Source organism: Pholis gunnellus (genome assembly GCF_910591455.1).
Source record: "Pholis gunnellus genome assembly, chromosome: 4".
NCBI lineage: Eukaryota > Metazoa > Chordata > Actinopteri > Perciformes > Pholidae > Pholis > Pholis gunnellus.
This window is the reverse complement of record NC_136530.1, coordinates 7,418,765-7,562,943: the sequence shown is the minus strand read 5'-3', so window position 1 is coordinate 7,562,943 and position 144,179 is coordinate 7,418,765. Positions and strand designations below refer to the sequence as shown.

General features: G+C 43.2%; 6 protein-coding genes across 8 annotated transcripts in view; 2 read left to right on the top strand and 4 right to left on the bottom strand.

Annotated features, from left to right (window-relative positions):
• tle2b (TLE family member 2, transcriptional corepressor b) overlaps nt 1–21,434 on the top strand; it is a 69,752-nt gene extending 48,318 nt beyond the window's left edge. For 2 of the 3 annotated variants that reach the window (XM_079158003.1, XM_079158002.1), the window contains exons 8-20: nt 1,518–1,534; nt 4,514–4,654; nt 6,252–6,305; nt 9,571–9,738; nt 10,260–10,410; nt 11,124–11,293; nt 11,777–11,853; nt 12,716–12,965; nt 13,927–14,174; nt 14,738–14,885; nt 15,831–15,981; nt 16,117–16,193; nt 18,209–21,434. In XM_079158003.1, the coding sequence (XP_079014129.1) occupies nt 1,518–1,534; nt 4,514–4,654; nt 6,252–6,305; nt 9,571–9,738; nt 10,260–10,410; nt 11,124–11,293; nt 11,777–11,853; nt 12,716–12,965; nt 13,927–14,174; nt 14,738–14,885; nt 15,831–15,981; nt 16,117–16,193; nt 18,209–18,316 (1,760 nt within the window). In that variant the 3' untranslated portion in view covers nt 18,317–21,434. The remainder of the gene's footprint in view (nt 1–1,517; nt 1,535–4,513; nt 4,655–6,251; nt 6,306–9,570; nt 9,739–10,259; nt 10,411–11,123; nt 11,294–11,776; nt 11,854–12,715; nt 12,966–13,926; nt 14,175–14,737; nt 14,886–15,830; nt 15,982–16,116; nt 16,194–18,208) is intronic. The other variant, XM_079158004.1, reaches the window with a different exon arrangement.
• Nucleotides 21,435–24,389: 2,955 nt separating this feature from the next.
• tle2a (TLE family member 2, transcriptional corepressor a) lies at nt 24,390–62,585 on the bottom strand. The gene is made up of 20 exons (XM_079157292.1): nt 62,473–62,585; nt 51,726–51,889; nt 40,826–40,889; nt 38,311–38,355; nt 35,634–35,696; nt 35,166–35,270; nt 34,433–34,637; nt 34,027–34,043; nt 32,841–32,936; nt 32,157–32,201; nt 30,922–31,083; nt 30,597–30,723; nt 29,484–29,680; nt 29,045–29,124; nt 28,262–28,511; nt 27,698–27,945; nt 26,309–26,456; nt 26,014–26,164; nt 25,733–25,809; nt 24,390–25,550 (listed from the first exon to the last, which is right to left on the bottom strand). Exons 1-20 carry the CDS (start codon nt 62,494–62,496, stop codon nt 25,443–25,445), a joined length of 2,376 nt encoding a protein of 791 aa, XP_079013418.1. The 5' UTR covers nt 62,497–62,585; the 3' UTR covers nt 24,390–25,442.
• A 15,029-nt stretch (nt 62,586–77,614) lies between these two features.
• On the bottom strand, nt 77,615–95,673 carry plpp2b (phospholipid phosphatase 2b). The gene is made up of 6 exons (XM_079158058.1): nt 95,205–95,673; nt 84,037–84,188; nt 83,677–83,939; nt 83,064–83,121; nt 81,137–81,313; nt 77,615–80,129 (listed from the first exon to the last, which is right to left on the bottom strand). Exons 1-6 carry the CDS (start codon nt 95,278–95,280, stop codon nt 79,971–79,973), a joined length of 885 nt encoding a protein of 294 aa, XP_079014184.1. The 5' UTR covers nt 95,281–95,673; the 3' UTR covers nt 77,615–79,970.
• Nucleotides 95,674–103,708: 8,035 nt separating this feature from the next.
• On the bottom strand, nt 103,709–114,777 carry mier2 (mesoderm induction early response 1, family member 2). The gene is made up of 12 exons (XM_079158656.1): nt 114,759–114,777; nt 113,401–113,566; nt 112,324–112,437; nt 112,097–112,208; nt 111,326–111,405; nt 111,068–111,137; nt 110,706–110,857; nt 110,242–110,323; nt 108,680–108,774; nt 108,405–108,535; nt 107,386–107,528; nt 103,709–106,064 (listed from the first exon to the last, which is right to left on the bottom strand). Exons 2-12 carry the CDS (start codon nt 113,509–113,511, stop codon nt 105,613–105,615), a joined length of 1,542 nt encoding a protein of 513 aa, XP_079014782.1. The 5' UTR covers nt 113,512–113,566; nt 114,759–114,777; the 3' UTR covers nt 103,709–105,612.
• A 17,252-nt stretch (nt 114,778–132,029) lies between these two features.
• s1pr3a (sphingosine-1-phosphate receptor 3a) lies at nt 132,030–135,493 on the top strand. Its single transcript, XM_079158325.1, has 2 exons — nt 132,030–132,236; nt 133,042–135,493. The coding sequence occupies exon 2, from the start codon at nt 133,172–133,174 to the stop codon at nt 134,363–134,365; it is 1,194 nt and encodes a 397-aa protein (XP_079014451.1). The 5' UTR covers nt 132,030–132,236; nt 133,042–133,171; the 3' UTR covers nt 134,366–135,493.
• A 6,896-nt stretch (nt 135,494–142,389) lies between these two features.
• The window catches only part of shdb (Src homology 2 domain containing transforming protein D, b), a 21,277-nt gene continuing 19,487 nt past the window's right edge, over nt 142,390–144,179 (bottom strand). The window contains exon 7 of the mRNA XM_079158586.1: nt 142,390–144,071. Within this exon, the coding sequence (XP_079014712.1) occupies nt 143,885–144,071 (187 nt within the window). The 3' untranslated portion in view covers nt 142,390–143,884. The remainder of the gene's footprint in view (nt 144,072–144,179) is intronic.

The following is a 144,179-nucleotide window of genomic DNA, read 5'->3' as shown; positions in this document are numbered from 1 at the left end:
TAAAGAACAGTCGACTTTTAGTCCTTCATTTTGTCTCCAAAATGAGACTTAAATGTTCTGGCACATCTACACACATAAAATCATAATAATAATACAAATATTGCAAACAAGATTCGGCGTCCGAAGTACGCCAAAACCTCTTTCCTCTCAAGAAAATCTTCAAGTGCTGTTGATTGTTCTCCTTTTAGGATTGTGCTTAGTACTGTGTACTTTGGTCAATATTGATGTGCGATTGTGGCTCCAACATAAAGTACCACATCAGCTGCAGCCATCGTGGGTGTTTTTCAAAAATGCCTCAACCTCTTTATAGTTATTGTCACAAACACGCCCCAAAGGGTTGTGATTGGCCCATCAGATCTCATGTTGCTGGAAATCTGTCCAAAGGGGAGGGGGACCAGATGCATCTGCCAGAGCAAATAAAACACGACCTTGCAGATTTGTCTGGTTCCCTGGTAAGATGTTTTCACCCTTTTAGCCCTAAAGTACATTACAGTTGCAGTGCAGCAAACCCGTGTACTTGCTGTTGTTACGGGTCAGTGTGCACAAAAGGCTTCATCATTGAAAATCAATTACACTGTTGAACATGTTGAGAAGATGTTTAGCGGGTTCAATACAAGAGAGGTAGAGGAACAGACTCTGGGAAATCATCCAGAGTAAAAACATCAAATATCAAACATCAAAGAATAATCTTATGTTTGTATTTCTGCATGTACATGTGAGAATTGTGTGTGTCTCAGTGTAATTCATTACATACTGGATTTGGCACAAAGCAGCAGTGAGAGAAAACAGCTACAGAATAAAAAACCATCATTTTGTATCAGTCCTATACATTGTTTGTGACTGGCAGCTGTTGTCTAATTTTTTACAGCAAGTCGCCTTTTGGACTGAATTTGAACTTCTTTAGTTAGATTGCTGTCATAATATGGACAAACATATTCCCGGCACTTGTGTGTGAATGCAAGAAAAAACGCTTTCTCCCTCTGAACTTTCATTCACCCCCATAGAATATCTTATCTTCGCGCTCTGTTTCAGGCGCCAAGCCATGAGAGACTTTCTCATGAATAAACTGAGGTAGAAAAAAAAAAGAAAAAGGAGGAAAGACTAAGAGCAGAAAGGGAGAGAGATAGAGAGATCAATGTGTTCATGTTGGCGTGCTAAGCATCTGTGCGAGAGCTTATGCATGTCTGCAGCTGTGTGTGTGTTTCTGTTCTTGCATATGAGAGGAAGAATGAGTGAAAAGATAGTGAGCGTTGAAAGAGGCAGCATGGGAAAACGGCGAGCTTTGTCTGGTTTGGAGAACGGAGAGAGGGAACGATAGAGAGGAGACAGGAATCACATTTGTATCTTTATTAGAGGAGCCGTCGTAGTTCAGCCTAACCTTGGCTGACTGGGGGGGACTGTTGTTGTTATTATCATCAGGACTGACGTCAAACTTTCCCTCCTGTCCTCTTTACTCCTCTCTCCCACTTTTTTCTCTACTCTGTTCTCTTTTCTTACCTTTCTCCGTCCCATCCCAGAAGGAGCACCCAGCAGGGTGAGTAGTTGTGTTTGTGTGTACAGTAAGTGTCGTCTACACCCACATTTGTGTGTGTGTGTGTGTTTGCGCATGTGACAGTGATAAACTGAGGAAAATGGAGACGGACTGTAAAGTGGCCTCTAAAAAAAGGCTGTGTACTGCTGGTGCTCAGCCAGGAGTAGCCCAGCTCAGCACCAGCACAATAGCTGCTCAGCGCTATCAACCTTGAGCTCCTCAAGGTTCTCTGCATCACACTAACGTCTGAGCTCACAGCATTTTTGCTGTTCTCTGGAAGGGAGTACAAATTGAGTGTATGGATGAACAAGCAACTGTTTATTTTTTCAGCACCGCACATGTTCTGGTAATCTACAGGATTTACAGAACAAGTGAAAGGATTAACACTAAGTTAATGGCAAATGCTGCCCAAAACACAGCAGTTGGTGTCTGTACAAATGAGCAACTCTTACTTGACAATGTTTACTTGAGTGTGCTATGCATCCAGTATATAAAAGGCCAATGACTAGAGGCCCCTTAATGTCTGATCTAAGAAAAACACACACCAAAATATCACACCACTGAGATCCATTTGAAAATATGTTTCCCAACAGAACTTGCTCTGTTGTACTGTTAGTTAATATTTGGTGTGGAATTGCACAACTGCCAGTTCTTCAGGAGAGATGGGGACCACAGTAGATGTTTTCATGAGTCCATTTATCTACACTATCTTTCCACAAACGTTTCCTATCGAAACCTGACTCTGTGCATGGGTAGGAACAGTAAACGGAGAATCCGATGGTATTACAGTCGTTTCTCTAACATGATTGCATGTTGCTATCGTACAGATTTTTACATTAATGTGACTTTTTAGAGGCAAGACCCCACGCAAGTTTGTTTGGCTGGACAGATTGACTTAGTCAGTGTTCGATTATACAGACGAGTCTGTTAGAAGTTCACATTCAACAGTTCGCAAGTTTAGTGTGGAGGTGAGATGTGACTTGGGGTGCATGTGACTTGGGATGCACCGATACCGATATCGGGCCGATACTGACTCAAATAGCTTAATCAGATATCGGTGACAATGGGTCTAATCTATTCAGATCTATATACTGTATACATTATGTACTGACATTTTAATTCCATTTAAAGTTTGGACTAGTATAAATAGCAGTTGAATTCATTGATATCTAAGTATTTATCTGTTAAATTTTGTTTCCCAAAGTTAAGAAAGCAGTGTCAAAGTCAAGCCTGATCTTTAATTACACATAAAAACTGATACCAGCCACTTACACACAGTGAGGGTTACAGATTAATTTAACATTGGTTTTAGACCAATACCCGGTATCAGTCAATACCCAAATTCCAGGTATCGTATTGGGATTGGGCTTGAAAAAGTCTGAATGCTGCATCCCTAGATGTGACCGTATGGTGACTCGGGTCACCCTAATTGATGGGGTTAAAGAAAAAAAAGAAATTTGAGTAAATGCAACATACATGAAATGTATACAAGTCCATCTTGCCTCACAGGTTTTGCTCATATTTATGTCACTGTAGCTCAAAGTCCTCGTTAATCGCCTGAAGAATTAATGCAGTGTAAATGGGCTGATTGAAATTCAGTGGACGTCTATGGCTGGTCCTATTCTCTCTGGCTGCAGATTGCTCCGCTTTATGGAAACCGTGTGAACACTCACTTACTGTACTGGCTGCAATGGACAGCTGGCCTTCATCAGTGTAAATGTTGATAACACCGAGAGAGAGGGGGAGAGTGTTCGAGGGAGATGGAGAGTGAAATTGGAAAAGGAAAAAGAGAGAGAGAGACTAAAGAGGAAGAAAATAGACCGGGGAAAATAGGTAGGGAAAGGTTGTAAAAAAAATAAAATAAAATACCAGCTAGTCTTTGTTCTGGCTTTTATTACGAAATGAAAATGATTTAAGAGCGCTACTGACTTAACTTTCCCTCCCTCACTCGCTATCCGCAATGAATGCTTAGCATAATTGAATTGCTAAACACAATACTGATTGTTAAGCACCAGGAAAATATTCTCATGACTTGAGGTTTGTGCTGAACTTAGCCAAGCATTACGGCGTTTGGAAAGGAAGGGGTTGGGAGGGAGAGAAGTCATGGGAGAGATGCATATCAATTGGCATTTGTCAGAGAGCCCTGCACCAGTAAAACATGTTGGAATTTTAAATGGAGGGGGGAAAAAAAGGACAGCGAGAGGAAGTCAGGGGAGGAGGAGAAAAGAAAAAAGAAGAGAGGGAAGTTTGTTGAGCCGCACTGAGGTTCATTGTGTGTGTGGTTTCTCCTCTCCTCTTGTCCGGCGCTCCTTCCTGTCGGCCCCCGTGGGCTCCTTCCTGTGTGACTCATTGGTGTGTTAAACCCTCACTGTTCTTGTCCCCCCCACAGGGGGACAGAGAATGACAAGTGGCCCTCACTGAACCTCTGGCCCCTGCCCCAACGCAAAGACAACACAATGCTTTCATCGACTTTTCTCAGAACCGAGCACCGGGCCAGGCTGTATTGTAAATATGCCTTCACAGCTTTATTGCCCAATAATGAGAGTCATATTTTACATGAGGACGGGTGTGTCGAGGGGGGAGAGCACTAATTAGCTTTATACGCTGTCTCGTGTGCTTCTATGGCTACGTCTTAACCTGTGCTTACGTCTGCTGTTCTTGCTGTGTGTGTGTGTGTGTGTGTGGGTGTGTGTGTGTGTGTGATGTTATGTCTGCTTTTATGGGGCTTTCTTGTGTTATTGCTCAGTGTGCTTTTCCTTCTCTACTTATGTCCACAGAGTGATTGTGTGTGCATCTTTCTTCACATCATGGCCTGTACGTTGGTGTGTTTTATGTGTTTGTAAGACGCTGCCTTTTTAACAATCTGCTTTTACTTTCCTGTGTCGGGTGTGAATCTGGATTTTTGTGTCTGTGGTAGTATCAGTGAGCATTTGTGTGTGTGTGTGTGTTCATTCTCATGTTTTTGTCCTTGTCTTTCTTCAGAGTAAGTCAGTGTCATCAACAGACAGTCAGCCCACCGAGGAGCGCCAGGGCCCGTCAGGAGGGTACTCCTCCTCGCAGGGAGGAGCGGAGGCAAAGAGGAGGCGCTGTGATGACAAAGAGCCTCTTCCGCCACACTCCTATGTATGTGTTGGTTTGTGTCCTTGTCCTTGAGATAAATTGAGCTTTCGATGATGAACAAGGGGACACTGAGCTGTTACAACAGCTCACGAAGAATAAAAAATAAAAATGACATGTTAATAAACACATAAACACATAAACATGCTACAGATAAATCTTATTAAATTATATAAGTGTGCTATGATGTGATGTCATGTATGCATGTATAATTATTACAAAATAGTTTTTAAAAAAGCCACATATTCAGACCAAAGACGACACAAAGTACATGTACGTGTGTGTGTGTGTGTGTGTGTGTGTGTGTGTGTGTGTGTGTGTGTGTGTGTGTGTGTGTGTGTGTGTGTGTGTGTGTGTGTGTGTGTGTGTGTGTGTGTGTGTGTGTAAGACGTCGCCATTGGCTTCTGATAGGCCATACAGGGGTCTGGGGGCCCCACGGCCAATTAGAGTGGTGTTTGGTTTGGATGGGCCCTGTGGGGAGGAGAAGGGAGCCACAGGCGATGTAATGGCAGAAGAGAGACGGCCAAGGCAGATAGCTGTAATGAATTAGACGGATGCGTTTGCAGTCTGGAGGATTGATTGACACTGAGAGTCTGTCTGTGCAAAATGGCCTACAGCTAAGTCAGTTTGGTATCAACAACAACAGTCCAAATATTCCCATTAGTTCAGTGCGAGAACAAGGACAGATAGTTTCCACTTTCTAAATGTTTTTCCTCTCTTTCTGTCTGTCGAGCCACATTACAGTTCCCATTTCTCTCTGTTTACCTCTTTTGCTCTTCTATATCTCTGTCTGTTTATCAGCGTCTCTCAATTTCTCTACTTGTCCTTCTCACTCTGTCTTCGTCCTGTTTTCTTTTCAATTATATTCCATCTCATTTTGAATTTCCTGCTCCTTTCTCCTTTTTACCTCTTTCTCCTCCTCTTTATCCCTCTCTCACCCTCTGTTTCTGTATTTTAGTTCTAGGAACAGACTGCAGACACAGACCTGTTTTGGCTCTGTATAATTTGGTACTGATGTCACTCCACGCTGATGTCAATAGGAATATCAGGCCATGATCACATCAAAGTGCTGTCACCATGGTGACTAAGTGCCATCGTTCTCACCCCAAAAAAGAGGGAGAGCTATAGGAGAGCGAGATGGTTAGACGAAAAGCGCAAAATGTACCATCGATGGGGAAAGAGCAACTGTGTGTGTGTGTGTGTGTGTGTGTGTGTGTGTGTGTGTGTGTGTGTGTGTGTGTGTGTGTGTGTGTGTGTGTGTGTGTGTGTGTGTGTGTGTGTGTGTGTGTGTGTGTGTGTGTGTGTGTGTGTGGGGTGGGGATGGGGATGTTTGGTGAGAATATACTGTCTATGTGGTTTTCTAGTATCTCTGTGTTAAATGTTGCATGGAGGACAGAAAATAGAAGGAAACAAAGAGCAGCCAGTGATATTGATATATTGATCTCTGTGTGTAGTTGTGTGGGGTTTTTTTGTTCGTTGCCATCTTTATTTTTAAAGTTCTCAATGTACACTTACAGTTGACTCTATGTCTGTGTAACACACTGTGCAGCAAAAAAGATATGGAAAAATATTTCACCTTTCTTATGTCTTCCTTGCTCCTCAGGACAGTGATGGAGACAAGAGTGAAGACAATCTTGTAGTTGACGTCTCCAATGAAGTAAGTGGCCCATCTGTATTTAAAGTATTTTTGAAATCCTCATACAAAAATACAGGTGATAGACTCGACCATCAACAATGGACTTCTTGCATGCTCTTCCCTTGAGATCTACAGAGCATTTTAGCAACTTTCAGCTCAATGTTTTCTGTTTTTACAGCTCACAACTTGGTTCTTTCTCACTGCTCTCATCAACCCCCAGTTTTCAGCTGCAGCACGCAGATGTATTTAGTGCAAAAAATTCTGATACTTTTGCTGACAACTTTGCCTTATCGACTTAAAAAGGGAGCCTTTGTCCTACAAGGGGCTCTTTGACACTGTGTTGCAGCCCACACGTGCTAACACATGAATCCAGCGTTGGGAGGACCGGTGTTGCTCGTGGGAACTATAGATCTACTTGGCACTGCTTTGAACCAACCTCCGACCTCTGCGTAACCCTGTCTGACTAGCTGTCGATAGTTTAATTTAACACACACAGAAGTCCTGCGTCTCACAGAAAGACATTTCCCCATTACAAATTAGTTAACAGTTTCCTCTGACCTCTTTGGAAATGTTCCACCTTCACTACCAATGGTTTTTTCACAACATTCCATCTTCACTGTGGAACATTTTTACCTCACCCACGGAAGTCAAACTTCACTCTCTCTCCCACACACTTACTTACAGCTATATCCTTGTGCAAAAGTTGTACATCCCCTTTGCAGAAAAGGAAATATCTTTGATTTTCCTCCAAAGCCACAAGTTACAAGCAGCCTTTATCCTGCGGAAGCCTTCTGACACTGTGTTGCAGTCCGTACATGAATAACACATGAATCCAATGCTGGGAGGACCAGTGTTGCTCGCAGGAATAACTATAGATGTACTTGGCTCGCCCACATAACCCTGTCTGTCTGGCTGTCGGTAGCTCAATTTAAAACACAGATCTGGATGTGTGCATGCAAGTGAGGTCAGTGTTGAATGCATTTTATTTAGATTTTACGCAACATTGTTCAATTTTAGAGTCCTTGGTGTCTTTTCGACGAGATTTGCCCCTTTTTTTTTGTCCCGAGTCCCTTTTCACATGGCTGTGTTTTAGAGGAAGCCATGAGAACACATAATTGGGTAATTGCCTGAAGAATAAGCAAAGTCACACTCTACTAAATGACTTAAAGGAATACTTTACATACATAATGACCATTTGTATATCTACTTGAATTCCTTGCATGCCTCCCCGGTGAAAGGAAAATTAAAACCCCCAAAAAGACTATTTCAAGAAGTAATGATTTAGCTTAATGTTATACTTGGTTATTTACTTTCTAGTTTCGTTTAGTTTGCAGGCAATGATTACTATTTTAGTCCATACACTCCGACATTGTTTCCCCATTGTTGATTAATCTTCCAATAATTCAAAAGATAAATCCAAAGATATTGATTTTCACGTGATCAAAGACAAAGAAAAGCGTTATTCACACACACACACACACACATTGTATTTTGTGCTTGTTTTTTGCTTGCTAGATTGCTTGTTTTTAATTCCAATCATCTATAGTAACCTATAGGTTTGTGAGTGCCTGCGTGCGTGCGTGCGTGCGTGTGAAATGTGAAACGAGTCAGCAGGTATGTAGCTAGTTCAGCTTTCCGCTGCAGTTGCCTTGTAAATAAGAAGAGCTCCTATGTAAGCTCATTATCAGCCACCGCTGTTTGTGTTCCCCTGTGAACTGTGTCTGTACTCAGTCTGTGTCCACACACACACACATTTACAAATACTTGGTATAGCTATCTCTTCTCATCTAGTTCTTCTGTTTATTTCTGTTCTCTATCCAACCTCTTGAAGCCTCTGTTCTTCCGTCTCTTCACTGTCTCTTTTCTTTTCACCCCTTCTTTCCCACCCCCCTCTTTTTCTCCTCCCTTCTCTCATTAGATAACTGCAGTCTTGTTCTTTTAATATATGCAAAGCCGTTTATGCCCCTAGAATGTTTTAGTTCTTTAAATACTTCACGCAGTGTACCAAAAATATGTTTTATCTAAGCCCTCTGTATTTTGATATTGCACACAAAAGCAGAATCGGTCTCTTGTGTGGTTTGGAAACTGTTACAAAAGCAGAAAGAAAAAAAATGTGACAAATGTATGTAATGGCAGAAAAAGGGAGACAAATTATCTCGTGTGTGTGAGTGTATGTATGTATGTGTGTGTGTGTGTGTGTGCGTCTTTTAGAGAGAATGTCCATTCATGTATTTGAACATACGTCCAAGCCTGTGCATATGTGTGTGCATATCTGTTTGCAAACAGATATGCCATGTACATGCCATGTAAACGTCTCTGTGTGGTTGTGTGAGTAGATGATCTGGTGTGTGTGTGTGTGTGTGTGTGTGTGTGTGTGTGTGTGTGTGTTTGTATAAGCACTAAAATGTATTGTGCTGATCACTGTGACCCAGTGAGAAGTGATTACTCCAGCACTCTGTTCTGAGGGAGGCAGCGCTGGCTCAACGGCGGCTACACTGATGAAAGCAGCTGTAACAGCAACATTATCTCCAGGTCCATACACTACCGTACCAGTAATGTTCCCTGAGCTCTGAGTCCATTTACAAATCACAATACAGACTGTGACACCATACGTTGTGTTGTAACCATGAAAGAAGCATCTGCAGCATTTTACTTTAAGTAAGCGTATTTTTTAACTATTTAACCAACTGCTGTGACATAACAAACCTTAGTTCTGCTTTTACACAGACAACATTTTATTGAAAAAAAGATAATAAGTGGGTGTTCAGACTGAAACAGTTCTGCATTATAACATGCAAGCGCCTGCTGTGTATTGGGATGTTGCTTCAGGTGAGACAATGAAATACAATCCAGGAATTCCAGTTGTGGTAATGGAGCTGTAACCTTGAAGGTTTATTAGTCCCCAAAAACACTGCACAGTGGTTTATGACATTACCAGGAGGGATTTTACAGCGAAAAGTTATCATGGGGACAATAATTGAATTTTGCATCGATTGAGAGGTGGCAGCATTCGCGTAAAAGATATACACTATAAAAAATTGGCGGTTGCACGCATTCCATTGGCCAGCACTGCCGTTGGCGTTGATGTCAAATGGCGTTGTGGCAACTTTCAAGCTGGGCAAGCGTCTTACTGAACGGCATTAGATACGTGTGCAGAAAAGTGATGGAATGCTGTTAGATGGACTTGAGGTCGAGACTGAAATGGAACAATGAAATAGTTGAAGCGCTGTGTGCATCAGCTTTCACAAAAGTTAAGATCATTTTTCAATCTCTGTTTGTCACTCAGGAGCCTAACTCTCCTGCGGGCAGCCCTCCTCACTCCCCCCACGGGAACGGGTTGGACCGGGCTCCTACCCTAAGAAAAGAGCTCCCGGGCTCCTCGAGCACAGGAGAGGCCCCCTCCACCCCAAACCCTCGCAGCCCCACCCCAGGGAAGGGGAAGGACCCTGCACAGGTGAGATAGTCTCTTAGGGAGTTGCTGCACTCTGCTTACTGGGAGGTGTCTGCCTGCTTTTGCTTCATGCAAACATGTTACTGTCATTTTCAACATGTTTAATTAGATTGAAGAGTTTCAGCATCTTTTCACTTGTAATAAGATAGTCTTCTTTTTCACGCTGTACCCTAAGTTTGTCCATTCCTGATACATGTTTTGCTTTAATTTGTGGTGTTTTTTTAAAGAATAAAAACACTTAAAAGCTGTCCATAACTACTGAACAATAACTAATCCTTTTCCTATAAACTATGTTGAGAAGCTACATGGATGTCCAGTACAGATAGCTGTAGCTGTCACAGTAGCTGTGCCAGTACTATAAAGATCAATTCTTCTCTTTTCATTGAGATCATTCGAAAAGTGACATTTTGATGGTTGGTGTAATAAATGAGGGGATTATGTGTGAAAGCACTACACTGTAGCTCCCATGACAGATCAGCCGTGTGTTATATCGTTGTTATATTTCTGGTTTGACTTCTCTACAGATGGATAAGTCCCAGTCTCCGTTGTCCAAGTCTGGGACCCCATCCCCGTCCCACCGTGAGGCCCTTACTCCGGGAGCCCCAGGAGCCCCTGGTCCCAGCACCTCCTGCCTTCGTCTGGTCAGCAAAGCAGCATCCAGTGCAGACCCCCTTGGTGAGACTCTTTTGACTGTTTAGCTTAGTTTGTACTTGCCGTGAAGTAGTGAAGCCGGCGCGTATGGTCGCGGCGCTTGGACGTGCACCTCTGCATTTTTGTAAACTTGGCGCGGCCGATCAAATAGTTCAGCTTAATCTAGTACATACATATATATATATATATATATATATATACGTAAATATATGTTTTTATTTTTTTATTTTCTTTAATAAAGTAAACCAAATAGCTGACCTGAATGAGTTTTCCACCCAGCATTCCTCTGCCCTTCATACCATTAATCCTTTTGTTCCTCAGTTTTTCATTTCCCATTTGTTTGTTTATGCTGTGAAATAACTTTTTATAATAAACGTTGTCATGCAATGATAGTTTAATGTTTTTAAGCCAAACTCTTCTTTTCATCACAGCAAAGTTAATTGAAAAATATGCCTATATGGCTGATGTTTTGAATATTCAAAACCGTAAGAATCAAATGAGAGCCCTCCGACCCTACTCTACTGTAACTATTGTGCTCTTGAGCAAGGCTCTTAACTGCTTCTCTGCGACCAGCAGCCATTGTAGTATTTCACATCTCCTCAAATATAGTTGAATGAAAGAAAAAGATTTCCATTCTTCTCAGCCCCTCTGTGACTGTGTGTGTGCTTGTGTGCCATGTATCGTTTCCCCGCTTTATTTCCCTTCAATCCCTCCTTCCTCTTTCCCTCCCTCCCCAGCTCTCCGCAGTCCCATGTCTGTGCCCCCCGGTTCATACCCGGCTCATTTTGGCGTGGTGTCCCACGCAGGACTGAATGGGGAGCTGGCCAGCCCAGGAGGATTCGGTGGGGCTCTAACTCTCTCTCCACAAATCAGCGCAGCAGCCAATGCCTACTCCCGAAGCCCCATGGTGAGTAAAGGCCAAATTGTTCTTCTCTGTCAAGGTTTGATTTATAGTTCAGCCTCAACTCTAACCCTCTGACTGTTTTAAAACTAGATGAATGTGCTCTGTGGCGTTAAAGTTATCGCGTTTACGCTCTCTAATTCACAAATCATGGAGAGAAGTTTTGCAATTGAAATGGTTTATCTGATCACAAAATGCTAACCTGTGTCGCACTACTGAGAAAAAAGGTTTGGTCTTTCTTTAACATGCTCCATGAAGTCTTTATTATGAGTAAACACGTCCAGCCTCAGAAACATGAACACAAACACAAAGTAGCTCAAGCGCTCTGTAGGAGCCATGAATGAATTCAGAAAATAAATCAATGATGAGGTAATGTTAAGAACGTGTGTGATGGTTTATATGTTGGCGTTAATGTAGCTACAGTATGTAGCCTTCGCCTTAAGGCAGTCAAGGCTGTTAATTGTTTGTCCGCTCTTTTGTCTCCTCCAGGTGGCATATGAGTCTCGGTCTCACCTGAGAGCGCCAGGGCTGTCCTCTTCTCTGTCTGGTTCCTCTGGCGGCAAGCCGTGAGTATTCACAGTGTAGATATTCAATTAATGGCTTGAAAATTGGGTGCTATCTACATTTGGTAGATACATATTGAATGCCTTTTAATACCTGTGTGTGCATGTCTAGCGTGGGTACTTCACATAGTATATATATACCCAGTTACACAGGGCAGTTAAACAGTTAATCTTCTTTCCTGTTATGTGAAAGCTGGGCAGGATAATCATGTCAGGCTAAATAAATAGTATGTATCAAAACTTCTTCAGTGATAATCCAAGAATATTTGGATTGGATAAGAATCCAGATCAGTAGAAGTTCCCCCGAGCTAGTCATTGTGTGCTGTTTTAGTGATGCACATTGACTCTGTCTAACAAAGATAGATGCTGTGGAGTCTCCAGATCACTTTCTCCAACACACTTGCATACAGGTCGAAGGGGCTGTGCTGACCGACAAATTATGTTGTCTTTGTCATTTGTTGCAGAGTAGCAATTTATTCTTGCGGTGCTAATTTCAAGTCATAAAACAGCCGTGGCTTCCAACCGGTACAGTATTGATCAGCCATTAGCAATGCCACTCTGACTGCCCTGTAATACAATCGATCATTATGAGAATTTGGACGCATATTATTAAAGTTCCAAATTCATTGTGGTGTTGTCAAGACCTCACAACTTGCACACGGACTTGTGTGTGGTCGTTTGTGCATTGTGTTTATCTGCCTGTCGCTCCTCTGCTTTGACTTGCTCATTGATTGAATGATTGTTTCCATCTAGTCTGTCCTGGTTTTGGCCCATTTCTCCAGTCCCCTCACTATCCTTTGCAGAACCCTATTGTCCAAACTGTGTTTATTTAAGTATTGATTCATTTCTGTTCCCTTCTCTGCAGCGCCTACTCGTTCCATGTGAGCGCAGACGGCCAGATGCAGCCGGTGCCCTTTCCCCCTGACGCCCTGCTGGGCCCGGGGATCCCTCGCCACGCCCGTCAGATTCACACCCTGAACCACGGAGAGGTGGTGTGTGCCGTCACCATCAGCACCTCGACACGCCATGTCTACACCGGAGGCAAGGGCTGCGTCAAGGTGTGGGACATCAGCCAGCCTGGAAGCAAGAGCCCCATGGCCCAGCTGGACTGTCTGGTGAGTCATGTCGGAGGAAGTCATACAAACACACACACACACACACACCAGTGATAAAAATAGAAACGGGTGCACCAACAAACATTCACATAACAGGCGATGCCACCAAATGTTTGTATGTACTGCCCTGATTTGTTTTTGTTGGCTATGTCATCTTTCCTCCTAGATTTTGTTAATATCATCAAAATGAATGTCCACATACATTTTTGGAATGTCCTTAATCATGTGAGAAGACATTTGCTGCAGAGCTCCAGGCTTTAGTCCTTCTCCTCTGCCAGATCCTGGAGAACAAAGTGATTTCTTGAATTGTATACGCCACAGCTGATCATCACGATATGATAGCATGCAAGCCACACAACCTCCACAAATAAAACAGAGGTAAACAATATGACCTCAATATTTCGATACAATTGTAATTTCTAAGGTGAGATAACATAATGTAAAGCGTCAAACTTTGTGATTTTTTTTTTTTTTTTCCCCGTTGACGTTAGTTTGCTAAAGACTTTAACATAGCTAGCTAACGTAGACTCGTAAAGTAAGATAGATTATTTGCTGCTTAGCGTTATGTTACCTAACTTTAGAAGTTTCAACTACATCGAAATATTAAGGTTGTATTGTTTGCATTGGTGTTATTGGTGGAGGTCGTGTGGCATGGATGTGATGCAATAGACATGATACAATGCTCCTTCATTTAACGTTAAATAAGATCAAATAATACACTGCACAATGGCATGTGAATGTTATTTATTGATGGAAGAAAGCGTGTTAAACAGACATGATTTCCACCTTAACACACGTGATCACACACACGATTTTCCACCATGGGTCCCAGCGCCGGAGCTCTGCAGCAGGACGCTCTTAAATCATCTTACCATCCGTCCCATAAAGCCTCATACACTGTTTTTTTTTTACCCTTGATCAAAATCAGGTATAACTGTTTTTTTTTATCGTATCCAATCAGAACAGGGACAACTACATCCGATCCTGTAAAATCCTCCCAGACGGACGGACCTTGATCGTCGGCGGGGAGGCCAGCACGCTGTCAATCTGGGATCTGGCCACGCCCACTCCTCGCATCAAGGCAGAGCTGACGTCTTCTGCTCCCGCCTGCTACGCTCTGGCCATCTCCCCTGACAACAAGGTCTGCTTCTCTTGCTGCAGCGATGGCAACATTGTCGTCTGGGACCTTCACAACCAGACGCTGGTCAGGTAAGAGGAGAGAGGGAGGAGAGGACAGCGGAAGGAGAAAGAGAACATAAAAATGTGGTGCTTTACCTCCACAAATAGATTGCTGTCAGGAGAGAGCACAGAGGGGAGAGGGAGGAAGGGGAGGGAGAGAGAGAGGCTGGAGGATGTGGAAACATTTCAGGAACTTCTTAAGGACAGCAGAGAAAAGGAGATCAAATATGGAAGAAGAAAGGGGAGGGAGGAAAAATCGTTACCGTCTGGGGCTTCCTCAACTAACCCAGGTAAGGAGAAGGGGGAGGAACTAGCCATAGGGGATATGGGTGGGATGAAACAGCCAAATTCTGGCAAGGTAAGAGAAGGAAGAATTGAGGGAGATGGACTGTTGAGGAGAAAGGGAGACAGGAGGGAAAGGAGAATCAGGTGAGGGCAGTAGAAGCTACGGGGAGGAAAGATTTAAAATATATTTGATCTGACACCTCAAGGGGAAAAGAAGCAAAGACACACACAGTGTGTCTTTAGAGTGTGTGTAAATGCATGTCTTTGTGTGTTCATCTGTGAAGCTCTCGTGCGTCTCCTCCCTGCAGGCAGTTCCAGGGCCACACAGACGGAGCGAGCTGCATCGACATCTCCAACGACGGCACCAAACTGTGGACGGGAGGGCTGGACAACACCGTCCGCTGCTGGGACCTCCGAGAGGGACGGCAGCTCCAGCAACATGACTTCACCTCGCAGGTACACACACACACACACACACACACACACACACACACACACACACACAGCAACGAGACTAACAGGTGTAACAGTTAGGTACACACTTGTACGGTCATATACACATAAACACACAACGACAAAATTAGCTTGCAGGGACACACACAGAGTAAACGTACACACAACAGCACACTAAAAGTAACACACACATTTAAAAAAAACACAGGTACATGCAGGTACAGTACATTACAGGGTCATCACAACACATCACCTCACATTTACACCTCACAAGTTAACTTGCACACATTAATCTAAACACAAACACTCACTGTGACCTCACCTTGCAGGTATTTACACCAATACACACCTGCATAATCAACAGACACCTCACAGGCGCCCTCACACACACACACACACACACACACACACACACACACACACACACACACACACACGTCTCTCTCATTCACTCCTCACTGCCACAACAGAGCTATACAGCGGTTGACCACCGCTGTCAGATGAGTTTCGATCCACCGTGTAATGACTTTCTCTCGCTTGCCGTCTCTCTTCATCTGAGACTTTCCCTCTCTCTCTTGCTATTCTCTCTCTTTCTTTTTCCAATGTATTAATTCAATCAATTATTACTTATATCTCTGTCGTTCTACTCTTTCCTTTTTCTATTCTCACTCATCTCTCTCTTTTCCTTGATATCCCCCATTCCTACTTAATTCCTTCATCTGTCGTCCCAACTTCCCTCCATTGTTCACATTCTCTCATCAACCTTATCTTCTTCCGTCCCTCATCCCCCATTTCCTCACATCTTCTCCCCATTCCCCATTTTTGTTTTCCTTTTCTGCACCCGTGCCTCCTTTCTCCTGTCCTCCCCCCCCCCCCCCCCCCCCCCCCTCCTATCTCCATTTCATTTTCTACCTTCCTTTGACTCCTTTCTTCCCTCTCCGTCTCCAGATCTTCTCTCTGGGCTACTGTCCGACAGGCGAGTGGCTGGCTGTGGGAATGGAGAGCAGTAACGTAGAAGTCCTGCATGTCTCCAAACCTGACAAGTACCAGCTGCACCTCCATGAGAGCTGCGTTCTCTCCCTTAAGTTCGCCTACTGCGGTATGCACACACACACAAACACACACAATAACTACTCTCCACATTGTTGGTATGCAGTTTATGCACAGTATATTGTTTATATATATTATCACCCCATTTTATTTGTTTAACCTGTAGTTCTCTGTGTTATTTCAGGCAAGTGGTTTGTGAGCACAGGAAAAGACAATCTGTTGAATGCATGGAGGACACCATATGGAGCTAGTATTTTCCAGGTGAGAAACGAGCGTAATGCTCTGTGTGTGTACAAGTGTATTTGAGGCCGCAGAGTCATCTGTTAGTCAATGTGGATAGTGTCGGGCGGCTTTGGCTCAGTGGCAGAGCAGGGTCCTCCTCCAATCAGAGGATTGGCGGTTTGAGTCCATGTCGAGGTGTCCTTGGGCAAGGCACTTAACCCCAAACTGCTAACTGGTGTATGAGTGGGTGTGAATGATGACGTGCAGTGTTAAAGCGCTTTTAATGGTTGGAAGACTAGAAAATTGCTATATAAGTCCATTTACCATTTAAGCTATCTCTGCTTCCTTTCCCTCACACGAACACATGCACACACACTGAGCCCGAGAGGCAAAAGAGAGAGAGCGATGAGGGAGTACAGACTTTCACTTGCGAAGGTTTATCAGAGAGTGCAGGCTGCCAAACGCACACACAAAACAGAACAAATGTAATAACTCCATCGTGTTCCAACGCTCCGTTTGAGAAAATTTGGGAACATGAATATGCAGGGGTGCAATATTTTTAGCTGAGCAAGTTCATCTGGGTGTGAATGAAAGTAGCATTTGGAGATGAAGCTACATTTAAGATGAGAATTCTGTGTGTGTGTGTGTGTGTGTGTGTGTGTGTGTGTGTGTGTGTGTGTGTGTGTATGTGTGTGGCTGTCATATTTCTGTAAGCTACAGTGGGCAGCAGGGTTGGCGGCTCCTGTCTCTCCCTGTGGACTGAAGGAGAATGCTGGCTATCTGCTTTGTTATCCAAATGCCAAACGTTTCTCCTGCCAAACAGCTCCCTCCTGTCACTGTGTTATACAGCGCTGCTCTCTCTCTCTCTGTCCTCTTCCTCCTTTCTAGTTTATCAATGTCCCTTCCAGTTTCTGTCTCCTTGCTTCTCTTTAACCCCCGAGCCCCTCTCATTTTTCCTCTCTCGTCTCTCTGTTTATTGTTGTCCTTTATCTTTCCTTGTCCTTTGGTTTATCTCTGTCTTCTCTTCAATATTTCTAATCCTTTTTTCCAACACTGCCTTTCACTTTTTTTACCCTCTCTCTCTCCTACCGTCCGTCGCATTTGTTGTAAATCTTTTTCAATTTGATCAAATAAGCTTTATTGGCATAGATATTAATGCCACATTGTCGGTAATGCCTTATCATATTGTGGTCCCTGGTGTTTATACAATTCACTACACTTAATCAAGACAGGAATTCAGTGTCTAACATGAACTACTAAATAGTGTCAGGACAAAGTTTTCCTCTTTGTTTGTTTCGATTTATTTTTCATTCCCACTCCATCTCTGACTCACACCGCTTCCAAACTCATCTTTTGGCTTGTCATTGCATCCCTCCCTCCTGAGCGCTCCCCATCTCCCCCCACCTGCTATCTTGGTACGGTATGAGGGATCCTGTGTGCAATGGCCTCTCACCGGTGGCTTGATGATTGACAGCTCTGCTGTGCCTGTAGCGGGGAGGGGAGAAGAGGGGAGCAGAGTTAGAGACGAGGAGGAGTCGACATGAGAGAGGGGGACAGCAAAAGGGGAGCCAAAGAGGGAGGAGGAGGAGAGTCTGGGGAGAAAGAAAGGAAGGAAGATAAATGATGATGTAGCAGGGGGAGGAGGAGGGGGTCTAGAGGGAGCTTTAGATCATCTAAAGCCAGGTGCCCAGGTCTGGCTTTCAAACACGGGAGAAAAAGGGGTAAAAAAAAAAAAAAAAGAGGATTGTGCATTTTGCCAGTTCATACAGACCGTCAGACTTGTGCTGCTAGTGATGCTTAAACATGCAGTTAATGAGGCTGCATCTCTCCAGAGAAAGAGAGCACTGTGTCTCACATTGAAGCAGACAAATGAGTCAGCATCCTGGAGCTGTGGAGTTGTCTGTTTGGAAATAATTGCCAACTGTTTTGAAATGCAAATATGTCTTATATGATTGAGTATCAGCTGATGAGTCATATCTTTTCTAACGTCTTTCTCTTTGTTTCTCTCCATCTGTCTCTCTCTCTCTCTCTCTCTCTCTCTCCTCCCCCCCCAGTCCAAGGAGTCCTCCTCTGTGCTGAGCTGTGACGTCTCCCCGGACGACAAGTACATAGTGACGGGCTCCGGGGACAAGAAGGCCACGGTGTACGAGGTGGTGTACTGAGGGCCGGGACAAGATGGGAAGAGACAGGACGGAGATTTTGGGGGTGGGGTGGGGGGGCAACCAGTTGCCACGCCAACCGCTTCTGATCTTCATAACATCCGCAACAGCAGCACCTCCGTCTCAGTCCTCTGAGTCCTCCTGACCCTCACCCCTAATACATCACCCCCTCTCTCCCTTTTTCTTGTGCTATAAGCTATTGTGGGAGCTCCCAAATGCCTCCTCCTTCCTCCTCCCTTCCACTTTTAGCCCAAGGATGAGGCATGATAGCAGAGAGAGAGAGAGAGAGAGGCAGAAAGGGAAGCAGCAAGATAAGAAGGACAAAGGAAAAGGGCGGTGGAGCATAAAGATAAAGTCGGGAGGGAAAGACGAGAAGGAGGAGAGAAAGCGAGAGCGCGGAAGGAAGAGAAATGAAAGGGAGGAAGAGGAGGAGGAGGAAGAGGGAGGGAGGGAGGGTAATTAGGGCTGTTTCCTGATTAAGAGCTCAGTGGAAGGGAGGCCCCCAGAGGAGGTGCAGAGCAGCACTGTGGGAGCGCCAGCCAGGAGCACTGATACCACACAATCGATTCATTAGCCAGACAGTGGAAGCCTTAATGAGGCTGACGCTGCAGCTCGCTCTCCCCAGCGAGAGGTGTCAGGAGCTGGGGAACGATGACGCTTCGAGATGGAGGGGGTCGCTTCAGATATCCACACACTCTGACATGTAACATACCCTGTTCACACACGCACACACACACACACGTCATCGAGCAAGAATACACACACTGAGATACACCCCCTTGATGTAATCGTAGGAAGAGAGAAACACACACAACATACAGAGCACCCAATTAAACATTCATCGCAGCGCTCCCCGTCTCACTGCTTAATATCTATTTTATTTTGGTCTGACAAAGGCAGCGTCTAATGAGCAGCGGAGTCAATGGGATCCTCCCAGGGCCCAGAGACACGAACGGAGAACATCAGCCGAGCTGTTCCCTCTAATTCCTCTGGATTGTTCTCCTGACACCGGGCGCTGCACTCACTCTCATTAAAGGCACTGTCAGCTAGATGAAGTAGCAGCACGCCAACTTCACTGTAAGGCAGACAAGAGGGCAAATTAACACCACCGATTACGCTATCATCAGCAGCCAACTAAGCAGCGACTAATCCAAATCCTTACCAATTTTATGCAACTAGTTGCTGTTTTCATTTACAAACCAGATGAGAATTACGTCTTTATCAACGTCATTGTCTCCATCTCCGCCTGCCTGCTGATGTGCTCAAAGTGCTCTGGCTAAATCTTGTTCGGTAAGCTATTGATTGCTTTTAATTGAGAAGCTAAACACCTTAAAGGAAAAGTTCGACATTTTGGAAATCACGCTTATAGATTTAAATGAGAAGATTGATACCACTCTGTCTGTAGGCTAAGTAACAAGTGGCCTGCTAACCTAGCTTAGCATAACGACTGAAAACAGGGGGAAACAGCTAGCCAGAGGTACCAGAGGAAACAAAATATACTTATCAGCACCTCTAAAGCTCACTAATTAACATGTTATAGCTGATGTTAAAACGACAATTTGCTGTTTTATGTGGGGACTGTTTGTTGGTGTGGAGCAGTAGCTTCCTTAAGTACTTGTTTCCTGGTATCTCCAAGAAATAGTCACGCCTGTAAAACGTCAAAATTAATCCTACACTTCAGTTATGGAATGTATACAAGAAACATGATATAACGTGTTAATTATTTGTCTTATGGTTCTGGTTGGTGGATTTAGCTTTTTCCTGTCTTTTTGCTAAGCTAAGCTAACAGGCTGCTAGCTGTAGCCTTATATTTCCTGTACAGACATGAGAGCGGTATCAATCTTCTTATTGTAGCCTCAGCAAGAAAGGGAATACACATATTTCCCAAAATGACAAAAGTATACCTTTTTAAACTTGATTCTTGCCCTTTGGTCCTTCTTATATCATATTCCAAATTGGCAGGCCAACTGTATATCAGAGCTCTCTGCTTCTGCGTCACCAATGTGTAGACTAAACAGGCACATTTCAAGCTTTTCTTTTAGTACTCATTTATTTCAGTATTTTATATGAATAGTGATTGCTCGTCTTATGTAATGATATGTTTATGTATTGGGGTTGCATATGACTGCGTTTCGGGGCTCAGGGGAGCAAACGGAGAGGGACGCACTCACACATGGTGACCTATAAAATCAAATGAAACACAGGTGGGAAAATTGTTTTTTGTTCTTTTAACTGTTTTTTTTTTTAAATTGTATTTTTATCCTTGGTGGTGGTGACAGGCAAAGGTAACATCAGCAGTCCCATGTAAAGAAAAAAATAAGACTGTTCTGTCTTCTGTTTTTGTTTTATTCCCTTTTTTTAACAAAAGTGGTAGTAAATGTAGTGTAGTCTGTTTTCAGTCATTGTGCAACTAAACTATGTTTCTGCTGAGTCTGTGGTCAGTGTACAGCAGGACAATACAGATTTAGCCATCGGAGAGGTCCCACTTTTTTACTGCATGCTTGTTGCACTAAAGCTCCACTCTTCTGCTGAAAGGACGAGACAAATCAGAGTTTACTCAGTAGGTACACTGAATGGTCTCACAGCCGCAGTTTAACAGAGGGATACATTACAGTATGCAATTTAATTCAATTGTTTTAACTTTTAGCAAGATTTGTCAATGTTTCTCACTGCAGCACTAATGCAGGATAGAAGAATTATGAGGGACTTCTACAATGGCTACTGTACCAGCGAGATCGTTTGTACAGTTTAATGCCTTTGCCTGCCTCTTTACCTTCCTGCCCGTCAGCGGCAGGCAGGCAGACCTAAACGATATTCTCAAACACAAGCTTGTATACTACTCCGAACGATGCTGTATAACGGCAATGCAGTTGGTGGTATAGCGTGAATATTTGGGACATTGTATTTGATACTCTTCTTTAACTGTAATGTCTCTTCCCCCTGCCTGTGCTTTCTCTGTTCCAACAGTGTAAAAACTTTTATTTTCCGTTTAGTTTCTATTTTTAAAAGCCAAGGAACTTTTTTTTTTAACTGCACTGTAATTTTCCCTCCTGATGCGTTTCCCATGTGCTGTACAAGAAATACTATGTGTGAAAAATAAACCAAACTTGTGTTCATCCTTTCAGGTGTCTGCTGTGACGATCTTTCCCTGAGATTTAAATGCAGAGGGGGAAAAAAGCCAAATAACCGAAACTAGAGAACCACATTTTCATTGACAATTATTTCATTCACAATGTGGAAACAAACTTTCTCCGCAATCTGAAAAGCGTAAAACTTTTTAGTAATCTACAAAAACTGAATTCACAAGGGCGCTCTGCTGTCTGTGTGTCGGAATTATTGGGTAATACTGGTGAAAGTCAGAGGACGTTGTCTCAGCACAGCAACAAAAAGGCAAATTGGTGATTGGTTTTGTAACACTGACAAAACATAGACAAATATAATTCAACACATAGAGCAACGTGATTTTGATTCCTAGAGCATGACCGGAGACAAAGTTCTTGTCTCTTTAGATACTGGAGCTCATTTACATACATTTCCATATGTGTAGAATTTTAAGAAGATGCTGGGCTTCAATCTAAAATACATAAACCAGGCATACCAAATATCTTCGAAGGCTGTGTTGTTTAATTGGCAACGGGGATTCTCAGTTATTGCATATTTTGAAAAATGTTCCGTTGCAATTAAGTCCCAATGAGACGGTCTTGCCGATGTTATAGTATATGTATAGCATACTTTGATCTAATTGGAGACTAAAATTACTTCATCTGGCGGGTAGTGTCACAAATATATTTTGTGATTTATACATAAATAATTATTAATCAAACTCTTGCCGAAGCCAGTTGGGAGAAAAGCGAAAGTACTTTCCATTGTGGTGTCATTCTTTGCTCTTCTTTCAATGAAAAAAAACTCAAGTTCCGACATAACTGATGCTATAACAGCATCTACGCTAACCTCTTATGAAACCGCCATTGTTGTTTTGAACGAACAACGCCTATAGCTGCAGTATCTCCTCACAGGACAGTTTTTTTATTTTGGAATTATATATTGTAACATTTCTTATGGCATACTATACCGAGACATTGTTTTTATAAAATAATTAATGGCATACTTAACTACAACATTTTTTCAGCATACTATACTATGACATTGTTTTTTTGGGGCATTTTATGATCTAAGGTGACATTTTTATGGCACATACTATTAGTTTTTTATGATATTTTTGTGGCATTCTATGACTTTTAAAATTAAAAGTTATAGCATACAATACTATGACATTTTTTCCACATACTATGATTTTTTTATGACTGGTTTCAACACATACTATGACTTTCTTTGTATGGCATACTATACAATAAAATGTCTGTGACATACTATAGTATAATTATTAGACATACAATTTTTTATGGCATACTGGTATTTTTAACTTTACACGTTTTTATGTCATTTTTTTCATGGTATACTATACTATGACATGTCTGGCACAAATAATAAATGAAAAGTAAAGAATAGAAGACTTCTGAAAAAATAATTGAAATTGGCAAACAACTTAAATAAACAAGGTTTTTCTACAAGGTTAGAAATACCAGTTTACTTACGAGACATTTTATGCGTTTTTGTGAGTAGGCATAATTTATATGTCCCTGGTCTCTATCTATTAATATATGCACATGCCATGATGGGTATTTGTTAAGAGGGAGCTCCTACATTACATCACCTGTCTAAAGCTCACCAAAGTTGAATATATTACCTTTTAGTTTAAAGTTCACGGTCAAATACTGGTTGAACAATTACATATAGTGAAATTGTTTTACTTCCAATTCCTTTAATTGTGCCTTAACATTGTGCATTAAAAAATATTTTTGTGGAGTGTCATTTATATGAAGATTACAAAACCCATTTGTGAATCCTTCTGTATACATTCATTAATATCGATACTGATGTTACTTCAACCCAGCGATATAACCAAAGCACTGAGCAGGCTAGCGATGCGGTTTCCGTTTCTTTATTCAGTCTCATTCATTAGTAATTCATTGTGCACACGCCCTCTTTATGGCTATTAACAGCAGCATTAAAAAAAAAAGGCCAAAACCGCAGTTTCGATTTTACATCAAAAGAAATTAAATTAATCCAAATGATTATTATCCACCTGTGTGCCAGTAATCCTTTACTTTAGGAAGGAGAAAAAGCTTTACTTTAATTTCTCCCAGGTTTACTTCTCTCAGTTAAAGCTTTTTGTCTTGGCAGGACAGTCACCACTACACACATAATCACTTTTGAACTCCCTCTTGGGTATTATTGCTAGAATAATCCATTCCTCAGCCTATTGTACTGCAGATCACCGTTGTCTCGGGCACACTGCGAGCTAGCTCAGCATAAAAACACAACTGTACGGCTGCATTATTTACTGAGAGCTCCAGTCACAGAGGAGCTCGCTCATGCGGTGGGTTTGAATCCCAGGATGCTTTCTCATACGCCTGTGGATTCAGACACTAACTAGAGGAGACGCTTTGTGCTGTAATGTTTCCTCAGCGAGGGAGAAACGCTTCCATCACAGGAGTGCGGAGGCAGTGTGTGTACTCACCATTCACACATTTCACTTTCTATCCAAATATTTCGAAGCTACTTTCTGGCACCTCACTGCGAGCAGACGTATTTCTGACTGTTAGGGTTTAAACAAAGATTCAACAAATGCTTCTTTTGACTTTTGTTTGTTTTAAATATCCAAGTTTAACCCTGCAAGAATCCGAGTTGGTTCTGCAGCTGAAAGACACATTTTGATAGCCAGCAGTCCAGTCCACCCCCCCCCCCCCCCCCCCCCCCCCCCCCCCCCCACACACACACACACACACACACACACACACGATCTACCTCATTGCTGCCTTTCACACCTGCACTGATCCTTAAGGAGCCGTTTCAATCTGTTTTTCTCTGTGAGAAGATGCTCATGAAAGACAAAAAACACAAATGATCCAATTCCGATCTCAGACAAAAACTGCATGCGTGTTTGAGAGATGCCCCACACTCCCATCAGTCCTCTTGAAGCAGATCCAAATCACAGATAACATGTTTGCCTTTAGAGAACTTTATTTACATGTCCATATATAGCAAGGTTCAAGGTTCATGATGCAGTTGTGAAAATACCTGTCTGCCTATATGTGCCCTAATGAATATAATAAAAAAAACAAAAAAAAAACATTTAATGTTGAGTGTCAAGGATGACGTTGACGTAGCGGAGGCAACATCGCCAAAGCTTGGAGAGTGCCTGTTGTGAGCGGTTTGAGCTGACTGTAGTTTTCTGTCCTTGGGGGGGTCATGGTTTTCTGTTCCAGGGTGGTTTCCCCCAAAAACATCTCCACAATAAGTCTGGATTTGTTCTTTTATAAAGAAAAAAGAAGGAACAAAGACAAACTCTTAGGACACTTTGGAGAAAACCAAGCCCTGTTCTGTCATGTATATTCTGGAGATGATACAATCATGTTGCTGCTGAAACTTAGCCAGGAGGAAAAAAAAAAAATAGCTGGAACCTCACAGCACACCATCCTGCCATGCATCTGCTGCCCCGAGGAGCAGCCACGGAGCTGGACCAGACAAGGCCAAACTGGACCAGCTGACTTTTTTTACACAGCACAGAATATGGAGCATATTTTTCCATTAAGATTTCCCAGCACCCCCTAAACCCTTCTCTCACTTCCTCAGTCCCATGTCTTTTTCCACTCGATGCTGTCCAACTGTTCGCGAAAAATTCAAAAGGCTAAAAAAATAAGTTGGTTTTTTTTTTTTGCTAATTTCTTGTTCACTACAGAGGTTTTATTTTGTTAAAAAAAAAAAAAAAAAGGAACAAAAGCAAAAGTTCTTTGGAGGAATCCGACAATTGCGCAGCTATAGACTAACCAGCGTTCTCAGAGCATTAAAAACAAAGTTCAAAGTTTGTTTGTTTTCCAGAGATGTGACTTTGTGCCCCCTTGCTTCTCTTTCTCATTTCTTTCACAAACGTAAACAAAACAACAAAGTACAAGTTGAGTGTCTCTTGTTTCCCATGCCACCGACGCTCTGTACAGTCATTGGTGCAGGAGGGAGCCTTGGCCCCGCCCCCTGATTATTAGTTGTTGTTTTTTCAGCCAATCGGTGTTCAGTAGATTACTTCGTAGACTGTGGCCTTCTTGTCCCCGGAGCCAGTGACGATGAACTGGTCGTCAGGGGAGATATCACAGCTGAGAACCGACGAAGACTCCTTAGACTGAAGAGACACAGAGAGGAAGCCATGTTAGCTACCGTCAATCAATCAAGAGGATGAAGAAGCAGGAAAATGAAAAAAAGCTTGAAAATCTTTTACATTTTACAAGTGAATTCCACTATCTTAGTTATTTTCTTGTCCATTTGCAGACAGTTGTACACAAAACTCGGTGTTTTATGGCCTACCTGGAATATGCTGGATCCATATGGTGTCCGCCATGCATTCAGGAGGTTATCTTTGCCTGTGCTCACAAACCATTTACCTACAGGACGAAACACACACAACCATCAACAGATTAAGTCTCAGGGGAGCTGAGATATGGAGAAGCCTGAGAGGAAGCGCTGCTTTTGTAAAGAAGAACGGGAGCGGTGAAAAGAAAGAAACCGTTTCTGAATAATGAGAGAAGCAGAACATTTGTTCTGCCTCCCTAGTGTGTGTGTGTGTGTGTGTGTGTGTGTGTACGTACCACAGTAGGCAAACTTGAGAGAAAGAACGCAGCTCTCATGGAGGTGCAGCTGGTACTTGTCAGGTTTGGAGACATGCAGGACTTCCACGTTACTGCTCTCCATTCCCACAGCCAGCCACTCGCCTGTCGGACAGTAGCCCAGAGAGAAGATCTGGAGACGGGAGAGGGAGGAAAGGAGTCAAAGGAAGGTAGAAAATGAAATATAGAGTTGTGAGCGGGGAAAGTGTTATCGATCATGAGCAGCCTGTGAGCAGCGTGAACGCCCATTAGTCTGGACTGCAGCGAGTGTGTGTACCTGCGAGGTGAAGTCGTGTTGCTGGAGCTGCCGTCCCTCTCGGAGGTCCCAGCAGCGGACGGTGTTGTCCAGCCCTCCCGTCCACAGTTTGGTGCCGTCGTTGGAGATGTCGATGCAGCTCGCTCCGTCTGTGTGGCCCTGGAACTGCCTGCAGGGAGGAGACAGACGAGAGCTTTACAAATAGATATACACACACACTAACATACACAACTCTGGACCTCTCTGGCTTCTCAGCCTCCTTTCTGATCGCTGCTCATTCCTAAATGCTACAATCTGTTATTTACTGAAGCTTGGTTCTGTCTTTCCCTGCCCTTCATATACTCTGTATTCTATAAAAAGGACTATACTGCTCTACATAACACTAGCTATAACTTGCCAGGAACCCGCTGGATTGTATTTAAGTAAGACTGTTTTATGAAATAATAAAACAGAATAGTAGAAGTTGTAAAAATATATTTTTGTAAGAAGATGTATACATTTATTTCTGTTTCACGCCAAACATTTGGGGCAGCCCAAGTGGGATTACAAGACACTCCTATTTTAAATACATCTTCTGATCTTGCCTGTAACAAAGCATGTGGAAAAGCAAAAACTGATCAGCATCCCACAAGAACTATTAAATATCTTCAGATTATCTCTGTAAAGAGCTGTTTCTCCTCTTCTCCCAGGCTTTCTCAAGATAACTGGCTAATGTATAGGTTTCACATGTAGAAAGCCATAAAAAACGTTAATAAGTTATAATAGTAGACAATTGTGTAAATGAATAAACAATTAAAATGTCCTTCTAGCTGCGTACAACTACATTGTGTTAACATATAAATTATTTGCTAAAGGGACACGTATATAGCATGAACCAGTGCCACACACCGAAGCTAGGTCTGCCTATACACCTAGATGTGTGCATTAGCTGGTGAAGCAATGAATTTGAAGGTGGTACATCATCTGAATATTTGTAATACTACAAATTAAAAAAACCCTTGCATACTGTGGTGCTTTAAAGAAAGACTCACAAAAATGACTTAGAAAATACAAGCTGCATCCCCCCCGTTTACACACACACGTTGTGTTCACCGTCTGTGCTGTATTCATCCTCCGTGCGGTTTCCCATCTACAATGTTTGCTTTCCCTCTCTCTCCACTTTATGATTGACAGCGTAGATTGCAAAATTTCAGAAATTACACAATGTCTTCTGCCTCTCTGCGCAGTCGTCTCTGTCCTCTTATTTCCCACTCCATTGCTTCCCTTCCTTTTCCATCACTCTCCTCTCTTTACGCCTCTCCTCCTTTCTTGTATCTTGAACAAAGTTTGTCTATTTTCCGTTTCCATGGCATTTACTAAAACTAGCTAAAGCAATGCAGTCTCCCCCCCCCCCCCCCTCCCCCCTCTTACCTGACCAGCGTCTGGTTGTGAAGGTCCCAGACGACAATGTTGCCGTCGCTGCAGCAAGAGAAGCAGACCTTGTTGTCAGGGGAGATGGCCAGAGCGTAGCAGGCGGGAGCAGAAGACGTCAGCTCTGCCTTGATGCGAGGAGTGGGCGTGGCCAGATCCCAGATTGACAGCGTGCTGGCCTCCCCGCCGACGATCAAGGTCCGTCCGTCCGAGAGCAGCTTGCAGGAGCGGATGTAGTTATCCCTGTTCTGAGTGGACAGAATAAAATGACAAATACAAATTTATATACAATAATATACTGCGTGTTGTAGTACGCTGTAATTGATGACAAGGGGCTACGAAAGATAAAAGTGAAGCGCGCTGCTACAGCGGTGTCGCAGCAATAAATAACCATGCTGGAGGATTTGGCTTTAGAAAAACGACACAAAAGGTGATTCATCATCTAAAGTGTGTTTCAATGTGTGAGAATCACTTTTGGTAGTAAAGTAACATTACAAGACACAAGATGGACAACAAGATTTAAAACGGAGTCTACAAACATCCGTCTCTTCTCTCATGACTCACCAGACAGTCCAGCTGGGCCATGGGGCTCTTGCTTCCAGGCTGGCTGATGTCCCACACCTTGACGCAGCCCTTGCCTCCGGTGTAGACATGGCGTGTCGAGGTGCTGATGGTGACGGCACACACCACCTCTCCGTGGTTCAGGGTGTGAATCTGACGGGCGTGGCGAGGGATCCCCGGGCCCAGCAGGGCGTCAGGGGGAAAGGGCACCGGCTGCATCTGGCCGTCTGCGCTCACATGGAACGAGTAGGCGCTGCAGAGGAGAGAGAGGGAGAGAGAGAGGAACGGAAATGGATGAATAACAAAGATCAGTCAGAAATACTTCATCAGGTGGAACAAGTAGCAGGAAAAAAAACTATTCAACCAAAAAGTGCGCAACTTTGATGACAATCATTTAAGATTGCTAAAAAGTTACAAAACGTTTTTTGTGTAGATTAAGTGACTAAAACCAGACATTTACTAATGATGTCTGGATGACTGCTGTAAAAATGTTGTATTTAACTATTTGAGTCTTTTGAAGCTGCTCTGGAAATACCACTGATGTCACTTATCGTCCATCCTCGTGAAGTGGAGCCAGTCGGTAAGGTGAAGTGTTTTAGGGGTAAATACGATTTGACTTATTGTATAAACACAGACTTACAAGCCAAACAGTTTTTTCATCAAAAGTATTTTCTTCCTGACTTTTCCCTTTTCTTTATTCATCTTTTCCTCTGGTGTTTGAGCAGAACCTGAGTGCACTTAATAGTTAACAGGTGAAGATTTGCAGGCAAGAAGGAGGAAACTCACGGTTTTCCGGAGGTGGCTGACTGCAGGCTGGCAGGCAGCCCGGGGACCCTCATATGTGGGTGTGGAGACTCATAGCCCACCTGGAAGAGTAAGAGATAATGTGAGGAAAAAAACCCACCTAAAATGATACCCATGTTCATGGAGAGGAGGGGAGAAATGAAGATAGTTCCCTCATAAAAATAGGTAGCACAGAGAAGGTATCAGATGAGGGATCAGAATAAAATGAGATCATATAAAAGCAAAGAGACTTTTCAAGAGCCAAGGTCGTAGATTCTTAACGATAAATGACAATGCAGTTGCTCTCCCTCTAAAACATTCTGTTAATTTCCATATATATATATATATCCCTCTTTTTGCCCTCTGAAGGGTTTATATGCTGAGGTATTAGATATGACAGTGACACTGGAAAGACAAATTATCTGCAGAGCGCCTAGCTCACCACAGGAGAGCGTCCATAGCCTGCGGCAGCTGCTGCCGCCGCTGCTGCCGCAGCTCCGTTCATCTGGGGGGAGACTAAGTGGAGTCCGGCGCCATAAGCCGCCGCCCCGGCCAGGTCCCCGTTCACCCCTGGAGGCAGGCCGAAAGCGCCCGGAGGATACGCTCCCTGCACCGCCAGGGGGTTTCTCAGACCCAGTGCTGGAGGAAAAGACAAGAGAGTATTTTATTGTGATTTAGCTAAGTGAACACTTTATTGATTGAGGGAACGAAATATCAGTCGTTCAGGGGCGATTCAGCTCCACTTCTTATTAAGGTGACTCCCTCTGCAGGGCCTGTCACCGTTTGAGACAGCTGTGACTGACAGGCTGTGAACAAGCTGCCGCCTGCCATACAAAACGCAGGAAAACATTCCTAAAAACAGCACTAGATCACTACTGCCCCCTGCTGGACGTCGTGCTTTCTTGCAGCGAGACTTTATGTGCAAGTGTGTGTGTGCTCACATAAACGTCCTCTACATCCTCGATCTGTGCATGTAACTGCATCTACGAGCCTGTACATATGCATGCATAATGGTGTGTGTGTGTGTGTGTGTGTGTGTGTGGGCTAACAGGTGATGTGAGGGGAAAAAAAGAGAAAGAGAAACCGTGGAATAGATGGAGGCTCATTACGAAGCAGCTCACAGTCACAGTCCATCACCTCTCCTAATCTTTCCATATAAAAAGTGAGGGGCGCTGAATATTTTTGCCCACAGCTGCTTATTAAGTCCAGATGGTGGTGGGTGGTGGGGAGCAGGCTGACACCCATACCAACTAGTGCTGCCCAATGCTGATAGAATCACTACATGTAACAAAGCAAGTACAGGTTGAAAAAAATCCTCTCTGCAGAGGCGGATTCATATTTTTAATTGATGCTGTGTGCAGTGAAAGTGTCCCTGAGGGGAGGGAGGGAGACATTTGTGTTTTGGTCTCTGGAGTCTTTTCAACGATTTAGACAAGCTTTACACTTTCACTTCACATTAACTTCGGTCTTTTCTGACGTCTGCTCCCCTTTAACGATGAAGTACAGAAGACGTGTTCTTCAGGGGAACAAAAGCAAGCTCGTGGGATGTTCTTACCGAGGGGATCGACACCAGGCTTGCCAGGGACAGGTCTGAACTGTGGAGGTCCGCTGGGTCCCGGGGTGTTGGACTCTTGAGACATGGGGGTCCCTGGCTTCATACCTGGAGTACTGGACTTCTCCCTCTGGGAGAGCAGAGAATAAAAAGAAAAGTGTTAGTAGATAAAGACGACGGAAAATAAAAATCGCTTTAAAATGACACATGGGCAGAATAGAGTGAGAGTTCAAAACATGTGTTCATGTGACAGTAATACAATAGAAATCATTCAAAAACCCTTTTTAAGTCTTTGTGTGGACAAATAAACAGAGATGTGTAGGTCTACCTGTGGAGGCTCTTTGCCACGAGATGGGGAGGCTGCGCTGCTTGAGGAGGCGAGGGAGGCGGGGCTGGCCTGCGGGGGGCCCTCCTTACGGGAGGGCGGCATCTTGTCCAGGCCGTTCTCCCTGGACGAGTAAGACTGCACACTGCGGGGGGACGACGGGTCCTGAATTTAAAAACAAGACATATGAAACTTCATTCCACAAGACAAAAATAATAAGTAAAGGTGAGTTATTCATTCATTGATGTAGTCAACCTGCTGGTTTTGTAGGATAGGTTCACAGGGGCCCATATGAATATTGAAATTGTTTTTACTTGCTCTTATCATTCCTCTTCAATACAAAAACACTTCCCAATGTGCTTCAAAAATAAATCGATACAAATATATTCCAAAATGTATCTGAAGTTAATATGGGGCTTCAGAAGTCTGACTAAAATCAAATCAAGTGATTTGGAAAAACAAAGAAATGATTTCATACTAAAAACACTAACTTAGGAAGATATCCACTTGATTTGTCTAACTCGGTCTGCCTCATAAAAGCTTTATTGTACACTTTTGCCCAGACTCAAAGACTGTGTATTTTGTCCACCATCACTTCCATTGGAAGCACATTAATGGTCCGTATGCACAGCAGGAGGAACGCCAACAGCGAGAAAAATCTGTTTCCGTGTTCATATGGGCAACGAACGGTTGTTTTAAAACAGACCTGAAAAACTGTGAACCTATCCATTAGCTGCTTGTGCCAACGATTGTTCTTCAACGAACATAAAAAGGAAATCACTTCCTGGCACCAGATGAGTTTCCGAACGAGACCCACCCAACAATGTAAAAGCTTTCGGGAAGTGGGTATAGTCTCAGTTACTGTCATCTCATGAACAATGGACACTTCATTTGGAAGTCAAAGATAACAGTTTAAAGAAAAACGGTCTTTTGGTTATTCTATACAAAGAAACAAACTTTACTTTCCATCATCTTACAACCTTCACTTAGTGTCACTCATTCATAAAACCATAACTACAGAATTGTACATAAAAGTAGAAGAGAGCACGAATTGCATATGCGTTTGTACTTCATGGTTGTATGTTGTAAAACAAGGGCAGGCAGAGGTGGAGGAGGACGAGGGGGGGTTATTGTCGTCATTATCATTATTCAGATGGTCCTGCTGGGTGTGTTTACATGATGTATGCAGATGAAAGCGGTGAAGTGAGGCCAATAGAGGCCGCCGGCCGCCTACTAACCTCATCCACCACCAAATTATCATCACTCTTATCCGCATCGCTGCCCTGTGAGAGAAGAGAGAGGAAGTGAGATTAGATATTCCTGCTCCGCTGTCTGATGTATGTAGATCACATGCAGAAAAATACAGCAAACAAAGTCATATGCAAACAGAGGTGCGTGTGTGTGTGTGTGTGTGTGTGTGTGTGTGTGTGTGTGTGTGTGTGTGTGTAATGCATTTGAAAATGTTTTATGAAATATTTTGTCTCAAGAGTTTTGATATGTTAAACTTTGTTAAAAATCTCATCTGAACACTTTATTGCCTTAGACGGTTGGAAGATAATGCAATGGACAGTGAAAAACGTAATTAATTAATTCTAGATGTGTAACTTTAAAAGGTGAAATCCACTGAGGCACTTCTGTTTTTTTAATACTTCATACTGATAATAGAATAACTACTGGAGATTCATTTATCGCACAATAAAATAATCCCACACAGACCTTAATGTTTCTGCTTTCCCACAAAAAACACTAATAGACACACACAGTGATGGCATATTTCAATTACTGTCTAAAAAAAAAAGAGAGCAGGCCTCCAAAGTCCACAGTACAGACACCACTGGTGTTATCTGGCGAGGACTGGCAAAGTTGGGTGAAACTTTCCTCCAGTTATTTAAACATTTAACAGTTTTATGAAAGTGCCTCACATAGTCGGTCATGAACTCCTTCTCATCAGCTTTCCTCTTCTTGCCATTACTGAGGTAGTCTGCTGGGCGACCCTTATCCCCATTGGACAGAGAGCTCTGCAGAGGTAGAGAGGGGGGGGAGGAAAAAAAAGAGAGCAAGACAGTGAGGCAAAGAGAAAGGGGGGTAAGAGGGCAAAAAGAGGAGAAGGAAGGACGAAAGGAAGGAGTGGGGGAAAAAAGGAGTGAGGGCAGGGAGGGAGGAAGAGGGTGATAATGAGGTGAGAGGGACTGCATAAATCATGTCAGGCTCATAGGCTGCGGAGATGAATGTGAAGGCATATCAGCCCACATCGATCGGCCGGCTCACTGTAGGAGTGAGAGGAAGAAAGGGAATGCTTAAATTCTTTCTTTAAGGCAGTAGAAAAGGCTGTGGAGACGTCTGAGTGCATTTTGGCACTCATGCACAGTTTCCTAAACTAGTTTTGTCACAACTTTATAGTGGTATTGATACAATGTTGAGATCTAAATTGTTGCAAGGGTTGAGCATCAGTGCACGGAAGCTAAAGAAAGCTAAATGTATTGTGTATGTATTCATGTTTACGTATTACTCGTTAAAAGCTTTTTTTGTAAAATCAATGAACTGCAAAATAAACCCAAAATATCCCAAAAGGGAAGGTTTGATTTCTGTAATGTTTCCAAGAAGTTTCCTGGAAAGAACCATCTAAGATGATTAAGTGATAACTATAGTGACAATACAGCACGCTAAATAATTAAAATGTGTCAACAGACAAGAGTACCATAACATTTATGGAATAAATACATGCATGATGAAAAAAATATCTACTTGGGTTAAATGGAGTTCTTCTTATGGATGATTCCTGTTTTATATATAATAACTTTAGATAGTTCCTTCCGTAAAAAATTATTACTATTATTTTGACACATTAAACTTTTCTTGATGGAATGTTAAATACAATATCAAGGTCTTATACTTATTTTTGTGTTAAGCCTAATATTATAATATCCATATTTCAACTTCTTATTTGGACTTTTCTATAGTTTTTATAGCCTTTGAATGCAAACTTTTAGTGATGAGGATAACCATGTAAACACTGAATTTGCCTACAATATCAGAGATTGCTTAACAAACGGGTGGACGAGTGTGAGTGTATTTGATGCAAGTGATTGTGTAGTCATTTGTACTCACTGGTCCCGCTTCACGGTCTGTTCATTCCAAGCAAAAGCGCCAAACACATCCAGGTACCAGGCCAGTGGACAGCAAATGCAGACAGGGAGACAAACACACAATTGCAACATTATCACTTTCCACTTTACGTCACTGATGACTCAGTGGGAAAAAATCCTAGAGGAGTGTTATTATCAGCAACACTCTTGTGCCCTGCCAAAAGTCCAAAGCAAAGCCAATCATCAAGATCCATCAAGCCAAGCTTCAGTGTTTACTCTACCCCCACATATGAGACGCTTTCATTCCTAAGAATGCAATCCAACTCCAGTCCCAGCCCTAAACTCATCTAGAGTTTTACACTATGTGCTTTGAGGAACACAAACAAAGAAGAAGAAAAAAAGTGAGCATGCATCAATTTAAAGTGTACCTCTGTGGTGCTCTGCAGCTGCAGCGGCTGCGGCTGCTGCCTCGAGGTGAGCTCTCTCATCCTTAGCGGCCAACTGGGCCCCCAGAGCCCCGGTCAAGGCCAGCAGGCCGGACCCTCCGCCGAGCGCCAGGCCGGGGTGGGACAGTCCCGATGGGTGTGGGAAACCCTGGGCATGCTGGGAGAGGTGCTGGGCCTGAAGCTGCTGCTGCAGAGAGGAAGAATAGAAGAAGAAAGGCGAAGAGAGAGGAGACAGAAGAAAGAGAGATTTGTGTAACTTACAGGCAATGGAAGAAGTGGTTCAACGGGAAGTGATCAAGAGTGGAAGAAGAAAAGAGAGGGAACTAAGTGCTGCGATGTGTACAGGGGGACAAATGCTGAGGTCGAGGTAGTGGCTCTTTATCAGGGCAAGCCTTGTAGCCTGATCAGCGTGATGGGAAATAAGATGAAAAAAATAACTAAAACTGAAATATTATTTAATGGCAGTTTTAATTCTTTATCAATCATATTTGCATACGATTATCATGAACATCATTTGGGACATTGGATAGGACCCGTCATTGATGTTCAGGTAGCTGCTAAGGCCACCTGAGTAAAATAAAATAAAAAAATATATATTTAATAGTCATCCATCTTTATGAATTTAATCTGTATGATTTAGAGTGGGCAAATGGATGTTTGCCTCAATAAAAGTAAAAGAAGGAAAAATAAATAAATGGGAGGATATGGTACACACGCTATGAGGCAGAGGGGGGAGCCCACGTACCCCTATCGAAGCATTTAGCTCCCCCATGGTCACCTGTTTGGCGCGCTCCATGGCCTGGACCACCTGTTGTTGGTGCTGTGGAACAAACCAAGAGGTAATTTAGAACAGGTGGATTCAGAATGAAATACTCCTACTCAAAATTCAGATGTCTTTTTTTCTCAGTAAACTGAATCAATATTAATGAGTTGAGTGTGAAAAAACAGCATTTTTGAAATACAGATTTTTTTCTCTCTCTGTGTGAATCATGTGAGCGCATGCAACCATTTGGCGATCGAGGAATGTGCTTTGAAGTTTTGTCCTTCTGCAGCTCTGTATGTGTGAGTTATTAGTTATTGTGTGTCCGCATGTGCACGCCGTGTGCGTGGGCTGCTGACAGACAGGAGAGAGACACAGGGCTGAATGCAGTACAGTGTGTGTGTGTGTGTGTGTGTGTCCCACCTCCTGTGACAGGAATGGAATGAGCTGAGCACAGATCACGTTCAACCGCTTGGCAATCTCCGTCTGAAAAGGGGAAAAAAATAGATACTGTTGCTTTGATGAATAAACACACACATACACACAAACATTCGCAAAGCCAAGACGGAGCTTGAACAAAAAGAAAACACACGCTCTAAAGGTTACACACACACACACACACACACACACACACACACACACACACACACACACACACACACACACACACACACACACACACACACACACACACACACACACACACACACACACACACACACACACACACACACACACACACACACACACACACACACACACACACAGTGGCTGTGGCCTGCTTCTCCCAGGGCCAGTGTGGTAAATATTTCAGCTGCTTACATTTGGTCCATGCAAATGGAAACTCTGCCAGGGAGATTGGCTAAAATATTCATGGACAGCATCTGCTGCGGCCTCAGCCAGCCCACACAGTGTGTGTGTGTGTGTGTGTGTGTGTGTGTGTGTGTGTGTGTGTGTGTGTGTGTGTGTGTGTGTGTGTGTGTGTGTGTATGTGTGAGAAGGAGAAAAGATGCAAGATTCACCATCTTTCCTCATTGTGTGAGTGTGTTTCTTGTGTGTGTGCACGTGTTTCTCATGTGCCCTTGCATGTCTGTTTGTCTGTGTGTATGTGCGTCTGCATTTTGCATGCTTGAGTGTGTGTGTTTCCTGCTGGGGGTCAGTGATTCTTGCTGTGGGTGTGTGTCTGTCTCGATCTGCTCTACCACACAGCCCACAGCAAACTCTTCCTCCCTCCCTCCCCTTCCTCATCTCTCTTTCCATCACTCTCTACTCCTTTCCATCTTTCTTTCCATCACACTCCATTTGTTGCCGTTTCCATCCATCCCTTGTTACATTTCTACCCTTCCCAGTATTAGTGCAGTAATCAGAGTTACAAACGCTGCGATGTCCAACACGCACACACGTTTAGCGGCAGGCCGTTAGGGCTAGTAATGATATGCATGCAGAGATCATGACAACATCATTATGGCCGCAGGCTGTTTTTCTTGTTGACAGCTAGACTCGGCATGACTGTGTGTGTGTGTGTGTGTACTAGCACATGTGAGAATTTGAGTGTACACACATTCTCTCTTTCTCCCCCCCCCCCCCCCACACACACACACACACACACACACACACACTCCCCATCTCATTCTCTCTCTTAAGTGATTTATTGATGCCGGACTGAACTTCCACCCCCTCCTTTTTCTCGCTCTCTCATGCTCTCTTATTCCTCTTGCTTGCACACATCTCTCCCTCCCTCCACTCTCCATTTTTCAGCCAAGCAGCGTGCCCCCCCCCCCCCCCACCCCCACCCCCACCCCCACCCTTCTCCCCTCCCCCATTCCCTCCATCCTCTGAATCCATCACCCCCCACCCCAAGGGAGACACAATGATTTCTTGTTAGAGAACTCCAACTACTAAATGACATCTTCAGGAGAGAGAGGGAGGGAGAGAGATAGGGGGGGAGGGAGAGAGGAAGGGGGGGGGGGGGGGGTCGAGAGAGAGAACATGAGCAATCGAGAGAGAGGATAAAGAGGGGAGGACAAAAAAAAGGGATAGGGGAAATGAAAAGAGGAGGCGGAGGAAGAAGAGGAGGAGGAGGAAAAGGGCAGATTGGTTTGAGGAAATGACAGCCAAGGAACGAAGGATGTGGGAGGGAGAGGAGAAATAGATAGAGAAAGAAGAAACAGAAGGAAGGCAGGGGAGGAAAATCGAGATTGGGGGGTGGGGTGAGGGGATGGAGTGGCGCTTTTGACAAAAGCGAAGCGATTGAGATGGTGAAATGAACGGAGTGAGAGAGAGAGAGAGAGAGAGAGAGAGAGAGAGAGAGAGAGAGAGAGAGAGAGAGAGAGAGAGAGAGAGAGAGAGAGAAAAAAAAAAGAAAGTAGACGGCAGGAAGGCAGTGACCTGATTTAAAGTGAAATTCAGCATGGACTGTATGTCTGTGATGAGACAGAGGTGGAGGGAGGGTGTGTGCAAAGAAAAAAAGAAAAAAGAGAGCGATAAAGAGAGAAAGAGAAATCAATGGGAAGGAAGGGGGACAGAGACAGGGATGGTGAAGAAATGGAGATTAAGAGAGAGGAGCATTAAAAAAGACAAAGTGACACAGCGATTGAAGGAAAAGGAGAAAAGAGGGATAGAGGATGAAGTAGCAGGGCAGGAGTGGTGAGGGATGGATGGATGGATGAGGCAGTAACAGACAGGGATTTATGACGGGTGAGAGGGGAGGCTGTTTTTGAGGCTCGGGGAAGGGCAGAGTATTCTCGTCTGTCTGTCTGAGGTGGAGAAATGAATTCTGTTTGTGGATCCTATTAACGCCGCCACAGCATAACGGCGCTATATAGGTCCATCAGTGAGAGGATTGACATTACAGTGGTAGAGAGACAGAGAGAGACAGAGACAGAGAGAGAGAGAGAGAGAGAGAGACAGAGAGAGACAGAGACAGAGACAGACTATGAAAAATATTAATTACTTAGAGTAGAGTTGATTGGGGGCAAAAGAATGGAGGCAGTGATACAAATCCTAGAGAATAATGCAAAGCGTTCGGAGAATGAGGGCAGGAGGGAGAACAGAAATGCGGTCAGAGACGTACAGAGAGAGAAACCCGGAGCTCACTCACCTGTTTGTGCATTTCAATGTTAAGGCCGTAGGACATCTCATAATACTGAAACAAAGGAGAACATCAGTTAACATTCCTGATCATAAAGAATACGAGTTGACTGATCCGCACTAACTTTTATGTGTGGAGTACATAGAAAGAGTTTTCTTTTTTATTTTACAATGAATATCTCCCACGTGGATATAGGAATGAGGATCATCATTTTGAACGACTGAATGAGGAATGCAGACTTTATGGGAATAAAAACAAAGCAAGGCAATGCATTATTAAACCCAAACTCGATACATACTGTACATTAAACATAAGTTACGACAGCGTCTGGAAAAGCTGTCTTCTAAATAAAATGGAAATCTTAAAAGTCAAAATCACTGCACCACCCGACGACTCCCAAAAATGACAGGTTTACGGCACATTATTTTTCAACTGGATGCATATTTGTATGTCAGCAGCTAAAGCAGATCCAGTGATACAAATAATAAGAACAGAAGAGAACACAGAAAAGATCTGGGGATATTTTATATTTTTCTTATCGGAAACAAATCCCACGAAAAGCCTCAAAACAACAATGAATTAATCCTGCAGTCAATCCCACAATCAGACATGTTGGCGTAAACACTCACTGGCACACAAAATGTGTGTTAATCCATGGTTGAAAGTAGTCCCCAACAAATACATAATTTACTCCTATTTGATTAAAGTTTTCCAAAAAAACTGCAGTAACCAGCTGTTTTCAGACATTATTTTGTCTTTCTTTAGAAACGGAACTACGTTTGTGAACTGCTTTTAAAAACGTAGACGTCTTCAGAGTACCGAAATAACAAAAATGACAATGACGATCGCAAATGAGCAGCTGTCAGCCGTGCTATAAACGAGTACGGGACCATGACGAGCTCAAAACATCTCATTTCCACCTTATCTTATGTGTGATGTTATACTTAGACAAATTGGCAATTCAGTCGGTGTTGTTATACAGATAAAATTCAACAGTACGAGCCCAGAACCCCCACAAAATCTTTTCTCGGCTCCTAGCTTCAGACGATGCCAGCCGTCGCACGTGCACTCTGAAGTGCACATATGTCCCTAACAGCACAATGCCACTAATTTCACCTCGACTCTGCTGAAAGTCAATGGCACTTAAATGACCCTGAGGCACGTTACGGAAGCCAGAAATCTGAAGCGAGGCAGGGAAATTGTCGGCGGGCAGAGGAAGGTGACAGAATATTGCAATAATCACGTCTAATGTGAGCTATTTGACCCTGGCTTTCACCCAAAAGTACAAGTGCAGGAGGAGATGAATGCCACAGAGAGAGAGAGAGAGAGAGAGAGAGAGAGCGGGTCTCTCGCTCTCTCTCTCTCTCTCTACCTTCAGAGATGGACAAAAAAGGAGAGCATTTTAAAGTCAGATGCCTCCAAAGTGACAGGCTGACATTTGCTTTTCAGCGTGGCTGGTTGTGGAGAGAGGAGATTGGCAGCCAGGCAGCCAAAACAGGCTGGCAGGATGGGAGAGGAGATGGCAGGGGTCCTCTCTCTCCAGACATCTTTTCTGGCAGTTAGCACGCGCATGTGTTTGTGTGTTTGTGTGTGTGTGTGTGTGTGCGCAGGTGTGCATGTTTGTAGCACAAGCATGCAACTGTGTAGACGTGTGTATCTATGTGCTTTGTGCGCCGATTTCCCCAGCGTGTGCGTGCGAGCATTCCTCTTTCTGTGTGTGCCACCATAAAAGACGCCTTTCCTGGCAGCTGCTTGGGAGTTGGTGTGCCAAGTTTCGCCTGTTGCTTAGCAACATCCAAACCCAAATCATCAGCCAGGAAAAGGAGACCTGGTCTTTGCTCGGTGCCAGCTACCCCCCTCCCCCCCCCCCCCCCCTCCATGATGAGATGCAAGAGCTTCAAACTTTAAAGGAATATCTCAAATGAGTGGGCAAATTAAGCAGCAGTGTCAGAGAGCAAACCATGTGATCACACTTACCTCTAACAGAGGTGTGTGTGTGTGTGGTGGTGGGGGGGGGGATGACTGTGACAGCCAATGCCACAGCAGTGAGACAACTACATGCCTGCATAGCTCAGTGGGAAGAGTAAAGGGCTGCAACATCAATTCACACTATCAATTACTCAATTATTGTCTTCATGAACCAATAAATCCTCAAAGAACAGATCAGACCAGGCATTGGACACCACCTTTCAGAGCTAAGGAGTTAGATACTCTATGATGCGCTACAAACTCAATACCTTTCTCCGTAGATGTGGACACACATCAGCAGTGTAGCACAAGAGTACATATCTCAGACTGAAAAAGAAACACTTGCAAAAACAAGCACAAGATTTCCTGCCCATGCAAGTGCCGTTTATTCTGAAGTCCTATAGAGTGTGTGTGTGTGTGTGTGTGTGTGTGTGTGTGTGTGTGTTTTGGTGGGTGTTGTTTGGCAGCTGTTGGCAGATGAAAGGGATTCAGCGGACTTGGCACAACACGTGTTGTGGAGACACATAGCCTCAGTGTGTGTGTGTGTGTGTCTCACCATAACGTAGTGCCTCTGGATCTCCGTCTTCTCTGTGGCCAGTTTCTCACATTCCAGTTTCAAACTGCAACAGAGAGAAGAGGGGGGGGGGGGGGGGGGGGGGGGTGAGTTTTCATTTGTATCATATCCAAAGTAAAAGTACACAATGCAATTAGCAACATGACAACAAATTACTCCCTACTCGTTCACTCTCTCCATCACCTCTCTTCTCCTTCTCTCTTGCACTCAGTGGGGGGGGGGGGGGGGGGGGGGGGGGGGGGGGGGGGGCTGGAGTGCTAGAGTGCTGACAGCCCATTATCACCTCAGTGCAGAGCAGAAATAGACGAAGTCACGCTTGGAGCCTGAAACTCAGCCAAGACTGCAGGCAGGCACATCCAAGGTGTCTCGCTCTCTCTCTCTCTCTCTCTCTCTCTCTCTCTCTGGACAATCCTCAATCTATCCCCGTGCCCTCCACTCATCCTCATTTTGTTCCCTCCCCAATTATCAGCCAGTCCTTCTGTCTCTCTGTCTGTCCGACTGTGCCCCCTTCTTTCACCTTCGACTGCACCGTCTGCCAAGTTTCACCGAAGTCAAAGCTTCAGCTTTAAGTGGGTCAAAAGTGCCAGGTCTGTCTGGATGTGTAATAAATCTGCCTTTTCTTCTGTATTAACAATCACTTCTCTCTTCTTCTGTTCAGGACATGACTCGTGTCTGCTGCTCAGTCTGTGAGGATGTCAGGCTACCACAGCGAGGCCTGTTGTGGAAGCCACAAACACAAACACGTCTCTGAAGCGATAGCAGCAAAACACCTCTCCCATGTGTCCCATATTTCCCTCTATCCTCTGTGTTTGCCAGTCTCTCCCCCGCACCCAAACTAGTCTCTGGTGTCCTCTAAAACTGGATAACACCAATGACTGGATTTGCAATCACACACACACACACACACTTCCATTTCTAAATGTGTTTGTATATCAGGTCCAAGCACACAAACACCTCCCTTGTTACTCTGCAACTCTCTCACCCCATCTCCTCCGACTCCCCCTCCCCACAGAGGTGGTATATTTTGGGCCCCCGGCAGTTTACGCCAACTTGTTTGCAAGCAGCAGATAGATGGATAAGGGGGGGGGGGGGGGGGTTGTGGTGAGGTGGGACGTTGGAGGTGGGTCGGGGGAGGTGGAGAGAGTCGTTTGGCGGTGGAAGAAAATTAGAATATGATTAATACCGCAACATTACCCCCAGCCGCAACAGGTAATAACGGCCCCATCCGCTCCCCTTCTCCAGCGCTGCGTGCACACACACACATAATTGACTCATTTATCATTGCCAGTCAGTTGAGGGGAAGAGGGACGAGGGAGGTGAGAGAGAAGTACGGCGAGGAGTGGGAGAGGGAGGTGGAGGTGGTGGGCGAGTGGGGTAGTGAGGATTAACCCCCCCCCCCCCCCACCCTATAGATTTTATTACAGTGGAATTGCCTCTCGGCAGAAGCCACTCACAGCTGGGCTGAAGACTAATGCGACTGTGTGTGTGTGTGTGTGTGTGTGTGTGTGTGTGTGTGTGTGTGTGTGTGTGTGTGTGTGTGTGTGTGTGTGTGTGTGTGTGTGTTCATTACGACAAACTTGGGATGAGCTTGGAGAAGCAGAGCTAGAGACGCACACAAATAACATATGAACAGTTATTGATCGGCACAGAGAGGAGTGTGATTGTTGTGGAATTCCTGCTGTGGTCAGGCCTGGACTTTTATTAATTCATATTAAATCAGTTTATTGTAGAGTTATCACTTAGAAAATGTAAAAAAAAAAGAAAAGTCAACATTTTCCAGAGCCCATGATGATGTAGGTCTTCAAATTTAGTTATAAGTCTATAAAATCTTCACATTTGAGCAGGCGGCAACCTCCGGTTCTGCCGAGTGACGCCAATGCGAAAGTGACTTAAAACCGGCAGTGTCTCTACGGACCAGCAGGGGGCGACTCCTCCAGTTGCAAAAAGAAGTCAGATTGTATGGACATCTGTGAGAAAATGACAATTCTTCTTACTTGATTTATTACCTCAGTACACATTGTGAACATGAGTTTATGGTCTCAATGGCTAGTTTCAAGTCTTCTTCTATACATTATGACGTTCATTACGTAAATTATTGTCCAGTTTAGAGTAAAATAGACCATAAAGTAGAGTATACTTTTGACAGGTCGCTGATACTACCAGAGACGTATACGGCGTCACTACCTCACTCCTCCGCATTTCAAATATGGCAACTTCAATTCATTGGTTGCCAAAAAAAAACGAAGAAAAAAAAACATGTCGACGGCTGTATTCCAAGATGGTGACGGCGAACTCGAGGCTTCAAAACGGCAGTCCACAAACCAATGGAGGACGTCACGATGACTACGTCAGCCTCTTATATACAGTCTACGCATTTGAGAAGCTGAAACCAGAAAAGGTTGTTTGATGAACAACTTCAACAATTAATTGAGTATCAAAATTGTCCCGGCAGTTCAATTCCCTCATTTCTCTTTACTCTTCCAGATCTAACAAAGCCATACAATGGCAAAAAAATACATGAAACAATATATTGTTGATAATTTTCTGTAGATCCACCAATCAACTCATTTTAGCTCCATGCAATATGTTTAATGATAACTTACGGTTTATGGGTGCATGTTCTCTTACAGAATAGAATTTGTTCTCGCTTTAAGGTGCTTGAAAATGACCGTTTGTGGTCCGAGTGCCCCATTCACAAAAACACCACGGCTCATCACAGTTTGTTTAGCAAATGAGCAACAGACAGCCATGCCATCAAATACTACTAGAGCGAGTCCGGGAAAAAAGAAAACGTAAAATCTGTCCTCTGTTTTTTTTGGCAAGGCGCTCTAGACTACAAGGTTGCATAGCACACACACACTCTAGACTACAAGGTTGCATAGCACACACACACACACACACACACACACACACACACACACACACACACACACACACACACACACACACACACACACACACACACACACACACACACACACACACACACACACACACACACACCTTGTGCTTACAGGAAAGACCCCAAGGTCGCACTCAGAAAGAAATAACCATTCCCCACAAAATGGACTTCAAGGAATGAAATTACTGTGCGTGTGTGTGCGTGTCATTATGTGACTCTGTAGGAGCATAAAAGAAGGGGAAGAAAATGAGAGAGAGAGAAAGTAGGAGAGCGGTGAGCAGGAAGTGGGTATTTCATGTCGAAATGATTGTCTTTAATAATTAGTCTTTGGCTCAGCCCCATTTACTAAGAGAGAGGGTTTGGAGGATGGAGAGAAAGACACAGCAACACAGAGAAAAAGGCAGAGTGAGTGAGTAAGAGAGAGAGGGAGAGAGAGAGAAAAAAGGAGATATTACTTTGCATGCGTGTGTGTGTGTGTGTGTGTGTGTATGTGTCGCGGTGCGCTCGCTTCCTCCAATCTTTCACTGGCGGTGACAGGAGATAAGATGATCAGCCGAATGCGCTACAAATCTGCAGCCTGCCAGCCTTCAGACAGCTCTGTCAGTGCAGCACTGCTACTGAACACACACACACACACACACACACGCATGCACACACACCACTCTAAGCGCGCGCGCGCGCGCGCGCGGGTACACACTAAACCAACATACTTACAGCATATATTGAAGGCATGTAGGCACACAGAACCAAAACGCACGTGTGCGCACACATACAGTTTGCACACCCACACAAACCTGCTAAATAAACACACACACTCTCTACAGACAGTGAAGCATCTAATTAAGACCCTGTATTTTGTAGAAATGTGCAGACTGCATTTTTTGGTCTCCATGTTTGAAACAGGCTACTGGGTATTGTAAAAATGTCAACTCCTTCCTTTCCAGTGTTTGTTTTCCTTAACAATACTTTTAATTTCACTATTCCCTCATTGATTATTTGAAGGAATTTCTGTGTTCACATAACTATAATTCAAGAAGAGAACATTGATCAGTGTGAGCAGGGCTGCAGAAACTGAATCATTAAATGAGTCGGTGCCAGTGGATACAAAAAAATGATGCTTTTCTTTTGAGGAAAAATGATCAGCTCTACAATTTAAAAAGATTGTCTGTGGAGGACCGACTGGCTTCACCACATGAAGGTTTAATGACCGTCCTCTTTACACAGATATCCAACGATATCAACATTTTATAATGACAGTCATGGGCTAGGCACAGAGTGTGATGGACATATCATATTTGATAATCTGCGACAATTTTGAAAATCAATTAATTATTTATATGATTTTTTGCCCATAATGCCAGAGTTATAGCTTTATAAATGTGAATATTTGCTTGTGTGTTACACAAGTCTTATAAACTGAGGCACTTCACATTGCTGGTTTTTTACTAACCAGTTGTCCAAAGTGCAAATATGTCAGCTTGGGCTAAATAAAATTGTAATGTTCAGCTCTGAAAGTCAACGCCTTTTGACTGCATCTAGTATCCATTTCATTTAGCGTATATATTTCCTCAAATAAAAATCATAAATTTTGTCCATCTCAGAACCCAACGGCTATCGGTCTGACGATGGATACGCTTTTGGGGGCGAGGGGCTATATTTCTGGGGATCTGGTGCGGATATCCGGACCAAGACTTATTTTTCCGTGCATTGCTCGTTGTTTACAGTCCGGTTAGGAACTTGAGATGCGAGATAGCAGCTGGAGTTGAGAGACCTGCATGACCGGATTATTTCACAAGCAGCCAGTTTACAAGCCAATCTTAAACCAATAAAAAGTTAGATCATCTTCAGACGTTAGCCGGTGGGTTCCGAGATTGCATTTCGGCGAATATGTATCGCTCTCTTGCTCTCCACACAGTCTGCTTACCAACGCCTGCTCGAACGCGATTGGTCAATACTACTCGGACTACATTATCTATTTACCTGCTAATCTATTTTATTAGATTACATTTTCATTGTCTATAAAATGTCAGAAAATAGTGAAAGATATCCATCAAAAGTTCACAGAGCCCAAAGAGACATGCTTTTGTCTTATAGTCAACAAACCCAAAAGATATTCAACTAGAAAAAACAAAACAGCAAATCGTCATATTGTAGATGCTGAAATCAGTACCAAAATTGTTATCAATTAATTTACAAATCTATTAATGTGGACCAATGTTTCAATGCTACATTTCACAAAAGCAAAATAAACATTATCTTTTTCAAAATAGAAACATTTCCAGGCAAAAATCACTCAGCACTAAACCTTCTGATCCTCGTTAATCCTGAAATGCTGCTACCGAGTCTGGTGCCTCCATTAATTCAGAACTTTAACTTGTTCTGCAGTCTGGGGCCCGCTGCTCGTCCTGGCAAACAAGCACCGTCGCTGACACAAGTGCTATACAAATACAGAGCTACCAGCCAGTAAAGAACACACACGAACACACACACACTGGTGGGAGCCATGTAGCGACTGCACCAGTGCCGTGCCTTTACAGTGTCGGGACCATTTAGCCCGCCAGCCTGCAGGTATGCGACTGTTCACTTTACATCACATTAACTATTAATGAACCAAACCTCTCTGCTCCACTGGAAAAATCTCCAGCTTCTCTCCCAGTCTCTACTCTCTCTACACACACACACACACACACACACACACACACACACACACACACACACACACACACACACACACACACACACACACACACACACACACACACACACACACACACACACACACACACACACAAGCAGGCCAACCTCTGTTGCAAGTAAGCAACACACACACATTTAAAAAAGGGAGAGGTTGTAGCACAAACCAACCCACAAATAAAATTTGCACACAACTATAAACAAATAACAACCCCTCAGCCCTCCCTAACGCAAATATAACTTCATAATGTGGTGAGTGACAGACAGGCAGTTAAACATAGAGGTTTCCTGAATATTTGATGTAATTACACACACACGATGTATCTTAATTCGGACGGACTCGGCTCTCCCAGGCTTCATAGCCTCCTCAAGAACTTTAATCAATGCAGATCTGACACTACTAAGCTCTGGTGAACAGGCAATTTCTATTAGGAGTATACATTTCATTTCATGTTGTCAATTTTAAACGAGACAATTAATTGGTCGTTTGTCCCAAAAAAACATCTGAATAGTCAGAAATAGTGCTCACAGATTCCTTAAGTCTACAGTGAGTGTGTTGTTTTGTCCAAAACACAAAGAATCCTCATGATTGAAGTGATAGCTGCATTCAGTCATTCATTCATTTCATTTCATATGAGAAAGTGGAAACAAATATGAAATTTTTACTTAAAAAAACGAAAAATAATTCAAGCTCATCACTAGCTGGAAGCAGCCAACGTTTGACTGATAAATGACAAACTATCAACCATATTTTTGGCCAATGCCACCAATCTATCTAAGCTTATTATTTTAGCAAAATGTAGCATTTGATGGGGTGACAGACAAATATTTTAAAGATGACAAACACACTCAGAGTGTGTGGCACTTACTACAGCTGGGTAGTATTTGGGCAGAGATGAGTAGAGGGGCTCGTAAGTGATGAGTGGCAGCATGTTAGCGGCAAGTGGAGAGCCTATCTACTTCTACAGACCACACACACACACAGCAACCTGTGTGTATGTGTGTGTTTATAGAAAGAGAATTACAGTAATGAGAGCTGTGTCAGCAGCTCCTCCCATCTCCCCTCAGTCTGCTGATTACAGCCTGTTTAGAGGTCACACACACACACACACACACACACACACACACACACACACACACACACACACACACACACACACACACACACACACACACACACACACACCAGAAATCAGAGTAGCTGACCCCCCAATGACCCTATAATTAATGAACCCTTCTCTTTATTTAGCGTCCTTAGAAATCTCTCATCCCTTCATACCAACCACACACAGATGGCACCAAAACCAACAAGCGACACACAAATTTAGAAACGTACCCTGCCACCCACCCATCCTCCCACAAACACACACACACACACACGCACACACAGTTGCAGCTCATCAGCGCTAATCCCTTCCCTCCGTCTTTTTCCTGCCGTCTAATCCAACATCTATCAGAATCCAGCCACCTTCGCTGCAGACAAAATACACAACAAAGCCCTGCTATTTCTAGACAACTTCTATTTGTGTGTGTGGAGATAATTGGGGAGGCCCGTACATGTGGAAGTGTGTTAAGCACATGCATCAGAGTTGGGAGTCTGCCTGAATGAGTCGGTATGTCAGTGTCTTGGCTCTGTGGGCGGGTTCAGGTCATGTTTCCCATGCAGTGTGTGAATAGTGTACAAGCGGGTCTGATTCCATGAAGGTGGAGCATGCAATCAGATCGAGAATCATTGGATCTGTGCTTCCAAACACGGAAAGCGCACGGCTTCTTAAACCGAGGTAATACTTTCCGCTAGGGTTTGCGTCAGGCGGGACGTAAATTTCATCACCAGAGGCTATAACATGTAGTCTCTGTGTGGACATGCGCATAACGGCAATTACTACGCAACAAGTGGTAGTTCAGCAATATGGTGCGCATGTGTGGAACACGTCCTCCAAGCGGACAGTGCAAACAGAATTACTGCACATCAGTGGTTTCCACAGCTGCCTGTGTACGCGTCCCGGGAGTACAACGGACGCTTAAGAGTTACACCTTATCGAAAAGGGTCAAGTGGGTTTACGGTGCTGCTTGTGATGTTAAAGGGTCACTCCTTCTTTTACAACATAATGGTGGTTTTATGACCTGAAAGCAGCATCTGGCTCAAGAGACGTCGACGTGCATGACTGGGCTCCTGTAGGATTTTATTCACACACACACACACACACACACACACACACACACCAACACAAAAAGCTTAAGTAAAAGCTGTGTAAAGTAATATATTCATTTGCATCCATATCTCAGCTCCAAGCACCGAAATGCATTTAAAGCTACATCAGCACAGGACTGGGCAATAGACGGCTGCAGTGATGACGGATTTTTGTATGTCAACCCCCCGAAGTTAGTGTCGCACTGATTCCCTCAACAAAAAAACAATGGCATTTTAGATTATTGCAGAAAACACGCTCTGTGGCAAACAGCTTTATGATACAACATAACTTGTGATAAAAAAATTCCCATCAACAGCGTCATTCACAATCGGTTCCAATAACAGTACTATTGGTTACAATGTATTAACCTGCTGTGATTTGTGTCAGAACAGCCTGCAGGCCTTGGAGGAAACCTGAGCCCGGCCTGCTAAAACAGCACGCCGCGCTATCGGATCTGGAAGACACCGATGGAATCGCAAGACAGCTCTTGCTCCCAATCGTGTTCTTAATCTCATCACTCATTTATTGTTTATCCTGCTTCTCAGTACCGGGGCTTGGCAAGAGGGCGACGCTCCAGGTGTTTTGTAACACGGAGGTGTAACGTTGAACGGCTGCCAGTAGAGCCGATCACACCCAGGCGCACCTTAATATTACTGTAGGCCCTGGGGCTATGGAGGTTTTGGTCACCAGTACGTCAACAATACGTCAACAATAAGTCAGGACAAAGCTAGGTTTATCAGCCAAGTAGACCTGTGTGAACGGCTGATTAGTATTTTTAATTAAAAACCTGCAAACATCACAAGCAAAGAATCAGTATAAAATTGCCTTTTGTCTTACCTTCAGAAGTGCTTTCTCCTGGTAAGCGTAAGTAACAATTGTATGTTTTTTCCAAATTTTCAGTGTATGTTTGTCATTATGGACTAATAGATATGTGAGGGAGTAGAATAAAATGTCGTTGTCGTAGTCTTGCTTGTTTGCATGACCATTTAGGGGACTGAAACCTCTGTGACTTCCCCGATCCAATGTTGTTCATATGTGTAAATATATAATATTACAAAATAAAAAATGTATATTCTTAATTAATAAACTCCTGTGTTGTGAGGCCCCTGGTACTCAGGCCGTGTTATGTCTATGCATTAAGACGCTATGATCACACCGTCTCAACCAACACATTCAGGAGTGACTCATGTTCACTGCAAGGCTCGATTTGTCTCGGTCACTGCTGCTCAAAAGGTGGTTCACGGGCGCTCTGAAAATACTTTTTTCCCCCGTTTCTTTTCAAAAAATGGTCGCAGAGTGATAACCTTGGATCGTCCTCTGATTCGCTGAGTACACAAGACTTTCTCCCACACAGACAAAATTCAATGTACATCAAGATGACCAAACAGATATCCAAAAGGATCCCAAGATAAAGATGTGGTCAGCATCACACCTCTAGTGTTGTGCTGCTAAAGTGCAGGTATGTGGGAGCTAATCTGACAGCTGTTCGTGTTATGGAGAAAACTTTTTAAACACCCACACACTGTTATCTCCTTCACAATTCTATTATCATAAATGGACATGACAACGACGGTCTTCAAGCTCAACTAACAGGACAAACATATTAGAAGTGAGCCAACAAGATAAAGGAAATACTAATGTATTGCAAAATACTTTTCAGTACATTTATCATCATTCAAGTAAGGCTTATAATATACCCTTCAGATTTTAGGTCCCAACTTTCAGTCCTATTCGGGGGTCGAGTCTTACATACCTTCAGGCATTCTAGGCTCAGCGTTGGTCTGACTGAGTTTTGAGCTTGTGACGAGCAGAACGGACGGACACACACACACACGGACACACACGGACACACACACGCACCCCCGGGGGTTAGAGGGGCTCTGGCCGGGGGCACCGTACAAAAGAAGTTTGAAGTGGAACAGAAAGGGAGGGAGGGTATATTCTGGCTGGCTAAATCAAAGCAGGATGAGAGGAGAAGAGTGGGGTGTGGGGGGTGAGAGGGTGGGAGGGTGGGGGGTGAGAGGGTGGGAGGGTGGGGGCCCTGTGAAGGTGTGCCACGAGAACAGAGAGGGGAGAGAAAAGGCTTGGCCTCTACAGTCAGCCCCAAATCCCACATTCAAAGGCATTCTGGGCACATTCAACACATCATACAGTAATGCAAAAAGAGCAGCCTGCATACTTAAAGCTAGGGTTGGTAATGTTGAGAAACCGAAAATCCCAGCAGTGTTGCATACTATTTTCCAATAAAAGTAGCTAGCAGCACTAGCTTCTAAAAGTCCCAAATCTACAGAGAAGTCTGCAAAACCCTTCAGGCCTCCCTTTCAAAGCCACCCAAACATATCATTATCAACGTAAACAGCAAACATGGCTTGTTAGTGCTCAGGCACGTAGGCTGCTCAAACATTATATTTGGGCCAAATTCAATTATTGGACCGGCTTTCTACCGTCCTGCGACAGCCACAGATACTGGATTTGTTTGTCGGAACATTTGATTAATTCATTGCTGTATGGATATAATGACTTTTTTTTTGAAGAAGAAGAAGACTACCAACCCTAGCTGTATGTATGCATACGTCTTTCTTGAAGGGAAAAACAAAAACAGCACACTGAGCCAGGAAACTGTGCCAAGAAAGTTAAGTCAAAACTTCCCATAGCTTTGCATCATCTCAGAGTGTGGGTTTGTGCATGTACACATGTACGAGAGCAGAGCCAGAGAGGGCAAAGGAAACGTTTCGTCTGTCAAACAAAGTTGAACGTGGCCCAACTTTTGCCACATCTCAATGCAAGGTCATCTGGCAAAACACTGCATTCGTACATGCAAGTGTACATTGCTGGTAGATTACTTTGTGATGTGTACAGGGTACTTCTATACCTCTCAGTTGTAGCATAAAGCGATTGTCATAAGTATTATAAACTGTTATGGTGTCTGATAAGCCTTTAAACCCATGGATCTTTTACCCAAACTTGCCTTCCTGGGTCATATTTAATCATCTTATCTGTACCCGCTGCCCCTTGCATTTTCTTAAACACTGACGGTTTTGTGTAAATGCCCGGTAGCACAGAGAGAAACATCACTGGACTCCCAAACACTCACCTGTGGTACTGGGTCTGGAGGAACTGAAACTCCTCCTTGATGCGGTCCAAAGTCTCTGGGTAGGTTAGCTTCAGCGACTGGGGCGCCCCCGATGCCGCCGCGGCTGCTGCTGCTGCCGCTGCCACCACTGAGGCCGAAGACCCCGGGGGTGGCTGCAGAGGTGCCTGAGAAGAGAAGAATGCCATCTTAAGGATTTTAATAACAGATGTAATAGTACAGAATAGTTTCAATATTTTTTGACATTTGACTTTTTAAGGTGACAACATCCCGATGCTTCGGTAGTTTATGTGTAATACGACTCATTTCATATGGTTAAAGAAACGCTTCACTCAAACACTTTCCTCAAAGTGGAGCTGCCTTTACAAAGAACATTAGAAAACAACTAGAGGAAGCATGCATCCACATGAGCACCCTATCTGTGCATGCACACCAGTATGTCTGCGTCTGACTACTGTGAGCGGCTTCCTATTACAGAGACGCCATCATCGCCAGCAGAGCCAGATGTGAATGGGTTACTGAGACTTGGATGGGAGGGTGGAGAGGTACAACAGCTTCTTAGCCAAATGAGCACACTTTGTTTAATTGCAAGTCTGAGTAGAAGAAAGAAAGAAATAGAGCAGTGGGCGGGGGAGAAATGTGTAGGGGGGGAAAAGGACCCCATCATAACTGAAGACCCCTCCCAACCTGGTACTTAGTCTCCCATCTCCGCAGGGTTCAGAGCAATTAGGAGACTACAACCATAGGGGTAATGCTGCGGGACAGGCAGACAAAAGGGGCAGAGAGCTGGACTGGCAGGGTGGAGGGGGGGTGGGGGTGGGGGTGGGGGGGGGGGGGGGGGGGGCTGTACGTCTGTCAGTCCATTTGGCTCTCTGTCAAAATAACTGAGTGCAGAGGCCAACGGGGCCCGAGACAGCCGGTTCACAAGCTTCACATTGGTCAAGTACGACCAACGTGAGGTTAAGTGATAGTCATTTTCAGTAAAGTCGTTTATTTGAGGGCCAGAGTTTTGTCATTGTGTCAAACACATTGTGCTATTTGTTCCAGCTTTATTGAGAGGTGTAAAGAAAGAATTGTGGGAGGACATGGTTATATTCTTTGCCAAATAGGTTTGCTGGATCTGATATAAAAAAAAAAAAAAAATTTAAAAAAATAGCAGAGCAGATTTTATATCAAACGTTCTAAGAATAACCTCGTAAGTTTTTTTTTAATTTCTGGAGGCTTTTTAAAATATAGATCAAGTTGAATTTTTGACGATTTTGTAATATTTGCAGATAAAATAAATTTAAAAAAAAATTGTGTAAGAGCTTTTTGTGGAGTGAACACTGTTACAATCCAGCTGCACCAGCAGTAACATACGTCCCTAGGAGGGTAGTGGTTTCTCTAATGTGCAGCTAAACTGGTTGTGTAGCTTCGTTTGACTTTGTCTGACTCACTGGGGAATTATTATAATGTGCTCAACTTCCACGTGCAACTGGGAATAAATAAGTAAATACTTGTTTCTCCTGGCATGGTATGTTTATTACAACGTCTGCCAAACAGAACCTGTTCGTAAATTATGAAAAACAAAGGATAACCAGACTAGACATTGAAATATGTGCGAGTTATCTCCCCATCTTTGGTTCCTATTTAGTATTTTCTTCATTTTCCCACCAACAGTGTTGTGTCCCTTTCCTTTAATGCATCCCAAGGGAACACTAAAAACAATCGGCCCACTTTTCCAGCTCAACAAAATATCCCACAAGCTGAGTTCAATCACAGTAGGCAAACATGTGGGCACTGGGCAGCTCGCAATTACAGCACTGATGAGTCATTTGTATTTTTTTTTAAAACACACAGATCTCACACCTTGATGTCCTACACACCTGCAATGTCTGTCACACATTAATGAGGTTTAATTAACCACTTAATCACAGCATCAGTCAACTCCACGGCGAAAACAATGCCAGGGATGAGTATACATGAAAGCTGTTAAGATCTTTAAGGCGTCGGCATGTTGACGAGAACAGAGTGTGCCTACGCACCACCTACAGTACAAACATGCATGTGTGTGCACGCATGTGCGTCGATAAGTGACAGTGCGAGATGTACCGAGGGGAAGAGAAGGACAAAAAAAATGGGAGGTGTTTCAGCAGGTGAAACGCAAATACTGAGGAAAGAGGGGGAGAGTGTGAAGAGAGAGAGAGATCCGAGTTAAATAGACTGAAGAGGTTGAAGGGAAAAAAGACAAGATGGATGGAGAGATAATATGGGTTAGACTAGCAAGTGAGAAAGTCGGAAATATACCGAAAAGAGCAGGAGAGGACAGAATGTGTTTTGAAGGGAGATGGAAATAAGAGGGAGGAGAAAAGGGAAAAGGAGAAAGGGAACAAGCGAAAGGAACAAAAAAAAAGGAGATAGTAGAGGGGCTGTGGCCTCATTGTTCCTCTTTCTAACAAGCTGCTCTCAATCTGTCGGCCAGATCCCCCTCGTAGAGCACAGACAGCCACACACACACACTCAGCCCTTTTCCTTTACACACACACACACTCATCCTAACAAAGATGCACACACACATTCCGTCTTGCCCGCACATACACACTTTCTCACACAAAAAAACATGATTAAACACACACACACCCCTCCTCTTTCACAACTCACACACATACCAATTACTCTTCACAGGGGGGGAAAAAAAGAGCACCATGGCCATTTTATAAAGGAGGAAGAAAGTCCTCCTCCTCCTCCTCCTCCTCCTCCTCCTCCTCCTCCTCCTCCTCCTCCTCCTCCTCCTCCTCCTCCTCCTCCTCCTCCTCCTCCTCCTCCTCCTCCTCCTCCTCCTCCTCCTCCTCCTCCTCAGGAGATAGGGCATCTTCCTCTCAAATAGAGGCATGGATGAGGCAAGGGGGAAACTTGGTTTTATTTAGTGATGTTCAAAGAGAAGAAGAGAATTTTTGTTTTAGGGAGAGGAAACCACCGTCTCTGCTGGCTGAGCCACTAATGGCCAGAACAACTCCAGACTTCTGGTTAGGTTTGTTGTTATGATGATTCACACCAGACTAGACTGGACGCACTATGGCAGATGTCTCAAAAACAATGGCAAAGCATCGATTCCATCCCAGCATACATAACCTCTGTCCTACTCCTTACTCGCGATGGGACGATATAAGATTTTAGTAAGACTCTAAATAAATGAATCGTGATGAATATTATCATTATGATATTAAGATGCAGTGATTATCATGTAAGGGAGCAGAATCAAACAATGTTGCTTTATTATTTAATGTGTTTATCTTGTATTTACACAGGGGCACCATATGATTTATGGTTACCTTATAGAAAGTTGTTTGTTTATTTGCACTAATAAAAGGATGTGTCCCATCTGTGATGCAGTAAAATGATTTGTTTCTTAACTAGTTACGGTTTAAGAGTTTTAAGCATATTTTGATAATTATTGGGATAATATTGTGAATCGCAATTATTTTGGCAAGGATTATCAACATGAAATGTATGCGTGTCGTCCCATGTCTACTCTCTATATTTCCTATCAACCATTGCTATTAGTCTGTCTTAACTCCTGATCGAGCAAACAGCTGAGCCGGCTTTAAAGCGAGAGGTCAGGTCGTCGAGCTGACCTGCTGACCTCTGGGAATGGATCTAGGCTGGGAGCCTCACCTGATAATCGTACACTCAGTTATTCCCTCCCTCTCGGCCGTGTCCTGGCTTGAAAGCAAACAAGAGACATGCCGTCTGCCCTTGAACAAAGCTTACATGGACTAAAAATTGCTGTTACGCAATTACAGACTGAATCTATGTGGCTCATACAAAGTCAGGTGCTGTAAAAATGGGGAAGGATTGCATGAGGTCGGGAAGCATGAGGAAGGGAAGATTTTCTCTGATCTGATTAGAGATCATCAGATGATTACTCCTCTGTTTGGATAAATCAGTGGGGAAGTGTTTAATGGCCCCCGAACAGCCCGGCGTTGTTTGTAACTGAACAGATCACAACCTGAGAGCCAGTTAAGAAAGCTAAAGGCTAAAGTTAGAGGGGGTTTAAGGCCACTTATTGCAGAAGCTGAATGAGGAAAAACCCAGATAGGACCCTGTCACCTCAGATGTATGTGCACGCACACGCACACGTTCAGATCACACTAATCTCTCTCTTAGCCCTGGAAGGCCTAAGTCGATTGCAATGATTAAATGAGGACCTGATGATGAGGGAACGAGAGCGAGAGAGAGAGAGAGAGACAGAGTGTGAGTGAACGAGTCATTTATGGGAATACAAATTATTTAAAAATCTAACCTCACATCCCTTCAATGGGATAGGATAGGAAACAATCCAATAAGGATGTTTAAAATGCTAACTGGATGACAGCTCAACACCAAGCACAGCACTGTGCTGGCAGCAGAGCAGATCAGGTTATAGACTCCGCCAACATATCATATCCAAGGTGACATGCAACTAAACCCACGAACGCAAAGACACGTACACGAATGTGAAAACGAACGTACACTCGTGGAAAAACTGCATCTGTGCACACATTAAATTCTGATGTGAAGGGACCATTAACAGTGTGGCATTCCCTGAATGAAATCATTCCTGTTTTCATTTGCGTAACCACTAATTACACCGCAAGCAACAAACCACTATGACCTCACATCCTTGCTCTAACCCCCCCCACCCTAAAACACACATGCATACACAAACACACACACACACACACACACACACAGACGAGACTACACGCCCACACATGCCCACTACAAACACTAAGTGGATGTGTGCACGACGCAGTTTCCGCAAGAATTTACAAGCACACATGCACTTTATTGTGTCACACATGGCTGTAGCTCCTACGTCAAATATCGATGGGAATCCGCAAGATTTGTCTCGATCCTCACTGGCCACACTGACCCACAGAGTGATACATGATTTGCTAATGGAGCTGAAATGGGGCCATCAGCGTTATTATGTGGTCGTGTGACCATAAGAATATTCGGTTCACTTAAAAAGAACACTCCTCTGTCTTCTTCGTACGTCTGCATGGGACGGGAAGAGAAACGGATTCCTCTTGGATGACCGCTTATATTCTCTTCTTCTTCTAAAATGTTCACAACTCTTATACACAAAGCTCCCACTACTTAATGGTTGCCACGTTCTTGTTTCTTATCTGCCATATTGCGTTCACTACAAATCATGAACACCGATTGTGCCGAATGTTTGGCCAGAGAATCTGACATAATGACGATGCTAACCATCCGTAATGTTTATCATCAGCAGCATTAAACGCAAGGTAAAGCTGGGGCTGATGGGAAACTATGGCCTGTGGGCCACATGTGGCCGCGTCCCTTTTTTTTTTTTTTTAAATGGCCTGCATTCTTTTTTTTCTAAAGAAGCTAGAATATTGCCTGAGCATATTTATTATAAATAAACTAAACTGCATGTACATTACACATCCTAGTTTAAACACTAGATGTCGACTATAATTTGTGAAATTTACCTCATTTGTTGTTACTATTAGACTTTACTATTAGCTTTACATTTTATGTTTACATCGCAAGATTTTAAGTGGGTGCTTAAAGGCCATGAACACAACTCCAATATTTGGAGTTTAAAAGTGTTTCATTCATATAAATTAAAAAGCAGCAGATATGGAAAATACTTTTTGCACTTCGGGCACACCAATAAACTACCGTACCGCAAACGTTAAACTGTTAAATAGTGTTGCGTAGTTATTTTGATAGAAAATTAATTTTCTACGACACATGTGGTTTCATACGTACTCTATAAACACAGATTTTCTTGCAGTGTAATTGGTTGAAAGCTACACTTTTACTATCGTTTGGCCCATAATTCCTTATGCAGTCTGTATATGGCCAATGATCAAAGAAGTATGGCCACCACTGTATTAAGACAGATTAAGATTTCTACCCAATGATGAATGAACATGAATCTTTGTACCAAATTTAAGGCAATCCAGCCAATAGGTGTCAAGACAAGATCCTTGTGATGGCACTAGAGGAAGTCAGGGGGATCACCAATATCATAGGGAATCATCTTTGGTAGACCTTGATTATCTTTCAATGTATTTAATCTTAATCCAGCTACAGTATATACAGATACAGATATTTCAGTCTGGAGCTGAACCGACAGATTGCCGTTCCTAGACGCCGCTAGCATGGCTAACAAAGGAACACCATGCCAAATGTTTAGATTACAGTTTCATATTTGGGTTTTTTTCCGGGGCTCTGTCTCTCTGCGTCGGTCTCCTTAAGCGAGGAAGGTGGTGTGCTGCTGCCTCCCGTCATATAGCTCGGCCCATTAGGCGGGCCACTAATTACACTGCTTAGCCACAGAGCCGATCATCAGAGTAAACACCCACCAAGCTCTCTCGCTCTCTCCCTCTCTCATTTGGCTACCACCAAGAACGCACTGACAGTAGGTCTAACTAACCCAGAACAGTATTTCTGAATGTGTATCGCTGTGTATCCACCCACACACGCGGAAAAAAAAAAAAAAAAACACACACCTCCCCATCTCTGAAGGCCATGAAACATGTCAATACACTGTCCTTTCTCAAACACGTTTGATGTGAAAGCTTCTTATATCGAATTATTCAAACATAGCTGTCAACATTCAGCGGGGATTCGCATTGTTAAACTGGCTTGCGGCGGGGAAGAAAAAGACACAGGTTGCCCCCGCCTCCTATCAAGTGGCTATCTGCTTGGCTCTGCGCTGGGGAAAAGAAAAAAAAAACACACTGGTAGTCTCTCAATGATTCCTGCACTTAAAGGGGCTGCCAGGCACCTGTTTCATTAGCACCACACATCTTTCTTTCTCAGCTTCTCAGCTCGCCCCCCCCCCCCCCCCCCCCCCCGTCCTCTCTCCTTCCTCCCGCAAGCCTCGTTATTCAAATTTCCCTGCTGTCAGCCCACATTAGCGGAGCGCCACAGTTTGCCTGTCAGCTGGCTTAATTGCTGGAGGTGCCTTCTTTTATTAGGTAACCCCCCTCAGCTCGTTTGTTCCTTCCACCGAGACACACCTCCACAACAGCTTGTGTAAACCTGAGATCCCTTCAGCCTCTTTTCCTTTGTTTTCTTCCACCTTCTCTTTCTCCTCTCTGCCTCCCTCCCTCCATCTAATCGGTGGCGGAGCAAAGCAGGCGAGCTCCTGATCGATAGCCACACTCTCACCGCTGGACAACAGTGGTGATAAAGAGCTAAAAGCATGCTGGGACTGGGTGAGTGGCGGCTGACTTCATGCTAGCTCCGAGGACAAGGAGAAGGCCTCAACTCACTCATTCATTCAAAGCACTCTCCCCACAACAGTCCGAGTCTCCTACGTAACCTTAGATTCACTGACTAGTTATGAATTTTAACAAGACCACCTCCTTGAAAGGGTTGGGCTGGTTAAAGGAGAAAGAAGGTATACGGATGAAGATTTAGGGTTAGGTGACGCTAACCCATTATACAACTAAGAAAAGGTCTTAAGTGCTTTCTTAATCGTCCGTGTAGTGTGCCAACAAATTCATTTGATACAAACAATAAACATCTCTGACTTTGCATCCGCAAACAATTAGCCTTTTGAGAGAGTCCACTGGGACAAGCAAGAGCAACAGTCCGACAGTCATAAACAAATCCAGTTCAACTATTATCCAATCCAACTTATTTGGAAGAAACCTGTCCTTTGTCCCTATAGGATTATGAAATGCAATAAAATATGTATGACCGACTGGCTAAACTACAAAAATTGAACCACCGTCCCCCCACAATGGTAGCCTTTTAACAAACCCCTCCCCCAGCCCCGGGCATTGTTCAGGATAAAATGGTTGTTAGTGGGCTCTTGGTAATATTAGGACCAATCTAACTGTGTTACAGCAAACAGGCTAATGCCACCACAATGTGTTTCTATATGCATTCAGTTTGAGTCTGAAGGACCTTTCACACAGGAAGCGGTTTGCGCTGCGCTCGCCACTGGGTTCAGTGCTCATTGAGGTGAAACCAGGCTGAACTTTGGGCACAGCGCTGGACTGTGTTGCGCTCATGCTTTGACGCAGTGAAAAGCAGTCGCAGCACCGTAGCCACGTTCCGTGTGAAAGGCCCATTAGTTTTGTGAAAATTTAAGCAGGTTAAATGTTATTTTTGACAACTTCGTTAGTATCATGACAGGCCAACAACATTAAGTGTTTCTGATTTGCATACATTTCTGTACTCGGCTCTGGTGTTTTGATTTCTTCTTCTTATCCATTCGTGTCTACAGCATAGAGTGCTGAAGGGATGATGTATTTGAACAGGCCCACATTAAAGTTAGCATCTCACTGGCTCCCTTGTCAAAAACCCAATGGGATTTTTCCATTCGGATCTGGATTATTACAGAAAATAGGCTCTGTGGCAAACACATGTTTGTGATAGCTAACGTTAAACGACGCCATTTGTGCACGAGTATAAAGAAAAAGGCTGTAAAGGTGAACAAGCCAGCGGGATGACGTTTTGTAGTCCCAATTAGCCACTTGTTAGCAAACGCCTTATTTAAAACATAATACAGACGGGGATTTTTCAAGGATCTAACCAAAAACCCATTAGAAAACGACTTTGAGACGGGAACCAAAAGTGCAAAAATGCTAACTCACTTCCTTGTTTTATGGCTCATTCCTGCAGCACACCATAGCCTGGTGTGTTTCTATCCCTGTTCCATAGCTGAAAGAACATTTAGGATTTAAGACAGACAGCCATGCCTGACCTGTCCTATACACATCTCAGATGGTATACTGTATTTGGCAAAATCCCCAAATCATCTGGGCACATAGAAGTGCCTGAAGCATTTTTTAAGATTGTTTCTATGTCCTGTATTGACACCACAGCATCATTACATCTTTGAACATAATTTGAATCTCTGGTGAGGAGTGCAGTTGATGTACTGCATTTGGTCAATACACTAGCAAGCTATAAACATGTATGTTAACCAGCTACAAAGTCTCCTGTTCACTATCCTCATTGTGAAATGTATTTAGCATAATTCTTAATAGTCTTAAATAACTATACATTTGTTATTACGAGTCCCATGTTTATATAATATATGGGTCACATCCTTCACAGCCGGCGAGTATGCAGTGATGACAGGTTACTGCCTGCCTTGCATTTCAGAGATTAAACAGTTTGCCGGGTTGAGTGGCCCTTCGCTCCGAGGTGCAAACAAGCGCCGCCGACGGCCGGAGACTTTCTGAGGACGGGCGTCACACGTGGTACCGTTAAGTTCTGCGGAGGGTGGAAATGAAGCAGGGCCGCTGGTCTTAACATTCCACCCAGACCTGCCGCAGTCTGCTCCTCTCACCCTGGGACGCCTGCCCATACATTAAGATGTGGTTTGGAGCTCTCACAGGAACACAGCGAGGAGAGGCTGGATGAGAGGGATTGGGTTTACAGTGCAAACCACAGGCCCACAGTCTACCTCCTGCCCTGCCTTCCTGCAGTCTGCTATACTACATACACAGCTGCCGGTGTGTGTGTAATGTTTGTGTATGTGCTGTGTGTGTTTGGATAGCGGAGACTCACAAGTTCCCTTTATCACTCAAAAGGAAGTACTGAAATAATAAAAGTTACAATGCTGGATGCAATCTCATGCAAACACATAAAGACAGCAAAGTTTAAAAACGGTGGGTTTTTGGGGTCTTTACCTGCACAAATGAATGTGTGAGAATAATTAATTAAAGTGGCATACGCACATGGAGATATACTTCACATTGTGCTTAATCTGGTTTCAATGCCTGGGACGTGAATGTCAAAACACTGTCGGGGTGGGGTGCAGGGTGGCATGGCTGAGGAATGTAGATGAGGGTTAGGCAAATGAGCAGGTCTTAATTGATACTTCACACTGCTCGAGGACCAGTGTTTATGTATTTCAGTCTGCTCAAAAGCTCTCCACCTAACTCGACTAAAACAAATTAAAGCCATGCAGCATGAATTTTCAGCTCCTAACCTCACGGAGATCCATCTCAAAACACAGACAGCAAGCCAATTTCTTTGTCATTAACCATATTACCAGCCAGTACAGAGGACTTTCGGCAAAAGTGATTATCTTCTTCAATAAAAAAAAAAAAGGATGAGCTTCTAGTTTTCGGTCCATCAAATCAATAAATCAGGGGGCACGGATCACCCTCGGTATGATTGAAAATATATTTCAGAAAGCAGATTTTTTTTTTAAAACAACTAGTGGCACTTGAGAAGGGCAGACCGTTGAGTGAAGGTGTCAACAAGCCAAGCTGACTCACTCTCCCCCCTCACAGCCTGCGAGGAAGGGGACAAACAAACACACACTTGATCATCTGGGTCAACTCCACAATAGTATGGGAATTAGAAGGAGGCTCCATGTTCCTAAACTGGTGGTGGCCACCAAGGACATGAGATCCACACACAAAGACACTGAGCAAAGTTGGACTAAACCCCTACTGACAGCAATCTGCCTGACCTTCATAGATTACACACGGCGCTAATATAAAAAGGCAAAGAAGCACATGTGTTGTATACATCAGCCTATATTCTATTATACGCTATGTTATAATTCCCCTCACAAAAGGAGTCCCCGGAAATGCACAGAGAGGGTGACAAAAGACAGAACAATTTCGGCATGCACTTTCTCATTGAGGCTCAATACGGTTTTAAAAACAACCTCGTTTATCACAAACACACGTTGTATTTAATGGAGGTTCCGGATATACGACAATAGCCTCGTTCAACGCATGTAGACGGTTACATAGTAGCGTAGCGTACTTACCGGTGGTCGGTTTTGAGGAAACATTGTAGCCGCCGACTTGTGCGTCTCCGTGTGCGGTGTTTTTTTTTTTGTCCTTCTTCTTTCTCCCTTGTTGGGGCGGAAAGCTTCGTCGAGAAATACGTGCAGCCGATGTACTATTGTTGGTCTCAGAGAGGCATTTGGCCCGGTTTCAAAGGTAACGGCAAAGCTAGTCTCGGCTCGCTCATTCCTCGCCTCAAGACTCCTTTGTTCTGGGGTTATATCTCCAACCGCACACCGCACCGCACTCGACGCGTAGTGAGGACGGGGAGAGGAGAGGAGAGACACCCGGGGTCCAAGGGAGCGTTCTTCCAAGTCCTCAACTTCGCGCTTCCAGCAATTATAATATCGGAATTGGTTTCCCTCTCCGATATATCTTCGCCGTCCGTAGCATAAAGGCCAGATGGGGAGGGGAGGGGGGGGGGGGGGATGTGGTTTGCCTGTGGTTTCGGAGACGGACACACCACCGGCACATTCAATGTAGCCGCAGCCTCTTTTGTCTCGCTCGCTGGCCTGCACTCTTTTCACACAACACTCCCAGTCCCTCACTCCCCCCTTCTCTGATCCTCAATGGGACATAACATATGAGTAGCTTTCTTTAAGGAGGGGGGAGGAGACCTAAAGACACTGCTTTCCCCCCCACCGTTTGTTTTATCAAAATTAATAAACCGTGTGATGGTTTGGTGATGTTCTTTTTTTTCAAGAAAAAAATAATTGAATCCAAATCTACCATTTAAAATCCTAAATATTGGGGAGTCCAGAACACCGAGCACTCCCACAATGCTGTTCTTCAAATAGCCTGCTGATATTTGACAAGAAAACCATGGAAGTTGTTTTTCTTAGTGTTGCATGCTGATTAGAAAATCTATCCAACGAATTATCAAATGTGTATTTTATATTTTACATTGTAATCTTTTCTTTAGAAAGACGGGGTTCAGATAAATTGTTCAGTGATTGAATGAAATCTCCACGTGGGGCTCGGCCTCGGCACGGTAAACACTGGTAAAATGAGCCAATGGGTACTGAGAACACCCACGTGGGGCGTGCTGACCGTTTGCTGATTGGAAGGTATGGGCAGCACAATGCTCCGCACGTCAATCAAGCAGGCTACAACTGCTCTGTGAGGTTAACCCTTTCCTGGGTACAGGGAGTGATTGAGAGCGCGAGGAGTTGTGTGGTGGCTGTATCAAGATTCAGTGGTTTTCTTTTTTTTCCTCTCCACAAACCATCAATGCGTAGAAAAAAATCTTACATTTCCCCCAATTCGTCCTCGTTGGTGTGGGAATAAATAGACTCTGCTCTAACTTCTGCATCATCCTGCTCATTTCTAGATGTCAAAAATTAATCATGTACACAGGGAGCTGACCAAACATGGAAAGACCAAATACATCTAAATCAGAGCCGGCAGAACCCACAGAAATACAACAGGGATGATGCTGCAACGCTTGCATGGGCATATTTTGAATATGCGCATTGTTGTTACCTGGAAAAGGAGAATTATTCTGGAGAAGAAGGGAGAAATGGTGGGAAAAATTGGTATTCTGGTGGCACGACCCCTTTGGCGGGGCTCATAATTAGAGAGAGAGATATTGAAAAAGCAATTTCTGACAGTGGAAATCACAACCTGCCAGAGGTGGAGTTGGAAAATATAGATGGTGTGTGTGTGTTTGTGTGATACATGTGTGTGTGTGTGTGTGTGTGTGTGTGTGTGTGTGTGTGTGTGTGTGTGTGTGTGTGTGTGTGTGTGTGAGAAAGAGACAGAGGAAACGCAGAGGGGGAGGGAGAGAGGGAGGGAAGAAGGGAGGGAGGGAGGAGGAAGAGAATAAAGGATGAAGGACAGCAGGGGGGGTGCTGAGAAAGACGAGCCAGTAGGAGGTTTAGAGATTGAACGAGAAGGAGAGTGCACACACGGGTGATGAAAAAAATGTGTGTGTGTTTGTGCGTGTGTGTGTGTGTGTGTGTGTGCGCCTTGTGCGAGTAGGCCTATGTGTTGAGCAGACAAGTGAGGGAATGAAAAAGAGAGAGGGGTGAGGGGAGCAAGTGGGGAGGGGAGGAGAGAAAGAGGGGAAGAGAGAGAGAGAGAGAGAGAGAGAGAGAGAGAGAGAGAGAGAGAGAGAGAGAGAGAGAAAGAAAGATTTTATTGCCATTTTTTTCCCATGAATTTTAATGCACAGCGCTGGTCTCCCTCCCGGATTCTGGGATCACATTTATTAGAAGAAAAAAGGAAAAAGAAGTCATGAGGAATGCAGCGCTTTGCAGTCTGCTGCAGCACGAGGAGATGTTTCATGTTGGTGTGTGTGTGTGTGTGTGTGTGTGTGTTATGGCGGGAGTGCTTGCTGGGCTGGGCGGCGGGGTTGAGGGTGAGGGTGAGGGTGAGGAAGGGGGTGCACAGGATGTATGAGGCTGAGTTACGCTGTGCTGGGGGAGGCATAATAATGCAGATAATAGAAAATGATAAGTGAAGGACACATATTATTGCTATTGGCAGGTCAGAGGAAGGAGTGTGCTAGGGGTGTGTGTGTGTGTGTGTGTGTGTGTGTGTGTGTGTGTGTGTGTGTTGGCTGAGCTCCACTGATTAAATAAACCACAGTGTACCCGTCTCTCCTCCAGAGGCTCAGAGCCACGGGACATCAAAGTGGCCCCACAATGGGCCAGAACACAATGGTCGTAATGCTGCAGGAGCATTTTTGGTTTTAGCTCAGTGGTGTGAGGTCGTAAAGAGACAATCCCGCCAAACACATGTATGCCGAGTGCAACCAGACACATGCTCACCTACACACACCTGTCTCGAAAGAGCAAAACAGTGGAACAGTGGAACACGGGGCCCGAGGGAGCAGCAGCATCCTTTTATCGTCTCAACTTAAGGGGAACAACAGAAGCCAAACCACCGGGTATTCAAAGTACAGCGGGGAAATTATTACCAAGCAGCACAAACATCAGGTGGGAGTGGTTTTTTGAATGGAGGTGATGAAAACAAGTTCACTTCCCATGAAAACATACAAAGACGACATCATTCCGCTGTGGTTGCCCACAGCGATATCAGTGTCAAACAGTGGGCGAAGATATTAGCTGTTAATGACGCCGGACAAGGTCTGCTGGACAGATATCCGGTCAAGAAGATGAACTATCATGTCTTTTCTTTTGTTCGTTTGGAAGGCAGCGCGATGAGAGCGGTTATTACAATGTTTCGCTGGGATCAATAAGCTTCACTTGTCTGGTGCTCTCTCCGTAAACACTGGCAGTTGCAGGATTGTATGCTAAAAATCCCCTCTGTAAACGTTGAGGCGCAGAAACTCTCTCTGAAAATCAACAGAAAAATCCACAGCGGAATGCGTCAGTATTGCATTTCTTTGTACCTTGTTGTTGTTTGGCCGAGTGTTTTTGTGATGAATAAATCTAGATGAACACTTCAGTGTGTTTCCATATAGCTACTAGTAGTGACTTGATTTTGATGCATAAAATATTCCTAATCACATTGATGGTAAACATCATGTTCACAGAGTAAAGGCCTTCTCTCCAGACCTGCAATTTTTGCCACAATCACACCGGAGACCCATCGCAGTCACAGCAGGGACACCATTTTTCTCCAATAGCAGTTCAGCCTCTACAGACACGCTGCCTTTTGACGGCTGCCACTACATTTCTTTTTCTCAGCATTTTGAAAAACACCCACCTTCCAATGTTTTTATTCCATTCTCCATCGTTCAGCACCAGGCACAGTGTATCAGGTCGTACATGTATCCAGAATGTTTACCTTTTTCTCGAAAAGTTTTGGAAGAATTAAGAAAATCACTTTAAGCAGTCAAGAATAGATTTCCAAAAATAGTCCTGGAATGTAAATGAATGATCTCACAGCATGGAAGCCAAGTCAGAGAGTGGATTTCTTTCCTCTCGTTCACCTTTGTTCCACTCGACAGCAGACAGAGCTTCGGCATCCCACGGGGAGGGGAAAAGAATGATATTGGAGGAAGGTGCTTTGGTTGGGGTCATAAACTTTTGGTTTTGTGGTATCCCCATTTTCTCACCGCCACCTCTCTTCAATCTCTCCAGTGCCTCTGGGATGGGGTCGAGAGCGGCTCCTGCGTGGGCTTGAGTGACAGGAAGACAAGGCCACAATGTTGTCATGGTGGTGCCCCCCCCCCCCCCCCCCCCCCCCCCCCCCCCCCCACACACACACACACACTCGTATTCACCCCTCACTTTGCCCCCACCCCTTCCCTGTGCCTCATCAGACAAGCTGGGTGTCAGCGCAGCGACGGCACTGTGATTTATTGGTCTCTAGTCCTCTGGGACCCCCCCCCCCCCCTAACACACACACACACACACACACACACACACACACACACACACACATACATCCACACACACAATCTCAACCCCTACCTCCTCCTCCCACTCCCTCCACCACCCTCCATTTCTCCCATCCCCCCCACCCCTCCATCCATCCCCTCCCCTTCTGTCCCCTCCTGCTGTACGGCCCCTGGGGGGAAAAAAGGGTAATGACCCACATCAGCAGCAGCAATGCTCACATGCCCACACGCACGCACACACACACACACACACACACACACACACACACACACACACACACACACACACACACACACACACACACACACACACACACACACACACACACACCTCCTCATAATAAATAAATACCCTCTGTGGCACACACACGTACATGTGTGCACACATAAAACAGACGCGGACACATTTACGCCCACAGGCATGTGTATAGGAATCCAAGAGCTGTGCTGTAATGTTGTTACTCAAAAGTCTCCTCAACTGAAGGGATCAATACTGAGCCATCTACTTCTATGATTTTTGCATAATAATTCTTTTCTTTTTTGTAAACAGGGTGCTGTTTTCATCACGTCTTAACCTCGGGAAGACGTAATGTACACCTCTCCTTTTCCCCGGCATTGTTTTCTTTATGAAATGGAACAATGGGGTGATTTGTGCGTTTTGTTTCTACAGTGAAATGGAACAAGATTTCCTTTTGACTTTCCGAATACCTGTGAACGTATGAGCTTGCACAATTTGGCCATGAGATACAAAATTGCACTGCGTGGTCACAGATGGAATGATAAAGCAAGAGGACTTTCAGAAAATAGTTTCCTCATGGTGTCATATTGCAAAAAGATAACTCCACGTGTGTCGGTGGATATCCTGGACAAGGTCAATGCGACATACTGACGGTTCAGACTCTCACTTTCTGCAAGTGAGTAAAGAGCATCTTCTCAGAGGTTGATTTTGAATTCAGCCAGTCGATCCGCACTGAGGGGAGAGGGAAGAGGTTAAATCTGAGCATTGAATTGCAAATGCTACTCACAGCATTCTGCGTGTGCTGTCACTCATCTCACACAGGCGGCTGACACTCTCCTGCTAAAAAATATGCAGTCGCCGCCACAGATTTCCACTTTACATGAGTGCTGGCAAGCTGGAGAGAGCAGGTCAGGTGTTAATTTGTGTGTTAAAATAGGAAGGAGAGTACATAAATTAACTGTGCACGCAAAGGAGGACAAGATAGGAGTGGAGAGTGAATTGATCTGTTGGAATTGCTCCAAAATGAGATATGATATAAGATGAGATCCACAATTCACCGAATAAAAAATGCCTAAAACAACAACAAAAAAAGAACGTGGCTTTTCTTAATTAATATCAGGCTAACAGCGATTGACAAAAGACAGTAGAAATCAGATTTATGGTGGAGAAAATGACACTAGAAATACTGCACTTGCACCAAAATGAATATGTGGCGCTAATTAGCGACATTTGTGAGGAGTGAGATGTTAATTAATCAGACTAATTATTGCCAAGTAGGTTTAAACACACAATGAATTTATCTTGGTGTTTGGTGTATACGATACACACATTTAAGAAGTCATGAAAGTAAGAGCCAAGTACTACAAATGTCAAAAAGAATAGATATACACATAAGGAAAAATACTTGTACAATACAACTGTTTTAACAAACGAGAGTTGTAGAGTTTTTTTGCAGGATACAACTAAATAAATGAATGCATTGTTGTTGGATAGAGGCAGTAACCAGATTACATAAAGTGGGTCAGTATAATTATATCTACCTCCTAGACAAACTCCCATTATCAAAACTCAAATACTATGTTGTATCAGAGCCCCTTGTGAGGTTTCAGCTGTACACACACAGGCAACAAAGCTGGAACACTGCACTCTACTGCCACCTGCTGTTCACCGGAACTATTGCAGCCAGATCTAACTGAATAAGGCTGTCAGGGTGTGTTGGCCTCCACAGTAAACCTTTTGTCACTCCAGGGCGTAGTGCTGTACTTTAATGAAGTTATTGTCAACACGCTATGCTAATACACGTGTTTCAGTTATATACGTTTACTGGGGGAGAATAACTGGTTCTGTCAAGTGATGATCTGACTTCCAATGTCGGCTCAACCTGCTTTTCAGGAGGACATAACAACAACTTACCTGCTTACTGGCAAAAAATGGCAAAATGTTCCAATCAAACTAGTCCAGTTGGTCGAATTACAAACATCAAACTCTGACAAACAGATCTTAATTGTGCTTGCAGGTTATTGAAAAATAAATACGACTACTTTACAAGATGGTGAAAACTTTCTACAGGCTGAATGAGAGGGGCTAAATGCTGTACGGCGCCATTTTCCGGCAGCAGGCTGCAATTATACCGCTGTACCACACGGGGGCGCCAGTACACTGAAAATGCTGAGCTGTCACGAAGTCAATACATTTTCAAGCGTCAGGAAATCTTTAAGTGTGTGAAGGTTAAGTATATACATGTAGGCTGTGCTTAGTCAGCACACAGGTGCATTACATCATTTCCAACAGAGACTTATTCTCACACACAAGCGGTTAAATCAGCTACTTCCACAAATAAGAAGCCCACTGAGGGCCATGGGGGGGATATTCTAAAATAATCATAATTCAGCAATTACTGCAATAAAAATAGAGTTAAATCTTGGCTATAGCACCTTCACTGGTACCCTTCACCCATATGGTGCTTGTGGACAGAGCTGGCTACCCTGGATTGAAAGTAAATTATTTATACCACCCAGTCAGACCATAACATTTTCATATTCACACAAATATTTATTATGTAATAACTTAGATTTTCTTGGACTATCAAAGCTGCCTTATAAAATAGGCTTTTATAAGTCAAGTTGTTTATTTTTTTTATGAAAAAGGGCTTTGGGGGGTTTGGTCAACTTGCTATACATAATATTTCTCATAAACCTGATTTATCATCAGTGAGAATGTTAAGGTGGTTCAGATTGTCTTGTTAATTGCATATAAACTGTAACTTATACAAATATTATGTGATTATGTTCATACATTATCATATCAGGTGGAGGATGCAGCGCTCCTACTGCCATGAATGTTAATGCTAATAATAAGCCACGTACTATAAGCGTCTGTTTTTCTCTCTTTAACCACTTTACCGGCTTATTACTGAGGTAAATTGGGCCTTTTTTCTTCCTTTTTCTCCTCCAGTTCTATTTTTTGCTCTTCAGAACATTGTTGAATTTTTAAAAATATGAACCATCTTCTCTTTCTCCTTCTTGGCCGGCAGCTTGCACACTAACATTTTCCCTGCTTCCATTCACATTTCCCTCTTGGTCTGCAGATTTCTGGCACAGGAAGGCATCTTGTATTTTCCAGGGGAGTCCAGCTGGCTGCTGAGCAGACCCAAGCCTCCCACTTCCCCTTGTGGTCCTTCTCTCTCTCTCTCTCTGCTGCAGCTTCATCGACAACAGCCAGAGAGTCAGATGTCAGCCTGGCTCTGCTCCTGACTCTATTATATTGCTAGATATTGGAATTTTAAATCCAACTATCATGTAGCAAGAAACTTAAGAGGCCTAAAGCAATTTCCAGCACAGCTGTGAGATTTATTATCAGCAGGACAGCATGTTATCAGAAAGATAGACCACATTTGGAGTAACTATGTAAAAAGTGTTAAATAACAAGTTCAGACTGATATACAACACCCTCGGACCCCCACTGGGGTGAGTGACTGTGTACCCAATGTAGCTGATTTAGTAACTATTCAGGTCGTTTAGTTTGGGTAACACAAAAATGTAGTTAAAGTGTCATTTAGGAAAACATGTTGGTGTTTGTGGATTACCATTCCTACACTGTGAAAATGCTGAGTTAGAGCCTGCCGATGGGTTAAATCCACACACGTGTCATCTTTGGGCCTCTAAAATAATACATAACTCTCTGCAATCTAAATCTGGAAACTTAAACATAACACAACGGCATTATAAAAATGTCTTGGGTTAAACACTGTAACGTAGCTGTGTGGGGGACGCATATCTTCCTTGGCTGATGAGATGGGTGGTCTCTGCATGAGCCCCATGCATGAGCGCTTTACGGTAGGTCACTGTATATTAGTATTTTCTTGTGTAAACACAACGACAGCAACAAAGCTCCACCTTTCCTGATCATCGTTCTTGTGCATTAATAACTGCAGGCTGTATTCATCCACATGGCCTCAGCTCCGCGGTGCTGTTCCGTTTGGAATGACATCATTCCAGCCCGAAACAGAACTGTGGGCTGTTTCCCCAACAGAGGCCCTGTCACACACGGCCTCTAGCGACGCGCCCGAGGTCTGTTTACCTCTCCGTGTCGCTACTATTCCACAGCGGGACACGTTTTACCCTTGACCATGAATCTATAAAGTCTTGCATGACTTGCAGGGCTGAGGGAGAACGACGTGAAGCCCCTAGCCGAAGCGAGAGGAACGTGTGTGTGTGTGTGTGTGTGTGTGTGTGTGTGTGTGCGTGCGGAAATATATAAATCCCTCATCGGGGTCACTGGTGGTAGTGGTGAGGATGGCTAGCAGCCAGATAAGTTGCTACTGCTCTCGCTCTCTGGCCCTCTCTCTCTCTCTCTCTCTCTCTCTCTCTTGAGGCTGCCTGAAATAAATGTGCCATTATCCAGCGAGGCCCCTACAGTCGGGCCCCCGAGCACAGAACTGCTGTCCAAGACAGCATGCACAGGCCAAGAGACTGGAGACTGGATGCTGGAGCCGTGAGTGCTTTAGATACCTCCTCAGACTGTTTATTGGCCACCTCCTCTAGGACCAAATGCTGCTCCTGCCCCACTAACTTTTTCTCACTACTTTTTTTCCCCCCATTAGCGTAGAGTGAAACATCTGCAAAACACACCGGCTGTGTCAGTCGGCTGGACTGATATCTAGAAAATGAAATATGTTTTGAGAGTGCACGCACACGGCTTCATCACTCCAGCCAAGAGTCTCCTCAAGCGGTTCAGACTGAAATCCGACTTCCTCTCTGTTACATGACTCCAGACATTATCATACAGAGTAGAGTGGGATTTAAGAAGATCATTGCCTCTTGTCTCAATATATTCTTTCCTCACTTATTTCTCTATTTGTGTTGAGTTCCCTATCCTGGTCAGAGCTCAGGTGTTAAGTGGATGAATAGATCAGAGAAAATATCCTTCTCTGCAGCAATTTCATTTTCCCTGGGGATGTCTAAGCGGTCCCAAGGCAGAAGCAGGGAGATGTAATCAGTCCATCGTGTCCATGAAGGATGTTATCACTTGTCCCTAAACAATTAGAGAGAACCACGTTTTAAAACCAGGACACTAACAGAACCAGGAGTAGTGTTTGGTGGCCCGAGCTCGACATTGGACAATTACTCACTGACTCATCGCATGTAAAGCAAATTAAATATTTCCCTGGAGACAGAACTACTCCTCCAAAACCCAACAAGCTCCCCAGAATGGCGCACAGCTTTTTGTGAACAATAAAAAATATAACAATAGGGTAATTGAATTCAGTTGGGTGCAATTTGCAACCTCACTGCTAGAAGCTCCGTTAAAGATCTGCTTCAGTAATCCTGGGGAACGGAAAACAAACTGGTTAGTGGGTATTTGACAGTGTCTTGACATTCAATCTGCTGGGTCAATGTTGCCTGATGATTCCTCCTGTGGGATCACCACTGCAGCAGTTTGCACAGGGCTATCTCAGCGATACACCCTTAGCTGACTCATCGGGTAGGCATCTCACAGTACGCTCCAGCCTGCAGCATGTTACAGCGTGGTGGGACTGTAGCGATGCTGAAGTACTGGCTGCTGTTGTCTGCCACAGTGGAGGGTCTCAGCTGCCACCAACTCAAACTAGATTGTTAAGGTCAAAGGTTAGTATCCTCATCATTGATGTTGTCATGATCATCATCATCATTATCATCATCATCATCACTGTCAGACACCTCATCCTCATCTCCCTGTCTCAACCTCAGTCTCCCACAGCTGAGTGGTGTAATTAGAGTTGCAGTAAACCACTCGATCACGGGTACGGAGAGGAGATGTCGTGAAATTAATCGCAGGTTTAGGGACGCTCTGGTCTGTCATCACTTATGACAGAAGCAAAAAAAACCCATAACATCAATTTGAATAAATCCATGGATCAGTTCAGTTGTAGGTTAGTTGGCTGCTCTCGGTGAGGTAATTTTAAAAGGAAAAGGAAAATAGAACGTTGTCTAATAGGAACAAACTTCCTGGTCCATTTAAATGTAGGGGAGAACAGGGTTGGTCATCTCACGTTTTAAATTCATTTCAATCCCTCAAAAAAAATATTATCCTCAATAGATTCCCTTTCAATGTGTAATAGAAGCCTAAAGGGTCAGATAAGAATGAAATGGCCCCACTCTCCTCAAGCTTAATCTGTTCAAAAGCTATGGGCTTTTTAAATGGTCTTGTGCATTTGTTACAGCCAATCCCATCGTATGTACACTATGGGGTTGGTTGTCTGTATGTTATTTTAGGGGGGAATAAAAAAAATGGAGGCAATCTTAAAAATACATTAAAAAAAAGTTTTCTCCTGCATCGAGAGAACACAAACTGGAAAAAGTAAGAAGAAAGTATTTTTTTATCCTTATATCACAAGACAAAGAACAAAAGTACTCAACTCAGTCACTCACTATTAGTCAAAAATGTAAACGGACTGTTTCAAGTATCTCCAACTGGGCCTAACTAAGAGAAAAATGATCTAAACTTTAGCTCTATCTTAATGTTTTTGATGGTAAGACTAGTTTTGTCATAAGCAAAGCTTGTGTAATGGCCTAGAAGAGAAACACAGAAGATTACATTTATATAGATATTTAAATTTACACTAAAAGTCCTCTCACCTCAGTGTCTTACTCCTCAATTGACCCTTTGGGTGACCTCTGATCCCAATTCTGAAATACTGCCCTCTAGGGAGATCTAATGACTGTGACAACCAACCCTGTTCTCCCGTAAACAGTCGACAGCATTTGACACTATAACTGTGGAAATATGTGCTGGGTATCCTGAAGGCTGATGCTCCCTCACAATAAACATGTATACCTCCATAACTATTGGCTTGCTGTTTATATGAATTCAGGCACAAATGTACGCGGAAAGCACATACAGCAGCTATTTTGGCCCAACTTGATTGTTAAAATATGGAAGGTCAGTAGAAGCTCACTTATTGAAATGCAGTCTGTGTGACTAACACGTTGAACCTCGACAGGCTTTCATAGCAGAAATGATAAAACTCTGAACATTAAATAATTCCCTCAGCACATAATGGTTGAAGGAATTCATCAGATTTGAGTCTTGTGGGCTTAATTATAAAATAGCATACTTATACTGTTAATTCAAATTACACAAGGCCAAGACACTGGCTGACGAACCTGCATTAATAATGTTGGTATGTGTGTGAGTATGCGTGAATGTTTGAGTGTGGAATAGAAAAGGGGTTAATTAGCGTGCCTCTTTGCAGAAGCAATACTTTTTGGCGATGGAGTAGAAAGACAAACGTCTATAATAGGAAGAGAAAAACAACAGAGACTAGCTGCTCATTTCTGGAGGCATTTTAATTGCTAGAATACAGCGCCAAAGCCAAAAATGTCTCCACCGGCCTCCAGCATGAGAAAACTACAGAAGCTGCTCTCTGTGACACCTATGAATCAATGCTGCCGAATTATTGTTGAAATATTTTGATAGTGTCCTGCAGCAGTAACTTTTAAGTTGGTCTAATCTGTACAAATTCTTCTGTCCCTCACTTAACCCGCTGTGGGCTTCAGACCGCTCGGCTGCAGCCAAAGGCCCCTCGTGTAAAATCACTAAGGTGCAATTCCACCGACATTTCTGCAGCCCCTTTGACTTTTTTCAATCAATGAAAGTGTGTCCAGAGGGTCAGAAGAAGCGGAAGTTCCTGAGGCTGCAGTATTGACTGTCTTGTGTCACAAGGAGTGCGTGATTGTGGGGCACTATTAAGTGACTTTCTCAGAAACAGTTTCCCCCTTTGAGTGCTGAAAACGGGATGTAAACAGTTCCAGCTCCATTGGAAGCCGCAAGATAATAAAGTTAAATTCGACACAGGCTGAAGAAAAAGACCATCCTGTGCTTCCCATTTATCCACTTCTAATCATGTGAACCAGTTCAGCTCTCTCCAATGTCTGTTTCAGTTTTACAGCCCATTCCCCCCTGATTCCTTTCGCTTCTTATGTTGCTTCTATTTTATTTTTTCCTCTCTGTCTATTTCTACAGGGACCTCAAGGGGACAACTAACTACCCATGGCTCCCCTGATTCATCTGACTGTTTTTCCCACTAGTTTCCATCCATCTGATGATCCCACCTTAATCCAACTTCAATTTAATGTCATTCAACGGTTGAACTATTTCCTATATCTAATAGACACTCTTTAACAGTCAACATGGCCAAGAGGAAGTGGGGGAGTCATCTACGCCTCATAAAGGATGCTCAGTTAAGAATGAAAAGTTTGAACATGCCAGAGAGTAAATATTCTTTATTTCTTTCATTCTTCTCTCCCGTTTCTGGTCCTGAAATTCCAGCTTGAAACCATATAGTCATCGCCCGGAGGAACACCGACCAAAGTGGGCTATACGGTAGAGTATACAACATTCAGCGTCGTCTATACCGCAGCATCAAAATACTGGCAGTCGCGTCTTTTCTGTCACGCTTTACTGCTTCCAGTGCTGAGGTTTTCCCAAAACCGCTCCTCTCGAGAGCCACTTCTCGCCACCAGACTCCGGGTCATTCACAGAATTCCACCGCTGTGGACCGAACCGGTCAGGATTTGTGATGGTTTGCTGTGTTTGTGTCGACACTTTTGTCAGCAGAACAGACACACCACATTATTTTGATATAAACCTGGCTATTTGATAGTGGATCTGATGTATGTGTGAGATAATGCCTTTCAGATAGATCGGGTCTGTTTACCGTTTACAACCACAGGCGGATATACTGTTTAGCAACCTCAGAAAAGCTCTGGTTAGAGATCATCTCTCATAATGTAACGAGGTAAATTTACTGTTAGGCCCTCAGGATAATATATTCAGCAAGGGTATAATATGCATCTCAGGAGAAATTAAAGAGAAAGCTATGAACGCACACGTTGTAAATCACTCTGAAGAAGAAGCTAAATGGGTTAATAGTCATGTATATAAAATACCTTCATGTTTTCCATTCCCAGTTGTTTTGACAGCCCAGTAATAAACGGCCGCTCGTATGCACAACTTTCACAACGTGCAAGTGAGTAATATTGTTTTAAATGAGGGATGACAGTGGTTTTCAATACCGCTGCCAACGAAACTCCCACAAACGTTCCCATGGGTCCAGTCAGTGTTTATTTCGTTATAAATAGATGTGTTTATTTTTGTGGAGCGGCATCCATTCTCCAGCCTGGACACAGTGAGGCAGTAACCCCTCCTGAATCCTCAGCACTTGGTTTGAATTATTTTTGTCCAAAGCAAAAGAAAGTCGTGTCATGAATCAGTCCAGAGGAAAAACTGTAAATCTTTGGGCTTTGGTGCACAAGTGCTCAAATCATTTTACACTGTACATTTGCATCCGTCTCTAAACGTGTGCTGGAACATTTCATTTACAATGCTTGATTCTGGATTATTCAGTTTCTGACTGTGAATTTTTCTAAATGTAATTTTTTGGTGGTAACTTTTAGCATTAAAAAAAACTACATTTCCATTCCTTTATTGTACTGGGGTGGAAGCAGTTATCTTAAAGATGGATATCTCAAAGCCTGGGCTGATAAAAACAAACCTTTATGCATGGCTAACTAGCACTCGAGGTAAGTGAGAAAATACATTTGTTCTGTATTTTGGGCAAACAGAGCGGATGCTACAAGTCATCCTGGTGGATTCACTATGAAATAAACTTTGGATAACGAATGGTAAATGAAACTAATGGTGCCCACCACACCGTGTTACAACACCAATCTCAAGTGTGTTGACCTTCTAGACGTGGGCTAAAGAAATTGCATAATTTCAACGAAAAATTGCTTGCTATCAGAATTACAGTGAACTCGCCAAGAACATCTTGAAATCTTGATGCTGCGACAACGTAGTTCATCATCATCATCTTTATCTCATTTCTAAAACAGGGGAAACGTGTTTACCATCACCATCTATCAAGCACATGACACACATTATGCTTCAAATCGTATCAACAATATAGAAAGCCCAGCGTAATTCAATCATAACATCAGTGACATTAAATGAACAAATTAAAACAATGCAATATAACTGAATGATTATATCTTTATTTAAAATTCTCTGGTTTAGAGCCTATAGATATAATCTATATACAAAAAAAAGCAAACAACGTGAATCATAACTACAAGTGGACATACTGTATAAACAGGAGATTAGCCAACCAGTGCCTCTACTTTAAGGCACAAATCCAACAAAGCACAACAACAAACGGAGCCACATGACCAGCTGAGAACTTCTGTGAAGCCGGAGGGGCATCAAACACCGTGACGTTTCTAGAACCTCATTTGGGGCTATTAGTGTGGCTGCAGTAATACACAGATGATTTAGATGCAGGGGAGCCGGAGAGAGGCTTGCACAGCACTTCACCGCAACCAGATCCAGCTGTTTCTGGTTGTAAATGTGTGTTTTAAATGTGTAGAAGTCCCCAGGGGCCGAGGTTCACCATGGGGTACCCCACACCCAGGCCCCTAAAGTACCCCGCCTTTCTTTAGTCCCATGCTCAGCTTCGGGGCCTCACAATCACTACCAGGTGAGATTCTCTCGGTCTTCCTGTCCTGTCCCCCCCCCCCTCCCCCGCCCCCTTCCTATCAGGTTTGTGGTCTGTCTGATCTGGTGTGAGTCCTTCAGGGGTCCGCATTCTGTACAGGAGACCTTATTCACAAATTAACCTCATCTATCAACACAGGAAGAGGAAAAGGAACACAGAACGAATCTTTGAAGTGGGAATGGAGCAGCGCTACTAGCCTCAAAAACACAGTTGGGTATGTAACCCTTTATCATTACAATAGCCCTTTAAAAGCCCTGCCAAGGCATCTGGCTTATGTTTGGACCTGGAACTGGATCCGTTTGTGCGGCAACTCCTACAGCCACCAGTCTGAGAATCCGATGACCAAAGCACACTATACAGGGGAAATTAAAATGCACCTCCATGTGAAATGAAAACATACAAGCATATATATATATATATACATCCTTCACGCAACATGAAACATGTCTCATAGCATTAGTCTATACAGTATTCGTGGCTCATAGTGGCAAGCAGGGGTGATTGCACAAAAACCTTAAGAGTAAATAAAGAACTTCTTGTATTTAAAATAAATTAAAACACCATTTTTGAAATGGTCGTCTCATCCTTCTTTGATTAATAGTATTTGAGAAATAAAAAAACACAATAAATCAGGATAGAGGCCAAGTTGCGTAATATTTGATTGGCAATATAGTAGTGGTATGACACATAAAGTCCAACAGCAATGAAAGCTATCTGCATCAATGGTTTCTACCTCTGCAGTCCATCTCACACAGAGGAAACATAAATCACTCACAAACTCCACAATTCAATTTGAGGCAAAGCATCACCGCTGTTGAGGGTGAATTTGACCCAGTCTGGACATAAAATCTGCCCTTAAAGGTTTAAGACTCCATATCCTTCACTTAATTCAGATTCAGACTAATTGGCACTGATGAGATGATGCAACAAGTCAGGTACTCATCTGAACACACTTGGGAAGGGATTTAACGCGACACTAAGAACTATTGCTGGGAGTAGAAATCAACTTCTAGAATCAAAAAGGTGTAGCGTGAGTCATCGGGCACGACGAGCTGTTACAGCCACTTTTAAAAACATTACATTGTTTGTCTGAGTAGATACCCAGACCTGCTTGTGCAGCAGTTAGGAGAGCTGGCGAAAATGTATCGTCAGCTAAGTTCAGATCATGCCGACCCATGTTGTTTAAGTTGATATACATCTCCTTTTAAAGTAGCTTCGGGGTGGCCTGCAGCCGACTTTTTTTTAGTTTGTGGGTCTTTTTGCCAACAGCGTGACATAATATGAGGAGAAAATGAGCTCATCTACTGCGAACCTGATGCCACTTCAATGACTTGGCATGATTTGCGACGTTCTTCTAGTGCGTAGCCAGTTTAATGTGCACTAAAATGAAGCTAACCATCAAACTGTGCCTTCACCCACATTCATAAACATTCTTGTCTTTCTTCCTCTCGTTTCTTCCATCACTACGAACATCTCTACATATAGAAATTAAAAACAGAACAAATGTTAAAGCTACATTAAGCGATATATTTGATAACAACATAAAATCAAAGAACTCCTGGTAAGTAAACTTCTTGCTCGTACAATGAATCCCGCTGAGAATCAACACCAACCTTCCTGTCCCACATCTCTGCAGTTTTAGTTCCTCAATCCATATATGTGAAACCCAGCTGAGAACATATTTCTCTCAGGAGGTGGCATAAAGGCATAGAGTGAATATCGTCAGTTGGTAGGAAAGGGCTCTTATTGGGATGCGTACTGTCCTCTGTTACCGGCTGTGTGTGTGTGTGTGTGTAACTTGTTTGCTAACACAAGCACTTATTAAGGCAATAGGATATCATAGCTTTGTTGCTGTGGGTTTGGAGTCTTTCGCTTAATGCAGCTTTAAGCACATGTGCTTCAACATCAACAATGATGTCTTCAAAACAATATGCTCCTCTCTCTCTTACAGGAGAAAAGGAGGTCATCAAGGTGTCTTTGAGAGGGGGCTTAGGCACCTGGCGATTGGATGCCGTCCCCTCAGTCAGTCCAGTGGTTGGGGGAGTAGGTGAGGGTGTGAGTGATTGACACATTGGGAGGGAGCAGGGGGCTCAGAGGCTGCAAGCTACAGACCTGATCCCCGGCGTTGCTCCATTGAAATAGACATACAAAAGGGCTGGTTGCAGAATTCACATAGACACTCTCGAATTTAACATATCACACTCATAGGACTTCTCACATAGCATCAGGAGTCTGCAGCGGGCAGCCTACAGAGTCAGGACCGCAGATGACCCCGGTTATTGCCTGATCTAAACACTGTTGACTGCGCATTCAAGGTTGAAGCCCCGGAGTTGGACCCTATCACACAGGTTTAAGGTCTGCAGGCTGCAGCCTCTGTTCCCGACAGCATCAGCCCCGGTCACACAGGACCTGGATTGCGGTGATAGTTGTTATGGTTGCTGTGCTCGGAGTCTGCAATCTGCAGGCTGGGTTTCCTCGCTGGCTCTTCGTTATCGGCGGTGTCTGGCCTTGTGCAACGTGGAGGACGCTTCTTATAGAAGTCTGACACGAAGTGCACCTGCAGAGGAGAGAAGGAAAAAAAGGAAGGAGAGGATTTTAGCTTTGGTCACTTATGGAATATTTTTTCCCAACAGAAATTGGAGTATAAGCATGTAAGGGATACAGAGGAGGGTAAGGGCTGGGCTATAAACTGTGATTACATGTGTCTGGACAGGTCTATGCACAGCTGGTAAGTGACACACTCACACACATCTGAGAGGAACACACAGAGAGCAGGCGCAACCCTTGAAGGCCATAAAACACCAAGCCCAAGAGGGTCTCCACTTGCGCACAACACCGTGAAGGCCAAAGGAGCGCGGTCACTTCCCTATCAATCATACATGGACACACCCACATGCACACACACACTCCACCACTCCAGAATTTCCACAAGGCGGTGCTGACAGCGGCTCACTCAAAAACAGGGAAGTGGCCAAACAATAAAGACTGGATGAAGTGAGCAGAATGGACTTGTTGCCTGAGAAGCTGCCAGCTTAAGTGTGTTGGTTTGTATCAAGTCACACTTTGCTGCTGACACACTCCACTCCCACTCCAATTAAGCTGAAATATGGATTCTTCAGCAGCTGTTCCACTTTGAAAGGGAGTATCACTAACAGAAAGATTTCCATTAAATGTCCTTTTTTTAAAGATCTGGGCCCACTCATGTTTGCTTTTCCTAAAGCCAGAAACCACAAGAGTCAGACTCAAAGTTCAGATGTCATCAGGTTTGAGGCTGGAGCTTCTTCACAGATAATTAAATGTAAATGTGGCCAGTATTTCTAGAGATAAGTTTTAAACTCTTTAGCTTTAAGCTGGTGTCATTAAAATATTGTTAGTAGGCCTATACGATGTCAAACTTTCTGCAAAATGCCAAAATATTACTTCCATTCACTGTATGAGCAACTCGGCATCTTGGTACCAGACCAGAAGTTATGACTGTACTATACTCTAATATGGAAACAGCATTGGAGGAAATCTTAAATCGTGCAACGTTTGCCCTTGAGAGAAGTTGCCGTGGAGACTCACATTGAGTACAGCAACAAGCGCTCCCTGCAGCAGCCCCACCAGCACGTCGCTCCAGTGGTGCTTGTAATCAGAGACTCGGGTGTAACCCACATACACCGCAAAGGCCACCAGGAAGAACTGGATGGTGGGTCGGAGAAGTCTGGCCCACTTAGCCACCAGTCGTGCCTGCACGTAAAGCTGTAGGAAGAAGAGCAGAGGGTGGTAGATCGATGGGTGAGGGGGAGAAGAGAGAGATCAGGGGGGGAGAGACTGTCAACTTGCTATTACACTGAAAAAAAAACATGGCAGAAATGGTTTTGGTCTCCCTAAAAGGTTATCACACCTTAAAAGATTAGGGTAATGTAAATGGTGTTTGGACCAACATCTACAGTATGTGCACTGACATAATAGTTATATATTAACAGACTTGGGGAGTAATGGAATACATGGAACGCTGTTATGTTATTAGGAGACAAACTGTATTCCGATACAGTTACAGAAAAAAGATCAGATTATCGATACCTTGTATTTATTGTTAGCAGGATACCAATTTTAAGACACATTTTACAATGAAGAAGAATACACTACAATGCACATGCGCACACATTTACAACCCTTAATGACACAAGTCTCACACAATGGCCTCTATCGTTAGTGAAAAGGACGGTTTACACACTTTCCAGTTCATCAAGACATGAAACATAAATTTGTAGGAAACGGGCAACCGCTTCAAATTTGTGTTCCAGTAAACGGGACAAACTGGAATATTTGCATGTTAGCTAATTTCATTTCATTTATATTGGTACTGCCGCTGCTCCAAGTTAAAATACGGCTAAACTAATGTGCCGAATGATGCCAGTCCTTGGATGATGTTGTTCCTCTTTTCTGCTTTACAAACAACATTTCCGCATTTTCCTTTTCCTCGTCTTTATTTGCATATTTGGTAGTAAGGAACCCTCCCAACCCTGTATATGCTGACAGAGCAGTGAAGTAATGCAGCGGTCACATTTTTGTTTTACAGGTTCTCTCTGTATTTGCTTAAAGAGATAGCCCGCTGAAGGTTTCAAGGTAGACGGTATCATACTCCAAACACCAAAAACAGAAAAGTCCATTCATTTGAAGCTCTCTAATGCAAAAGCTGTGGCTGGTATGTCTCAAATTGGATTTAACTGTAATGGGGTGTTGAGTATGAATCAAATAAATGTCCACTGTGGACTGAAACCCCTTTCTTACTGGAAAACAGCAGACGCCAATAATTATGAACCTGGCAACAGTACAGACTTCTCCGGGCTTCTGCTGGGCTGCTGTTGAAGGTGCAAAAATTGGCATCACACTACAGTGAGCCCCCCCCCCCCCCCCCCCCCTCGTCACACAGCCGCACTCTGCATTGAACACTTCAGGACATCACAGCCCAGCTCTGTTTGCAGCATTTGACTGGCAAAACGGGTACTGACAGGAATGGACACTGTATTCTGTCTGTTCTTTCAAATGTTCTTTGAACTGAACAATGTTGCTTTGCTTGGCCTCGTGAAGCTCGCTGTCTAGCACTGGTGCCTGGCTTTTAACACAAAGAGATGAGGCCAAGGGTAATGAACTGGACAGGCCTGGAAGACAGAACACAACACATGCCTCGCCTTCATCGTTGCTGGGAAAAAGGCAGCAGAGGCCTCCTGGTCATTTCTCTTAGTGTCCACATTCTTTCACTGAACTCTTGCCTTGTCCTTTTACGGCCACATGCACAAACCGCCTCTGTGAGCCTTTTTGGTCCTTCTCAACAATTAGCCCTCAAGTACGGATCCAAATGCATAAGCCTGTCATCGGATGAGTCCATCTGGGGACTGTTGTGCCTGATTCACACAGAGATATTCGCTTCCTCGTTTACCGTACATAGAGATGCGTATTTACACTGTGTTTTAGTCACGGTTTGAGGCTCACATGCTGTACTTACCGCTAGGAAGAGCATGCAGTACATTCCAAAAGAGGAGTGACCGGAGTAGAAGGACAATCTGGTGAAGAGAAACAACCAAATCGAATGCGTCACACAGGATATTTAAAACTGACCACGATCATTATCGTGTAAATGTGTTAGAATTTCACCCCCCAGACAAACATCAGTATGCGAGTATATTTTCATCTCTAAGCATATTAATACAAGTATGCTACAATAATCTGGGACGCACCGATTCCGATATGGGATACCGGGCTGATACTGACTCAAATAGCTGGATCAGGTATTGAGACAATGGGGCCGATGTATTCAATTACATTTCATGTTCAGATACTATATATATTATATATTAGAATTTGAATTCCTGTTTAAGTTTTGACCAAATTGTTGCTGGTATAAGATTTGTTTTTATGTATTATTATTTTAGGAACTAAATGTTTAAATCATTATATGACATAAAAAATGCATCCCAGTCACTGTATCGCAGTGAGGCATACAGCTTATTAATTAAATACTGGTATTAGATCTATTAGTCCTAATATTGGTATAGGGACTGCCAAAGTCGGATCGGTGCATCCCCAGCTATATCACTGGGATCTCCTCCTCCTCCTACCTGGACTCTGTGACGTCATGAGGGTTGCCGGTGCAGTTGATAACCTTCATGTATCCCGTGCAGACCTTAGGGCTACACACGTCCATGAAGTTCGGTCTCGGGCGGCCGATGGTGAACTTGGCGAGGTCGGTGAGCGACTGGCTAACAGAGGCTCCAAACAAGAAGGTGCCCACTACCTTGTAGAGTGCAGCTGCGTACTGGTTAAAGTCAGAATTAGAGTAAATCCTCTTGCTGTAGACCAGATAAGCCTCTCCCGACGAGATCTGAGGGAAGAGGGAGAACAGTGAAAAGAGTTTTCTTGAGGCCATGATCCAATTTTTAGCATCATTACAATTATTAAGTCGATGAAGTAAAACTCACAATGACGACGGTGCAGGGGATGGTGACAGCCGCCAGCATGCCATGGGTGATGGTGTCTGGTAATAGGGGGTACATGATGCTCTCGTCGTCACAGTAAACCCCTCTTTGATACGGCTTGAACATGATGGTCATGACGATGAAGGGCAGTGCCGCTGTAGCCACAACAAAGCAGAGAAACAACAGTCTGATGAGATAGGTTGGATTCGTCCACTATAGTTGGAGAAATTGAGCTTTTGGTGAAATAAGATGAACGCATTGGACACAGCCAAGATTATAACTGGGCATACAGACCAGGAACAAGGTCGAAGTTAATGGACATCGCTATTTGAGAACAAATGTTTTGGAATAACATATTTGTGCCCTTTCAGACATGACATCATTTAATAAAAGCTGGGAAGTGAAAATGTTTCTCTAAGGATAGCCAAATTGTTTTCTCTCTCCCTCAGGACCTCAAGGTCTAAAAACATAATGATGAAAACAACTCACAAGGAGAGAAAAAAACATTCAGCAGTAAAATGTCAGCAGGGAATTGCAAAAATAAACAGTACAAAGTAGTATTTATATACACAGGCATGTGGGCATATGTAAAAATCAAACATCACAAACATACACAACAGACACAAGAGCGCACACACACACACACACACACACACACTTCCAAGACTGTACACAAATTACTGCGGACACAACTGCAGCTCTTTTGAATGATGTGGCTGTGTGTGCAAAAGTAAGACCAAATATAGCTGCTCAAGGCTCCTGAGTGCACGAATGTCCTTGAGATGTTTCGGAGACATCCATCCAAGAAATACCTCTCTTTCTCTCTCTGGTACGCACGTTCACACTCACGTCACTGCAGTTTGTTGATGTACAAAGGCGCATGCTCTTTGCAAGTGTGTATTGATAAACACATGCTAATGAATACATTGTGCAGATGCTCTTTTGCGCTTCCTCTTTAAAGTCAAACTCCTCTTAAATTGAAGGAGACTGAAGGGAAATCTGGTGGCAAACAACGACTGATTTAAACCCACTGAGGATATACAGCAGAGAGGTGGACTATGGTGCAGGTAGTTTGACAAGTTCTTTTGGATGTTTTTTTTCTTCTTTCCAGCAGTGAAAACCTTTCACCATAGGGATCCACTGTGGACCATAACCTCTAACTTTTTACTACCCCTTTTAAAAGCCTACAATGGTGACCGTTTCATAATCACGAGATTTTGGTGTAAAGTAAGTAGTTACAGTATGTGTGTGAAAGACCTTACTTGATAAACTGGCTAATTTATCACTTTAGTCAAAGTTTACTTGAAAAAGCTAAAAGAAGAAGCTGATTTTAAAACATCGGCTGGTAGCTTGTGATGGATATTTGTCATTATCTTTGACATTTCACATATAAAAAGTGTAAACAATGAATTGATTGAGTTGCAGCCCTACTGAGGAATGTGCTCTCCAGCCTGATATCCACTACCACTGTCCATAATAGGCAGACAGACAGTCTTGAGGCCACTGTGGAAATGCCATACAGCCACACATACTAAACGCAAGAAAAACAGCCATGAAAAAAAACACTGCACACACTTGAAAAGTGCTCTCACCAATAGTATTACATTTCTGTGTAAATGAGGAGTGCACCCCCTCCTATTCTTTAAAAAAAAAAAAAAAAAAGTCTGCAGCTGACCTAATTCCAGGAGGACTTCCAGCGAGACTGACTGATGAGAGACCAAGAGTCCACATGCTGAAGACTGAGACTAAAAGGAAAATATACAACTGGATGGTGGATCAGGATTCAGCTGAGGTGAACACTCTGTAACACCGAGTTCAACTCCACCCTGAAACGAATTTGAAGCGACAGCCTACTGTAAATGTTTGAATACTGACAAACGAATGGCATGTTTTTCTTGAATGCTAGAGGAGCGGGCTGAGCGGTTCAAAAAGATGTGAAGAAGGATGTGTAACAGTTAATGTGACACTAAAACCGTAGCTCATTCTGAGAAAAAACAAACAAACAAACACAGGCACACCATTATGACTTAAATTATCTGTAATAAACACCGGACTGAATAATGAAGCAGAGGAATTACCCTAATAAATGCCTTAATTCACAATAAACAACAAAACGACACCTGTACAATGACACGCTGTGTGTCTCACTCGTGTCCGACATCGCATCAATCCAAGGTGACATGAGACGAGTACGGACATTGTTTAGTTGCACGCCAACTGCACACATGTTCCTCACAGACACTATAAGACAAAGAGTGTTATTGGCTCAGTAAATAAGGGCAGCGGCAAAATAGAAGCTTTGTGTTGAGAGGAGAGTAAACAGTAGCGCTCTATAGGATAAACACATGATTGCAGATGGACTCCTGGTAACCTTGGAGGAGCTGGGTTTAAACCAGACAGACAGGGAAGGAAAAAACACAGAGAGAGACCAATGGATTTCAACACAGTATTTATACACGGAAAGGCTCTAATCTTCTTAGAGAGGAGGAATCTCAACTCCCACCTTTAATATTTCAACACAAGATGTTGAAGTAAAAAACACAGCCGCCTTATCAGCCAACATGGCCTTCAGATTTGACAGTTTACCGCACAAAATGGACATTTTGTTGGCAGATTTATTATGGGTGAAATGCTAAATAAAAAAAAGAGCCAAACTAGCCGTTTCCAACTTTTAGACGAAGCTAAATTAACCGACTGCTGGATAAAGTCTTTTTCCACATTTTTTCCTCTTAGCACCACCAACATCCTGTTTGTGGAAAGTTAATTGCAACATTGTCGCATAAAGGGGAGCCCCCTGCTATGAATTTACTGATGGGACTTTTGGTTACAGGCATGAACGCGGTATTAATCTTCTCATCAAGCTCCAGAAAGAGAATAAGCATACTCCCCATACTTGCTTTAACCAACACATGCAGTAAATACAAATATTTGACTAATTTTAGTACAGGCAATTTCACCAACCGACGCCTTTCCAACGCATGTACTCCACCTCCCTGCTCTTTGTCTAAAAACCCTCGTCTCTTTGTGAGCAGCAGCAGCTGGAGGACACCTGTCCCCGCACAGCGACTTCCCACAAGCCACCGGCCACCAGACGCCTACTGGGTCGCTGTTATCACATCTACCAGCCGTGTCAGGACGTGGTAAATCGGGCGTATAAAGTCTTATTCCACATATTTTCCTTTTAGTGCCACCAAAATCCTGTTTGTGACAACCACAGCACAATATATGTTCTCTTGTATTTAACTAACATCCTGTCTCAGACGCCTCGGGGGAGAACCCCGGCATGAATTTATTGATGTGGCAGCTTCTGCATCTGTATCCTGCTTCCAGCTGGCAAGAGACCTTTCCATCTCATCATCACCTCACTAAACTGATACAGTGTCATTACAGGAGTTATTACGACGACTACTAATGCAAAGCACTGCATATCCAGCTATAACTGCTTGGTCTTTAAACGTATTGAATTTTCAAAATATGATCTTAAACATTTCCAGACTCCTCATATATCCGCTATGGACAAATATGCTATTTGATAACGTAATATTATCAGACATGAAAATAAATATTGCTCTTTGGTGTTGGAGGGTCAAATCCATTGCTTGGGGGGCATTATGACAGGATATCTGTTTCCACTCTGCATATTATGTTTATGTCCAACCTTTTAAGCCTAGTGGAATATTTGCATTCAAGACAGCAAATGGAGCCGCAAACAAAAGTAAAAGGAAAGACTTGTAATGTAACGCAAATCAATACTACATAACAGCAAGTTGTAAAGGTGTGTGTAAGATTGTGCCTGGACAAAGTGTATGTACTTTATGCAGCATGGTGAATGTCACTTTAAAATGACAGGAGGAGAAAATCATTTCTAGTGAGGTGGTACATTAACTTCAAACTGTTTTATGAAGCTTTTAACACTTGCCAGAGCGAGGCCATTTATCACGGCAGAGCGAAAGAGAAATTAAGTGAAAATCTTCAAAGGGAGGTGCCACAGGCTAATGAAATATACCACCTTCTTCAACCTCACAAGCTCACAAAAGGCTGAATTGCTGTTGCGTGTACACCGATGACATTTTACAATTACATTCGTGGGTGTCATTTGTATTTATCTGTTTAGTCATATGCTAAAGGTTTCTAATGAGTCTCTTTGCTATTACTAAATCCTCTTAAACAAACTGGGATTTTGCCAGTTTGCCACACATTTCATGGAATGAGTGAAGTCAAAACACCTGGCCTTAAATAACCCTCCGCTGGCTTGTAAAAAAAAGAAGGAATTTTTCATTTCTGTGCTCATAAATGAAACACTAATTTAGCTGACACATGACTTTAACTTGATAGTCATAAATTACAAGAAAAAATAAAAGCGCTCAAATAAAATGATGTTAAGAGTCTGGACTGCCGTCACGGTCAGAATGTGTGGTGCATCCTGAGGTGTGCGAGCGTGTCTCATGAGCGGTGCCTCTGATCAAATCTGCAAGGAACAAACCAGCCACTCTCTTAAAAAGCAGGCACGCATACACAGCTCAAAAATAGACCCTTCGGCAGACAAATTAGGTCACTGGGATACCATGAGACAACCCCACAACCTAAACTGACACTGCTCCAGAGCTGGTAGAGGTGGGGGGAGGGGGGGGAGGGTACAGGAGAACCTTCTCTTTAGACACCTGCTTTTTTTGGATGGAGGCAAGGAAACGCAGCCAGTCTGGAATGTAGCCAGGAAGCTAATCTCCATCTGCCAGTCACTCAAAAAACTCCTGCCTGAGCCCCTAATGGGAGCCTGTTTGAAGTCGCAGGATGCAGAGCTCAAGCTTTCCCGTCTCAGATTAAGAAAGGCCCATTTTAGAGTAGAGGCTTTGGTTCCATTCTGGGAAGTTTTAAGGCTTTTCATTTACCCGGTCGCAAATAGGCATTCACCCGTAGTGGCACCTCGGTGTCTTCCCCCTGCTGAAGTGGGCATTAGTGGGCAACAGAGAGCCGAGTAATTGATGAAGACTGCGTGTCAAGAGGAGCATTAAACAGTCAGAGGAGCGTCACGGAAAAGTTCAGCATTAATTGATACCACGGGCAAACAAAGATGCCAGTGAGAGAAGGGATATGCTTTCCTCCATTCCTTCCACCACTGCTGATTCACATCCTCCATTCTGCCCCCCCCCCCCCCTCTCTTATTCAAAGTCATTCATTCTTCTCTCTGGAGCTGCGTCTCTCTGTCATTCTCTTGATGGCAGCGTCCTCCCACACACTTCTCCTTCTGTTGTAAATATAGAGGTCTCGATGGGATGGTGCTTTATTTAGCTGGCAGATGTGCAATTACGAAGGACCATTTGGACCACAATAGCACTCTGGAGCTGAGATTCAAGGCCTGTCACGTCCTCTCTGTCTCTCTTTCTCTCTCTCTCTCTCTCTCTCTCTCTGTGGCTTGCTGGTTGTTGTTGTTTTTTCTGTCTTTGTCCTAACTCACATTTGCCACTAAAGAAAAAGTTGACGCCTCGATCATCTGGAAGTTGCTTCAGTGGTTTGAGAGTGCCTCACACCTACTTGCCCTGGTTTCTCTGACATAACCTGCTGCACCTGTACAACCATGTGGACGGACAATTATTCTCCTCAATTTGAAAAACATACAGTCTGGGTTTTCATTATGCATATTTTCAAGGCGTGTAAAACCTGTGTGCGTGTGTGTGTGTGTGTGAGAGAGAAGGGTGTTCTCATGCCCCAGGGCTGCCCTGTTTGGTCTAAAACTTTCCTTCAGGGTCAGAGCTGGAACATTTTCTTCTCCTACGAATTTCTTCGACTCTCATTTCTCGTCTTCCCCGTGCGAAGGTCACTCTGGGAGTTCCTACTTTCTATATTCACCCCTCCTTTCCAAGCCATCTTTTCCGTCTGTTGATAGCTCTCGCTTCCTCTCACATTAACGCCATTCTTTCTGTAATTGTCACCCACGTCTCACTCTTTATCATTTACTCCATCTGACTTTCATGCCTCCAACTCTCATCCCCTCCCACTTTTCTTTTTTATGTTTCCACTTTTTTTTTTTTTTGCCAGCGCTCTTTTGTTTCTTCCTTCCAATACAAACATGTGTGGTTGAAATGACAGCAAGGAACCTCTAGCCCTAAAGCTCTATCAACATGCTGTTACAGACCTTTACAAGGTGGCTCAAAACAAAACAACTAAAGCTCCCTCCTTCTGACTGTCTCACCCCAAGCTGGACTGACTAATGTGGAAGGTATGTGCTGAGCCTACAACCTCTGCCGCCGTTGGCCTCTGGAATTCTAATTCACACAAGGAACGCCCAACTTCACCAGTCACACCAAATCCTCCTGCTGCTGCTGCTGCAGCTAGTGCCCATTCTTTATTTCTAATCCTGCTGTTTGGCTCCGTGCATCATTTACGCATGCTTAGGTCTAAGCAGTGCAGAAGGAGACAGGGTGGCAGGCGAGGGCGTAGTGGTGGTGGGAGGGACAGCTAAATCTGGCAATCAAAGAGTCTGGGGTTTGGAGGGGATCAAAGACGTCGGCCACACAGGTTTAAACCTAAACCATAAAAAGGTCTGCAGGAAGAGTTGGAACTATCATGAATGGTGCTGAGCTTCTCTGAAAGGTCACTAGATGCTTTGCTGTGTCGTCTGCACATCATTGCTGTATACATATATACTAATTATTCAGTATGCAAATGACTATGTTTGGTGGTTCCCTGACACCAGTGATATTGTTCGTGTTTCTTTAAATGAGGACCACATGTTCCAAAATTCTGGTCCCTGTCCAAAAAGCAATCTTCGCTCACTCTGGCTTTCCTTTTATATTCTTATATTTCTTTTTACTGGAAAGAATAAACATGTTGGCAGGACTTATAATCTGCCTTTAAAAAGACACTGGAAAGCTACACAAGAACAGCAGGCGCGAACAGTTTTTACGTGCAAAGCCATTAAGAAAGTTTCTCATGAAATCCAAAATAAAGGTGGTTGAAACTGTCAATTTTCTCCTCATTCATGTCTTAAAACAATAACAACTATTAGAAATACATCAAAAAGGGACACTCACAATAGTGCCTCTCCCACAAATTCCTACATTTTCTTCCAGCTCAACAGTTGAGCTTTTTAAAATCTGTGTACTTTAAAGTCTCAAAATGAATGTGGTTTCTCACCCACTTTAGAGTATGACTGATAAAGGACTTTAGAAGTTTACCCGAAATCCTTAAGCAATTAAGGTCATTAAAGACAAGGAGAAGAATAAGCCAGGCTCATATTTCTTGTTGTTGTTTTTTGTTAAAAGGGCTTCAGTTTCCATGACAGAGCTCTCCTGAGGAAAACAATTCCCATCAAGCGTCTTCGCGGCCTTTCACTGAGAACTCGGGGCGATCAGTCTTCCCAACACAACAGCATGAGAGGCCCGGCTCCCCGGAGACACCGCAGCGCCAACAAACTCTAACAGACTTCCAGCGAGGCCAAAGAATAGAGCATGGGCATATTCACATGCACCAACAGTCTAAAAAGGATGAAAATAAGGCGAGGACAACACAGCAGCTCTTTTGTTTACAGCTGTGGGGCTTTGGGAGCAAACTCTATTGTAGATCAGGTAATGAATAGGTCAATAACAAGATGCTAATACAAAATTAAATAACTCCACTGTGTGTATGTATGTGAAGACTCTGCTGGCTGTGAGCTCAAATCCACAGAGTAGTATGAACACAAAACTAATTAATAGAATACTATAACGCCGTGTCATCCTTATTCTAGCACAGCTGTGTCTTGCAAATACAAAAAGAGAATCACATGACAGGGAAATTAAACTTCAGCTGAATAGACTTTAAACAGAACTGGTTTGTCACTACCGACTTCACAGCACAAAGCCGACACATGGAAAAACAAAATTGTGCGTGAGCGTGTCTTGCACCAATTTGCTGCCTCGAGGCCTTTTAGTCCCACATACTTACTTTGAGTATCTCACACATTACTCATAACACACAGCTCGTTTGCAAGCACCCGAGTCATGCAGCAATGCGAGCTGTGGTCCTCCTCTGACTCCCGAACCACCTTCGTCTGCAGTACTGCACCTATACGAGTCTGAGCTGTGCGCAGGGAGAGGTTAAACCCCGGCCTTTCCGCTCTGTGCTCTCAGCCAACACCCACCGTCTGTTTGTGCCGAGTGTAGACTTACACGGCAGAGGAGGAGGAGAGAGGAAGGGAGGGATACAATGAAGAAAGAATGGAGAAGAAGAAGGGAGGCCAAGCTTTAAATGAACAATAAACTCGTGACCAAGGCTGATATTTGATGTCCCACATGAACTAGACAGATAATACAACAACCTTTGTGTTGGAGGAAATAGAAAACCACTTCTTTGTTATAAGCAACCATTTTGTGTGATTCTCCATTAAGAAATTCAGTGATAGTGTTTGACGTTGCATGAACATAAAAGAAGGCACATCCACAGCAACAGTTGTTAGTTTGACCTGGGCAGGGCAGGGTGTGAATGACAGAGAGCATGCCAAAGAAATCGTTCTGTGACTGTATTACATGACGAGAGAGAGAGAGAGAGAGAGAGAGACGTGTACTACGCTGTATGAGTAGAGAATAGGAGATATTTTGTGCGAGTGAGATATTTAGACTCAGCTTTAGATAATTATTTAGAGAAGAAGTGCCCACTGTAGAAGAAAAGCTAAAGAAGATAAAGTCACCATGACGTAACCCATTGACTGCGGTTTTGAAGACTTGAGTTGGCATTTAGGCCGTCGCTATCTTTTAATTTGGAACCAGAAGTGACACGGGGGTTTGGAGGGGGTGGAGCTAAGTTCAACCGAACGCTAAATAAGACATTTTTAGGAGACCAAAATGCTACAATTATCTTTCATGAACTGAAAACGCACTTTGAAAGGCTTTAAGTTATGTGACAAAAACACAGACAACACCCAAACCGGACAACATCATGGTATCGACCTGTCAATCAAAAGGTAGCCACGCCCGAAAGCGTGCCCTGCTTTATCGTCTATTTTACTCTAAATAGGTCCGTCGTTTACTAAATGAACATCATGCTGTATTGAAGAAGACTTGAAACTAGCGATTGAGACCATAAACTCATGTTTACAATGTTTACTGAGGTAATAAATCAAGCGAGAAGGAAGGTCATTTTCTCATAGACTTCTATTCAACCGGACTATTTGTAACCAGAGGAGTGGTCACCTGCTGACCGGTAGAAAGAATGCAAGTTTAAGGCTCTTCCGCATTGGCTTCACACTACAAAACCGTATGTTCACATACGAGTGTTTACAATAAGAAATGTAAATATTTCCAAAATGCAGTCACAACCCATCTCAAAACTCAGTTTCCATTTAGGCTAATGGCTAGCATAATTACAAGCTCTACCATGTTGTTATTATATGGCTGGGGCAACCTCACATAAGCTTGGGGTTGATATGACATTTATTTGGGTGGCTGACGTGGGTGGCAAAGGGGAAGGGCGAGGCAACAGGGTGGGATGCCACTATCCAGACCTGACAGACCAACCAACCAAACCCAGACGTTAATCCCAGACTTGTGACAGCAAAATGGTGAGGCTTATCAAGTTCAGCAGTCTGTGGATGTTCCCACAGACGGAAAAACACCCCTAAGCTCTCCGAAAAGCCGGGGGGGGGGATGAAACTGCACAGCAGAGCAGATCCGCACAAGCATGTGCTCACCATCCTTTTCTACGTTCTCCCTCCGACTTCCTGCCACTATCACCAGTGCAGACACAACAGGAGATGAACACGCCGCCAAACACCAGACCATTACGCAACACATGTCTGTCAAGGGCTTGTGGCATTAATACATAAACCCAAAGTCCCACCACAGTCCCACCCCAGTGGTACATTCCACATACACACAAAAATCTCTGAGGCTGAAAACGGCCTTTTCTCTGCAGTGAGGACTTCTCACTTATACTGTTTTTTTGTGATGTAAATGTTATTATGAACTTTATCATTATTATAATGGTAGACCACAAGTGTCACGTAGATTTATGAAGCATGATGGTCTAGAAATGTACGTAGGTATTAATGAATCTATTGTAAATGATGCATCTATTGATTGTTACCAGCAGCGACAGCGAGTGGCTGGTTTTGTTTTCAACTTGTGAGCCTGTGTGTGTGTGTGTGTGTGTGTGTGTGTGTGTGTGTGTGTGTGTGTGTGTGTGTGTGTGTGTGTCGTCATGGCAATTATGTTTTCCTGGGGACACCTATTGTTGCTGGAACTAACACAGACGTGGTTTTGAGTCCATTTGACAGACACAACTTTACAGGTTTGTAGTTACAAAGTACAAAGATGGGTGTGGTCCGGACAAGGGCGCCAGGAGTAGAGGGTAAGAAGTGTGGACAGCCCCCCCCCCCGCTCATATTCAGTTCCATTCACAAAAGACAACAACTCATTATGTGTTCATTGCTCAGAGGGGGAAGGAGACAAACACATGTGGTGTAGTTGCCGCAACAATGGAAAACAACAAGCTAACCCTGTGGAACACTGAAGTTAAATGCAAAACAATGGTCTATGGAGAAATGTGGAAGTAACATCCTGAGAAATGCACTGTATGTGGGGAATTCTAGAGAAGAGAAAATATTGAAGAAAATGAGGAATAAGCGGCACACACACGCATATCACATTTCCATAAACAAACATTGAGCTTCCTGAGGCTCTGTAAAGTCATGCAAAGTTTGTGCGGAGTTGTTGGGAGCGTGCAGCAGGCCTGCGAGGAGAATGAACGTATTTCCTCTTGTGTTTTCACCATGGTCCCACCACTTAATGTCACATTTCAGCCTGGACAATATTGCAGTAGGGATGTGCATAAACAAACGGGATGAATCCTCTTTTTATAATATTGGACTGCATTGGAAACACAGTTGCTTCATTTATAAAGAGAGACAGGGATGAAAACAGCTCCGGTGTTGTCCCGCAGATCTTTCCTCCAATTAAAAACATGTCTTCGTGTCACTTTAACGTGAAAATAAAAGAAAGCATTCCTGAGTTGCTGTCATGGCTGCAAAACACGCAAACACACCAATCGACTGACAAGAAACTGCTGCAACCACAAACACGTGATCTTTATCAGATTATAGGGAAAAGAATTCCCGCTGACACCATTAAAGTGCAATTCCTAGATAACAGGCAGATTATGCTGACGTATAGTTTCGTACTTAAGTGTCCATAACTTACCAACTACAACGCACAGCACGTCCATCAACACGTACAACTTCTTCTTCCTCAGCTCCTTCATCTTCTTTCCGTTCATTCACGTTAAAATCAATAACTTTTAAGAGCGAGTCACTACTTTCTGATTGAGACCAATCAGAAAGTAGTCGGCGCTCGCTCGCTTTGGAATAAAAAGTGCAGGCTATGACAGCCTGGTAACCGGCACTACGAGTTCTTCCGGGATCCCCTTCTCTTCCCTACCTGTGCTGACATTGACAGCAAAGGTGTGTGTGTGTTTGTGTGTGTGGCTTTCTTTAAACGGCCGCCTGTTAAAAACTCGCCCCTGAGCAGATTCGCAGCAGCACTGGAGTCGTGCGTCCCTTTGCGCGCATTACTGCTTCGGGTACAAAACCAGAACTGGGAGAGATCCTCCGATTTCACAGCGCCGAAGGCGTCCGGGGAATCCAGTACACACTGTTTTCTCGGCACACACCACGCCACCGCACTGGTCCCTCCTCCTGACTTCCTCGTCTGGCTCCTCTCTGGTTCCTCTCTGGCTCTCTGATCATCGCCAGGCTCGAATATTTGTTTTACGCACAGACGAGCAAAGAGCGCGAGAGAAAACCTTTCAGTGGTTTTGCTTGGTTTTTCTCCCCCTGCTTTGCAAACCAACGTTTTTATGTCGTTTGAGTAGAGAGGACTTAAACATTGTGCGAATCAGAGCAGTAGGAAGTGCCCGACAACAGTAAATATGACACAAACTGCGCTGTCAGATCAAAAGTACTATAAATGGAGGGAATAAAGTAATATCCTAAAGCTATTGACTGCCATTGCACCTGATCTCATTATCTGGACTAATCTGGATTTAATTATTGGATTTAGCCCTACAATACGGCTGTGGCTGTAATTGAGGACTCAGCTCTCTGAACTCGTCACATAGATGAGTGCCCTATATTATCTCATCCCATCATGCACTCCATTTACCCCATGAATGATCCACAGGGGAAAAACACTTGAACTGTTACATTTAGTTGAGAACTTAATCTTTTCCTCGAGTGCACTCTTCTCCCATATGAGAGAGATTTATATTGAAGCTGACTAAAAAGCAAACAGGTTCTAAATAAGACGCAAACACACATTAGTCAACACCTTCACGTCACTGAGACGTGTACACAAGTGTGTGTGTGTGTGTGTGGATGGGGGGGGGGGGGGGGGGGGGGGGGGGGGGGGGGAGATATAGAGGATAAAACTTCCAGCTTAATTAAAGCAGGAGGACCTGCTGGGACTGCAGCAGCATTAGCACGACTTAACACCAGCATGACTCCATCCAGTCAGGATGTTTCCCCACCAGCAGCCAATACCAGGCCACCCCCCTCTGCCAACATGCAGCCATGTGCCTAGTACTTCGGAGTCATTTGTGTGTATTAATAGTTTACTCTTTTTGCATGACAAACACCTCGTTTACCCCCAAGTCTATTAGTTCAGCACCATTGAGTTTAGAAGATACTCTTAAAACGAACAAACTCTGCACAGTTGCAAGAAGAAGGTAGAATTAAATGCACTGAAATAAGAGTATTTAGCACCGTTCAGCTTTCAAAGACAACTTGAGTTTGTGAGTGAAACAATAACATGCAGAAGGATATCAGGTGGGAAAAGGAACAGCATGGAGAGGTCAGGGCCACACTAGAGGGAATATATTTAAAACTGAGCTTTTTCTGCCCCCTTCTGGTTGTTTCTAACAGCAACAAGTTTAGCAGGCAGAATCTCTTAAAGAAGTAAAGATTGACCTTCTCAAACAACAGTTTTTTCTTGACTCTGCACAGATGGCATAACCATAAACCAACACAGATATTAACACAGATATGGACAAATTCTCAATATCTTAAAGTCTAATTAGAAGGACCTGGTTCTCTTAGTGTGATCCAATCCGCACGTTCAAAGTCAGGAAACTGGAATGTCCTTAAAATAATTAATTTGCAACAAAAAAATTGCAAATAAAAAATGTATTCCTGTCAAGATGTACTGCTTGTTGTCATGGCCAGAATGAAAACATGAGGGACTACACTCTCACAGAAAACAGGGTTGGAGAAACATTGCCTCCAAATCGCATGAATTTTAAAACTAGTCAGCTTGACAACTGCACAAAAATGAAAAATGTTAAAAATGTAAGTTGGGGACAAAGTGCAGCAATGCTTGTTCACAGTTACAATAATTGATAATCGATACATTTTCAACTGCCTTCTTCACAGTTCATTAGTTAGAGGTTGAAGTGGGAGCCACCTTCTCTGAGCAGAAGTTTTTTGTCGTGTGTTGAGAGTTGGAGATCTAGGTGGTCAGGCACTGGAGGACAGATGTTCTGCTTTATCCAAATTAATAATAAATTAATAAGAGGTTCAGATTGAGAAGTTGACCATCATCGTGGGCATCGGATCAGATTGCATAGGAGCCAGGTATTCTCAATAATCTGAACAAAGTTCCTTTTCTCCGAACTCAGTTAATTACATTTAAGAACTTAAATGGAGCACAAGACACACATGGGCTTGTGTCTCTGAAACAAAACAAATGCAATATTAGGACTTTACACAATAAATCAAATTAGTCTCACATGTCCATCTTAAAGAAATAGGGATAAATAAAGTTCTGTTAACGACCATGGACATAGGACAATAACTAAAGAGTCAGATAAACTCCTCTTACCAGAACTGCTGCCCCCACGCAGAGGTGAAAGAGAGTAATGATGGTGGTGTTTTATAGGCAACTGAGATGGTGAGAGACTATAAAGATTTACATTCTCAGTCACACTCTAGTGGAGACTACTAAGCAGAGAAAACAGAACATCATTTGTCTGCTTGTAAGTTGTACTTTGTCATTTAGTCATCTGTCTTGTAAGGAATGTAAACTGTTTTTAACTCTGTTTTTCTGTTAACTGACTGTATAATTATAAAAACATATGAGATAAAGGGAGAGTTCTTCCCCAGTAGATGATCACAATTATTTGTTTGTATAGTGTCAATGTGCATACAATTACCAGAACTGAAATCTGAACATTAGATAAAGCCAGGTTAAAAATTCTTGTTTCATTTTGTTGAAATATTCGAGTGAAAAGTTTTTCCGAAGTGAAATTTGGATATCTCTTTTTATCACTCCATGAATCAGAAATGACTGTCAACAGCCATGTTTTTAGGAGTAACATGTTGTATGGATCAGGTTATGACTTTTATATGCACAAACCGCTCTGTAAAAACCTCCAGACAATAGATAGGAATGAAACTGGAAAGTTTGATGTATGTTAAAGTGGTGATTTCTGTCTCAGAGTAGAAAAAAAACTCATTTTGAGAAAACAGCCTTGAAAGACATCCATTATCTTCAACCACTGCTCCTGTTTAGGGTCACTGGGGGAGGGGAGAACTAGTCAGACTAGTGGGAATTAACCTGTATTACCTGTATTACAGGAAATTAACACTTGTCTGAAAGACGACACGTTATGGAAGCAAAGTAGCCCAAAATCTCTACATTGATCAGTGCATGAAAATTATGTGTTTGCCTGTAGCTTCTCGCAAACTGATGGTTGTGATGTCTTTTAATGATTTGGAGATCTGAACATCTTGTAATAAGATTACTAATCTTTTTTTTCTCTCTCTAATGAAAGATAAATACCTGTCAGCTGCTTCTTGCTATAAATTGAGTCGAATGCTTTATTCATCCTTGTTTTGAGTCACTTTTTGAAAGTCATAGTTTACACCAATTTTTTATTCAGCACTACAGCAATACTGGAATAGACCTGAACTGGTAGATCATCTCACCTTTGTCTACACGCAGCAATGAGGAGGAGTAAAACCACGACGAACACAAGAGGAAGGACACAAACCAGAAAGGTTTCCTCTCTGAATAGTCGTCTTCTGACAAACACACAGATGCATTTGTTAACACACATGCAACAAAGGACCGCATGCATCATGTCACTGAAAGAGCTTTTATTCAAAGTGATAATAGTGTTGGTTGAGGCGCCACATAGACTCCAAACAGGCCAAAACAGGCCAGTCAAACCATAGTGCAGCTTCTCACCTGACACTGTGTGCACTTCACCTGCACCAAACCCCCACATAGTGCACTTATCTTCTGTACTGAAATGTGTTAGAAAAAGATTAAGCAGAGACATGAGTGCAACATATCCTTTTGTCATGTAATTAACACACATCAAATATGCTTTTGAATATGTTCATGTATATATACATAGGCTTTCATTAAATACATTTAATTTTCAAGCAAATTAGTGTAACAGTATTAGTTTCAGTAGACTGTGTCCTCCCAGTACAGTCGGCTAATTGTCTGTTTAAACTTTACTTGTCTTCTTACCAGCAGAGAGCACTATAGAGCCAGCCAAAGGGGAGTGAGGGGGAGAGTTAGTTAGAGGAGAGGGAGGGATAAGGTGGTGGGGTAGAAACCGAGTGAGAAGAAAGAGAAGTGAACCAGAGTCTGATGACACATTTTGATTTTGAAGCAAACCTTCATGTAAGAGCTACTATGAGTAACTTTAGCTGTAGTGTTTCCGATCACCAGGGTACCTCTAGAAAACGTCTACTGTTACCGCAGCAGGGTCTGACAGTCTGCCCCGCACAGTCCTGGTCCTGGTTCTATCTTGCACCCTTTCCCTCCAATGGGCCTATAGCAAAACGGCCCGGTGCTGCAGCTGCGTGGCGTCGGTGCTCGCAAAGCTCTGCTCCTTGCAGGAGGAGGAGGAGCTGCTGCTGCCGGGCGCCAAGCTCAACACCTTGCACCGGCATGTACACTGACGGAGACACACTTTGCTAATTCAGACAATATTTATGTGACAGATAATCGATCAAAAACAGTGTTTCTGGAATTAAAGGGAGTGGAGGAACCCTTATCAAGAGTCGGCGATGATACAATCAGAGCCTTATTGCCTTAATTGTTCCCCTTTGACCCCCGAAAGTGAAATATTATAGAAGTGTTTCAATTATCTGTACAACTGTGTGACAATGATAAAGAGCTCTATGATATTCTTCATTTTTTGTTTCAAAGAAAAAAGAGTTTTTCGCAAGTATAGTGCTTATTCAGTCATTAGGCGGCCTTCCTATAGTTTCCTGGCATGTCCAGTTTTTCATTGACCAGGTTCACAATATTAGTAGCTACATGATAAACCTACCAGTGATGCTGCTGCTGCTGCTGCTGGTGGTATGTTTCAGTCTCTCCCAGTGCAGATTATGGTTGTCAGTTTATGTCACTGATTCCCACTTCAACATGAAGCCAGAATGTGCTGCCAGTATGTGCAGAGTGATGTGCCAGCCAACCAGTAAACTCCAGATTAGGGTCACCCAGCGTTTATACACTGACTGTATTCATAACTCTGAGTGATAGAAACAGAAAATATCATGGTATTAGAATTTCACCCCACACCTAAGTACATACTTAGTTATGATTAAACATATTATTTACAACTGAAACATTATAATAAACATTTGTGAACAGAATATCTGTATTTGTGAATGGATTCTTGGTGCATATGTGTGTCTGTGGTTGCTGGTAGGGTGAGCTGGCTGCAGTCAAAAAGCAGGAGGAGCGCCGCCATGGGCAGGGTCAGCTGACAGGAAGTGTATGTCATTTTCAAGCCGTTCTCAGTTTGCGGTGCACTGTGGGATTCTTCTCACTGACAGTACACATTAAACCCACAGGCTGGTGCAGGCTTTCTGACTTATTGGAGGAGACTGGATGGGAGAAAACATTGAGATTAAAACTGAGTTTATCAGCATCAGCACAGAACTGATGCATTGGAGTCCAAAAGACTCCTAAGGCAAAACACAAGTTCGCCACATGCCGCCAGAATGACCCTGCTATGTAGTGATTCACACAGAAAAGTATCAGACCGAGGGGACATATGCATATATGAATGTCAAACATATATTTTCTTCCCATATTGGATTAGTAAATAGGGACTGGCCCATATGACAGAGCTGAATCGGCGCCAATACTGACCTCACGAAGCAGATTGGGTATCGGCCATGATGTGACCGATCCTGGATTGAGTAAATGTATATTGTTTAAATGTAAACTGATTAGTCACTAGAGAGTCTTTACACTCACCTAGATAACCCTCTGCTGTCTGGGCCTTGGGCTTAAAGAAATATTGAGAGTTGGCATGAATGAATTATATTATAAATACATCAATAATGCATACAAATAATGGACTTGCTACTAGGCTGACATGGAGTAGTTTTTAATTGTTGAATGTGTCTCAGGAATAATTAGACCGAAACTCTATCAACTGTTGAAAGGTTTGAAACAGCCTTGTTTGAAAATGTGGGCGTTATGAATGAGCCATTATATACTGACAATGGTGAAGTGATTCATGGCTTGTTGTTCTCACTTTGTTTTGTCAAGACAAGGAAACACACCCAACAAAACTAAGACCATTCTGCTTATGTTCTCAACAGGACACTCAGTAGAATATTTCCCTCTGGGATCAGTCATTAACAGAAAAATACAACAAATTTGAATTCATTAACAGGAACTGATACACACACATGTATAAATACATATATATACACACACACACATTCATTTATCTCAAATCATTTGACTATATCCTTACCATAAACATGAAAAGCAGATGTCATAATCATCGGAGTGGTCCTCAGGGAGTCACACTGCAGCAACATGACATGAACACAAGCAGAAAGACAATTTTTCTTCAGACCAAATGCATCTTCTGAAGGACATATTAGATGCCCTCGAGAAACTGTGGGTGAGAAATAGCATTTATTCAGTTATTTGGATTGTCTAATCAGTACATAATTAAAATACTTAAAATATAACCAGCATACCAGAAGTCATTAACAGGAACTGTTAACGTACTGCATGTTTTCAGTTAAGTGCTACTTCACTAAGATTGATAATATAAAAGAGCACAGTCACTATTCATCAGCCACATGCTGGGCTGTCTGATGTAAAGCAGGGAAAAAGAGAGAAAAATTGTAGTTTCGCTGTAACTGAACTGCAAATTCTGGAACTGTAATCAGTTATGCAAGTGCCCTCAGAAAAGACTTGTCTCGGGAACACCTGTTTTTGTCTAAATTAATATATTTAGATGTGCAAGCAAAGGGCTTTCCCAACATTTTTAGAAACACACAAATCACATGGATAAACAAAGTGGATAATAGATCTTACATGTTAGCCTCTTAAGTATAGCCGTGTTAGCAGGAGAGCTCCTCCCAGCTGTCCAGTGGCATGTCACTTTATCATATGAAGACACAGCGGGGCTGACTGGGGCTTGGGGAGTAACTCTGCAGGGGACAGAAGAGAGACAGGAATAACATTTGGCTAATGTTATATATGCGCCTCAGACAAGATATTATGTGTTTTCTAAGGCTATCAATACTAGATTACATCAGAGTTTCTGAGTAATGTGATGACACTAGTTTGTTAGCTTGAGGAATTATAACATCACAAAAAGAGTTTGCTAAACTGGAGTTACCTATTGAAGAGACAAACTGTCTCTATCTTTAGCAGCAGCACAACACAAACTATGTGAAGCGCCATATAGGTCAGGTTGGCTTTGTCCATTCTGGAGCTGAGGTTGAATTTCCTGAACTCATAGAAATGATTCAGGCTTCTGTTCCTGGACTGCAGATGTTAGCGGAAGCAGCCGGGGCTCTGAGAGATGACCTTGCTCTCTGCTTTGTCTGCATGAGGACAAATATCAGTACAGCTCTGATGTACTACTACTTGGACACACAGGAAACTATAAGGCACAGACATATTTTCTGGATCTTACCTCCTCCCAGTTTAAAATGACCAGATTTTCATAATTTTTATTTGTAAAAATACATGTGAATATACTTTTTCCTGTGTAGATGACACAAACAATTGCAGGTGCTGTATCAGCTTTCAAAAATAATTTAAATTAATTTAATTTAAATCCTTTATTTCTTTCTTTTTTACAAAATATAATGATTATAAACAAACAAAACAGAATCAATAAAATATATAAATTGCTAAAGTAAAAGTAAAGAATTAATAAAAGACAGTGACCCCCCCCCCCCCCCCCCCCCCCCCCCATGTAAACAAAGACGAAACATACGATCTGACACCGGCTTGGTTTTTAACAGAATTTACAGGAAGAGCTTCAACATTAAAATGAAATAAATAGGACCGATGGAAGGATGAACACGAGGCGGAGCCTTTCGGTTCCCTGTAACTCTCCAGAAAATGAAACTAAAATATACGGACATATCATGCAGAAGAAAATACCACATATGTACTATATGAATGGATACACAAATCAATAGATTATTTTGTGAATTATTTCTATTGAGAGGCATATTAAAGCTCATCAATTACCTACAGTAAGTTCAAATAATCAAATAATATTCACTGTAATAATCTTTGCTATAAGCTTTGTCCATCTATATTTATGTATCATAGCTATACCATCACATTTCGATGGTAAGTCTATATACGATTCTCAACCTGGAAGTGAATGAAATGAAACTGTTCCCTCCACTTGAAGCTCCATCTGTGCTTCATAAAATACATGATGTACTGTGAGATGATAAATGTGCACTGAGAATATAAAAGTTTGTCATCATTTAACAGATCTAATTGACGGCGCTGTGAGGAGTTTGGGAAACGGTTAAGAAAAAGTTGAGAATCTGTGATGCACTTTTTAGGAGATTTGCATAATAAAAAATATTATTAGAAAAGCTAAGGCTTCTACATACGTGACATTGTTCAGTATACTTCCTTACGTCTGGCAGAGGTCAGTGAACAAAACATTTCAAAAGAAAATAAGAGATTTTCTGTTTGTTAAACCTGCCACTCAGATTGGATCTGTCCCACTAAAAACATCTCTAATGTACCTTTGTTCGCTAATTGGATGTTACGTGAACGTAAGAGGCTACAGATGATATCAGAACCGGTAAATTCCATATTAGAACGATCTGTGGACCCAAACATCTGTCATCACCTCCACCAAGGAGTTCATGTTTTCGGTTGGGTGTGTTGGTTTTGTTTGTAAACAGGATTATGCTAAATTACTTGCCCGTGTTTCATGAAACTTGGTGGCAGGATGAAGCATGAGCCAAGGAAGAAACCATTCAAGTTTAAAGCAGATCCAAATCACAGGGGGAATACACACATTATTTTTCACTTCTGGAAACAGCTTTGATTGTAGTCTGCACTTGCCTATATATTACATATGTTTTTACTCTTACAACGACAAGGTGCATCTTAATCCAATACACTTTTAATAGTGTAACAGCTGTTCTATCTGATCTGTTTTTATGCGCCTGGTCAGAGTGATAGCAACAGACTCTCGCTGATTAACGGTGTTGGGGATCGTTAAAGTTGCACTACCTGAGAAAGAGTGATTTCATTCAGTGACTTAACTATGTTCGTATGTACATTTGACATTTGCACGTTTTATTTTATGCCTATTCTGCAGGTTAAACAGGCTCTTAACGATACTTAATATTTAACATGATAGAAACAGTGATCAGAAATGATGACAAAGCACTGCACCTTTATAAATCTTAATGTGAACAAGGAGGAAAACTTTCACAAAAGCAAAAATAAAACCTGCAAAAATATGGAGCTCCTTTTCATGTTCAAATATCAACCTCAGAAAATGGCATTTAGTTTCAGCTCTTTATATTTAAACAAAATATTCTTGAGACAGCTTGAATCTTCCGCCAAATGTTTTCAGACAGGAGTGGAGGAGTGCAAAGAAAACAGACAGGAGGAACCGAAAAGGGAGAGCCAATTACACACTTAATTGAGGATGTTTAAATGTAATGTTTAAATAAAGTATTCTTCATATAGTTTGAATGGACAGATTTTACTCTGGGGTCAGACCTCCAGCAACCACGTCCCCGTGGAAACCTCCAGACAGATCTCAAATGGCTGCAGCTGCCAAAGTGTCGAGCGATATGCAGAACATACCGCAAGAAAAATGTGATTAGTTCTCCATGGAAGAAGTTTTGATTGAATCTGAGTAAACATTGCCATCCTGATAAATAAGAAAACAAAGAAACAGTGGTAAACATTGTCAGTCATTGATCTGTTTATAGAGCCACTAAAATAGCCAATCAAAAGTTCAGCCCTGGTGCAGGTCGTGGTAATAAACTGTTAATGAACACATGATCAACACCTGAAAGTAGTGAGTAACACTCGTCATTCCACAACGGACAGAGGGTTCAAGTGTCTCAGTTTAAAAAGAGGGTTCAGACGAGTAACCCCCCCTACACACACACACACACACACACACAGGTAGGTCCATCCTTTTTCACAAAGTTAGGTAAAACCACTTTTTGTCCTGGTTTCTTCATGCCCGGTGTAAATACCAACACCGACCAAAGATCTCAACACAGGGCAAAATATTCAGAGTTCCACTCAGTTCAGACTCTCCCACGTCCCCTCACTGTGTGAGCGAGCGGGCATGCTGGACGGGAGATGGGTGCAACAGGCTACCAAGAGCCTGGAAGTGTGATGGGAGGGCTGACGACAAGGGAGGTGAGGCAGACGGTAGGTTGATTTCCACTTGCAGCCCGTGGTGGGAGCCGGCCCCCCTGCCTGCCGTATCACAGTCAGGGCCCTCTGAAACAAAAGGTCCACTGCACATGTGTAGCTGGTAAAAACAGGAGTCCGGCAGGCAATGGTCATCATGGCAGGACAGAGGGCTCCCGCCGGCCCACTGGGAGCTCTGGGGAAAGGGCTGGGACTGGAGCTGAACTAGAGCTGAGGGACAACAACTGTCTGAGCCAGGATCCCGCAGGTCGTCCATGGGCGGGAGGGAGAAGGGACAGCCAAACAGCTGCTGAGGACATCCGTCACCACACAAGCCTGACGACCCCGTCACCAGCTCACCGTCTGGAAAGATGTAGAGGAGTTTATGAGATGACAGATCAACTAAATGTCTGTATTTATTCCACTCATACGGTGATAGAAGAGATGAAAGAACTAAAAAAGGAGATTCAATGGAAATTATTTGAAGAAAAAATGAAATGAATAGTTATTTATACGACTATTTCATACATTTTGTTTTGTTGATTTACATTGTAAATTGTAAATACAAGTCATTTTAATTTTAAGCTACAGCTACGGTTAAAGGTTTCCTACACAAATATTGAGCTTAAATATAATTTATAGTTCTATGCAACAGAGTTACACTTTGAGCAGATGTGACGGAAATGATCAAATGCTGAAATGACTCAATATATTCGACCTTATCTGTGAGATTATTAGTGGCATTTACTGAACAGCCAGAGGAGCCTTTATGGGCGCATACAACAGCACTGTACCTTTAGGCTATAATTAGAGTTTGATTATCTACCACAGGCAAGTTAACGAGGTTTGTTCCAAATCACCACACGATTCATATTCTCTCTCTAAGTCTCTCTTCTTGCCTTCTTTACCTGCAGGCCCAGCCTGCTTTCTGTGGCCTGTCTGGACCGAGTTCATGGCTTTAAGAGAAAGCGGGGCGTTCGTCTGCGGCGGGGACGGCTTTCTTCCTCTGGAGCACCATGTCAACAGGTGTGCATGTACACACACACACGCACGCAGGTACAGACATGCATACGTGCACGCACAAACACAACAACACAGGACACACAAGGAGCACGAAAATAGTGGGGGGAAACAAAAGGAGGAGAGACATAAAAATGATTCATAACGTAAGATAATGAGTATGTGATGTCAAAGTAAAAGGCAAACCATGTAATCAAATTAGGACATTCAATGGACAAAAATGAAATCCATAGAACTGCATGTACAACGCGATGGACAGCAGAACTTATGTTATTTGGAATATGTGTACAACATGGTATGTAAATGGTTTATCTGAAGAAAGATGCATATCTCTTTCTGATTTCAGCATTATTGGAAACCAAACTAAATCCTCAGGGCACACTGTGTGTGGGATTGTTTTAATATATGCTTTATTCACAATCAAATGGTAGCGCTTAAGTGCTCTGTGACCAGCTTCCACTTCAAATGAGCGGAAATCTTCTAAGCTGTTAATGCACATGTGCTTGTTTTCTGAGCGGGTCTGTCTTGATGCAAACATTAGATAATGGAAATAACAAAGCTGTAACACTTGCTTCACAATTGGTTATGTTGGTCATCTATAAGAGAGCAAATACTGAGGCAACGGTTTCCAGAATTTGAGCCGCCACATCAGGTGCTTGTTTACCTTGTTTGTGTGGATCCAGGCTCGACTGGGGAGGTGATGGGGACTGTAGCTGTCCAGTGTCCATGGAGCTGTGAGACAACAAGCCTGACAAGTTGTTGCTTCCTTCCAGCTCCCCAACCTCCCCGTCCTGGTCGCCATCCTCCCTGCAACACACACACCACAAAAAAGATGTCAAGACATAATATCAGATTTAACACACAAAGAGCAGAAGAGTGACACAGTGGCATACACCCTTTGTTGTTATCCCAATACCATATATATATATATATATATCTCATTGTAACATATTTTTGTAACAGAGGGCCTGTTACTCTGGATAATCAAAAGAACACACTGTCAACAGTATTGATGGGGGCAATAGCTTCGGTAAACAGCAGTTCCACGTGCTATTTTGTTATTTGTGTGAGGTCACCAGCAACGGTGCACTTAATATACAAATATAGGTTTGAATTACAGTTAAGAGGGATTAATTCAACCTGAAAGTATGTAAAATAAACAACAACATTCGCTCACAATGTTCAGCTTGCAAAAAACAAAACAAAAAACAAACAAGATTTACAAAAACAAGATGCCCAATGGATTACTCCAGTGTGACAAAGCTACAACTAATGGGAATTAATGAATAAATAGCCTTAAACAAGGTCTGCTGTTACTGAAATAGACTCTCAGAATAGCGTTATGGATTTATTAGCAAGTTCAGATGAGAACATAACGTTGAAATTTGAATTATAAATCAACAATTGAATGTTGTGCAACTTTTTTCCTTTTTTAAATTCTGTTTAACCTGTTTTTTCCTCACGGTTGAACATAAAGATCAAGCTACATGTAGTAATATTATAAGTAAACTAATTCACTATTTGTAAGATTCCTGTGTTGTGGGTCGACGCACGAGTCGGGTCAGCTTACTAGAAAATATTACAGGTGCAGGCGGGTGACAAAGCAGCCTTCCGAGTAAGTTATCAATAAATTAGAGAAAAAAAATATATATGACATTCAATCCAGCCCTAAGCAATACTTACATGTTCCCTGATTGTAGGCTGAACTTCTTGCGGCTGAGCCTGGTGGCCTGCTGGGTAAAGTACTCGTGACGGTCAGACTTCTTCCACATGTAGTAATACTCCACACACTCCCCAACGGAGCGCGTTCGTACCTGAGGAGGAGGAAAACAGTGTTTGCTTTGAGAGAAAAAGCTGTCCCATCAAATAGTCAAAAGGAGTAGCCTACAGCAGGTTAGTCAGGTTTGAATATAAAACTCCAGAAAAAAGATTCAACAGAAACATGTCACAGCACTCACCTTATTAGCCTGAATGAGGTGGAAGTTCTTTCCGTAAACCCGATAGCCGTGCTCAAAGTTCCTACACTCCTCCTCACTCCAGGCACAGAGCTCTTCTAAAGGAGAGACAAAAGCACCAGGGAGTATTTCAGCATTACTATTAATCTATAGTTCGCATCATTTTCATTCAAAATGTATTGAATGATCATAATTCTTTAACGAATGCCCACTTGGAATCTGCGCCCGAGGTTTGAAATAAATTAAGAGCTTGCTTTGTTTTCTTAATTGAAAATTGTCTCTCACGTTACAAATAAGCCTTCTGCAGATTTTCATCCTGACTCACCGCTGAAAACTGTAAAGAAAACCAAAAAAAAACAAAAAAACCTGAGATTCCGTTTGGGTCCGATTATCACAAAGCAGGGCTTTGAGGCTTTGAGGTCACCACTCAATGTCCGGTTTTAAATTGATCAAGCCGGCTGCAGAAAAACCAGGACGGGATGTGTCAACATGTAACCGTGTGGTTCAGGGCTCTGTGGCCTCGCAGTGGGTCGCTTTCTTTCACTCCAAACTACAACGGAGGTCTTGGACTTAAACTGGAGCCTCGCTGCTGAGTAAGAAGTCACGAGGTGAACTGTTTCTCCGTTGCAGTGTTGGAGTCAGCAGCTGGTGTTGCACTGACAAGGTACCAGATACTGTCATACTTTGTAGTATCCTCCAGCGGCAATGCTTGCGTAGGCTTAACATTTTGGTTTTCATACGTGGGATCGATCCGTTTCTCTAGTTTATGGAACTCAATGATGGATTTCAGGATCCCAAATGAGTATACATTCCCCTCTTTTACTCAGTGCCCTCACAGTTCTAGTTTCTTTGTGAAGGATGTGATTCTACAAGCTGTAGAAGGTGTGTGTTGCATCTGCAATTTAGTACATCGAGTTTCTGAAACATGTCACTACATGAGGATTTTGTTATGTTTCAAACTTGTGGGCAATTTCATCATTTCATCTCATTTTACATTTTGTCGTTGCATTGTTCAACTCAGGACTCTGACTGGACAGGACTTGGATGCAGTGCCTCCCTTTATACCACACAGTACTGTTCGTCCACTGAATGCACTTGAGCATTTGTCAGTACCCCAGACTCCCCTAATATATTTTCTATTACCTAAGCCCTGTATGTGCTGATCCCCACAAAGTCCTCCAATTTCAGGTCTGCCTCTTTTAATGAAATGGAATAAATTAAAACTGTAATCCTCCTCCACAGCATCTACATCGACAAATACGACAATGATATCAAAAGACAGCCTTTGTTCCTGTCACTTTTTTTCTTCATCTGCAGAGCAAAATGTTGGTTTGGAAACTTGTTGATGAACTTTTCCATAAAATGCAGCTTGAAACCATTTCAAGAGCTGCAGCGAGAATGTATTCCCCTTGTTGTGTTGTTGTTAGGCTCCCTTTGTTGGAGGGAGTGACTCTTCTAACAAACAATAGTTTTGTAGTTTCTTTCTGAAGACATGAATGGACGCACAATGAAATATGGTCCATAGCCAGTATGATAGTACTGTGGGACAATAGGAAGGTTCTTACCACTGTACACTTTCACATTGAAGCGTAACCGTCTCAGTGCCTCTTCTGCATTGAAGTTGCATTTCACTAGTTCATACAGTGCCTGAGAATCAAGAGAAAAGTAGGAGGATGAGTTGAAAAGGGTTAGACTTTTATAAGGAGAAACAATGGTAGAAATATCTGATCTCTGCATTTACACAAAGAAGGACTCTTGTTCATGCACTCAACATTGACCAAACCATGATCCTCTATCAACTGCATTTAGTCGTGGTTGGTTAATCATTTAAAGGGCGATGTGGTTGAATAAGACCAGTTCTTCAAGCCTCGAGACAATTCAGACACGTTTTGTGACAAAAGCGGTACAACTGAATATCAAGACGACACAACTTCAGATAGCAGGTAGTACATACAAGTAACTAGCAGCACAGACGGAATACACTACTACTTGACAGCGTCTTCTGGGACACAATTTAAAGCGGCCATACCTGTTGGTTGTCTCGGACAGTGTCTCCTTGCGTTTGCGTGCTTGCTGCCCTCTCCTGGCTATATGGTCTCTGTGCGTTCTGCAAGAACTCTTCCACTTCCTGCATGGACAGAACTCCTGGCCTCCACAGACACTGGTCCTCACTGCTGCAGGCTAGAGGATCAAAGAAAGGGTAGCGATAAAGAGGGTAAATGCAGTGGAAGCGGCAGAGAAAACAGATACAGAGACAGTGAAGGTAGATAGAGACGTGTTTGGCAGTTGCCTTCTTTGATACCTCCAGTGGGAGTCGCCAAAGTCAGATTTTCCTTTTTCAAACATTCTACACAGAGGTGCTTTAATCATCTGAAATGGCTCGGTGTTTACCTCTCTCCTGGTGGGTATATGAACTGAGTGGAGGGATTTTTGCCTGATGCATAGAGCCAACCATGATCTCCTGAGAATGAAATCAAAGACAAAGTCTGTCATAGCACTGAAATGGGACATGTACAAGGCTGTAGCCAGAGTTTAGAAATTGAGGTAAAACACAGTTTGCTGCCGACCGTCATCTACTGTAGGTACCTCAGACACAACCCCACTTCAAAACATCAAAATCAGAGTCAACTTGTGAGGTGTGTGAGCTACCTTGTGCTCTTCATTGGAGGGAGTAGATGCATCGTCAGAGTCCTCATCTGATGAGCTGACTAATGTGTCTTTGTCTCCACCTGAGAGACAAAACATCCGAGAGGAGTTTCATTTCAAACACTACACATTATATTAGATATTTCTGCTGACAAATCACAGCAACTTCAAACAATATTTCTGAAAACTTTTTCTGTTTTACTTTTTTGTTTATTATTATTATTATTATTATTGAAACACACCCAAGACAGCAGTGGGAAGCAATGAAAGTGATATAAAAATGCAATATATCTAACTCGATACGAAATACAATGCAGGATGAAGCAGTGAGCATCAGGGGAAGGCTGTTTGAATGTATCTAAACTCCTTCAGTTCAGAAATGTTTGAGTGTCTTCGACATCATTCAGTCACATGGAGACAGACACAGAAAGCAGCACATGCTGCCATACCAGGAAGTTCCCATCTCACATTACACGGAAATAAACAAATCAAAGCTTTCATGTGATTTCCTGACATTATAACCTCGGGCATGTCATGTTATTGAAATGTACCGCCTAGCTGTAAGTAACATGCTGCAGTCTCAGCAAAGCACGGGTTTTTAAATTGAATGATGAGGACATGTTCCACCAAAAACAAACGGCCCCAGTGATGTTCCTTTCTTTCAATACAACTATACACTTTCATCAGAGAAAAAAGGCTCCGAGTGTGCATTTGGTATTAAACTTGTAGAATGCCATGTGGTAATGTGCAAATAGATGTCTATGTGTGCGTTACCTTGGAGGCGGCGGAGCAGATCTGAGGTGTTTGAGGTGACTGAGGGGGTGAGATCTTCAGCTAATGATTCATCTTCCTCCTCCCCAGGAAAGATATCCTCAGTTATCTGATCCTGTACAACACAAATTAAGAGCGCAATAGAGCAGCAAAGTATAGCAAAGTCCACAACAACACAGCATGCACTCATAATATGTCAGAAATGAATAGTTCCCTGCGTCGCATCTCACCTTGTCCAGTGTCATGTCTGGCAGGCTGGCAGCCATGTGACAGGTCTCCTTCTCTGGGTCGGACACCGTGTAGCCGTACAGAGCCAGCAGCTCCTCCAAAGGAAGCTCACCGGCCTGCAAACACAGAGAAGCAGAGGGAGACAGCGGATGTAGATGGGATAATCAATATCTTGATTGTTTAATATCATTTCCGGAGCTGGGTTTGTTTGGATCCATTGAACTTGGAAAGAGGATCTACAGTTTCAACTGTAGGGCAGCGAGGAACGCTTCATCTTCGAATAATCTATGGATTCTAGAGAAATCCTTTAGTTTAAAAAGGTCAAAAAAATTTTAAAAATAAAAGAAGGCCATCCCAGTTTCTCAAAGTCCAAGTTGACCCAAATATATTCAGTTTAATATGATACAAGACAAATAAAACCAGGACATCTTCATCTTAGAAGGAGAATGAAAACAGCATTTACTGCCATTTTTGCAGGAAAATTACTGAACAACCAATCAAACCGTTTTTGTGAATTGACAAATAGATTAGTCAACTAAATGCTGCAGCTCTACTGAAATGTGCTATTTAGCCAAGTTTGCTGAGAAGCAAAGGATGCTGTCTTTCTGTGCTTTGCATTTTGTGGCAATGGGCATAGGAGGGTGTATGAAGCAAAACTATTATCTGTATCTGCTGACTAGACCATGTTTCGTTTGCACACTACTCCACATAAGTGCTATATGACAGAAAAGGAAGACGGTGACACTATGTGGAGTGTGGCGCTGTTTTCGAGTGTGTAAGTGCAGCTCCTGTCAACAGGTGTTACTGTGGGCTCTGACACCGAGCGTTCTAACTCTTACAAACTAGATGCCCCGTTGGAATATATACTGTAAATGGCAGTAGTGCATCTTTAGACAGTGGATTTTTTGTTCTTTGCAAAAAAAAACAATGCACCGTAAGTTAAATCAAAGCAGAAATCTCCAGTGGTAAGAATAAGAATACTGTGACAGTGTTGTCACATAATCAAAACAAAAATATTTGGTGGCTTTCATACAGCGACTAGCTTTAACGTATACAAACTTGGCTGAACTCGACCGTACAGTGTGGGACTGCGCTGCCATCTTCATGGGGCGAAAGTTCTCCTCCAACTCCTCTAAGGCCTGTGAAGACTTCTGCTTCTCCCGCTGAGGGCCTTCATCACTGTGCCTCATCCACTCTCCACTAGGCCACAACCGCCGCACTTCTCTTCAGGAGCTCTTCACCCACCTGCAGACAGACACAAACACAGAGCCATATTATACGGACATTAGTATGCCAGCACACACGAACAACATGAGGGATCAAATAGTGGCTGATCCTGGCTCGTTGTACCCTTACAGATCAGCTGACTCCTAACTTTTAAACCACGCTTTTTAAGCTATGAGACCTGCAGGGATACAAGTATCACTCAAAGACGCATACCCTGCAATCAAAGTGTGGCACTCAATTGTAACTCAAATCTTTTCTAAATCTCCAACAGAATAATCAGACAACTCTACGGATTGGTTTAATGTGATACAATGTAACATAGGCTACTGCTTAAAAATCAAAACACATCCGCTTATGGGTTTTCATGTGGTGTGACAGCACATTTTGTGTCAACGTGTTTTCCCATATTGGTTTTGGGCCAAAATAATGAATCAACGTGGGACATGTGTCTTTGACAAAGACATGCCAGCAAAGAGTTTAGTAAAAAAAAAAAAAAGAAGAAACTTAGTAACGTTACAAGACAGGATGAAAAGAGGATGTAGCCGACACAAGCCCACCACAGTTCACGTTGACTGCCCCCCACTCTTTGAATTAGATGACATGCTACTTCTCAAAGACAACATTCCTGCGTGAAGAAGTTGTAAAAGTCCCGTGAAAACCTAAATATTCATGCGGCGTGCCTCTCCCAACCCATCGGGTGCCGTCTGTCTGACCAGGGGCGCTTTCCTGTGACTTGGTGCTGAACGTCTCTTCCTCTCCCCGGCTCACTGCGAGCGGCAACAAGAAGGAAATAAGTAGTTCTCAATATTTCCGAAAGAGACGGTCGGAGTTCACCGCCGCCAAGCCGTGACATCTCTGCCCCCAACTTTTTCCCACTCGATTTCACTTCTTCGCCGGGGCAGCACCTGGAATAGTTCAGCACCACCGTGTTACACCCCGCTCCCTATTGTTTTCTACGGGTTTTACTATGAAGGCGGAGGGAATGGCTCTTTAACGCTAAGAACGCGGAGGGAGGCGATACGCCGGAGAGGTTCTCCATTTCTTCTCCCCAGTTAAAAAATGCCCCCGTAGCCCCTCTTTCAGCCGGCGGTAACCGGCCGGCGAAACCGTCGACGCTGTTGTGTAACGTACGGCGTGACACAAAGTCTCAGATTCGGTCCGGTTTCTCTATCATTCGAGTCGTTACATTCCTCGTTTTTCTCTCACTTACCTCCGCCATTCCGTTTCTGCGCAAGCTGACTATTGCCCGGATGTTGTAGGTCTGCTCCTCTGTACAGCTCCGTTTATTGCCGCAACGATTCAGCAACAGCGACTGTTAGTTAGTTAGGTGCAGACTCGAGTATTGACTATTTCCAAGTAATTCGGCTATTTTTGTCTCGCTTGACAGCTGGCATTAAATAATTCCCCTTTAGTTTTTTTTTTAGTTTTTATCTCCCTCCCACTTTCGCTATCAATTCATACATTGTGCTCTTGGGCAATGTTTTAAAAACATACTTTAAAAGCACGTAAACATCATGTTTAATATATATACCTTACAGATGGACATTCCCTATTTTATATATAAATATTGACCCGCGTGTTGTCCCTTTGTTTGTTTAAACAACAACTTGGCACTGAATACGATATTGACGTTTTATTTAAATGTCATCTCTCAAGCTATGTCCATATGCTCCACATATGGGGACTATAGGCTCGTGCTGAATACGTGAATGAGGGAGGGGGCTTGACATGGTCAAAGCAGATAAAGATATAAGTCTCTTTCCTCGGCTCACAGCTCTCAGGAGATAGGAGAGGCAGGGTTAGTGTAAAGGTTGACTGCACGTGACACGATTCAGCCACAACAAAGTAGATCATATGATGAGTTGATCTGTCCTATGTAAACTAAAGGCTACAATTACGTTTTCTATCAAAGCCACATACATGTCAAATTAAAGTTAATTAATTAATTTATTTTTCTAAGTCTTTCATTGATACAGGCTGTTAAGATTTGTTACTGATTTTTTGTTTTACTGTATAATAAACTGCCAATATTATGGATCCCTTTTTTCCTGGAGTTTGTTCTTTCTTATGACGCCATGTCAAAGTCATATGTAAGTTTGCTGATTGATATTTAAATCTATTTTTAAGGAAAGAAGAGAAGCCAAGAAAAGGCATCACACTGGCCTCATTAATTTGTCTGCATCTGGATTAACAGATGCAGTGTTGTATATGGATCAAAAGTGTTGAAATATCCATGTATGTACTTCTACTTTTAACATGATTTTATTGGCTTTAAAGTGTTTGTCTGGACATTTAAGTCAAGTAACAGTTCCTCACTTAAGAAGTCCTAATGCATGAACAAAACAAGGACGGTGTGCTCTTCATAAAATAACCTTTTTGTCACAAAGAGGAGGTTTGCTTATTGTTGCATCTGTGTATGTTCTTGTGTTTAATGTACTCAAGTGTTAATCACACATTTAAAGCAGTTCAATTTGCTTAGTCTAAGCAAATCAGACCAGTTGTAACTCTGCTTTACAACTTTCCAGCTGTCAACATCACCTCAGTCACCATGTGTCAAAAGGTAGCTTGTTGCAGAGAAAATAACTGGGTTTTGTGTTCAACAAAGGACTAAACAACACAGGGAAAACACAACAAAGCACATTTGTTATTGTGACTGCATTGGTTTGGTGTGTAGACATTGAGAAGGTTTGTACCGCCTGAGAAAGAAGTTTTGGGTGTTTAGGTGAGCTGGGCTTTCATTCTTCGATGCAATTGAATGGGTGTTTAAAGAATTGTAGCCGGTTAGTCGGTTTTGCGCAATAAGGATTTCAACACCAAAGGACAAACAGGATGTACTGTAGAGAACAATAGGAGCAAACCTACTGGAAATCAATTCAAAGGCACACAATTGTCCCGGTGTGTTGCCAACAGGATAACAAAATGTTGCTGACCTTGTAGACTTGGAGAGACAAACATGGACTTTTTACGTAACAATAACTGTCAGTTGCTGGTTCACCTACAGCAAATTTAGATACAAGTACATGCAGCACATATCTGCTTCTTTAATCAATCTGCATCTGCGACCATGTGACAGTATTTCAGGTGCTCGTCAACAGGCAGCTCCTCCCTCACTGAGAGACCTCTGCTTCCTTTAGTGGCCCTCTGTGAAAGGGGTTTTAGTGGGGCTAGGACACTTCATTGTGTCCCCGGTTTCTTCAGGGTCTTTAACTCTGTTTGTGTGTTTTGTGTGAATAAGAAAAGCTGTTCACAAAAAGAGCAATTGGATGTTTATTGTAAGGCTTTGTTGGTGGCATGTACTGTGTGTTTTACTTCAGAAATGAAGTGTCTGCTTTGTTTTCCATAAGGGGTACCAATATTATGCTTACCAGTAAACCATGCCATTACAAAAAATGGACAGCACAAGCAAAGAAGACGGCTCGGACAGAAAACAATTTTCCGTTTACAAGAGATTACGAAACCTGCATCGTGCCATTTTTAGAAAATGATACAACAGCTGTGTGGTGTCATTTATTTGAAAATTGCAGCATACTTAAAAAGTGGAGGGAAAAAATAGTTTGATAAAACAATCCCAACTCAAGGTCCACTTGTTGGCTTGAGTTTGCTCAGTCGTTTGAAGAAATCTTGGGAGATAGCACTCGAGTGCTTTCATGACCTCTCGTCTAAGTTGGCCTTTGGCTTCTGTTCATTCTTGACCTTGGAGATAACAGTTTGTGCAAAATAATACCAACTGAAGGTCCACTTACTTTTTTCCAACCTAGAGCCTTCAAACATTTCACAATACAGATGCTTGGTTGAAATAACAGCTGCAATTTGAAAAATCTAGCGCCACTGATGACCTGCGTGCTGTGGTTGAGAGCTTAAGATGAAGCGAGTAAGTGAACCATCATTTCGGATTGTTTTGTGAAAGTACTATTTAAAAAGGTCAAGAGTATGAGCTTTGATGCTCAGCAAAAAAAACAAGCGTAGGGTTTTTTTTTTATGATAGAAAGTATCACAGTACCCTTTGTGAATATTAGATTGTCATTAAATAACTTAGGGGTTCATTAATGTCTAGGAAAAGAAGGTTATTAAGGAATCTATGACATAGGTATGCTTTAATATGTAAAATGAGGAACTTATTCATACCAGGGTGCAAATACAGTTGCCCCATCACACGTAAGTTCTGTATGTATAGGCCTCAGTGTTTGTGTGCATGTTGAGGGGGTTGTGTGTCGTGTATTTGTCCTGCCATCATACAGCAGTGTAGCATCTGTTGGTTAGGCCTTTAGTGAAGTAAGAGGTCTGATTGAAGAGTTCTTCAGACACACAGTCCTTTTTGCAGTATATGAAACGATAGATCACTGAGGAGAAGACATTCACTCGGTGCTGAGCAGTGACGGCTGCCCAGGAGACTGTAGTATAATGACACAAACATGGAGTGTTTGTTTAAGGACCCTGACGTGAAAACTTTGCATGCTTTTCTACCATTCTGATAGGAATACAAGGCTTCGTTTAATCTGTCGTGTAAAGAAAGAAAAAAAAATCTTGATTTTATGTGCACTTTGGATATGTTCTGGATGTGGCCATAATAAAGACAAATTTGCAGAACATCATGGGGAACTGGGCATTGAACCATGACCCATAACCCCCTGCTGTGACAGAGAGCACTACCTGTACTTACAGTGATTAAAAGCAGATGTGAAACAGAGATTATGCTCAGTGGCTGATGGTAGTTTTCTCTCTTCGTGGCATATTTACTGTGATATATGCCGTGTTCTGTATGTTCTGTAGTATCGGCTGTTTTGCCGTTACCATATGTGAGCAGCCATAACACATTCCATCACGGTTGTCTCCATTATTCAGCCTATGGTTCATGACTTAGACCCGGTGATAGTTACATTCCAGTGCCTCGTGGACTTTCTTTGCTTAAGATAGAGCAGAAAAGTCAGAGGAATGCAGACACACAGAGGAAACAGTGAAGACAATACAACCGGGTCCTGTAAACATTCAGACGTTAAACTGTGTGTGTGCAAAGGTTCCCCCTGTTGTGTTGTACTTTAACAAGCATGCTTTTTATTTGCTTTCATCACCTCTTCATTGTGTGGTCATTTGAAAAGAAGATGGAGACTTGTGGACTGCTGCAGATCCAGGAGCCTTTTTCCAGATCCATCCATGTCTGATTTCCAGAATGTTCATGTGTCACCACGACAAACACAGAGCTGTCACAAGAGCCCGCCACAAAATGTCATCCATATGTCACGAAGGGCTGTGTCACCAGGGGACTCTGTACATGCCACCATGTGACACTTTATAGAACTGTTTAATGACTTTAGTATGTTTAGTATTTTCAAACAGAAGGAGTTAGTTCCTCATTCGTCAAGTTACTTCCTGGGAATGACTCTGCGGTTTCAGTACTTGACTAGTAAACACTACTTTCTCTTTCATTTTGTCACCGAGCACATGGTCATCACATTAACAGCTCACCCATGATGTTAGAATGACAAATTAGATGACAACACACAAGACTTTTTTTCTATGGGCGCAGTTGTTTATTGTGGTCATAATTTAAGATTAAAATGTACTTGCACAAACACTTTTAATGAAATAGGCAGCCAAAATACTCTCAAAAACAATGTACAGGTTCAAATTTGAAGCCCTTGTGAAAGTACTGTGAACTGCACACGTTCTTTGAAATGCTGTTGGAATAACAAAATGCACCTATAGGAAGAAACATTTCATTTATTTTGGTTTTCAAGGATTTTTGATTTTTGGAAGCAGTGCAGCTCGGGGTTGATTTCAGTCTATCTTATCTCTTTTATCCAAAGTTGCTAATTTGTCCTGTAAATATATTTTTTAAATAAATACGATGTGCACCAAGGATTTATGCTATTAATAGATAGTCTAAACGACCAGTAATAAAAGCATGAGTGAGTTTTTCAGCATCCTTCTGAGTTCAACAAGGCCTGGCTTTGGAGATATTTCTAAAATGTAAAACAGGATGTGTTAGAGGAGACACTACTGGTAAATAGAGTAAAACATGTAACTATTACTACTTAAATAGATTGCCCAGTTGATTACTTACATTAATACAAACATTTTTTGTATTACATGTTTTCTGAATCTTTCATGCTCAATCTGACACAAATAGACAAATTGTAGTCAAATAAACACCTAAATGTGTATTTTAGGTGTTTATTACGTTTTCTTTCTTTGTTATAGAAGCAAAAGAGCCGAAACTCTCAAAACTGACAAGTGCATTGAAAAAATCATGTTTTATGCCCAGTTCAAGTATAACTTTACATTATAACATCTTCCAACTCTGTAACTACCACACCACAAGGGGGCAATGCTGTCCTGTGCATGCGTTGATTCAGGAATTGAAAAACTTCACCATGGCATCACACGATTCTCCTACAATCTCTTTCAGTAACTTTGCCAAGACGTGCACGCTGAAATCAAGCGTCGAAATAGTAAAACTAACTAAGGTCATCTTAGTTTATTCTGAGAGCATTCCTCTGTTAGTTCTATATTTGATGTATGTGTGTTTGCGCCTGGCGGGCTCAGATGGCATAAGAGATCACAAGCAGTACAGTGGATTCATAATTGGGGTAAATTTCAGTCTGCTGGCTGCCATGTTTGCTCTCCGGTTTCCACATGCATACTAATGTATGACACATCACACCTCTCTGCCTACTCTTTGCATATTCAGCTTTGAAAGAAACTCCGTTTTTTCAAAAACCGGTGAGTAAACAAACACAGCAACCAAACACACCACTGTGAGTGTGTACCTGTGAGTCTTTCATTGCATATTTTCACAGACGTTCCATCCCTTTCTTGTCCATCTACTGACCATTTACACTGGTATTTCTATCTCTCCCCTACTCCCTCTCTAAACAGGATGTTTGTGTCTCAGCGGCTCTGCCGGCAGCAGACCAGTACAAAGCTGATGACCAGATAGCGCGGCTTTGGAGTGCCCAGTTCTCCCAGCGCTGTGACAGATTAACTGGGATTTAGGGCTTCCATTCGGATTCCCCACTAAACCAACACGGCACAAGAGACAGCAAAACACAGGAGGTCATGCAGCCGACAGCGTGCTTCCCCCTGGGCCGCTGTTGCCTCGACAGTGAAAGCCACCCTCCATCATTGGATTTCACATAGCTTCTTAGCCTCACATCCACGGGATAGTCATTGTCTTGAATGGGACACTATGAAGGAAAAAGGCCAGAGAAAGTGTCCCACTTCTCGTAGTGAGAGCTGATGTGTTGATGCATTGGCAATAACTGTGACACAAGAGGAACCAAGCGCTGTGCTTTATGATCCCTAATAATTCAAGTTACAATGACGGTTACATTCAAAGGTGATATCATGAGACTCAGGAGACTTGGGTTTCCGTGTATTGTGCTGCTGTGCGTGTGAACTCAGCACAGCTAATATCAGACGCCTGACTGGGCCGTGGTTTGTGGAGCACAGGATCTGAATCATGGGTACAAGTTGTTTCACTGCAAAACAATGTCGCAAGTGTGAGGTATCAAAGCACAATTCGGTGCTCTACACAGTCGCAGGAAGAGAAGTTGCATTTAGAAGTAAAGGTGGGACTTTTTTTCCCAGGTCTTGTAGAGAATAATTTGATGAATTCTAATATAAGTAAGTAAAAGTAAAAGCAACAGCAGGAAAAGTTATTAATCTCCTAACAGTGTGTTCTGTTTTGTTCGCTCGTTTTTTCACCATAGAAGAAGAAGAACACGTTTTCATGGACACAGTGGAGGGCATTTCCTGTGAGACGCAATGAGCTCAAATAAAAACACAGGAGTGGAAAGATGTGTGTGGCTCTGCCCTGTCCTGTTTTAGCCTCTCACTCCGCCCTCCAACCCCTGTATCACTCTCTCTCGCTCTCTCTCTCTGACGTTTCTGAACCTCTGGCCAAAACACTCCTTTCATAACATTTACCATTTCTGGCCCCCAGTGCACTTCATAAGTAGTTCAAGAGCAAAGTCGGGTGTTTGAAAGGTGTCACTTTTCAAGTTGCCGATGTGAAAGCATGCCAAGCGAAGGTCTGCCGGATAAAAGGATAGAGATAATTAGGAAGCATCAAACCCTAAAAGTGTTCACCTCCAATCTGACTGACACAACAGATTCACTGTTGGAGGGATTTCCTTCCATGTCGTTTTTTTTTTTCAAATATGCACAAAAACCTGAGTGTGAATTAGGCCAGTAAGTGGTGTCATTAAGTCAGTGACGCCCAGACACATGGGCCTTTCACACCCAAAACTCACCGGGGTGTGTACACACATGTGCCATGGAAAACAGCACACAACCAGTCTACTGTTTAAATCCACGGTTAATCTGCCATCATAACCAGCCCCCTTTTACCTGCACACACTGAGAGGGGAGAGTGGATGTGGACTGTTTGAAATGTTACATCACAACTCAACGGTCACTGGTTTTCGACACACTCTGAATCACACAAATCATATGATCTTAACGTGCTGTACACGTTGCTCATGTGCTTTGCAACTGCCTGAATTCCTAAAGACTCTTGTCTCTTAATTTCATATATTCATGACAATTTCTTCTTGAAGTGCCTCACCATTCTTTAATAATAAATATGAATGTACACAAGCTCATTGTAAGAAAAGCAACCCTCTGTACGCTGTGCCAATTCCTGAGTTATAATTTTTAACACTACTTGTTTGTTAATTTTCCATGAAGTTCCTCCTTCAACCCTCTATGGCTCTACTTGAACAGACATTTTCCTTGGTAGCGAGAATGCCAAGAGAGCGAGTGCCTTCGTGGTGACGGTCTCGCAGAGCCGGCAGTCCACTGAGAGGTCACGTCTTTATCTTTTGGTCTGCATCCATGGAAAACAATCCACCAGGGTGAGAGCGGCAGAGAAAACATTAAGTCTGACAAGCCTGAAACTTTTTGGTGACACACGTTTTGATATATTTTCGTTCACTCCATCCTAATAAAACTTTGTCCTGGTTATGAGATGCAGGACCCGGAGAACGTCACAGTGTAGCAGGGTGAAGTTGAAATATATGTGCCATAGCCAAACACACAGCTAAACGCACCAGATACAATCTCATTTGCCAGATCTTGCATGTCAAAGTACTTCAAAGATAATATCCAGAACTTTCGGCTGTGTGTGAGAAATGTTTCTGTGTCAGAATAGTTTTCAGGCATCGTTTGTGGCTTGTAAAGGCTTGGAGACATATGTTCACTTTCCTGTGTTGGTGGTTTGATTGTGTTGGTTTAGACTCCAGGGAATACAGTCCAGAGGACCACAAGAGCAAGTTTACAGCAGTTGTGTGTGTGCGTGTGTGTGCGTGTGCGTGAGTCTGTGCACATGTCAGATGTATTTAACTCTGCCGGAAAGATGTGAAGATATTGGGCTTGTGGTGGTTCAACCCAAAGGCCAAACTGTTGGAAAGGATGATCTCAGAAAGCAGACACATTTTTGGTGTTTACACAAAGTACTCATAAACCTTAGACAGACCTGGATCTGACACGCCATTGTTGGCTCCACTGTTTGCTGCCCTCTTCGTTTATTTTCACACCACATTCCCTCCATGTAACCCCCGTCCACCTCTTTCAACCCTCTCTCCTGTTCACTTCACACTCAATCAATAAACAGACCATGACCATCACAGTTTCCCTTTCTCATTCCCCGTTGAAGCATGATGCTGTTGGATCCCCTCCGGTAACAGCACACTGACAGGAGCAGGAGGGCAGATGTGGGATGACTGGTTTGGCTGGGTGGTGGAGGAGACTGCAGCAATGCTGCTGGACCGTCAAGTGTTGGACTTATAAACACAGGTGGACCGCAGACCTGCAGGCCAGGGACTCCAGCGTGTGTGTGTGTGTGTGTGTGTGACATCATGGATAAACTGAGACAACATATGCCTCGCAGATGCCCTGTACCTCTGCAAAATAAAGTGAACAGTGGTTGAAAAGAGTTCAGAGGACTGCTGCATGCGCCTTGTGCAGAAGATAATTACATACGAGGAACACTTATTGTCCATAGACTGAAATCATCCCTGAGTGACAAAGAGTATATTTTAAAAGGATTAAAGAAGGACTCAGATCCTTCCCTTAACTCAGGGAAACTCATTTTAGTTCATGGGCCACATACATATACTGGACCAGTAAAACGCTGTCGGTCAAGACAACGTTATCAGCTGTAAACGTTGTATGAGAGAAGTTCAGAGAGGCGGCCATGAGCAAACCAGTGGGGCACGCTCACATGCACGAACCCGCACTAAAAGCACGCTCCACTGGCCCGGCTATGGTAACAAAGCAAGGGGAAGCTTGGATAACAACACACACACACACACACACACACACACACACACACACACACACACACACACACACACACACACACACACACACACACACACACACACACACACACACACACACACACACAAGCAGGGAGAGTGACTTCATTCTCTGCTCAGGTGGCATAGCAAATTATTGTTTGCTTCTATATAAATGCTCTGAATGTCGTATATTGCTCCTTTAATGAACATCCATTTACAAAACAGAGGATGCAAAGACTGAGATGCCTCACTGATCTCTCAGCGACAACTAAAACCAAACTGCTGTTTCCTTGAACCTGCCAACAACTCATTTATCTTCTCTGTTCTCAGTTGTCCTCGCAAGTTCTTGTATTTTTCAAATTGTTTGACTGTGATGGGGGCACCGAATATTACATTCCTTGATCACTGAAGAATGTGTGAACACACCAAGCACACTGGCTTCCCATTTGGGGTGTAGTGTTCAAGACTGGTGTTCCAGACTGATGAGTTATTCTTAAGTTAAGTTAGTGAGGTTTGTGACGTGTTTTCCGTTATGTTACATTGTTCACGTTCTATTAAGTTTATGCAGTTATTTTAAGCTCAATCCCGATGTTTTTCCTAAACCTAGTGGTTTTGTTCCCTAAGCAAGAGTTTATTTTATTCACAATAACCACGTGTTTACTGCAACCGTGCGCTGGGCTACCCAGTGCATTAGAAAGTGACGCTAAGGGGTCTGAAAAAGCGTCAGATTGTGACAAGTTGGAATGAGAATGCGTTGTTAATGTAGCCTTTACGTAGGCACATGGGATCTATAATAGCATATTCAGCATAGGGCCTGCTGCTATTACTAAAGTCCTCCAGTGGGCCGGATTGGACCCCTTGGCGGGCTGGTTCTGGCCATCGGGATGTATATTTAACACTCCTGCCTTATAACACAACATAAAACGTGTTCTGTTACAAGTTAAAATTGTGCATTGAACATCTTAATTAACCATTTCAACCACTTTTGAATCATGTATATACGTATTGTTGGGTATACTTGGTGGAGTGGACCGTCAGCTGTCACAGCGGCCCGGTCTAATGAAATGTGAAGTGTGTGTTTTTAGCCTTTATTTTGTCCAGTGTGTCTGTGGAGCCAGGGAGCTTTAGGATGTCCGCGTCCGATGGCTGGCCTGTCTTATTGTTGTTGCTGGTTCAGCGGTCACCATGGTAGCCTTTACCACCTCTGCAGATCTCTATCGAGCCTTTCCTTTTGTTGAGCATCACCGCGTCACACAGGCCACAGAGCCCACTGTCAGTGAGTGGCTGTTAGCCCAGCTGTGACTGATTGCCATTCACACAGTAATTCATTCACAAACATGGCCTACACCATTCATTTCACGCAGCCACTATGGCAGGGTCACATGCTGGGAAAATACCTCTGAACATCGAATGCACACACGATTATGACAACATTCTCAAAGCGTCTCTTTGCTCAGCGCAGAGTATTAACACGTTTCACTGTGTTTATCTGAAACAGTTACAGAACAAAAAGAGCATTAGGGAATTGTTTGACCTTTTGGGAAATACGCTAATTTGCCTTTTGCAAAGAGTTAGGTGAGCAGGTTGATGGCACTCTCGTGTTTGTACGGTGAAGATGAGGCTACAGCCAGCAGCCAGTTAGTATAGTTTAGGACTGGAGATAGGGGGAACACTAGCTAGCCTAGCTCTGTCCAAAGGTAACAAATCTACCTACCAGCACTTCTAAAGCTAACTAATTACTCAATTAAATCAATTGCTCCCTAAATCATTATAGTTGCAGTTGTGGCCGGGCACAGTAACTTAAGCTGGTGGTAGCTTCATGTTTTCCATGCAGGAGAGTCGTATCAATTAACTCGTATTAACTCGTATTTGTCCTTGAATTATGTACCAATATTTCCTGTAAAAACTCAGTGACTTGTACCAGAGTACCATACAGACACTAAAGGAGGAAAAAATACACGTGCTTGTCTTTTGATTCTAAATCTGTACTGATGGTATTTGGAGACTGAGTCTGGTCACTTCTTTCTCAGGCCCCCGCTGCATTTCTCAAGAGAGCTGAGGGTGTGGGGTTGGGGCAGGGGTAAGGGGGGGGGGGGGTCTGTGGGCTTTGAGAGACTGTTGGTGAGGTGGGTGTTAGGGCTGCTAGATGGTTTAAGTTTAGGGTTCAGTGGAACATGTGGACTGTGTGACCATCATTCCTCGTCTCAAGGGAAATGTCCCTTTGACCCTTTCTTATGAAACAGCAGACAGACAGAGCACGGACAGCCAAGAGAAAAAAAAACTTCCAGAAATAGAATGCATATTTCCTGCATGTTTTCTTCTCCGTGTGGCTGTCAACCCCATAATGTTTGTGTTTCGTGAACAGAAAGTCGTGGTTCTGGTGCAAATGAGAGATGATCACACAAACACAAATGAGTGAATGGGCATAAATATGCATCGTGCCCACAGGGAACTCCTTTTCTGCACTAATTCGTTTGCCTTGCGTTCACCAACGTGCACATGGGAATGTGCACACAGGAATCTTATTCAAAATGTTCCCAGACATCAGAGATGAAAATCGGCATGATTGTTTACATGACTGAGGTCAAAGTTATTTTTAACATATTTTGGCAAAGCAAAGGCTTGAAGTCTATTTCGTGTTTGAGGCCCCCTATTGTCAAGAAAATAAATAACGCCATAAAGATATTGACTTCAAAAGTTCCAGAGTGATTGTGTGAGAACAGACATGGTGACATTTTGAAGATGAAGGCGCCATGATGAAGAATTCAGATATGGAGAGCCATGTTTACAAGCACTTTATGTTGTCTTCACTGTGTTTTACTGCAAGGCCTAAATTGTGGTTTTTGAAAGTCACCAGCCATGCAGCCTTTCAACATAAATACTGAAACGATCCAACACTCCTGTCTCTGATTTCTAATCATTTCCAAATTACGTTGTCAAAGGTTTGTGTGTGTTGAGGCCGAGAAACCAGATAATTCATTCAGGACTGCTCGGCTTTGGTTGAAAGATGCAACTTGCCACACAAATACATTGTACATCTATCTGTCTTACATCCATCCATTTATCCTTCTATCTGTGCACTCTTGATGTTGCTATTTTGAGCTGGATGCAGATAAAAAGGTTATCTAAAAGAACCAGCTAGGCTGTTTCTCAGACAAGCAGTCATCTTGCGCCCTTAAAGACCTCAGACCTCCACTGATAACCCACCAGCAGCACCACCACTCCAGATACACTATCAGCCCGCAGAGCTCTACTCAAGACCTCCAACAGAGACATACTCCATGTTGCATGCAAGAAAATATGTGATGGTCCTCGAGATAGAGATAATGTTGTTTCTTTTGTTGTAATATCCTGCAGAGATTATAGTTGATATATAATTGTATTTATGTAGCACATTTGATTAAAGTGTAATAAAATGTGCTCCACAGCAAATGCATTAGCTCTTCCTGTACAGAACTCCCAGAGGAAAACAATTAACTCTTGTTTTGATAGCTAATCCCTAATTGCAGAATCCAGAACTGTGACAGGGAGTCCAACCTACATTTGTATCCTTTCTATAATGTCATCAATGCAAACAAATGCCACGTTGATACACTATGAATTATCTGTGTACAAAAATAACAACTCTGCCAGAATAACAGGAATATTGGATTCATACTGTAAAAAAAAAAAGTAAAAGTTACGAGGAATTTCTCTCTTGTGAAAAGTGTTTTTAGATATCTGAATGAAATTAGGTGGACAGTTAAAGCATGGACAGATCTGGATCCAGATAGTTATTCCGTAACCGTTATAAAGACCAGTTTCTTCCTACTATACACAACACTCACTTAGTGATGCATCCAACAATAATGATTTTAACTTTAGCTGCTAGCCAGTAATGCTATCTTCTACATGATCCAGCAGGATTAATCTAGTGTCGTATGCATTTAATGTATGCTGGTTTAAGGTGCTCATCGTGGAATTCAAAGCATATCTATTGTCTCCACATCGCTCTTAACAGAGCAACAGCTAAGCTGGCGGCTAGAAGCTAACGGTGCTAACAGCATGAAGTGCAAACAATGGCAACAGTGCTGACAGAGTAAACAGTGTTTACCTGCGGGGGGGTGACTACACCGTTGGCTGAGACGGTGTCAGCGGTAACCGGCAGTGCAGAGCCACAGCCATTAGCTAGTCAGTAGGACACAACAAAGAGACTCATGTGCACCAAAAATGTTGCGCGGCCGGCCGGTTTATGTAAACAAAGCACAGAGAATCTGGGATTACAACACACAAAGAGCAAGAGCAACTTCATTCTCTGCTCCGGACACCAACTCCACTACATCTTTACATTACCAATAGTTGTTTGCTGCGATAATGCTTTGAATCCAGTAAATAGAACCTTTACCAAGTTGAAATAGATAATTACAGATAAATCATCATTTATCCATTCAAATGACGCTTCTCTATGTTTCTGTCTCATGTATGCAAGATCCAACTACATTCAGTGTTGTTGATGCGTTTGTTCGTTTGCCCTTTTCTGTACCACCAGGCACACCACTATCAGTTTGGGTCTCTCTAAAACGACAACCTCTCTGGCACATCAAATATTTATACTCCTTGACACGTTCCAGGGCCATTGAATCGAATCGTTGAGAGAAACCTGCTCCTATTGCATGGTGTTCGCCAGCATCGAGACTTAGACAGTGATGGAGTGTAGCAGTTGTTGTTCAATTGTCAGGTTCATAAACTAGTCTCTTATCCCTCCTCAATAAATAAAACACTGTTTGGTCTGAACCTCCACATACTGTATATCTACTGTACCGTAAATCTATACCTATGTCATATTGAAATGCTGCTGGAGCTCATAGAGCTGAGCAAACATTCTCTATAATTCTTGAGGAAACTTTTTCAGTGGGTGTGGGTAAACTGCAGGAGTAGAGGGCAGTGGGGTGACGGCCCGAGAGGCCTTGCTTTTCCACCGCTGCAGCTTCTCCTTCGTTCCCACACACTTTACATTCCCGAACATCTAACTCACCACCCGAGCCTACGTCAGTTTGCCCTGACTCACAATGCTGCTGCACACATACAGCACACACACAAACACACAGCAGCCTCACACAGAAAGATGCAGAAACAACAAACTTTTAGAGGACTTGGCAACAAGGCCATTTTTTTTTTTCATGATCTGGTGACCTGTAGCAACATTTCCTTTTTCTACCACAGCACCAAACATCCAGGAAGTCTGCATCCAGCTTGCAACAACACAGAGCCAAGGGGTATTTTCATATGGTTATAAATGGGTTGTCAGAGCGCCTGTGCATCTCTTGCTGCTCAGGGTAAAGTCAACAGCTCTGGGGGTCATTCATTAATCTGCAATGCCTGGGCTGACATGTGCAAGAGGGCCAGACTGCCTGTAACCTCTCACAATCAGTGATACCGGTGAGAGAGAGAGAGAGAGAGAGAGAGAGAGAGAGAGAGAGAGAGAGAGAGTGAGAGAGAGAGAGAGAGAGAGAGAGGAAAACACTGTCAGCCGCTGCTCCTTAGACTCCTGCTCTTTCTTGTCTCTTTCCATCTCGCCTTCTTTTTATCAACATTTGTTATGCTGTCGGTCACTGTTAGCCTGCACCGTCATCCATCACAGTCTCAATTTCTGGCCTGTTCTATGCTATTTCAGCCCATTGGATCCAGCAAAAACAAAGAGCACGAAAACAAAAAACAGAAGAGATGGACAGTTTGAAAAACAAAGCAAACATCAGCAAAGATAAAAGAAGAAAAAAGAAAACACAATAGCCCCGTCATAGCCACAATTTGCTATCAGATATGGATGGTCACCTTGCCTTGGCATCACCTTGTTATTGAGCACCGCTGGGTTAAAACAATACAAACATCCAATATCTGCAGACAACTATCCTGCTCTCTTCTATAAAATATTAGCATATGCATGGGAGTCTTTTATGTCCTCGAACAGTTATCAACTATAGGTATAGTTTTGACCTTGGACACACAGGTTGTCAAAACAATCCCACCATGAGGTCCACTAGCTACTCTCAAGATTTAATCATCACAACATCTTTTTCACCATATGCTATATATGTCAAATCAAAGTAACTTAAGCTGCCAAATAGATGCATTCCAGCATTAGTTAGTTAGAATTCAAAATACCTAAATCGAAGCATGTAGGGACAAAAAAAAAAAGAACACTATGCACCCACAACTGACCCTCTTCATTGGAGCCTCATTTCTCTCCTCCGCCACTCTTTTTCCTGTTCTCTAGAAACTTTCCCTCAGCTGCTTTTGCTCTGCTCTTGGTCAGATGTCCTGTGACCCCTCTTCCATCGTCTGTCTCTCTTTTCTCAATCTCACAGCCTGAATGTGAAATCATGGTGCCAAAAGCCAGTGACCGTCATGTGGGAAGACTGTAAAAATGCTTGGCATAAACAATGAGAAGAAACAGCCCCAACCCCTCTGTTTCCACCCATTGCAACATTCAGTGTTTGTGGGAATGTGCGTTCTGATTTTTAAACACGTTACAGATCCAGCTCAGAGAGGGGGGCGTTGGTGCTGGTTCTGGAGTAGCAGAGGTGAAGAAGAGGAGGGAGCGGGCCAGACATGGTCCTCAGCATGTTTCACTCCATCCACATCCAGCTGTGGTCCCGGCATTGTGTTCTCACCCGTCAGTTGGTTCCTCAAGTCACACAGCACCAGGAAGTTGCCGTAGGAAAAGCCTTATTTTACCCACAGGGATACGGCATTTCAATTAAAAAAGGAGCAATATGCGACATTCACAGCCTTATTAAGCAGCATACGACTATTTTCTATGTACAAGGTATAAGAGAGTAACGCCGGAGCAGTGTGTGTTGTTATCCGAGCTTCGCCTTGTTTTGTTGACAAAGCGGGGACGGCCACGCGTCCTTTCAGTGCAGGTTTGTGCGTGTGAGCGCGTCCCACTAATTTAGCTGATGGCCACAGCTCTGCACAGTTCCCCCGCGGGTACACACTGTTAGCTCTTTCGGCACATTTGACGTAGTTTACTGGTAGCGCTGTTAGCACCTCTAGCTACGGGCCGCCAGCTCAGCCGTCGCCATGTTGAGAGCCATGGAGAGGCAATCGAATCCCGTAGGCACAGCTACGGGAGCAATTTTGGGGGTTAACTGTCTCGCTCAAGGACACATCGACATGCGACTAGCGGAGCCGGGGATCGAACCGCTGACCCTCTGATGCTCTCCACTTAGCCACAGTTGCTTTTGCAGATGAAACCATATGCAGTACCTCGTAGCTACATTCATCCTACCCAGACTCTTGTCTTCTTCTTCTTAGCGACATATTTCCTCTGAATAACACTAAGAAAGTGCATAAAAGGAGAAGTAAGTGTGACTCCTTCCTTCCCATCCGTTATTGGCTCCAATGGGAGAGGTCTGACCTATCTCACACTCCGAAGTAGCAAACGGATCCAGTCATCTTTTATTTGAACATGAAAAACAATGAGTCATCAAATCGCAACTATATAAAACCGGTTGCAACTTCTTGGCCTGTCAGTGGAGAGGGTGCATTCCCAGAAAGGCAAAAAAAAACACACAAGTCAGTTCTTTTTTATGAAACTGTGGCCAACGTTTAGATAACGATGACAGAATCTGTATTCAGCTTTCTGGTCCAAAGAAAATGAACTGAAGGGGGACATGGTTGGTTGAGAATCCATCATTATCATCAACCCTGAAAATATGCAACCAAAGCAGAACAGTAGATGTAAAAGGCCATCTACCCATTATAGGATGACACAACTTCATTTAGCACATAAGGCCTTGAGGCAAAACATTGTCACATGTGTTGGTACATGTAAGTGCAGCAATTTTATGACACAGACACTTTAAGTGTTCTTGTCTGAAACAGTGGCTGTTCTCAGACAAAAACAAAACTCTTTAAACTATACAGAAAAAATAGCCTAAAACCAAATCAATCAAACCTACTCTGACTGCTTTGAACACAAAGCGACCCATCTGCACAACATTTTAGCGTCTGGCACAACGACACGCGTGGCTCTGACCTCTCTCCTGACCGAATGGAGAGGTAAGATCCCGCCCCACCGCGCTGGGAGGGGGTGAGGAGAGCGAGACAGTCCAAACTGGAGGGAGTCACAGTGTGAGAGGAGGACGCCACAATGATGAAGTTCAGGACGCAGCACAAAGTGGATTTTTGGAGGCGAATACTTCCGTGATTGGAAACTTTCATAAAGGGCGAGGAAGGAAAAAACGTGGACTTTTGACTTTACGCCGTAGATCATCCATTTTTGACAAACGCATATTTTGACACGAGCGCATCGTTACGCAGGAGAGAGAAGCAGGTCTTACAAATAACTTCAAATCTCACCAAAGACCACCGGGATGTTTAGATGAGAGCATTAACTCCAACAGGTAGGATACGTTACTGTAGATGAAGAATAATAGACTGTACTGTGGCAGACTTTATTTTGCTGAGTAGTCAGGTAGTTTCCAAGTGATCACTCCTTTGAACTTTGAGTAACTTTTCCAAAACAGGAAAGTTGATCAGACCTCCATGAGTAAACATATTTTTTCAACTGAAACAGTGTAAAAGCGTCGCCAACCATTTTACTTTGATAATGAGAATAGCGTTTGTTTTAATTTTTTTAGTGTTATTAATTTGGGCTACACACGATTTTACACGGATTAATTTTCGAGAACCCCGTTCACCCAACTTCATAATTACATGTACCCTATAATTTAAGGATTATTTTGGAACCTTTTACATCAACGTTTATTTACAAGTCACAGTACTCTCACTAGAAATGATAACATGTATGACACGTATTTTCTGAACAGCAGTAACCGCCACAGCTGTTTGTTCACTATCAAGTTGTAATGTCCTAAAAAACAGCTGCTACTTCTTCTTGTATTTTTTATTTGATACATTTCTTCATAAATCTGATTTATATTGTTTAATATGTCATTTGCTATCTTGGCCAGGACAGCATCTCAGTAATGAACTTCCCTGATGAGATACATTATTATGAATTAGGTAGGCCTAATATTTAACTTATTTGCTATTTTTTATGTTCTACATAACAATTCATTTCATACTCTAGGAGTCCTCCTACATTTTTTTTTCTGACAGACATTATCCAAAATGATGTTGACTGTAACTTTTCTGACTGTAAAGTGTTGAATATAACTTTTAAAAATCAATCTGATCTCTGAACAGGTCCTTCACAGGATCCAAGATGCCAGTTGTGACTCTGCCTGATTGAACAGCCTCGCCTCACTCCGCTGTGTCCAGTGCTGTGGCGCCCTCTGCTGTGTGTGACCGAGGAAGGCCGGGAAGGACAGGCAGGATGGGGAACCGGCTGGAGGAGGGGATGAACGCCGTCATCGTCAGCCACTACAACCACTCAGGAAAGTGGGACAAGCCTCGCAGCAGCGGGGCCTGTAAGATGGCCCTGCTGCTCTTCATCTGCGTGCTGATCGTTCTGGAGAACGTCACGGTCCTGCTCACTCTCTGGAGGAACAAGCGCTTCCACAGCCGCATGTACTTCCTCATTGGGAACCTGGCGCTGTCAGACCTGCTGGCCGGCGTGGCCTACGTGGTCAACATCTTCACCTCAGGAAGCAACACCTACTTCCTGACGCCGCTGCAGTGGCTGGCCAGAGAAGGGAGCATGTTTGTGGCCCTCAGCGCATCCACGTTCAGCCTCCTGGCAATTGGGATCGAGAGGCACATGACTATGGTGCGCCTGCGTCCGTGCGAGACAGCAGGTCGGGGGAGACTTCTTGGACTGCTGGTAGCTTGCTGGCTCGTGTCAGTGCTGCTCAGTGCCCTGCCCAGCCTGGGCTGGAACTGCCTGAACAACATGGCCTCCTGCTCCACAGTGCTGCCGCTCTATGCTAAGAGTTATGTGGCCTTCTGCATCAGTGTGTTCAGCGCCCTGTTGGTGGCCATCATCATCCTCTACATCAGGATTTACCGCCTGGTGACCTCTAGCGGCCGCAGGGTGAGCAGCCGGCCTTCAGAGCGCTCGCTGGCCCTGCTGCGGACAGTGGTCATTGTTCTTGGGGTGTTTGTCATGTGCTGGACCCCCCTCTTCCTCCTGCTGCTGCTGGATGTTGGTTGCAGCCCAGATAAGTGCCCTGTGCTCTACCAGGTGGACTGGTTTATAGCCCTGGCTGTGCTCAACTCTGCCCTCAACCCTCTGATATACACTCTGTCCAGCAGGGAGATGAGGGCCGCTTTCTTCAGGCAGCTGTGCTGCTGTCAGACCAGCATGGAGCACACTGGGACTCCCATGGGGGGTAACCCCAACCTGGGCACGGTCATCCCCACAGTGGAGAACAGCAAGACCAGCGCAGGAGGGGGCAGCGGGGCTGGCAAGTCCACGCTGAATAGAGGGAAGGTTCCCACACCTATCAACGCTGACAACAAGCATGGAGATCCCTCAGCCACTGCTGTGCCCCATCCCTCCGGGCCTGCAGACCTGCTCTCAGCTGTGCTGGTGAAGGCGGGGGCGCTGCCAACCCTCAGCAAGTTCTGAGTGGAAGCACCTTAATGAGGCTTTGCAGTCACACAGAAGAAGACACTGAAAGAACTGAAATAGTCCTGCTATCAGCCACTTTTTGTTTATGCACTATGGCCAGTGTAGCAATGGATGGTATTCAGTTGGAACGATATTGATGCAGATGAGAGTACAATCAAAATCACTTAAAGCCACTATTTACAACAACTCAACAATATTATTCACAACACCAGAGTTACTGATATGTTGTGTTTGTCTTACACTATGATTAACGTTATGAAATACAATAGGACAATTTCATAGACATGGATTAAACCAAGCCCCAAATTTAATATATTGTCTTAGTTCATGTCTGAAACGAGACTTGTTAATGCTTCAAAAAACAAATGTGTATAATTAACACTATTAGTGTTGTGTCTGTCGATGCGTTTATTTTATTGTGTCATTACAAACAATGAAGATGAAATTGGGGCACTTTTTTTTGCGTGTGCTATATGCAAGTACTCTTAAAGCACCTGCATTTTCCATCACAACTTGATTTGGTAAAGTATTTATTTTCTGTGAAAACATTTGCCATCTTGATACTATTGGTATTCCTGTTTAAAATAGTTTGTGTGCATAGAAAACACCACGGTACGAGGACTTAGTTATTGATCTTTGTTATGATTTGAGTTGCACTGGGAGAGAGAACAAGACCAATAGTTTTATCAGACTAGCGGCCTCATTAGGCTGTGATACTCATTACACACACACACCACAAATCAAAAGTGGTGGATGAATGAAAAATGACAGCAACATTGCTATTATTAGATTCTTACCACTAGTGGACGAGAGCGTAAAGATTGTCCTCGCGGTGGTGCTACAGGAGAAACTCTAATCAGTAGGGTTCGATATCTGTACGGTGGCCATTTTTTGGACAATTCAGGCTCAGTTCTACATTAGCAGGACTGACTCGTATTTAATCTAAGCTCTACTGTGTCAGCATCAACTGGACATTTTTGCTTCTGATCAGCTCATCTAGAAACCACTCACACACGTCAACGAACCACTAGTGAATAAGAGTGTTGGATGTGAATTATTTAATGGGCGGTAGACTGTAAATGACATTTCTGTCTAGGGTGGTGTAGTGCCTGATACCATTATATAGCAAATTAAATAAAATCCTATTGCCTTTTATGAGATTTTCACACGTGTCGTGTTTTGATATTGAATCATTGACTTGCCTGCTTCCAACCCCCTTCCTCTCAGCCAGTCTCTGTGTTGGTCCTCTGCAAACATTGTTGAGGTCTACATGAAAAACCAGACATTTTGTCTGCACGTTTTTGCACCATATGAACCGTAGATCCGTCTGTAGTCACATCAAAGCTTAATAAGTCATACATATATAAATACTCAAATGCTCCGATTTGTCAGTTTATCATGTGTTATTCAGACAGAAGAAGAGAACTGTCATGAGGTTTAACCTGGCTGCACTCATTAAACACCCTAATGGAAAGCTGATTGATGCTCTCTCAATCCAATTCATAAGTAGACCTGGGTCAGCCACGGATGAATAATGCAGAGAAACTCTTGATCTTTATTTCAACCAAGGGTTTCCAGCTCCACGAGGTCAGATAGCTATTAGTCATGAAAGATACTGCAGGAATCTGACTTTGAAGAGCTTCCTGTTGTGAAAAGCCTCCGATCTCCGTTTAAATTCTCTGGAACGTAGTGTGACAAACCCCAGTTATTGAATATGTTAAATGAAAATGATAACAAAACTGAGGTTTTGTTACATTGCAATTTAAACAGTGTGTACATGACGCTTTTTACACACACATTTAAAGGATGCGTTTAGATAAAAAAAAGAGTTTGACGTGGCATTGTGGAAAGGGTTTGGTTGTCAGTGTTATGAGCTGGGAGAAAATGATCAGATAATTCAAGTGGATACAAATGTGTTGTCTAGATGATGATATTTAATTCATGTGTTTGTTTTTGTCGCGACAACACCCGCAGCAGTGAAGGTTACTTTGACTTAATCGATTAGATGATTGGCTGATTGCAGCAGAGTTTGTTGTTCACACCGCATTGCACAGCAAAGACCAGACAGGAGCTGACAGACTGGCATTTCATACTCACCTGAGCTAAAGGATGCGTCTCTGCTCTGCACCTCCCGATCTGATGGAAAAAGACAGCGAGGACGCAGTAACAGCCGCGCATTTCCAGTTTAAATGTCACTGGCTCCTTCCTGTCAGAAATGTTCTCCTTCTTGAATTAGCCAGGGATGACGGCGGCCTTATGCCATCTGGAACATAAGAAAATGACAAAATGTTGAGCTCCAGCGTCATTTGTCGTCAGCGAATCCCTCTCTCCTTCTGCTCCTTTTCATCATTCTCACCGTCCTGGTCCAACTTGTTCCTATTTCCTCATTAGATTTAGTTTGATTCAAATGTCTTTGTTGTCAGAAAATCAGTTTGGAGCAGTAAGGAAAACAACGTCCACACAAATGAATAATATAAAGAATATTAGACCTTTTCATCGTCAGTAATTTAGATAACCAGGTGAACATACAATGTACAGATTTACTCTTACTACAGATGCATTGTTGCAGTTTCAGCATCAGGAGAAGTAGGAGGTTTCTGGAAGCGACTGCTATTAAATACCAGCTGTGCCAGCTAATTGCTCAGTGGCATCAATTAGACAACTAAGCTGTATACCTGGGAAATACAAAGTCAGAAGGCCAAAAAACATGGCATGGAATATATTCCCAAAATAGATAATAGAGAAGGTCGTGATAAAATCGCTTTTGGAAAAACCTTCCAATAACACCTAAACAGACTGTTGTTCAAAAGTATGGATCCAACTCCCTTTAACTGGAAAAATTGAAGAAAAAATCCAAATTGAAGAACAAATACTAGATAGGTCGACCAAAAATGAGGAACCAAAGAAGTCAAGTTCAGAATAATAATACGATTTCAGGTTTCATATCGAACGTATTGAAAAGTTCAGTTGTGTATCAGCTCAAATGTCCTGGGGGTAATGGTGATTACATACAACTGAATTGTGCTCAATTTACAGATTAAGGATATGAAATGGTGCTAAGTTATTAATATCTAACATCATTTGATGAATTCAAACTTCTAATTGATATTAAGAATGAAAACTTGAGTGAGAGGCGTGCTAGTGTTGTCAGAGTGTTTTCAGAGTTTGTTGTGTTGGAGTTCAGAAAGCGTAGCTTGGTGTAATCTAAACAATGTTCAATGTCATGGCGAAATATTTAGCAGGTTTTGACAATGTGGATGTGATGAAAGATTTCAGAACGTGACTTCTCCTTGAGCAGGACTTGGTTAGACACAATAACAAACAGACTGGATTTAGCGAAAGGTAAAGAGAAACGTTTTTATTCCTCCATAGGGTCCTTTCCATAATGTTCTTAGACATGTTTATAACAGTCTCAGCCTCTCAGTGGCAATAACAAGCGATTTTAGTGGACGTTCGTTGACGGTGAGGAATTGCCCCGAGCAATCGTTTAGCGGCTCCCGGCTGCAACGTTTTCCCACAATATTGGACTAAATTTTAAAATTGTTGTCCCCGTTAGACACTTGGACACAAAAACATGGCGAAATAGGGTCCAGGTTAAAAATACCAACCTTTGAGGGGGAAAATGAAGATGAGCAGGAAAGACCCAACTATTCTCATCCACAGACTCAGTTTCATCATCCTTTCAATCTTTATCTAAAAAGAACATAACTCAAACATGTTCAGTAGAGATTTATAAACTCCTTTTCATTTTAATCTTCTTCATGTCCTCAAATTCCAGAAGATTCCATTTGTCCAAACACCAGAAACAAACACCATTTAATGTGCATGTGCTAACTGGGTCAAACACCTTAATAAATCATGTTAACTAAATAGCCGTCACCGGTCTTCTTTGAGGATTTAGACATGGTGGATTTGTGTCATTCTCTGTGCACAATGCCTATTTGCATATGACTAATGTGAACACGACAGAGGACAAGAGAATCACACCACCCCCCCCGTCCTCATGATCCTGGTTTTATACCGTGAGGAAATGGGCATGCATGTGTGTGTGTGTGTGTGTGTGTGTGTGTGGGTGTGTGTGGGCATTTGCATGTGACAGAGAGACGCGTGTGTGCATCCGTGTGTGTTTTTGAGAGAAAGAACAAAGACTCCATCTGGTCCGAGCTACTGAATATGCCAGTATGAAACACTTCTCTCATTCTCAAGTCCCCCTCTTCGAAGCAGCGTGGAGGTGGAGTGGGGCCAGGCGGAGAGCGGCGAGGGGTCCCGTTCGAGGTACCCGCTCATGCAGGGAGCCCCACAGCTGAAGCCATTCTCTCCTCTACAGCCGAGTTGTACCACTCTCACCAGAGGAGGTCCGCACAGTCATTGTGGCGTGTGGTGGTTCTCCTCCCCTACCTTCACCTCCTCGGCTGCGTAATTACTTGTGCAACAAAGAGAGTGAAGACCCAGGCAGACTTTGGTGATAAGCTCTACCGGGATCAGAGGGCTTCATCCAGGGAGCAGCTGGGAAGAACCTGGGGGGGAGCGAAGGCAAAGGTCACTTGGTGGGAGGATATCTGAAGGAGCTGGCTGAGACTTGGATTGGTGGACACTCCTCCCAGCATCCCCCTCAACACCCCACTGCCATTAATCTCCTGTAGTGCGGATCAAGACTCCGGTTGAGTTTCAGAAGCAATACCAAAGTAGGAAAAAGAAAGAATGTTTTCTGACAGTTTCTATTTTCTTTCTCCTGAAGCAAGAACAAATGCCTCCTTTCTAGGACATCTTATTAATTAAATAGGAGTCCTGGGCCTAATGTGTGCCTTGTAGGGCTGCAGCTAACATTTGTTTTTATGACCAATTAATCTCTTTGATAAATTGCTTGTCCTCTAAAATGTCAGAAAATAGTGATAAAGCTCCATCTAAATTTTCCCACAGCCCAAGGTGGTTTTCAAATTGCTTTTTTTTTTGTCTAAGATACAAAACACATATAAAATCTAAACAGGAAAAACAGCATCACATTTGAGAAGCGGGAACCAGCAACCACCGAAATGATTAATTGATTGTCAAAATTGTTCACTTATTTTTCTCTTAATTGAGTAATTCATTAATCAACTCCATTTAAATAAGTACATTTTTCATGTGAGAATAATTTCAGTTTTTCTCTCGAGGACAGCAAAGCCATTGTGCAGTCAACCATCATGTCTCGTGCTGCTCATTGCACTTTAGAAGTGCTCGATACGACATTCAGAGCATATCTATTGCTTCCACACGGCTCTCAACATGGCGACAGCTGAGCCGGCGGCTTGCAGCTAACGGAGCAAAACGACACAAACAGCCCAAACAAAGGCAACGGTGATGACAGAGTTAACAGTGTTTATGAAGGGGACCCGGAGGGTGGGTGCTCCCAGCGGTCGGGACGACGTTATCAGCTGTAACCTTCGAATGAGCGGTTAGCCAGAGGAGCACGCTCACATACACCAACATGCGCTAGAAGGCATGCGGCTATTTCGACAAAGCAAGGAGAAGCTTGGATAACAACACACACACAGAGGGAGAGCGACTTCATTCTCTGTTCAGGTAGACATTACTCACTACACTATATCTTTACACAGCATAGTTGTTTGCTGCTATCATCTGTGTCATCTGTGCGTCTTTACTAGCAACTCTCTAGCAACATAAAGAGAACGGCACACTCAGTTTTTCATTTCATTCATTTTTTGTTTATAAGTATAACCTTCTAAAGCTGCCTCAAATTCAAAACTACTCTTCATCAGACCAGATCCCAGGACCGGCTAACTCATACCGTATGAGTAAATACTGACCCTGAGAAGACTGCTCTTACATTGAATGAAGATCACTCAATTGCATTAACTTAAGCAAATGCTTATTTGTTCTTCTGCACTCAAGACTCTCTTTGCAAAAGAGTAGCATTGATTAAATAAAGTATAACTGTATTCGCCAGTCTATGCACGCAGCCTTTCACTGCCATCCTACCATAACAGATAGGTGGCAGGAGCGGATAAGCAATCTCTTCCAAAGTCAATACCCCCCCCTGCCCAAAATCTCCCAAAACAGCAGCTGCTTTCTCTCCAAACCCTCTGTGATTGCGGTCCTCTGGTGGGGCCTGACGGCATGCACACACCTGCTCACAACTGACCTCCAATCTATTTCGCCCCACAACCGCCGGCCGCAACTGCTGGGATTAGCGTGTCTGGGATAGGGGATAAGTGAGGAGGAGGACGGCAGCCTTCTAGTCTGACATGCGTGTCCCGTTGCTCACTTGTGGCATTGAGCGTGTGTGCACAGCTGGCTGATTCCCCTGCCTCCGTGCATGTGAGCAGCCTGGAGTGTTTGTGTGTCGTGTAAAAAGAGCAACGGCAGGCGGAGACAACCCATGAAAGACTTCAAGTGTGAAACTCACGCGAGAGCCTCGGACAACTTGGTTTCAAATCTTGCTCACAACAAAGTAATAAGCAACAAATCTGTCTCTCACAAGTCCCCCAACTTCGTAGAGAAATTGCTGGATAACCCCTTTAACAGAAGTCCCTTTTAACTGTTGTATCTTATGTAACCTTTAACCTCTTGAGATCAACATGTATTTTTGATGAGAGCTCTGGGCACAATTTTCATGTGAAATGTTTAATGATTTATTTCTAAAATGTTTTTTTTTTTTAATTGTTTTGCTTCCTTAACTTGCTAATTTTTTTTTTTTTTTTCACTTTCCATAGTAGGAAAAGTACAAGTGTTACTATTAACATAAATGATGGCTGTCCCAGTAATACATGACAGTGTGATCCATCACGCAAAACACCAGGACGCTGAAACTGAAGCAGCTAAATGGAATTCGGCAAATGGAAAATCATTCCCTTCATCATGGACACCCGTGCTTTTTGATACTGCCACATGACAAAATCTCCTCTGTGAAAACGGTATCCAACCATTTAACCAAATAACTTCAGGCCAAGCATTGTGTGTGTGCATGTTATGTGGTTTCCTAACATGTACTCTGGCTCTGCGTTGTTCACAGGTGTTCATTCCTCCAAGCATGTCTGATGGATTAACAGCTGCCGTCACCACGAAACCGGTGGCACCCCCCAGATCTGACATTACACACATTGTGATACGACAGCTGCACACACACACACACACACATACATTTGACAATCTACACACACCAGAATCATGGTGTAACACTGTGAGGACGTGGCCATTTGTTCCAAACTATACAAATGCCTAATAAGAATGGGGCTTTATATTAAGTATCCTTCAGTCTACTAGAAATTAGCCAGGGGAAATTCTGAAATACTGAAAAAAAAAAAGAAAAGCAGAGACAAGGTAAGCGCTACACAAAAGCCAGAGAAATGAGAGTGAGATATTTGTTTGATTTTTACATGCCGCACTGCCACTGTCGTTAATATTCATATCCCTCCCCAGGGAGCCATGTTTGAAAAAAATGGAACTATAGCAGCCCCCCCTCCATGTCACCGTCTCTCTCTCTTACACTCACAAACACCCACGCACACACTTGTTTGGAGTCTCATTGGGGAAGTACAGCCAGGCAGCGTCTCCCTCCTCCCTCCCTCCTTTTTTTTTTCTTCCTTCACTTTCTCCCCAACAGAGAGTGATCCAGCTCGTCTCCTCTCTCCGTCACGCGGGTAATCAGCCTCTGCTATTTCATTTGGCTCAGTAATGAAAGCAATCCCAGTGCTTTTCACTGCAGCGCAGCCCAAATAATGAGGGCTGCCTCACCCCTCCTCAGCCACACCTCACCCCCCCCCCCCAGTCCTCACCCGCTCCCTCCCAACCCTGCTGTCAGTGGATGAGGGAAAGCAAATGTGCTCGCATTTGAGTGTGTGGAGCACGCGATCTTGCCAAGTCCTTTGTGCCGCTCTTCCTTCTTTCTGGGTGAGTCTAATGAGTGTGTTGCATAAAAACGGGAATATTTTGGAAGTCTTTTCTTTTTTTAATCAAAGACAAGACCAAAAAAAAAGATTTTCCTTCTCAAATTGATTTTTTTGAGGCGTAAAGAGGTGGAAAAAAAATACACAGTATTTCACAAGAAATGAGAAAAAGCCTTACACCAGTCTGAAGATAAACATGATTGCATGTAGCAGAATTTAGTTTTTCAGACAACTCATCTCCGATCCCCTGCTGGGGGGTCCCAGCCCCCAGGTTGGGAACCACTGATCTACATAAAGATCTACATGTAGAATCAACACTGTGCATACAGATGAGATGCTTCAACACAGCGGGTAAATTATACATCCCATCATCTTTTTATTAGTGACAGAAACTGGCCACAATAATAATGAATACAACCAAGCAAATTTTGTATTAAGAAGAAATTTTTCCATTTGTCATTTCCATGAAAGTGTTTGTAGGAAGTTGTCTCTCCTCTAAAATCAGTGTTTGCCACAAAATGCTGCAACCAGGCAGCAGACATGGGAACCCATTCCCGATGGCAAGCATTCAACTCAACTACGACTCACCAACTAGCATGTAATGACTCGGCCGACTGAAAAATCTGCGCTCAAATATGTAGAAAGTGTGAGAACGCGGCCGACAGTCACAAAGTTTGAGAGTTGCGTTTCCTGCGTCTCTTTGCTTCAGCCTGCAGCTCAGCTTACAAGCTTAACTTTAAGTCAGTGAGAAGACAATGACAGCAGTGACAGGTCGACTCTTTTTTTTTTTTTTGTTTTTTTTTACAAATCCAGCATTGTCTAACAAACGCAAGCAAACGACAAGAGATCCAGGTCAGCGAGGTCAACACAAGTACCAATACAACACAGCGTCTTTGTTGCTCAGAAGGAACGAACGAGTAACACGGAGATGTGTCAAGCAAATCCTCAACGTACAGCAGCACGACAGTGCAGAACAGACTGGGTGAAGATTAGCAGGCGCGGCTTTGCGTAGAAAAGCGTCCGAAATATAACTGCTGTTGGTAAAAACCTTATATCTTTGAAAATAGCTTCTTTTTTTTTTCATGGAAAATGTAATTTTCCAACATTTACAACAATTTCATGAAAGATCAGCTAAATATGACTCGTGAGATTTTCACCTTACAACAGCAACATTTTTTACCAGTGTCAATGAGGTGTTTTTTTGTGGAACAGCAGTAATTAAATGTAAATTTCCCATAAACTGGGGCATCAGTACATTCAGAATATACAGACTTTCTCCCAGCTCCAGCGCTGCTAACTTCTTCTGCATTTCAGTCAGCTGTGAAAGACGTGTAATAAAGTTCAGTTCAGTAAGGAAACGAGAGAGAAGTTGCTGCCTAACGTTCAGGTATTGCATTTCATGTGAATCGATCCCCTGGATGTTAGAGACACTTGGCGCAAGTACAACAGCAGTGGTGGGTGAGGGCATTAGCCCACGGCGTGTTGAATCATCAAAAGTAGTCCAGTTCTCTCTTCTTGTAGTTCCGGTCCAGCAAGAAGAGAGAGCGGGCACTCCGCTGGGAAGATCCCATCAAACATTCAAGCTTTACGTGTCCGATCACAATGACGTCCCGGAGGTCCGGGAGGAGCGTCAGAGTGTCTGCACCAACACGGGGAACAGCAAAGACAGATGCTCGGCGCCTCGGATCGGGAGTTTGTGCGTGGTGTAGAAGTGGATGACTTCTGGGATGGTCTCAAAGGGAGGGCTGTTCTGTCCCAGCACGTACTTGCCGTCTTTATACTGAGTGAACTTCATGTGCATGAAACCCTGGCAGCTCCTGTGGGGAGAAAACAGGAAGAAAGGGTTTATAATGGAAGGAGACAAAAGAGGGAGGAGAGTGGGAGAGATGGAATATGAAAGTGAGAGAGGAGTGTAGGAGAGGGAT

What these genes read in the sequence shown, in the direction of transcription:
- tle2a (XM_079157292.1), bottom strand. Translation starts at nt 62,496, where the DNA reads ATGTTTCCTCAAAACCGACCACCG. An exon ending in CTCCAGACCCAGTACCACAG is followed by an intron (nt 40,890 to 51,725) that starts GTGAGTGTTTGG and finishes TCTCTGTTGCAG; the next exon opens with TTTGAAACTGGAATGTGAGA. An exon ending in GTGGCAAAGAGCCTCCACAG is followed by an intron (nt 30,724 to 30,921) that starts GTAGACCTACAC and finishes CTGCTCTCCCAG; the next exon opens with AGGGAGAAGTCCAGTACTCC.
- mier2 (XM_079158656.1), bottom strand. Translation starts at nt 113,511, where the DNA reads ATGAGGCACAGTGATGAAGGCCCTCAGCGGGAGAAGCAGAAGTCTTCA. An exon ending in CCTCCAATGAAGAGCACAAG is followed by an intron (nt 111,138 to 111,325) that starts GTAGCTCACACA and finishes TTTCATTCTCAG; the next exon opens with GAGATCATGGTTGGCTCTAT. An exon ending in CAATGTGAAAGTGTACAGTG is followed by an intron (nt 108,775 to 110,241) that starts GTAAGAACCTTC and finishes TCTCTCCTTTAG; the next exon opens with AAGAGCTCTGTGCCTGGAGT.
- s1pr3a (XM_079158325.1), top strand. Translation starts at nt 133,172, where the DNA reads ATGGGGAACCGGCTGGAGGAGGGGATGAACGCCGTCATCGTCAGCCAC.
- plpp2b (XM_079158058.1), bottom strand. Translation starts at nt 95,280, where the DNA reads ATGAACGGAAAGAAGATGAAGGAGCTGAGGAAGAAGAAGTTGTACGTG. An exon ending in CGTGCTGTGCGTTGTAGTTG is followed by an intron (nt 84,189 to 95,204) that starts GTAAGTTATGGA and finishes TTGTGGCTACAG; the next exon opens with CGGCACTGCCCTTCATCGTC. An exon ending in CGCTTGTTGCTGTACTCAAT is followed by an intron (nt 80,130 to 81,136) that starts GTGAGTCTCCAC and finishes TCTCCTCTGCAG; the next exon opens with GTGCACTTCGTGTCAGACTT.